The 144179-nt window shown below is 43.0% G+C and overlaps 6 protein-coding genes and 1 long non-coding RNA gene across 19 annotated transcripts; 6 read left to right on the forward strand and 1 right to left on the reverse strand.

Annotated features, from left to right (window-relative positions):
* The first annotated feature begins 621 nt into the window (after positions 1 to 621).
* LOC118393389 (beta-adducin-like) lies at positions 622 to 28938 on the forward strand. Of its 12 annotated transcripts, none has more exons than XM_052461748.1 (17): positions 622 to 1049; positions 15421 to 15632; positions 16603 to 16750; positions 16989 to 17140; positions 19786 to 19866; positions 20201 to 20350; positions 20598 to 20741; positions 21015 to 21113; positions 21424 to 21600; positions 22205 to 22450; positions 24209 to 24316; positions 24435 to 24521; positions 24841 to 24909; positions 25155 to 25281; positions 26155 to 26241; positions 26690 to 26723; positions 27770 to 27911. In XM_052461748.1, coding segments are annotated over exons 2-17 (1875 nt in total). In that variant the 5' UTR covers positions 622 to 1049; positions 15421 to 15467; the 3' UTR covers positions 27771 to 27911. The 12 variants fall into 12 exon arrangements, with proteins under 12 accessions (XP_052317708.1, XP_052317707.1, XP_052317709.1 ...); XM_052461747.1 differs by having other exon boundaries at positions 26690 to 26727; positions 27770 to 27905; XM_052461749.1 differs by having other exon boundaries at positions 26158 to 26241; positions 26690 to 26727; positions 27770 to 27905.
* A 6245-nt stretch (positions 28939 to 35183) lies between these two features.
* On the forward strand, positions 35184 to 59340 carry LOC118393391 (max dimerization protein 1-like). The gene is made up of 6 exons (XM_035786031.2): positions 35184 to 37319; positions 38039 to 38138; positions 45819 to 45848; positions 52545 to 52659; positions 55083 to 55242; positions 55554 to 59340. The coding sequence occupies exons 1-6, from the start codon at positions 37253 to 37255 to the stop codon at positions 55757 to 55759; spliced, it is 678 nt and encodes a 225-aa protein (XP_035641924.1). The 5' UTR covers positions 35184 to 37252; the 3' UTR covers positions 55760 to 59340.
* Positions 37539 to 51788, reverse strand: LOC118393392 (uncharacterized). The gene is made up of 3 exons (XR_004827549.2): positions 51318 to 51788; positions 39299 to 39478; positions 37539 to 37836 (listed from the first exon to the last, which is right to left on the reverse strand). It is a non-coding gene; the product is annotated as an uncharacterized LOC118393392 (long non-coding RNA).
* A 9949-nt stretch (positions 59341 to 69289) lies between the features above and the next one.
* On the forward strand, positions 69290 to 76473 carry LOC118393393 (low molecular weight neuronal intermediate filament-like). Its single transcript, XM_035786032.2, has 4 exons — positions 69290 to 70298; positions 71949 to 72272; positions 72536 to 72660; positions 73051 to 76473. The coding sequence occupies exons 1-4, from the start codon at positions 69555 to 69557 to the stop codon at positions 73406 to 73408; spliced, it is 1551 nt and encodes a 516-aa protein (XP_035641925.1). The 5' UTR covers positions 69290 to 69554; the 3' UTR covers positions 73409 to 76473.
* Positions 76474 to 86883: 10410 nt separating this feature from the next.
* On the forward strand, positions 86884 to 109232 carry LOC118393394 (phosphatidate cytidylyltransferase 2-like). The gene is made up of 13 exons (XM_035786033.2): positions 86884 to 87117; positions 90032 to 90174; positions 90636 to 90732; positions 91293 to 91390; positions 91904 to 92043; positions 93194 to 93252; positions 100486 to 100568; positions 103072 to 103159; positions 103307 to 103375; positions 103464 to 103616; positions 104261 to 104380; positions 104663 to 104766; positions 106507 to 109232. The coding sequence occupies exons 1-13, from the start codon at positions 87052 to 87054 to the stop codon at positions 106628 to 106630; spliced, it is 1344 nt and encodes a 447-aa protein (XP_035641926.1). The 5' UTR covers positions 86884 to 87051; the 3' UTR covers positions 106631 to 109232.
* Positions 109233 to 116933: 7701 nt separating this feature from the next.
* On the forward strand, positions 116934 to 128747 carry LOC118393395 (rho GTPase-activating protein 25-like). Of its 2 annotated transcripts, none has more exons than XM_035786034.2 (11): positions 116934 to 117394; positions 120663 to 120877; positions 121113 to 121200; positions 123831 to 123944; positions 124239 to 124446; positions 124944 to 125076; positions 125389 to 125462; positions 125760 to 125881; positions 126362 to 126519; positions 127060 to 127649; positions 127871 to 128747. In XM_035786034.2, exons 1-11 carry the CDS (start codon positions 117331 to 117333, stop codon positions 128070 to 128072), a joined length of 1968 nt encoding a protein of 655 aa, XP_035641927.1. In that variant the 5' UTR covers positions 116934 to 117330; the 3' UTR covers positions 128073 to 128747. The 2 variants fall into 2 exon arrangements, with proteins under 2 accessions (XP_035641927.1, XP_035641928.1); XM_035786035.2 differs by having other exon boundaries at positions 116935 to 117394; positions 120663 to 120865.
* A 1926-nt stretch (positions 128748 to 130673) lies between these two features.
* bmp10 (bone morphogenetic protein 10) lies at positions 130674 to 135595 on the forward strand. Its single transcript, XM_035786036.2, has 2 exons — positions 130674 to 131726; positions 132293 to 135595. The coding sequence occupies exons 1-2, from the start codon at positions 131333 to 131335 to the stop codon at positions 133387 to 133389; spliced, it is 1491 nt and encodes a 496-aa protein (XP_035641929.1). The 5' UTR covers positions 130674 to 131332; the 3' UTR covers positions 133390 to 135595.
* The last annotated feature ends 8584 nt before the right edge of the window (positions 135596 to 144179 follow it).

The raw sequence follows: 144179 nt of genomic DNA on the forward strand, positions 1-144179 counted from the left end.
AGTCACTCAATTGGCCATGTCAGCAAAAAACAACATGTAGATTGGTATATTAGTCTAGCAGCCAGCTATCTAAACTTGTGGTAATCATGGTCGAATAACCGCCCGGCCATTGATTTTGTTAGTCAGTCTGACTTCGATATCATATTAAAAACTGAAAAAAATCTTTCCACCCAATGGCAAAATGTGTAGAATTGCACGAAATGACCTGTAAAATTGCTAAATCTTCTCTCCACCCCATGACAAAATGTGTAGAATTGCAACAAACTTGTTTAAAACAGCAACATTTTCTCTACACCCCCTGGCAAAAATGTGTAGGATTGCATGAAATAATAATAATAATTAATGAAATTATCACCTATCAAAGTAAACAATACACATGCACTTCTAAATCTAATTTGACTGACTAATATAGTCATATTTGATTATTGACCGCCACCCCTACATACATATAGCTTCTGCCTCTAAATGCCAGGCCTATAGCTTCTGCCTCTAAATGCCATGCCTATGAAGAAGGGTAGGCCCAAATGGTCTTTGTTTGTTTTTCCTTTGAGTCCTTATTTTCAACCTCGAGCACAAGGTGGCGCCAGTTTGATGTAATTCGTGTTCACAGCTTCAATGTTTTTACAATATTACAATTCCAGGCCGCCATAGGACAAAAATAAAACTAACACCATTGGGGTGTGCACCATATTTACATTGAATTCCAAGGTGAAGTTTTCTCACAAAAAGTTATTTCAAATCAAATAAATTGCTGTAGAATTTTGTGGAGTGCAGGCGGTGTCGGATCGTGCAGAAGATATTTACGGAGGTCAGGGTGTTGGAGTGTGGGCAGGCTTAGCGATGGGCAGGTCCAGGCGCGCTCAACGATGAAAAACAACGGGGATATATACCAACGGCCACGGTAGAGGCAGACATAGCGGAATCACCAAGCACTGTAAACATTAGCGTTGCGTTTTAATTCCTGCAGATAGTGTTACTTGGGTTTTAATTCCTACGACAGAGGGTGTGACGCGCACCCACAAAGGACAAGGCGCGGAAAATGCACTGAGGTAAGCGCTCAACATAACTTAAGACACATGAATGTTTTTTTTCCTTTGATGTAAATTCGTTTTGAGTAATTTAACCTGTCAACATATTCGTGATAATCCATTTGCCGATACACACCTTTCATTTGGTGACATTGCTCCGCAATTAAATGTAAGCCTATACTATAATGTGTGATGCATGCTTGTCATAACACTGATGGGAGAATGACCAGTGATGTAGAAAATAAAACCATCTCCAACCTGAAATTAATAACATTTCTAATTCCCTATAATATAATTTCAAAAGCTTAGCTGATCCACCTTTTTCTCCCAGCTGTGCTGCCTACTATGGCCTACATTTTTATTGGTCTGCTAATCATCACCAGCAATCTGTTCTGCCGCAGCAGACATGGATGCCTATGATTTATGGACATTCTTCGTCAGAATAGTATAGCCTATCTATTATTTTCGATGTTAGAAATTCGTTTCTTTTGGCTTTAAACGTATTACATGGTGGTTCTGTTATATTCGAGTTGACATAGCCCATGCATGGCAGATGCTCTTATTTTCCAACGTCAACCCGCATAAAGGGAATTTGATTATGTCACGAGGAGGGACCGTCTTGCATGGGTGCGCCCTTTATTTGTAATTTTAGGGGATTGGTCATTTCGCTTTTTATTATGCAAATTGGGGCCTGTGTAGCCAGGCTATAATGGATTCTTGAGGACAAAAAGTGGCGTCTCCGCTCACCTCTTGGTAACACCACAACATAGCTCGGCCATCATTTTAGATCCTCCTGCCAGGCAGGGCTGAAACATCAGTCGCGCAGTGGGAGCTGATGTTGCAGCGCTGCTCGCCTGGTTGCTAGGCAGCCGTGCAGGGACCATGGGGTATCATATGAGGGATGCTGCTATGGAGGAACTGAACAAAATGGGGAGGCTAGGCCTATTTTTTAAGGAGTCACTTAAATCCACTTTCACCTCCCCAAAGCATTGCTCTCCTCAGATGATAATTTGTTTTGAACAGACCTAGTGGTTAGAAGCGTTGGGCCAGTAACCGAAAGGTTCCTGGATCAAATCCCCACGCTGACAAGATAAACGTCTGTCATTCTGCCCCTGAGCAAGGCAGTTAACCCACTGTTCCCCGGGCGCCGAAGACCTGGATGTCGATTACGGCAGCCCCGGTACCTCTCTGATTCAAAGGGGTTGGGTTAAATGCGGAAGACACGTTTCAGTTGAAGGCATTCAGTTGTACAACTGACTAGGTATCCCCCTTTCCCTTTCCTACGCTTTAGTAATCATAATCAAATTGGCTTCTTTCATGTACAGTGCACTCAGAAAGTATTCAGACCCCTTCACCTTTCCCACATTTTGTTACGTTACAGCCTTATTCTAAAATGGATTACATAAATATTTTACCACATCAATCGACACACACTACCCCATAAGGCCAGAGCAAAAACTGTTTTTTAGAAATCTTTGCAAATGTATTAAAAATAAAAAACAGAAATACCTTAAGTATTCAGACCCTTTGCTATTAAACTCAAAATTGAGCTCGGGTGCATCCTGTTTCCATTGATCTTCCCTGTTATTTTTCTACAACTTGATTGGTGTGGTGAATTAATTAATTGGACATGACTTGGAAAGGCACACACCTGTCTATATCATGTCACACAGTTGACAGTGCATGTCCGAGCAAAAACCAAGCAATGAGGTCCAAGGAATTGTCCGTGGAGTTCCGAGACAGGATTGAGACAGGTTTGACGGCACTTTGAGGTACCAGCGGATGTAAGGAGGGCTAAATAAATACATTTGATTTGATATTTCTCCCTCACAGTGGAGGGGTAGACTTTTATCTGTGGAGTAATGGGTGGGTGTATGTAGATAAGACAAGCACCCAGCATTTGTTCATGGCACAAGCCCTTTACACTCTGAGAGAAATCTGGTCTCTGGTGAACCAGCCACATCATGGAGACTGTTGAGGATTCGTTTCTAGGAACTCTGATAGTCTCAATGTATAATATGCCGGTGTATCTATCCTTAGTGGGACGCCACAGGTTACATTACTAAATGGAGTCTATTTCACTGCATCATCATTCATTAGTAGGTGAAACCGAAGTCCGTGTGCTTCTAACAATATAGCTCCACTGCCCTTAGTGGACTAGTGGTCCTATGCTCACAAACACACGTGACCACCTTCCTTGACAAACTACAAACCGATTGAACGACAGAAACATGTCTAATTCGACAGCTCCATTGGCGACATTTCAAGCCAGCTGTAGAGTGAGCTCATGGCATGTTCTTAACTCCATGGCATGAGCCTACATAGTTTCATGCAGCTATTCGCAATGAAATCGGTTCAATTGTAGCCTAAGTGTACAGATAAACTACACCCAAGCTTATGTGGAATATCTTTTATGTTCCAGATACGAATACTTATCATAAACATTATCGGTATGAAGTAAGTCAGAAAATCAATGATGTATGGAGACCTAACGGCTGAAGAGGAAGGGAGAAAAGATGCAGGAGAGAGGAGACAGTGGAGACATTGTTGTCTGGAGAGATGCACTGTCCCCATTTACCGAATCCAGGAAAGTGCTTAAGGTAGACAGACCCTTCCTGACCCTGCCCTTGGTTCAACTCCAGCTGTCTTTGTATCTTTTTAGACTACGTTTTATCTGGGCTCCATGTTCTGTTGAAAACACGTCATGAAAATGGATTCTCAAGTTCCCAGTTGTTCTGCTGAACTTTAAAGCTGCCTGTTTGTCTATTTTTCATAGATTTTCTATTGTTGAGTGTGCATTTTGATATTTCTTTCCAGTTAACATCCTTCATCCTCCCCAATGTGCTGTTCCAACCTTGGGAGTGCATGGCAGCCATTGGTTCAGAAGAATGCCCACTCATCATTGATTGTGTATCGTTCACAAGTTTGAGCATAATTGTCGATAACTATAAATGAAAACCACAATTACATCCTTTCAGAAGCCTTGCTCTCATCTCAGGGCATGTTTCGCCTGTTTAGATGCTGATAGTTTGACAGATTTTCTGCAACGTTTTTCCAGCATCCTGTCCAGTTTAGAAATCTACCCAGCTGATATAGCAGAACATGTAAATAAAAATAAAAGAGAGCCGCACACTCTAGGAGCTCAGATGCAAAATGTATTTACCAACGTTTCGACAGACAAGCTGTCTTCATCAGGGTATAATCACAAACACTGCGGGATGACTCGTTTATGTAGTGTCAAAAGACACAGGTGTCTGTAATCATGGCCAAGAGTGGCCTAATGTCATTGGTTAATTATCAAATATTAAAATGGCATACATAGAACAGCATACAAACAATCGTTCATAATTTCATAATTAATAAACATTATTTCAAAAACCCACTGACAATCAGGTGTTTCTATTACAAACAGTTTCGTTATATTTCAGTCTTCAGTGATGTAGAAAGTGTAATATTGGGATGCAAACTCAAAATCATATACATTTAAACTCTAATCTTTTTTTAAAGCCCATAACCATGTGTGTGAGGTCTGTACTTTTCTTTCAACGTATATTTGTTTAATACTACTAAGAAACATTCTGTATGACCCTGATTTAGCCCACTGCAGTAAAAAGTTAAGTAATCTGACTAAATAATGAGGACCGGAGCACAGAAGAGACGACTAATATTATACAAGGGTTAATTTAAAACGTTAACATCCCTACCAATAATGCTCAAGAGGAACTTTGATTAAAGCAATCCAACGCAATTTGGCCTGTTCATTTATGAAAGATGATCTCATTATTATGCATATAATTATGCTTGAATATCCAGGAAGATATCAACGCTGAGTTTCCTGTTATTTTTAGAACTTGAGATGAAAAGGGGGTTTATATCTAAAATGCCAATGACAAAGACACTGTATCTTCACCCAGATATATTTGTTTAAGTTAGCTAGGTAGTGACAACTGGCTGAGATGAAAGTGGGTTAGCATGGATAAACAAGACAGAATCAATGCTGACTTTTTCCAAAGTAGTTCCATAATTAGTTTGTATCCACTAACTGCACTTTCTCTCATTAACCTAATGAAAGCCTGGCCAGAGAAATCAATCTGGGACTACTCTCCTATTCACCTTCTCTTTCCTCTAACTGGTTCTCCAGCTCAGGAGATGCAGGAATCAGGAGAAAGGCCTGGCTGCCATATCAATCCAGTGAAAGAGGCCGGTGCATTTACACAGATCAATAAATATTTGCACACATGCACATTAAATGTGGTTTCCACATGCCCAGCGCCTAATTTGGACTGGCAGAGGCTCATCATATAACCAGCAGTCAGAGCTCCCAGGAAGAAACCGAGAGAGGAACCAGGCTGCGAGGGGTAGCCAGTCCTCTTCTGGCTGTGCCAGGTGGAGATTATAACAGAACATGGCAAAGATGTTCAAATGTTCATAGATTACCAGCAGGGTCCAATAATAATAATCACAGTGGTTGTAGAGGGTGCAAAAGGTAGGTCTTGAAAACAGTAGGTCTGAGAGAGAGAGAGAGAGAGAGAGAGAGAGAGAGAGAGAGAGAATATGTGTGTGAGAGAGAGAGAGAATATGTGTGTGAGAGAGAGAGAGAGAGAGAGAATGAAAGTGAAAGAGAGAGAGAGAGAATATGTGTGTGAGAATGAAAGTGAAAGAGAGAGAGAGAGAGAATATGTGTGTGAGAGAGAGAATGAAAGTGAAAGAGAGAGAGAGAATATGTGTGTGAGAATGAAAGTGAAAGAGAGAGAGAGAGAGAGAATATGTGTGAGAGAGAGAGAGAGAGAGAGAGAGAGAGAGAGAGAGAGAGAGAATATGTGTGTGAGAGAGAATGAAAGTGAAAGAGAGAGAGAGAGAGAGAGAGAGAATATGTGTGTGAGAGAGAGAGAGAGAGAGAGAGAGAATATGTGTGTGAGAGAGAGAATGAAAGTGAAAGAGAGAGAGAGAGAGAGAGAGAGAGAATGTGTGTGAGAGAGAGAATGAAAGAGAGAGAGAGAGAGAGAGAGAGAATATGTGTGTGAGAGAGAGAATGAAAGTGAAAGAGAGAGAGAGAGAATATGTGTGTGAGAGAGGGAATGAAAGTGAAAGAGAGAGAGAGAGAGAGAGAGAGAGAGAGAGAGAGAATATGTGTGTGAGAGAGAGAGAGAGAGAGAATGAAAGTGAAAGAGAGAGAGAGAGAATGTGTGTGAGAATGAAAGTGAAAGAGAGAGAGAGAGATATGTGTGTGAGAGAGAGAATGAAAGTGAAAGAGAGAGAGAGAATATGTGTGTGAGAATGAAAGTGAAAGAGAGAGAGAGAGAGAGAATATGTGTGAGAGAGAGAGAGAGAGAGAGAGAGAGAGAGAGAGAGAGAGAGAGAGAGAGAGAGAATATGTGTGTGAGAGAGAATGAAAGTGAAAGAGAGAGAGAGAGAGAGAGAGAATATGTGTGTGAGAGAGAGAGAGAGAGAGAGAGAGAGAGAGAGAGAGAATATGTGTGTGAGAGAGAGAATGAAAGTGAAAGAGAGAGAGAGAGAGAGAGAGAGATGTGTGTGAGAGAGAGAATGAAAGAGAGAGAGAGAGAGAGAGAGAGAGAGAGAGAATATGTGTGTGAGAGAGAGAATGAAAGTGAAAGAGAGAGAGAGAGAATATGTGTGTGAGAGAGGGAATGAAAGTGAAAGAGAGAGAGAGAGAGAGAGAGAGAGAGAGAGAGAGAGAGAGAGAATATGTGTGAGAGAGAGAGAGAGAGAGAGAGAGAGAGAGAGAGAGAGAGAGAGAGAGAGAGAGAGAGAGAGAGAGAGAGAGAGAGAGAGAGAGAGAGAGAGAGAGAGAGAGAGAGAGAGAGAGAGCATAGTAAAATTCACACAGGACACCGGATAAATACTCCAGATATAACAGACTGACCCTAGCCCCCCGACACAAACTATTGCAGCATGAATATTGGCGGCTGAGACATTAGTACCCCAGGTCATCTTAGGTTTCATTACATACAGTCGAGAAGAACTACTGAATATAAGATCAGCGTCAACTCACCATCAGTACGACCAAGAATATGTTTTCCGCGACGCGGATCCTGTGTTCTGCCTTACAAACAGGTCAACGGAATGGATCGCATGCGGCGACCCCCATAAAAAACGACTTCGTAAAAGAGGGAAACGTAGCGGCCTTCTGGTCAGACACGGGCACATCGCGCACCACTACCTAGCATTCTTCTTGCCAATGTCCAGTCTCTTGACAACAAGGTTGATGAAATCCGAGCAAGGGTAGCATTCCAGAGGGACATCAGAGACTGTAACGTCCTATGCTTCACCGAAACATGGCTCACTGGGAAGACGCTATCCGGGCGGTGCAGTCAACGGGTTTCTCCACGCATCGCGCCGACAGAAACAAACATCTTTCTGGTAAGAAGAGTGGCGGGGGCGTATGCCTCATGACTAACGAGACATGGTGTGATGAAAGAAACATACAGGAACTCAAATCCTTCTGTTCACCTGATTTAGAATTCCTCACAATCAAATGTAGACCGCATTATCTACCAAGAGAATTCTCTTCGATTATAATCACAGCCGTATATATCCCCCCCCACAGCCACAGCCACATTGATGGCTCTGAACGAACTTTATTTAACTCTTTGCAAACTGGAAACCATTTATCTGGAGGCTGCATCCATTGTAGCTGGGGATTTTTAACAAAGCTAATCTGAAAACAAGACTCCCTAAATTTTATCAGCATATCGATTGCGCAACCAGGGGTGGTAAAACCTTGGATCATTGTTACTCTAACTTCCGCGACGCATATAAGGCCCTGCCCCGCCCCCCTTTCGGAAAAGCTGACCACGACTCCATTTTGTTGATCCCTGCCTACAGACAGAAACTTAAAAAAGAGGCTCCCACGCTGAGGTCTGTCCAACGCTGGTCCGACCAAGCTGACTCCACACTCCAAGACGGCTTCCATCACGTGGACTGGGACATGTTTCGTATTGCGTCAGATAAAAATATTGACGAATACGCTGATTCGGTGTGCGAGTTCATTAGAACATGCGTTGAAGATGTCGTTCCCATAGCAACGATAAAAACATTCCCTAACCAGAAACCGTGGATTGATGGCAGCATTCGCGTGAAACTGAAAGCGCGAACCACTGCTTTTAATCAGGGCAAGGTGTCTGGTAACATGACCGAATATAAACAATGCAGCTATTCCCTCCGCAAGGCTATTAAACAAGCTAAGCGTCAGTACAGAGACAAAGTAGAATCTCAATTCAACGGCTCAGACACAAGAGGCATGTGGCAGGGTCTACAGTCAATCACGGACTACAAGAAGAAACCCAGCCCAGTCACGGACCATGTCTTGCTCCCAGGCAGACTAAATAACTTTTTGCCCGCTTTGAGGACATTACAGTGCCACTGACACGGTCTGCAACGAAAACATGCGGTCTCTCCTTCACTGCAGCCGAGGTGAGTAAGACATTTAAACGTGTTAACCCTCGCAAGGCTGCAGGCCCAGACGGCATCCCCAGCCGCGCTCTCAGAGCATGTGCAGACCAGCTGGCCGGTGTGTTTACGGACATATTCAATCAATCCCTATACCAGTCTGCTGTTCCCACATGCTTCAAGAGGGCCACCATTGTTCCTGTTCCCAAGAAAGCTAAGGTAACTGAGCTAAACGACTACCGCCCAGTAGCACTCACTTCCGTCATCATGAAGTGCTTTGAGAGACTAGTCAAGGACCATATCACCTCCACCTTACCTGACACCCTAGACCCACTCCAATTTGCTTACCGCCCAAATAGGTCCACAGACGACGCAATCTCAACCACACTGCACACTGCCCTAACCCACCTGGACAAGAGGAATACCTATGTGAGAATGCTGTTCATCGACTACAGCTCGGCATTCAACACCATAGTACCCTCCAAGCTCGTCATCAAGCTCGAGACCCTGGGTCTCGACCCCGCCCTGTGCAACTGGGTACTGGACTTCCTGACGGGCCGCCCCAGGTGGTGAGGGTAGGCAACAACATCTCCTCCCCGCTGATCCTCAACACGGGGGCCCACAAGGATGCATTCTGAGCCCTCTCCTGTACTCCCTGTTCACCCACGACTGCGTGGCCACACACGCCTCCAACTCAATCATCAAGTTTGCGGACGACACAACAGTGGTAGGCTTGATTACCAACAACGACGAGACGGCCTACAGAGAGGAGGTGAGGGCCCTCGGAGTGTGGTGTCAGGAAAATAACCTCACACTCAACGTCAACAAAACTAAGGAGATGATTGTGGACTTCAGGAAACAGCAGAGGGAACACCCCCTCTCCACATCGATGGAACAGTAGTGGAGAGGGTAGCAAGTTTTAAGTTCCTCGGCATACACATCACAGACAAACTGAATTGGTCCACTCACACTGACAGCGTCGTGAAGAAGCGCAGCAGCGCCTCTTCAACCTCAGGAGGCTGAAGAAATTCGGCTTGTCACCAAAAGCACTCACAAACTTCTACAGATGCACAATCGAGAGCATCCTGGCGGGCTGTATCACCGCCTGGTACGGCAACTGCTCCGCCCTCAACCGTAAGGCTCTCCAGAGGGTAGTGAGGTCTGCACAACGCATCACCGGGGCAAACTACCTGCCCTCCAGGACACCTACACCACCCGATGTTACAGGAAGGCCATAAAGATCATCAAGGACATCAACCACCCGAGCCACTGCCTGTTCACCCTGCTATCATCCAGAAGGCGAGGTCAGTACAGGTGCATCAAAGCTGGGACCGAGAGACTGAAAAACAGCTTATATCTCAAGGCCATCAGACTGTTAAACAGCCACCACTAACATTGAGTGGCTGCTGCCAACACACTGTCATTGACACTGACCCAACTCCAGCCACTTTAATAATGGGAATTGATGGGAAATTATGTAAATATATCACTAGCCACTTTAAACAATGCTACCTTATATAATGTTACTTACCCTACATTATTCATCTCATATGCATACGTATATACTGTACTCTATATCATTGACTGCATCCTTATGTAATACATGTATCACTAGCCACTTTAACTATGCCACTTTGTTTACTTTGTCTACATACGCATCTCATATGTATATACTGTACTCGATACCATCTACTGTATGCTGCCCTGTACCATCACTCATTCATATATCCTTATGTACATATTCTTTATCCCCTTACACTGTGTATAAGACAGTAGTTTTGGAATTGTTAGTTAGATTACTTGTTGGTTATCACTGCATTGTCGGAACTAGAAGCACAAGCATTTCGCTACACTCGCATTAACATCTGCTAACCATGTGTATGTGACAAATAACATTTGATTTGATTTGATTTGATTTGAGGGGTCAGGAGACACTGTGGCCCAGTCCGACAATACCCACGGACAAGGCCAAACAGTCAGGATATAACCCCACCCACTTTGCCAAAGCACAGCCCCCACACCACTAGAGGGATATCTTCAACCACTAACTTACCATCCTGAGACAAGGCCGAGTATAGCCCACGAAGATCTCCCCCAAGGCAGAAACACAAGGGGGATGCCAACCCGGACAGGAAGATCATGTTGGTGACTCAACCCACTCAAGTGACATACCCCTCCTAGGGACGGCATGGAAGATCACCAGTAAGCCAGTGACTCAGCCCCTGTAATAGGGTTTGAGGCAGAGAATCCCAGTGGAGAGAGGGGAACCGGCCAGGCAGAGACAGCAATGGCGGTTCGTTGCTCCAGTGCCTTTCTGTTCACCTTCACACTTCTGGGCCAGACTACACTCAATCATAGGACCCACTGAAGAGATGAGTCTTCAATAAAGACTTAAAGGTTGAGACTGAGTCTGTGTCTCACATGGATAGGCAGACCATTCCATAAAAATGGAGCTCTATAGGAGAAAGCCCTGCCTCCAGCTGTTTGCTTAGAAATTCCAGGGACAGTAAGGAGGCCTGCATCTTGTGACCATAGCGTATGTGTAGGTATGTACGGCAGGACCAAATTGGAAAGATAGGTAGGAGCAAGCTCGTGTAATGCTTTGTAGGTTAGCAGTAAAACCTGGAAATCAGCCCTTGCCTTAACAGAAAGCCAGTGTAGAGAGGCTAGCACTGGAGTAATATGATCACATTTTGGGGTTCTAGTCAAGATTCTAGCAGCCGTGTTTAGCACTAACTTAAGTTTATTTTGTGCTTTATCCAAGGTAGCCGGAAAGTAGAGCATTGCAGTAGTCTAACCTAGAAGTGACAAAAGCATGGATACATTTTTCTGCATCATTTTTGGGCAGAAATTTCTGATTTTTGAATGTTATGTAGATGGAAAAAAGCTATCCTTGAAACAGTATTGATATGTTCGTCAAAAGAGAGATCAGGGTCCAGAGTAACGCAGAGGTCCTTCACAGTTTTATTTGAGACGACTGTAAAACCATCAAGATTAATTGTCAGCGTCAACAGAAGATCTCTTTGTTTCTTGGGACCTAGAACTAGCATCTCTGTTTTGTCCAAGTTTAAAAGTAGAACATTTGTCGCAATCCACTTCCTTATGTCTGGAACACAGGCTTTCAGGGAGGGCAATTTTGGGGCTTCACCATGTTTCATCAAAATGCACAGCTGTGTGTCATCCGCATAGCAGTGAAAGTTAACATTATGTTTCCGAATGACATCACCTAGACGTAAAATATATAGTGAAAACAATAGTGGTCCTAAAACAGAGCCTTGAGGAACACTGAAATTTAAAATCATCTACAGACAAACTCATATCTTTCCGACAGATAAAATCTAAACCAGGCCAGAACTTGTCCGTGTAGACCAATTTGGGGTTCCAATCTTTCCAAATGAATGTGGTGATCGATGGTATCAAATGCAGCACTAAGGTCTAGGAGCACGAGGACAGATGCAGAGCCTCGGTCTGATGCCATTAAAAGGTAATTTACCACCTTCACAAGTGCAGTCTAAGTGCTATGATGGGGTCTAAAACCAGACTGAAGCATTTCGTATACATTGTTTGTCTTCAGGAAGGCAGCTTTTTCAAAACATTTTGAGAGGAATGAGAGATTTGATATAGGCCGATAGTTTTTTTTATATTTTCTCGGTCCAGGTTTGGCTTTTTCAAGAGAGGCTTTATTAATGCCACTTTTAGTGAGTTTGGTACACATCCGATGGATAGAGAGCCGTTTAATATGTTCAACATCGGAGGGCCAAACACAGGAAGCAGCTCTTTCAGTAGTTTAGTTGGAATAGGGTCCGTATGCAGCTTGAAGGTTTAGAGGCCATGATTATTTTCATCAATGTGTCAAGAGATATAGTATTAAAAACATTTGAGTGTCTCCCTTGATCCTAGGTCCTGGCAGTGTTGTGCGGACTCAAGACAACAGAGCGTTGGAGGAATACGCAGATTTAAAGAGGAGTCTGTCATTTGCTTTCTAATGATCATGATCTTTTCGTCAAATAGGTTCATGAATTTATCACTGCTGAAGTGAAAGAGGGAATGGATGGAAAGCTTAGGCAAATAAATAAGTAACCTGTATTAAAACTGATGAAAAATCAACCTGATTGGGGTGTTACAGTACACATAATTAAGATTTTTCTGTGATAGTGCACAATGCTTTCTGTGTACCAAGGTTAATTAAAGTTTGTACCACCACAGAAGAAATTCCTTCAAATGACAGGTTGTTGGCAGCAGTTCATCCATACTATTAGGCCTGGTGGTGGGAGTGACTTGGTATTTGGGAGTAGATTTAATGCATTAGGGAGGAGGAATTAAGAGTGCATTTAGATCAGCGGCGGTCAGTGCAGTTTAAGATGAGGGAGGGTGATTATTTTTTTATGAACATGGCCTTATTTCTATTACAGCAAATTGGATGGCTGTCATTCATATTCCATTCACCCAGTTCAATGTAACATTGATAGGTTTAGCCTACTACATGATGCTTCAATTTTCTCTATACCCATCATGAGGTTGCTACAACCTAGCCTATGAATGAAAGTTTACAACATAGATGCACACGTCGAGAGACAAATTTGAGGTGAAAGACAGTGACACAAGGACAGACAGTGACACATTCAATACTGCCTTTCACACTCTTGCCTGCATTTAGCTGATCTAGGGTGTAATCATTAGTCCTAAAGTTGCAAACAAGACTTTCTCGTGCAGGTATGTTTATCCCCGTTTCGCTCCGTTTGCTTCCATTTCAGAAACGTTTTTCAACAGAATACAACCTTGATCACACGTAAACACAGTTCACTCTCATAGCGTTCAAGTGTTGGATAGCCATAGCTTGCTAGCTAACATAGAATCCCTCGCTGTTTGAGCTGAGTGTAAGTAGGCTAAACTAGCTACCTGCATTAATTACCGAAGTAAGTAAAGTGGAAGAAATACAAGGACATCTCTCTCTCTCTCTCTCTCTCTCTTTCTCTCTCTCGCTCTCTCTCTCTCTTGCTTCTACACTTTTGAATAAAATGATTTGTTTAAAACTGTTCAACAATTGTCTTTCTCTCTCTTTGAGTCAACTACTCACCACATTTTATGCTCTGCAGTGCTAGCTAGCTATAGCTTATGCTTTCAGTACTAGATTAATTCTCCTTTGATTCGGTGGACAACATGCCAGTTCATGCTGCAGGAGCTCTGATAGGTTGGAGGATGTCCTCCAGAAGTTGTCATAGTTACCGTGTAATTCTATAGAAGGGGGTGAGAACCATGAGTCTTCTAGGTCAATGTACCCAGAGGAAGACGGATATGGATTCCATAGACGGAAGCTAGCTGTCCTCCAGCTACACCATGGTGCTTCCCTACAGAGTATTGTTGAGGCTACTGTAGACCTTCATTGTAAAACAGTGTGTTTTAATTAGTTATCTGGTGACGTGAATGTATTTAGTATAGTTTTAGCTAAAAAGGAAAACTTTTTAAATGTTTCACTATTTTATTTTTATGAAATTCACTGAGGAGGATGGTGATTCCGTTCCTCCTCTGAGGAGCCGCCACTGATTTAGATGGTAGTAGAATGTTTACAGATTATGGATCCAAACAGTTTGGGAGCTTGGGAAAATTTACCTCCACACATGACGCTTGGCATTCAGGCCAAAGAGTTCAATCTTGGTTTCATTAGACCAGAGAATCTTGTTTCTCATGGTCTGAGAGTCTTTAGGGGACATTTGGCAAACTCCAAGTGGGCTGTCAGGTGCCTTTTTACTGAGGAGTGGCTTCTGCCTGGCCACTCTACCATAAAGGCCTGATTGGTGGAGTGCAGCAGGGATGGTTATCCTTCTGGAAGGTTCTCCCATCTCCACAGAGGAACTCTAGAGCTATGTCAGTGACCATCGGTTCTAGGTCTACTCCCTGACCAAGGCCCTTCTCCCTGATTGCTCAATTTAGTCGGGCAGCCAGCTCCTTGAAGAGTCTTGGTGGTTCCAAACTTCTTCCATTAAGAATAATGGAAGCCACTGTGTTCTTGGGGATCTTCAATGCTGCAGAATTATTTTTGGTACCCTTCCCCACATCTGTGCCTCGACACAATCCTGTCTCGGAGCTCTACGGACAATTCCTTCGACAACATGGCTTGATTTTTGCTCTGATGTGCACTCTCAATTGTGAGATCTTATACAGACAGGTGTGTGCCTTTCCAAATCATGTCCAATCAATTGAATTTACCACAGGTGTAGTCCAAGTTGTAGAATCATCTCAAGGATAATAAATGGAAACAGGATGAACCTGAGATCAGTTTAGAGTCTCATAGCAAATGGTCTGAATACTTATGTAAATAAGGTATTTCTGTGTTTTATTTGTAAGAAATTTCTAAATACCTCAAATTATTTTATTTAAGCACTTTTAGAAAAAGGCTGTAATGTAACAAAATGTGGAAAAAGTTAAGTGGTCTGAAGGCACTGTGCATGTGGCTAATCAGAGTAGTTTCAGATAGCACAGGAGAGAGGGCGTGTTTGTGGTCTTATCTGCTGTTAGCAGAAATGTGTATGTTCACTGGGGGAGGGTTGGTTGTCTCTTTTTGAAAACCTTTACGGTAAGTCTTTACTGGTTCTCCCATTACTGGCCCTCTATGATTGAGTTGACTTCCTGCTGGCGGGCGTTGTAATGTTGCTGTCTGAGCTCTTACTGCTAATGCTGCATTTCTCCACTTCCTATTGGTTCCGCTAGCCAACATCCCACACAGGCTTTACTCTGTGGAATATCTCATCCCTGGTTTTGGGGTGGGAGGTAAACTCCTGTGTCTATGTTGAAAGTTGAGGCTTGGTACCTACAGTAGATTACAATAAAAACAAACAAAAAATACAGTCCATTTATGCACTTTATTTATTGTTGCATAAATTAAGAGTGTGTGCGTCACTAGCATGACTTAAAATTATATTTTCTAAATGTATATCTATCTATTTGAAACATAAATTCATTTATCTTCTTTTCCTCTTCCCAGCTCTCCCCACCCCACGTCCTGTGACACCCCCTTGTAAGCAGTAGAAGATGAGCACCACGCCCACCCCTAAGGGCACGCCTGTGCAGCAGAGTTCCAGCGATGGGGGCCCTAGTGATGGGGTCCTCGAGGCTCTTGTGTCTCCACAGCACTCTACACCTGGCTCCTCCGGGCCCCAACACAAGAAACGCGTCTCCAGCCTCCTGCAGAGCCCGGTGAGTAGAACACTGTATGTGTGTGTGTGTGTGTGTGTGTGTGTGTGTGTGTGTGTGTGTGTGTGTGTGTGTGTGTGTGTGTGTGTGTTCATGTGTGCGCGTCCAGTCTGTTTGGGTCTGTATGAGCGCACACACGTGTCTGTTTGTGCATATGCACATAACTTTTCAAGGAGCGGTTTTAAAAAGTCCCACTTCAGTTTTGCATTATGGACATCCCTTACTCACTCTACCCTGACCTCCCCCTCATCCCATCGTTCCACCCTTTCATGTACACCCTGTGTCCAATCTCTCTGCCATCCACTCTCCCTTCCCCCTCATTAGATCTCCAAAGATATGATTATCTCCACAGCTCAGATTTAATCTGCTCTGAATCACCACTTGACAGCTGCATACGGGAGCCTTTGCCATAGTGTGTGTGTGTGTGTGTGTGTGTGTGTGTGTGTGTGTGTGTGTGTGTGTGTGTGTGTGTGTGTGTGTGTGTGTGTGTGTGTGTGTGTGTGTGTGTGTGTGTGTGTGTGTGTGTGTGTGTGTGTGCGTGTGTGTGTGTGCATGTGCCGTGCCTGTGTGCACGTGTGTGTGTGGGAGGGACACAAAAAGGAGGCCTGGAGTTGTGAAGATAGGCAGTAGCAGCGGACAGTGCTAATGAATGACGAGAGAGAAATGCATTAGATGATGCGGTTTAAAAGCCTTTTATTGTGAACATTTGATGTGTCTGTCTGCTCTATGCAATATTTGTGAGTGTGTTTGGGTGAGTGTTTTAGCCCTCAGGCTAATTGTGTGTGCATTTTAGCAGCATGCAGACTAATAGTTGTGTGTGTGTGTGTGTGTGTGTGTGTGTGTGTGTGTGTGTGTGTGTGTGTGTGTGTGTGTGTGTGTGTGTGTGTGTGTGTGTGTGTGTGTGTGTGTGTGTGTGTGTGTGTGTGTGTGTGTGTGTGTGTGTGTGTGTGTGTGTGTGTGTGTGTGTGTGCAGTCGTTCCGTGAGGAGCTAGATGTTCTGATCCAGGAACAGATGAAGAAGGGAGGCAGCAGCTCCAACCTCTGGGCTCTGAGGCAGCTAGCTGATTACATGGCCTCTCATGGCTCACCTGCCGCCCTGTCCGCCTCCCCCTCCAGTACAGGTACACACGCGCATACATGTGCACGCACATACACACATTCACACACAAACATACTCATAGACATACTCCTGTTAAAATAGACGTCACCCAGACATTTAGCCAAATAGGGCAATTTTGCATTCGATTTCTAACATCAAGACACAGACAAATAACTCCCTGAATCGCCTCACCAACAGATTTAAAAAACACACACAAGGTAATGTTCAGTGATCTGCTATTGACATCTCTCTCTGTGTAGGCATGATGATGGTGACGCCCATCAACGACCTGCATGGCTTGGAGCCCAGCGGCATGGTGAAGGGAGAGAGGCTGATGCGTTGTAAACTGGCCAGTGTCCACCGCCTTCTGGACCTTTACGGCTGGGCCCAGCTCAGCCATACCTGCCTCACCGTGAGTAGACTTGCCTGGCTGACACTCTCTTTCTGTGTTTCTTTCTCTGCATCATTCTTTTGCTTCATTCTTTTAGAGCCCTATTTTGACAATGCAAAAAGCACTACTGTTCTAAGAGATGGTTTTAGTACCATCATTACCATTACAATGTCCATGAGTATGGCTGTTGCGGTGACCGTATTACCACCACACCGGCGGTCACGAGTCATGAAGGCAGTCAAATTCCACATGACCGTTTAGTGCCGGTAATTAGGCTTCTCAAAGCTCTGATGCTGCTGACGGTCATTAGTAGCCTACCAAACTTGCTAACTGCCTGGTACTCAGCACTCTATTGTCCCTCTAATCACTCTGACATCAACGCAAATGTAATCGAAGATCTAATCAAACACTTCATGAGAGCTCATGTTGCGGAACATTTCTATAGCCTATGTAATTGCGGGAGAAAACAGAGTGATGGCCGCTAATAAAAATAGGAGGATCCCATCAGCTTTCTATAGGCTAGGCCTACTACATGTATTTCTCAACTTTCCTAATATTAAGCACATTGCTTATCTTTACAACAGGAGTATAGCCTACCTGGCTGGCATGAAAATAAACCATGGGGAAAGCATCCTCCATTCGCTATTTAAGTGCATAGATGACATGTATTTATTCCCGCTGCCCCTGTTTCGATACAGGTGCATCATAATGGTCCATTCTATATCAAAACAAATTTCACACATATATTATTTAGTATATGTAAAGACAAGATTAAATCAAGAATAGTCTGATGGGTGACAATATTAGCCTATCACTTAGTATATATTATCAGTTGTGAATGTTGCCCAGCATAAGAAACAATGCCCTTTTTTTGCGACTTTTTCTAATCATAGTCACACACCTCATGTAGCCTATTCCATAGGCCTATATGTTTTAATAAGGTTTGTATCACAACTAAAGTGGCCAAATAACTTCTTAAAATTAAGGACATTAATCCACTATACAAGGTATGTAGAGCCTAACTGGCATACATAAGCAGCGTGTGAGTTTCATGTTTGGGGAAGATAATTTTCACCATAAAAAAATGCACCTTTTTTAATAAAAGCATTACATGCATAGTTGCATTTGCGGTTACTTTTGATAATGGTGTTTTCCTGCTAATGGAACATTTTCGCTTATAGCCTACTACCATGAGCTCATTGCTGCCCTTATAATGTGAAGAAATAGCCTGATAGTTTATCACTATTTTAAGATAAATGTTCTGATCTGCCACATTGCATAAAAATCGATCGCGTCCCACAACTGTCCCAGACTATGTTTGGAATATTTATTTCTTGCACACAATAGAATAGGTCGACTTTTGTACTATGGGGGATGGTAGATTGACATAGGCTAGTGCTTTTGCTCTTCGTTAGGCCTACTCATCTTGTTGGCTGACAAAAAGTAAATGTGGACAGATCTTCCAATATCTTCAATATGCACCTTGGAATTTGATAAGGATTGTGTGCAGTTGCATCCCTGATGTGTCTGTCTTCACTTGTAGCCTGTGCGAAAGACCCGATCATGTGATGGAGCATGCAGTACTCAGGGAGAAGGGCACAATAGCCACTAGCCGCAAAAGGCATGGATTTTTTTTAGGCCACACAAAAGGGATGCAGCCGTGAAATTCTAGGCATTATCAAGTGGTTGTCAAATTGTGAATGAGAGACTGATGCAGTGTGTACAGCCTGCACACAACACAAAGCAGAGCTCATGCCTTTTCAAGCAACTTTTTTCACATCATCATTAGAGTCGTATCATGCAGCCTTACAATGTATTAAAAATCAAAAACATAGCCCAATGTTTGTAGAACAACTAACATTACATTTATAACTCTAAATGAAGCAGATAGGAGTACGTATTTCTTTGTTAACCACTCAACACAGAATGCACACTCCCTCAAATCGTTTGGAGAAAATATTCTTTGTTTTATTCAGCTTTGTTCAATTGTATTCTTCATACTATAAAATAATGGTATGGAATTCTAAGCAAATCTTGTCTGCTAAATTAACTAGTGTAGCCCACAGCCATATGGTATAGCCAGATCAGGACCTAACATAAGGACAACTCAGACTATGCTATTCTGTTCTTCTCAAATAGACTACATTTTCTTCATATCATGCTTCTTTAGATCTGTCTAAAATAAATAATGGATTTATTGTGAAGGCTGTATGTGGTGTAGGCTATATTACATTGATTTATTAGACTTTCTCGAATGTAGTTGTTCCAAAGCTCTGCATCACCAGACCTATGCGTGGAAGCCAGGAGATGTTAAATGTGTTTATGTTAATGAACTGTCAATTACCGTGAGACCGACCAGTTATTTGCTTGACAATCACCGGCTGACCGCCACAGCCCTATCAATGAGAGTAAAATTGTATGCAGGTTTTGAAAGTTTGGAGCAGATACTTGACTATGCCGTTGTGTAACTCATTTTAAAAGGACAACATCTCAGTTTTTACCTTTACTTTCTCTCACTCTATCTTTGTTTTTTTGATGTTTTTAAAAAAAAACCTTTGGCCTTATTCTCGCTCTGTTTGTATTCTATCCATCCCTTCCTTTTCTCTATCCCTGTTCATAAAGTTTGGTATCTGACAGAGTTGTGTGTGTGTGTTGTCTCCTGTCAGCTGCGTGTCAGTAAGGAACAGGAGCACTTCCTGGTTCTGCCCAATGGCCTGGCCTATGGTGAGGTCACTGCCTCTAGCCTGGTGAGTTCACTACTAATTCTGCTCCACAGACATAAAGCGAACCTTTCTACTTGCTGTGGGTTATTATGTAAATAGCCTGATCCACATTTGAGTTTAGCTGCTAACGTAAACGGTACTTTTATACTGGCCGATACATGTAAGCACTAACTATTCAGTCATCTCACTGATGCTTAGTTTAACTTGCCCCTGTTATCACAGAACTCCTTCAACAAGGACTTAATAACAGTTGAACATTGTAATAACCAATACGCATTGCAATAAGCATTACACAAATATAAATGAATGTGACACTGAGCTCTAATGCTAGTGTTGCTCTGCGTTGTTGTCCTCCCAGGCGAAGGTGAATATCCTTGGGGAGGTGGTGGAGAGGGGCAGCACCACCCTGGGGGTAGACCTGGATTCCTTCAGCCTCCACTCAGCCATCTATTCTACCCGGCCAGACGTACGCTGTCTGGTGCACCTCCACACCCCCGCCATTGCTGCCGTGAGTCACACATACACTGGGGCCGTGCCTAGGGGACAGGGCACACTCAGAACTATCATTAACATATATTCACAAAGTCTCAAATGTTTTTTTTTTAATTAATAGAGTTTTAGGACTAGGTAGAACTAGAGATGATACTTTTTAGTATAAGATATAGACATTATTCACATTTAATGATGACCAGTGTTGAAAAAGCATGTCAAATCCTTCATTCCAGAATGTGACTTATAGTTGTCTGTGTGTGCAGGTGTCCGCCATGAAGTGTGGCCTGCTGCCACTGTCCCATGAGGCTCTGCTGGTGGGTGAGGTGGCGTCCTATGACTACAATGGGCTGATGGAGAACGAGGAGGACCGGGTGGAGCTTCAGAAGAGTCTCGGGCCCACCTGCAAGGTGAAAACATTATGGCAGTGCAAGGGTTAACGGAACAGGCTTGTGATTGTCCTGATACTGCTAATTTGCTGCTTGAGAAAAAAATGGCACCATAAATAGTGAAAACATTAGTTACTTTTACTCAATATATTTGTTAAACAATAACAATTGCAATGACAGGGCCGAAGAAAGAGGAGGAAATGAGAGATAATGAACAAAAATAAGAGTGTACTCTGAGGCAAAAGAGGGTTTTACTACGTTTTTTCTCTTGCTGAAGTCTATCTTTATTCCCAGGTGCTGTTGCTTCGAAACCATGGCATCGTGGCCCTGGGGGAGTCAGTGGAGGAGGCTTTCTACACCATCTACCACATACAGGCTGCCTGTCAGATCCAGGTACAGAGACACACGTACTGACATCGCTTCTGCTGCTCCCTCCCGCCAAATGCTTGAGGCACAACTCTGACAACCACACTGAGAGAGAGAAGGAGGACTCCCAGACTCATAGCTCAGTGACTGTGTGTGTGTGTGAGAGAGAAAGACAGAGGGAGAGGGAGAGAACTTCCAGACTCATAGCTCAATGTCTGTGTATGTGTGTGTATGAGAGAGAGTAACAGCACACACATACCTTGTATATGTACTGTAACTGTATGCTTGCCAAACACAAAGCATAACACACTGCTGCAATCCTGTGTTGTGCTGACAGGTGTCAGCATTGTGCAGTGCTGGAGGAGAGCAGAACCTGATCATGCTGGACCGCTCCACCCACAAACCCAATGCTGCAGGCACCGTGGGCTGGGCCGGATCCACCTTCGGCCCCCTGACCAAGAGTCGACTCGGGGAGCACGAGTTTGAGGCTCTCATGAGGACTCTGGATAACCTGGTGAGATCAAAAGACAGAAGCACATTTACAATGCTAGAAGTATTTTCAATTTAGTGGAACGAGTACTGCTTTACAATTGTCAATTGTCAATTTTGTGGAATGGGGAAAGTCATTATGGCAGGTAAAATGCTGTTTATGGCATGCCCTGCACTGGATCTTATCAAACAGGCCACGTGTGTCCCCCTGCACGAATCCATTAACATCCACCACACACAATACTGGATAAACAGTATATAGAATGTACAGAGACTAAGAGGGGCTCCAGACACAGGTCTTACCTACTTTAACCCTCCAGGATTTATTTTATTTTATTTGTACCTTTATTTAACCAGGCAAGTCAGTTAAGAACATATTCTTATTTTCAATGACGGCCTGGGAACAGTGGGTTAACTGCCTGTTCAGGGGCAGAACGACAGATTTGTACCTTGTCAGCTCGGGGGTTTGAACTCGCAACATTCCGGTTACTAGTCCAACGCTCTAACCACTAGGCTACGCTGCCACCCCCAGGATGTAGATCACATGGATCACTTTTACTCCTGGACATTGGACAATACATCAATCAGACAAAAACCTTCCTATAAACCTCCCTCTCCCCACCCTCCAGGGTTACCGTACCGGCTACGCCTACCGCTTCCCCGTGCTGCTGGAGCGCTCTCGGACACGGAGGGAGGTGGAGGTCCCTGCCACAGTCCACTCCTTCCAGTTTGAGGAAGAGGGAGTGCACCCGTTACCCCGCCAGCACCCCTACGCCCAGCGGCAGCAACTGGAGAAGACCCGCTGGCTCAACACCCCCAACTCCTACCTGAGGGTGAACCAAGACCAAGCCAGCCCCGGACACCAGCGCACCACAGTAAGTATCTGAGGGCCAGCAGTATCTGAGGGCCAGCCTCGGACACCAGTGCACCATAGTAAGTATCTGAGGGCCAGCCCCGGACACCAGTGCACCACAGTAAGTATCTGAAGGCCAGCCTCGGACACCAGTGCACCATAGTAAGTATCTGAGGGCCAGCCCCGGACACCAGTGCACCACAGTAAGTATCTGAGGGCCAGCCTCGGACACCAGTGCACCATAGTAAGTATCTGAGGGCCAGCCCCGGACACCAGTGCACCACAGTAAGTATCTGAGGTCCTGCCTCGGACACCAGTGCACCACAGTAAGTATCTGAGGGCCAGCCTCGGACACCAGTGTACCATAGTAAGTATCTGAGGGCCAGCCCCGGACACCAGCGCACCACAGTAAGTATCTGAGGGCCAGCCTCAGACACCAGCACACCACAATAAGTATCTGAGGGCCAGCCTCGGACACCAGCACACCACGGTAAGTATCTGAGGGCCAGCCCCGGACACCAGTGCACCACAGTAAGTATCTGAGGGCCAGCCTCGGACACCAGTGCACCATAGTAAGTATCTGAGGGCCAGCCCCGGACACCAGTGCACCACAGTAAGTATCTGAGGGCCAGCCTCGGACACCAGTGCACCACAGTAAGTATCTGAGGGCCAGCCTCGGACACCAGTGCACCATAGTAAGTATCTGAGGGCCAGCCCCGGACACCAGCGCACCACAGTAAGTATCTGAGGGCCAGCCTCGGACACCAGCACACCACAGTAAGTATCTGAGGGCCAGCCTCGGACACCAGCACACCACAGTAAGTATCTGAGGGCCAGCCTCGGACACCAGCACACCACAGTAAGTATCTGAGGGCCAGCCTCGGACACCAGCACACCACAGTAAGTATCTGAGGGCCAGCCTAGGACACCAGCACTCCACAGTAAGTATCTGAGGCCAATGTTCCCTCAACATTGTTGCTTTTATTTTAAATATCTATTATATTAGAATTTCCACTAATGCAATTGAATTGAACAGCCATTCAAGGCTATGTGTGTGTGTGGCTAATTAATGGATGCAGATGCAACCTTTATTTGTGTGCGTGAAAAGGTGTTTAAAACAGGGTGTTTGCTATAGTACCTCAGGGAGAGAGATTGTTAGAGAGTACTCCAGCAATGGAGTCCTTTCAGACAGAACAATACCAGCCAGGCAGAGACCTTCTTACATCAGGCAGGGGGAGGAGACTAGCTCTCACTCTCCCTTTCTCTCTCTCTCTCCTGTTCCTCCCAACCTCTCTTTCCCCTGTCCTCTGCATTGCAGGGGAAAGCCCAGTACTGGTGTTGATTACTGCAGTGCTATCTGCCCTCTGGTGGTGGAAAAGAAAGTCACTGCAGGGGTGTTTCTCTGTCTGAGAACACGTGATAATAATAACACTGCACTCAGAATGGCAACAACACTGTATAACACCTTGGTTTAAAATAATGGTTATTGCTGTGTCTTGATTCCAGTTAAACATGCATTCAGAGAGAAATGACCATGGTGCAAATATTCTTCACTGGATTCCATAGAATATTAGGAGGATGTCATTCGAGAAAGGCACATTGCCCAGCCCAATGCCTGTCTCTCGCTCACACACTGTCATATATAAGATCAACTTTGTCCCCAGAAACTGTCATTGAAAGCACAAACGTGTTGATGGGGCAAAAGCATTTGAAGCAATGTTTATGGCATGGGTGATGCAGCCGAACTCCTGACCCTCAACACTCATCTCTCTTTCTTCAGTGGCTGAAGACAGAGGAGATGCAACAAGGAGCCATCAAGATTGAGAACTCAAATCAGTTTGTTCCTCTTTTTACCAACCCTCAAGAGGTGCTGGAAACACGAAATAAGGTACGTCTGCCTTAACTGCTCCCAGTGAGCGATGACGTCACAGTATAGATGTATTACAGGGATCACATGGTTTGGTGTTGGGTTTTCAGCCTTTCGGGTTCTTGTTGTGTATCTCCAGATCCGGCAGCAGAACCGTCAGGACATGAAGACAGCAGGACCCCAGTCCCAAGTACTAGCCGGTGTCATAACGGACGGTAGTCCACTGGTAAGGCTCAAGTACTAGGTCTACAGTGATGTGCCTACTAGTGCTGGAGTATGTATGAATTCTTGCTTTTTACATTTTCATTTGATGTACGGTATTTCTGTCTTAGGTGTTAAACTGAGGCCCTATGGTCTTGTCGCAAGAGATGGGTTGTTTACCCTGTTGTCTTAGTTAAATACGATTCCTAACCCAGCTGCAGAAGCTACTTTGGCCACCTAACCATCCCCACTAATCATCCGTTCTCCCCTGTTTCTCATTGTAAAGTCCATTCATTCATTCATTCATTTAATCCCTCATCCTCCACCCTGCTAATCTTCCCCAGGTCCAGACAAAACTGCATGTTGCTGTAAAAAAGAGTGTGCTCTCAGTCAACAAAAGCATCAAAGTAAAGGTAAACAAATAAATAAGATAGTCTGAGAGAGAGAGAGGGAATCATGAACCATGAAGACGACTGAACCAAGGCGCTCTTCTTAGAGCAAACGCAAAGAAGACTTGGAAGATATTGCAATGTTCAACTTTCCTGGGAATGAATCATTTGAGTGTGAAATTGAAATGAGATGGGAAGCCTCTTGGGTCGACAGTGATTATCAAAACCAAAACAATTGTAATATCCTTTCCTTCTCCTTTTCATCCTAGTCTCCAGACCCGGCAGAACTTGCGACACTTGAGGCGGAGACCCCCAACCCGTTTAACCAGCTGACAGACAAGGAGCTGGAGGAGTACCGCAAGGAGGTGCAGATGAAAGCAGAAGGTCAAACAGATGGTCAGTGCACTGCTCCCAAATGCTATCCCTCACGCTGAATTCAGAGCTTGGACTATTGGTTTCTATCTGCATTTTTGTCAAAATGTTGTTACTGACATAGCTTTGTTCTGTTCGATGTTCGCTACTTACAGTGTGTATAGTTCTCTAAATATCCCAATTAATGTTGTTAAGTTCAAAATAATAAAATATTTTTTTTAAAAAATTGCTGACACCATTCAAACCAATGAGGGTTCGGGAAATTTAAAGCGAATTATCTCAGAATAATCTTTTTGCAGATAGAACCTTATAGTCCCAAGCTCTCGAAATGTTGCCTTACACTATCCCTCACTCTAAATGTGTCTTACTACTGGCTCGCTATTGCCTTATGACTCAAACTTATTATTCCGCTATGTTCGCTACATACTTCAGTCTGAGACTGCCGTCGTTAAAGTCGTTTGTGGTGACGTCCAAATGAGGGGTGTTGTACAAAATCATCAGCGATTGGTTCATCTCTAACCAATCAGAGTATTTACCTATGTGTGTTATGGCTCTGGCTCTGGCCCAACCCATCGGTTTCTGACAAGAATCAGAACGGTTAGAATGTGTTTGCCTTCTATAAATCTTTGGGGAGGTACTCAGATCCAGGCTCATTGCGGAGAAGAGACTAATGTCCGTGGGCGTGGTGTAGAATTGGACCAGGAGCAAGGAGTTTGGGTAGCCAGGCAAGGCTCGCTATACTCACAGCAATGAAACCTCAGACTGTACAGTTAATGTGCCTTTCTTTCACCAATTCCTAATTCACTTCTCACTCTGCCTCACAACTCTTGCACGCGGCTTACTAGAATTAGCTCTATGCGCTGTTCTCCTGTGTCTGTCTGTCGTTCTGTGCGTCAGTAGGGGAGGAGGTGGAGAACGAGAAGGAGTCTCTCCCAGCTACCCCCCCCACCAACAACCCTACCCCCTGCAATCCCCCACCCTCAGGTGAGACTCGGCCTGCAGTGCTGAACACACACAGCTGTCTCTGCTTGCCTTGCATACAGGGGAGAAGGACCGCTCAAATTCCTACATGACAATATGTGGGACCCTGTACTGTTGTCTCCACAACCCCTGTTGCGCTCACCATCATTGAATATTTCCCTAAATATTTCAATCCTAACTTGAGATATGTAACATGGACGTTCGCATTAAACATGCATTGATATCAATGTATGGAGTTACGTGCATGGATCTCAATTAGGAGAATATTGTACAATAAGCTCAGTGGCTGAGTGATGTGTGTGTGTGTGTGGTGATGTTTGTTGTTGTTGTAAATGTGTCACATTTCAGCGCCCTCTTGTGACGCCCATCTGTCTTCACCACTACTGTATGTACCTCTCTCCTTCTGTCTCTGTGTTCGTCTTTGTCTATGCTCCTCTATACTGGCTCATAGGGCACCCCTCTGGTACTGAGATCTTGTCTCAATAGTAAGTAAGTACTGAGAAACAAACTGTAAGACATGGTTGCACTCTCATTAACCAAGCATGTTTTGTTGGGCACAACTGCAATGACATGACACGTCTGCAGTGAAGGGTAGAGTGGGGTAAGTTGAGCCAAAAGGGTAAGTTGAGCCACCCTTTTTTCTCGGAAACCATACCCCAAAAATAATTTGACCAAATATTTAGAAAGAGGTCCTCATTTCATGGAGTCTGTGAAGGAAGAAACCACGTGGAAAAAGTGGTAAGCAAGTCTAATTCATTTATTGTGTCAGAAGTTCCATGATGCTTGCATCTAAACCAAAGTAGACCCTTTTAAGATTGTTATACATCAGTTGGGGTCTTTATAAGCTTCAATATGAGGTCCTAAACATGTCCGGGCAAAGTGCATCCTTGTAGATGTGTGGGCTAATATATTCAAAATGTTTCTCTTGGGTTTAGTTGAGCCAGAGGGCATGGGGTAAGTTAATAGCAAGTTGAGCAAATGTAAGTGTTTTCTTCCCAGGCGTAATGCAAGACATTATGAGGTAACAACAGGGCCTGGCCTATTTAAACGTGTTTTTAAACAGCACAAAGTGTTTATTAGATGTTAAGCCTGTGTTAAAATATGCTTAAAATGATTTAAAGACAAAAAGGGATTGTGTTGAATTGGGGGAAATAAAGACAGAGTTTTAAAAAGGTAGCGGTAATATTTAAATCAGGGCAGAAGGTGGCTTAACGTACCCTGTCCTGCGGCTCAACTTACCCCATACCCGTATCACTTTTTTTGGGGGGGGGCAAGCTGTGTTTTTACATTAATTCTGCTTATTTCCAGGGATACACAACATCCTGAAATATATGTAGGAAGGATGTTTTTTTGCATGCTCTACAGACGGCTATATCGATGGTGGGGGTTGTATATTTTCTGTGTACTTCCCGCATACTATGGACTTACTCCACTCTCCCCTACTGTTCCATGCAGCTAACACAAAAACAATCTATTTACTCTGATAGTTTTTTTCCTTTGCTTTGTTTTACTCCAATAATAAATGAGCAAGATGAGACAAAGAAAGACTCCACAGCAGTTCAGAACGGGAAAGGAGAGGAGGAGAAGCAGACCACGGAGGAGCTGGAGAAAGGGATGAAGGCTTTGTCTACCAATGACACTTCTACACCCCCCTCCACCACCCCTGCTGCCCCACCCGCTAAACCGCCCAGCAACACCCCTGAGGGATCCCCCTCCAAGTCCCCGTCTAAGAAGAAAAAGAAGTTCAAGGCCCCCTCATTCCTAAAGAAGAGCAAGAAGAAAGAGCAGAAAGAGAAAGCTGAAACTTGAGGGGAAATGTAAAATGATTCTGACACGCACCCTCCACTTCTAGCCATATACACGGAGGCAAACACACTAACACGCACTCAAGTCTCCTGTATGTATAGCTCAGTCACTCATCACGTCTAGAAGTAATTTTAATTTTTTTTAAAACATTTTTTTTGTGGGGGGGGGGCAATATTGTTTCTGTACAACTCTCAAATTATCTTGAAACAATCCACAATCATTCTAAATGAAATAGAATCAACAACACCACCTGAATTATGCACTCCCTATTTAATATAAGAAGTAACACTCTTGACACGTGTGTGTATATAAACCAATGTTGCATTGCAGTATCCTCATAGGCACACCCCCTGGCCTGGTCATGTTTATTCGCTTTTAATAGTCAGACGAAGGTGACAGGTGTATGTACATACGAGCACAGGTGCAGTACATGTAGAATTATGCAGGTATAATAACGTGCTCTTTTTATTGTTTTGTTGCAGATGTCTTGTTCCAATTCAACTAACTATTCAAGTCATAGACAGCAGGGACAAATAAGAAAATAAATGCACAAAAAAAAAAGAAAGTCCCCAACATTAAGCTGACAGCTATAAATGCCACTAATACCAAGCAAGGATATGATCTAAGCATTGTGGAAGAAACGCGTTGCTTGATGTTGCAAACTGAAGCCGAACTAAAAGGTACTAAACATTCCACTCTTCCCCAAAATTTTTCTTTGAAATATGAGTACAAAATACCTCTACAGCTGTAATTATTTTTATGATCAGTAGCTGTTATCAAAATGCTGATGTGTGATATTTGTTGTTTTTTAATGTATTATTTCGTATTAGAATGTAAAGTGAAAAGTTGCAAGGTTCAAATGTACCAGTCATTAAAGATCAAAGTTGATTTCAATCCAGTTTGGTTTGATCTGTTGCTCGTTACACTAGCAACTGCACTTAATCATGTGAGATTCAGGTACTGTGAAGTTGCCATTCCGATATACCTCGCCTCCCTTTTTTATAATTCATCTTGGTTAGATATGCCTTATCAAGACATGATCTCACGTGTGATACGAATAACGTGCTTCAATACGTTTTTTTTCTTCTTTTTTTGCCTCCATGGCCATGGTTGTCAAATGTACCATATGAATAGAACGTAATTCACGGATGATAGATATTATGGTGGCAGCTACAGAGATGTACTTGGGTGTACGGTATTTGACTGCAGAAGAGTTACAAGGTGTTTTAAATGAGACTGTCCCGTCCTCCCAGGCTGCTGGCCTGGTGCAGGATCCGATAGGGCCAAAGTAGTGGAAAAGTGATGATGTTTTAATGGGTGTATGGTTAGTTGGTAGGGCAATTTTTTCCACAGTGTAATGAATTCATACTACAGAATAGTAGGCTGATATGCAGCCAATACAGTAGGTGGCGGCATGCAACTAAAACATTTGTTTGCGGACCACCATAATACCAAAGAAGAAAAAGAAGAATACATTGGAATGTTAAAGATGTTTTGCTGCAAATATACGGCCAGAATATAGGTAGGATGTCTAAGTTGAAGTATTTAGGTATGGGGTTTGATGAGAGGCCTACGTGGAAGAGACATGTTGAGTATATTTAAATAAAGTGTAGGGAAGGCGCTGAACCTCATGAGGGCAGTGGCAGGATATGATTGGAGGTCGAATAGACAAACACTGTTGTATACTGTGTGTACCCGGCATTGATCAGGTCATCTTTGGATTATAGGTGCTTTGTATATGGATTGGCAGCTAAAACGGTACTACAGCTCCTGGATAGGATACAGTCAAGGGCCCTGAGATTGTGTGTGGGTGCCTTCAGGACGACACCTATTGAGGCATTGCATGTGGATAGTGGGGAACTCCCACTAAGGATAAGGCGGGACAAACTGGCATTAGCATACTGGGGAGGTTGAAAGGGAGTTCAGAAGGACATCCTGCGGTCACGGCAACTGGGGAATGCTGGGAGCGAGGAGTGGCTAAGCAGAGGACGTACGGGTGGACAATCAGGCAGAAGGTGGTAGAATATGGACAGGGTGAGAGAGAGATAGGGCCCGCAATTGCAGGGGACCATTCCTCTGCGGCTGTTTCCGTAACCAAGTGTAGATGTGGACATGATTGACGGCAGGAGAGAATGGGCTGAGGACATCAGACTGTGTGTGGAGAGCTATAGATAGTTGTTTTTATTTGTTTTTAAGGATATAGATGGTTCAAAGAATCCAGTCAGTGGTAGGGTGGGTGTACATCCCAGATAGGTTTGAGATGGGTGGAGGAGGTGAAACCACTCAGAGTGGTGATCTGCTCTGATTCGGCTGCAATGTTGAGCAGTGAAGACGAGCAGGTCGGATTGGGGAGACTTGTTTGTGTAGATGATGGTGAGGTTAGTGGGATTGGAGAGGATGGGAGTGATGGTAAGCTTTTGCTGGGTTCCCGCCCATGTGGGTTTTGAGGGTAATGAGAAGGCTGATGTGGTGGCTAAGAGTGCTGTGCGGAGAGAGGGGATAGATATTCAGGTCCCGCTGGGCCGCCAGTCAAGTCCATGATCTGGGAAATGGGTTAGATCTTTGGCAAAGGGAGTGGGATGCTAGTAGTAAGGGGAGGCAATTTTATTGCATGCACCGATCAGTAAAGGAAGAGGTGGGATGTAGGACAGAGGAAGTTATGTGGAGTAGACTATGGTTTGGGCACACAGGTTTGAATGCCACGCTGTGGATGATAGGGAGACAAGAAACAGGCCTGTGTGATGCGTGTTTAGTGGAGGTGCATGTGTTGATATTTTGTGAACTGTATGACGTAGATAATGAGAGATTGTGTGAAAGGTTTAGAGAAGTTGGATGGGGTTTGGGTGGTGTAGTGGGGGGAGGGAAGTGATGTCTAGGGCTCTATTTCACTTTCTTAGAGGAACAGGACGAATTAATATAATTTAATTGAGTTAGGCCGTGACTGGCCTCCCACACCAGTACAGTAGGTGGCAGTGTGTATACACCATAAAAATTGGACGCGATCAGACAACCCAATCCCAAAGAAGAAGAAGAAGAAGAAAAATAAGAAATAGAATGACCGAAATCCACATGCAATTTTCGTTCATATCGATTCCACCCACTAGGGGGCAGTCAATATAGCTTTCTGTGTTGAAGGCTTCCGTTTATCCTGTCCTGTATTTTTCATCTGCGGACTCGGGGCTACTGAAATCAAACGGAAGAGATATGTTAAATTGTCGAGGTTTTGATTTTGTTTATTGTTTGAAGACCTTCACAAGAAGGCACTAAAATGGGCAGAAGTAGAAGCCGATCCCTACCAAAACGAGGTTCGCTTTAGCAACGAATAAGCATTCTGATGTCCTATGCTTCTCCCCAAAATGTGCACTTGTTCACCTAATCCTCAAAAATGTAAAAGCGTTGCGTTGGTGTTAGAATGGGCTGGAGGGTATTCGCAGTTTCCATAATATTTCTTAAACCAGTCCATTAGGGGAAATGATTAGTGTACACATCAAGAAGATGATATAGAATAGGATCTCTGCCTGGATAACCTGTCCTCTAGCTATCGCTGTCTCTTTTCTTTAGGTCTCTTCGCAGACTACGCTCTTCCTCTGGCTCCCTCCAGGCAGAAGGACAGGCGTGATGATGATCAAAAGGATTCCAAGGATAAAGGGATTAGCATCAGATCTCGGGTGGTTTATTTGCTATGAACTTGGATGCGTTTCAAATGGTGAAATCTGCCATTTGGGACGCAAACCCTATGTGAGGATATGGATAAATACTATTGTTGCATGTCACTAGCTAGGTTTCCAATCAATTTGCGACAGATTTCAATGTGAATATTAAAACATATGTACTTGTGCGTGATAACGTAGGGCACATAATAACGTTTGCGGTTAAATTCCCATGTCGAGTCAATAAAAAATAAAAACAAGTTAAATGGTTCACCAGTTCGCATCCTGTACAGTAGATTAAAGTGAGCAATAAATCACTCTGCTCTTTTTTTGTTGAGTTCTCCAACTCCCTTTTACCTCGAATTAGTCATGTTTCTTCCTGGTAAACCATGCTCATGGTTTCCGTTACAAAATAATCAGTAGAGCTAAAAATGTAACTAAAAATAATATTGGCACGTGCACTCTAGCCAACCATTTAATTATACAGTATGGGTATAGCCTACTACATGATGCGATTATTATGGACAAAATATCATTTTTATTTGTCAAACAGCAGGCAAGCATCCATGTCACCAAAATAAAAAGCTCGATATTTATTGGAAAGAAGCATCAAGCTCATCACTACGCTTTCACTACCCTTGAAAGTTCATAGAGGGAGGATTACATAACATAGACTATCATCGTGGGACTTAGAAAGGATGCTAATTTCAATATTTGCACGTAAAATAATTTCCACGGCCATTTCTTGCATAATTAATTTTACAGACACATAAAGATCCAACCTTGTCTGGCATGGTTTGTCAATTTGTAATGGTATGTATGGACATATTTGCTGTTTCCATCAGGACATTTTTTTTAATCCATCGTACTTTACTCGCATAAAAAGGTTGGATGGATAGATTTAGATGCACTATTGTAAAGTGGCTGTTCCACTGGATGTCATAAGGTGTATGCACCAATTTGTAAGTCGCTCTGGATAAGAGCGTCTGCTAAATGACTTAAATGTAATGTAAATGGATGGAAACATGCTTAGTGTCAAAATGTGTGTATTATTTACAGAGGAAGACATGCAGGGCAAGACCAAAGAGGAGATTGAGATGATGAAGATTATGGGTTTCGGCAACTTTGACACCACAAAAGTAAGGATTCTGTCGACTTGTCTCAAACCTAGAGGTTCCTGGTTAGGCGTGTCAAAGATATCTATAGATATTATATTATTTGTATTATACCGTAGGCCTCTGGTTCTCAAACCTCTCCTTGGTGACCCCTAGCTGTTCCATGTATTTGAGTTATCAACTAACACCTAACCCTTGATTAAGTGAATCAAGTATGCTACTTCAGGGGTGTATTCATTACGGTAACATTTTACCGTTTTAAGAAGCAAACGGAGCAAACAAAACGGGGAGGGACCGAACTGCATTTGTCCAATAGAAACACTTGTTTGCGCGTTTTCCATTTGGAGTTAACGGTTTTCGCAACAGACGAAACGTTTTGCAACACGATCAGCGTCATCATTACACCCTACCATAAAATGATTAAATGTGTGACGTCCCGGAGGAGAAGTTTGAGAACCACTGCTGTAGGCAGGTAAGTGCCCAAATAGTCCAACTCGCCACAGGGTGGCAGTTTGGTCAGGCTCATAAACCAAACTGATTGTACAGTGCTCTTCACCAACAACAATCACAGATCTAACAACCAAATGGTAATAATAGTGATTATAAAGAACGTGTGACACTTCACAGTTTATAAGACTACGGGAATCTGCTAGGGCTGTGATTCTTATCAAAAGGGTAGGTCTCCATTGGTGTGTAGCAGTTTTTATTGCGAGAACATGTTTTCATTTGAAACAATTTAAGTCGTGATTGTTCACTATTCATTCAATGGTGGCAATCACTTGTTTTTGGTTGATACCTTGACCTACTTCCAAGTGGGATGTGTTAATGTGGCTGTCTTTGCCAACAGGGAAGGAAGACCGATGGCGCAGTGTGTCCCAGAAGAGTAAATACAGGCATGCTGATTCATTGTCTTTAGAAACTACAAGAGGTGTTATGTGGTTTATCATTTCACAAATAACATTCAAAACTGCCCGCAAGTATTAGTGTAAATGCTATAATATAGACTGCATCTAGTATTCATAATATTGCATATGAGTGGGACTGCATATTCAGTTCTAGTCCTTCATGTTTGTGTCAGGATTTGGCATGGGTTGTTCCGGTTTTTGGTCACTAGATGCCCCCATTGTGCCTTTTGACCTTTTGTTTTCCCTTGATCCCCATTATTATTTGCACCTGTGCCTCGTTTCCCCTGATTGTATTTAAACCCTTTGTTTTCCTCAGTTCTTTGCTCTGTGTTTGTATGTTAGCACCCAGCCCTAGTACTCTTGTTGATCCCGGTGGACTCTCTTGTGGAATTCTGTTTTTTTTCTTTTCTTGTTTGTTTGTTTTTGAGTATCTTTTGAGGCTTTTTGTGCTATACCTTCCACCTTGTGGATTGACCTTTTTTGTCTTGGAGGATTACCTTTGTTCTTGTGGAATTCCTTTTGAGGTTGTGGAGTTACATGTTTTCCTGAAGAACTTCACTTTTTACTTCATTAAATACACCGTCTCAAGTACTGCTGTGTCTGCCTCATCTTCTGGGTTCTGCCGACTATTCGTGGCTCAATTGGTTAAGTGACTGTTTCTCACTCTGGAGACCCGGGTTCGTAACCAAGTCCTGACAGTTTGGCTATTCTTTATTTTCCATCACATTCTGGCCACCTGTAATTAAGTAGCATATCTTGTTGATGTATGCGCCAAATAGCATGGTTTGTTTATAAATCAACAGTTGCAACTGCAAGACACAAGGTCCTGGCTGATATTGAGCAGTCTGAACAGTGCTCATTCTCACTGGAGCCAATCACTTCTGCAGGTGTTTCTATACAGACGGATCGTCTCTCCTATTGGTGGATGATGATGTAATGTACAAGTGCTGCAAGGGTAGCAGTGATGTAACGTTCGCCCCTCTTTTCAGGCAGTACACGAACAGAAAAGGTGGATTCAACAGACCTCTGGACGTCATTGCTTGAAGTAGGATAAACAACAGACTCATTGTTACCTAAAACTAGCCTTGTGGTCTCTACTGTGACACTGTGTTTTTGTGATAAAGTAAAAAAAATCAATAATTGTATAGTCTGTTTATTTATTGACTCCCTGCATGGCATATCAATTCTGCAAATACTCATGTGACTGAATAAGTAAATGTTTCTGTAATATCAGTTTATTTATTTTAAGAATGAGCCTTGTTAACAACATGCCTGGGTTAATATGTGTTTCATAATGCATTTTAAGGTGTTTTTGATTCAGATTAAAAACTTAAATTCAGATCATGGCCCCTTCTCATATTTATGATTCATGTAAAGCAAACAAATTGTTGAAATGTAGTGCTCTAATCAAACCAAATCGAATGTTATTGGTCACATAAAAATGTTTAGCAGACGTTATTGTGGGTGTAGCGAAATTCTTGTGTTCCTAGCTCCAACAATACAGTAGTATCTAAAAACAATACACACAAACCTAAAAGTAAAAAAATGGAATCAAGAAATATATAAATATTAGATCGAGATGTGGGTTCTAAGTGGGATAGTTTTCAGCGCTGGAAGGTCTGATATTTTTTTTTTCGTTCACTGCTATAATAATGGTTTCATTCCGTTTGGTTCCTAGTGAATGCCTCCCATGTGATCTACCTTGCATGGCCAAAGTTCTTGTTGGTCTGTCTTAATCTTTCTCGCATACAAGAACAATTGCGTTCGAATGAAATAGATTTGATTCTGGGCATTTTGGTCCGACTCTGATGGAATATCTCAACTTAATCTTCCCAGAAGATCATCAATTATGGTCCTGTCAAGCATGCACATAATATATTTTGTGTAGTCTTGCCGCAACATATGCAATTCAACGCTGGCTTTTTCCCTCAAAGCTAGTATGCCAATTGCATAACCTGCTATGAATCAATCTACCAATCTAGTTTTCAAGCATATTTGGAGATTTCCAAGTGGTAAAAGGTGTTCTAACCTAAATGCAAATTGAATTAAGATCGGCTCTCCACTGTCAAGCTTTCTAGAATTAAATTGTTTTTATCAGTAATTTGTATGGTTAAAAATGCTTAATTACTTCTGCGGTCCAATATTATCTCATCAGGAAAACAAAGGTAACTGTCACTAAACGAGACAGACCAATAGTGGAACAGCATGTGAATTCCGCCAACCACTGATCTTGATATACGGCAAACAACACTGAGAAACCAATCACCGATGTACACAGCGAAAGCAGCATGTCCACGGGGCGTGGTCTTTCGCAGAAAAAGGGGTGTTGCCACCGCAGCTCGTGCGAGTTGTTGATAAATCGTGACCAGTCTCGGTGAGAACAACCAATGGTGGAACGCTAAAACACTTATTGGTGCCAACATTAGCGAAACAAGACTCCATTGTGGATCATGTATTGTAACAATGCTAGACTAGTGGGGGAGAATCTCAATTAAATACCCCTCGCGTCCTCTCTCCTCAAAACCCTTTGCATGAGCAAGTCAGAGATCGCTCTTACCTTATCTTTTGAGAAGGAGGAGAATGCAATTGCGATTTCCCCCTTAGGATATGATTGAGCCAAAATGGCGAAACATGTTGACCAGTCGCATATGACTCGGGGTATGTGATAGCCCTATTGGTTGAAGCGACAGTGGCTAGGTCCAATAAGAAATGCATTTACTATTTAGGGTACCCAATCGCATCGCAGCTCACAGAAGCTTTTTGGCAAAAAATACAGGAGTTAGTTTACCAATATAATTGCGGTCTGATCAACACTGTTGCAAGGTAGCAGGTTGGCTAGCCGCTCTTTTCAAATATTTTGTTAACTTATTTTTTGTGTCATCCTTTGCAGCATAACTAGCCCGCTTGTTACTACAGTATTTGAATTCGACAAGGCTGTTTTAACGTTGGATAGCTAGCTACATTCACTGGTTCGAAATTTCGAATAGACCAGACATCACATTTTAAAACGGGTTCATTTCTTTGCTGTGTCGTTAGATTCACACGCGAGCAAGAAAGCTATACCCCCCTGTGCGGCTAAGTTTAAACGTACTTTGTTTTTGAAAGCTATCTACTAATAACTAACTAGCTACCGGTTGTCATTTTTACTTTGTCAACAACAAGGCGTGACGTTTGGTTCAATACTAATTCTGCCTGCAAGATTTTTGTTGGTGACTTCCACGAACGTTGGCTAGCATTTACGTTAGCTTGCCATCACTGACAGCGATTGTAACCGCGAGCCAGCATCAGTCAAGCGAATTTGACAAAAACAACTTAGCCAATAAATAAGCTATCAAGCTGATCAGAGCAGTATCACAGCGATAACTGACTTCTGTTATCGATAAATTGCCTTGTGGGAGATAGTATATATCTAGCTTATTTTAATAATTACCAAAAAAACGTAATTGAACGTGAAGTAGTTAACGTTAACCCACAGAAGTAGTTGTGTATCCAAATTCAGACCCGAATTGTCATATTTTTTTCGGTGCTATTGTTGAAAATGGCGGCGATCGAAATGGTGCAGATGTTGATCGAAGCAGCAGAATACATTGATCGCAGAGAAAGAGGTACAGTAGTGATAACATTTTGCATTCTTATTTTTTTTAAATGAATGATTGCGTTAGTACTACGGTGCCTCAATTGCATTGCTGGTGGACGCACCTGTTATAATCAATTTGTCAGGTTGATTAGCTATAAATAATGTATTGATTATTATTGCAGACCACATATTATACAAGAATGCATAGCTAAGTAATTGCATTTAACTAGGCTACATCGACAAATAGGGGAAGCTGGCAGTAATATGTTCACAGCAACAACAAATGTACAGCAATAATTAGTCGACACTACCAGGGTATTTATCTAGACACTTTTTTAAAAGTATAGTGTTTGCAATCTTACTGAAATGCAAAAATGACCGTATTTTATAACAAAACATTTTTTTCCCACATTCACACGGTAAGGGTTCCTGCTTGCTTCATTGGATTTGATCTTGATGTTCTCTCCAAGCGACCCCTTCACTTCTCTGTTGTGGTTTGCCGGGTAGCTTGGTAGGGTTTACTCTAGTTCAGATGACATCATTGCCTGAAGGGGAAAATTAAAATGAATCGATATTTTGTACAAATTGTCTCATCTTACCTAGGCAAAAATACAGTATTCCCTCATCTAACATTTCTGTCCCTCATCAATTTTCATTGGAATGTGTATGGCTGCATTGAATGCATTCCTTGCACTGTTGAGAATTATAATGATGTGATTGACTTGTATCCTGCTCATTTATTTGCAGAAGCAGAACATGGCTATGCCTCCATGTTACCGTTCACCAGCAGCAAAGAGAAGGACAGCTCGAAACGGAAAAACAAAAGCAAGAAGAACTCCAATAGCAGGTAGTCCTTTGACTAACAGTAGTGTATAATCCCCTGTGAACTGTAGACCCCCTCAATGATTCAGCTGTAATGGCAAGATCAGTTTTTCAGAAAACAAGCAGTTTGTGCGGTCCAGTTTTGAAGCACCCCCTCATCATGATGTGTTATTCATCCATGTGCAGGCAGAGCCCCCCTCGTCCTACATTCACTCATGTAGTGAATGTCATTTAGGCGTGGTGGCACGGTGTAGGCATGCAGCACTGACAAAAACAACTAGACTTTACCAACTTGCAGGGGCTCTGTTGAGTTGTTTCTTTGCTGTCCATTGGGATTGTGTTCTGATCTTTAATGTTATGCTCTCAATTGGTCTGTTTACAGCCAATGATAATCTTTAACTGTATTATCATAATCTATAACAACCCAGTCCTTCTGAAACTCTATAAAACTGATGCTTTGAGTTTGTCTGTGTGTTTGTGCCTGTAAGTTTGCTTTGAGCATTTTTAATAGCATTTTGCCCTTGCAGTATCCCAGACAGGGAAAACATCAATCAGAATTAGGCAGAGTTAAGCAAGAAGCAACATGCAGTAGTGGGAATCCAAGCAGATTGAGGTTGATCAGGGTGTCCGAGGACAGACTGCAGCAGTCAAGCAGTTCATCCTGATCAACAGCTCTTCTCCTGGAAGGAAAGGATACCCTCGCCTGGCCAGCTGTCTGTTGTTATCCAGCTTACCAAGACACCTAGCTATGAAGAAACAGCCTCCTGCGGCAGTCTCCTACCTAACCCTGACAAAGATTAAGCAGTATGGCTGGGTGGCCGGGCGAGGCAGTAACTCGAGATAACTGGATATTAAATCTAAACTAGTAAGGAGGGGTCGCATGGATCTATTTATGCCTCCGTCTGTTGTAATAGGAACCTGATTCATATTAGATATTAGGCTACATAGGTAGTTTTAGCACTAGTCAAATGTTCATGTTAAATTCTAATGACTGTAGCAAAGTAGAATGGCGCCGGAGAGGATGACTGACATTTTACATGCTCCTAACCAACCATGTTATTTTGTTCAAATTTATGTATTTTTGCGTTTAACTTATTTTTTAAAACTTATTTTGTACATAATGTTGCTGCTACTGTCTCTTATGACCAAAATTAACTTCTGAACATCAAAACAGTGATTACTCACCACAAACTGGTAGAACCTTTTTCCTTTAACAAGTCCGACGTGAAGGATATACTGCTTTCCTGGGAACAGGCCCAAATCCACATCATTTGCGTGAAGAGAAGACGGACAAAAAGGGGGCGGAGATCGGGCTCCCTTCTGAGAATTCGTAGGCGAGCGAGTAAACCCCCACTGCCATCCGTTCTATTGGAAAACATGCAATTATTGGAAAATAAAATCAATGACCTACAAGCAAGATTTAATTACCAATGGGACATTAAAAAATGTAATTTCTTATGTTTCACCGAGTCATGGATGAACAACGGCATGAACAACATACAGCTGGTGGGTTTTACTGTATCTGCAGGATAGAACAGCAGCCTCTGGCATGACAAGGGGTGGTGGTCTATGTATATTTGTAAACAACAGCTGGTGCACGATATCTAAGGTAGTCTTGAGGTTTTGCTCGCCTGGGTATCTCATGATAAGCTGTAGACCACACTATCTACCTAGTGAGTATCTGTATTTTTCGTAGCTGTCTACATACCACCACAAACCGATGCTGGCAGTAAGACCACATTCAATGAGCTGTGTACCGCAATAAGCAAACAGGAAAATGCTCATCCAGTAGCGGCGCTCTTAGTGGCCGGGGACTATGCAGGGAAACACAAATCCGTTTATACCAAATTTCCACCAGCATGTTAAACTCTAGACCACCTTTACTCCACAAACAGAGACCTGTACAAAGCTCCCCCTAGCCCTCCATTTGGCATATCTGACCATAATTCTATCCTCCTGATTCCTGCTTACAAGCAAAAATTTAAGTAGGAAGCGCCAGTGACTCGGTCAGATGAAGCAGGTGCTAAGCTCCAGGACTGTTTTGCTAGCACAGATTGGAATATGTTCCGGGACTCTTCCGATGGCATTGAGGAGTACACCACATCAGTCACTGGCTTTCAATAAGTGCATCGACAACGTCGTCCACACAGTGACTGTACGTACATACCCCAACAAGAAGCCATGGATTACAGGCAACATTCGCACTGAGCTAAAGGTTAGAGCTGCCGCTTTCAAGGAGTGGGACTCTAACCCGGAAGCTTATAAGAAATCCTGGTATGCCCTCCAATGAACCATCAAACTGGCAAAGCGTCAATACAGGACTAAGATCCAATCGTATTACACCGTCTCTGAACGCTCGTCGGATTTGACAGGGCTTGCAAACTATTACAGACTACAAAGGTGACACAAGCCACCAGACGAACCAAATTACTTCTATGCTCGCTTCGAGGCAAGTAACACTGAAACATGCATGAGATCATCAGCTGTTCCGGACGACTGTGATCACGCTCTCCGCACCCGATGTGAGTAAGCCCTTTTTAAACATGTCAACATTCACAAGGCCGCAAGGCCAGACGGATTACCAGGACGTGTACTCCAAGCACGCTTTGACCAAGTGGCTGTGTGGTGCCATGACAACCTCTCCCTCAACGTGAAAAAAAAAAAAGGAGGACTGAGCACGCCCCCATTCTCATCGACGGGGCTGTGGTGGAGCAGGTTGAGAGCTTCAAGTTCCTTGGTGTCCACATCACCAAAAACTAACATGGTCCAAGTACACCAAGACAGTCCTGAATAGGGCACGACAAAACCTATTCCACCTCCAGGAGACTGAAAAGATTTGGCATGGGTCCTCAGATCCTCAAAAGGTTCTACAGCTGCACCATCGAGAGCATCCTGACTGGTTGCATCCCTGCCTGGTATGGCAACTGCTTGGCCTTCGACCGCAAGCTACTACAGAGGGTTGTGCATGCAGCCCAGCTTCCTGCCATCCAGGACCTCTATACAATGCGGTATCAGAGGAAGGCCTTGTCAGATTGTCAAATTGTCAGATTCCAGCCAGCCTAGTCATAGACTGTTCTCTCTACTACCGCGTGGCAAGCGGTACTGGAGTCTAGGTTCAAAAGGCTTCTTAACAGTTTCTACCCCAAGCCATAAATCTCCTGAACATCTAATCAAATGGCTACCCATACTATTTGCATTGCCTTCCCCTTTACACTGCTGCTACTCTGTTATTATCTATGCATAGCCGCTTTAATAATTCTACCTAAATGTACATATTACCTCGACTAACCGGTGCCCCCGTGCATTGACTCTGTAGCCCTGTATATAGCCTCGCTATTGTTATTTTACTGCTGCTTTTGAATTATTTGTTACTTTTTTTTTTTTTTTTTTTTTACTGTTGTTGATTAGGACTTGTAAGTAAGCACTTCACTGTAAGGTCTACATTTGTAGTATTCGGTGTATGTGACAAATACAGTTTTATTGGTTGTTTATGCCCCGCCCACCTCAGGATCTGTCTTGTTCAGCCATCTATTTGCTGTGTTTGAGCTGTGTAAAATCCCACCACCACATTGCGAGCAACACATTTGAGCAGTCTCCCTCTAGAGCGGGTTTACTGCAATTCTACACATTTTTCCAGAGAGGGACATTTGCTCTAACTAATTTCCTGCACTTCTACAAAATTTTCCATAGGATGGAGAGAAATGTTAGCAGTTTTATTTATTTTATTTTATAATTCTTTACCCCCTTTCACCCCAATTTTTGTGAAATCCAATTGGTAATTAGTCTTGTCCCATCGCTGCAACTCCCGTATGGATTCGGGAGAGGCAAAGGTCGAGAGCCATACGTCCTCCGGTACACGACCCTGCCAAGCTGCACTGCTTTTTGACACACTGCTTGCTTAACCCGGAAGCCAGCCGCACCAATGTGTCGGAGGAAACGCCGTACAACTGGTGACAGTGTCAGTGTGCATGCGCCTGCCACAGGAGTCACTAGAGCGCGATGGGACAAGAACATCCCGGCTGGCCAAACCCTCCCCTATCCCGGACAACGCTGGGCCAGTTGTGCATTGCCTCATCGGTGTCACGGCCAGCTGCGACACAGCCCGGGATAAAAACCGTCTCTGTAGTGACGCCTCAAGCACTGCAGTGTCTTAGACCGCTGCGCCACTCGGGTGGCCCTGATGTTTGCAGGTTTTAATATATCTGAGTGAGATAACAATCAATGAGGGCTTGACTGAGTTCTGCTAGTTGCCCATCCCTGGTCTAAATGCTTCTTACAGTGGCGATCAAGTTTTATAAATTGCATGGCTGGGCAGTGGATCTGTAAAAGTAGTAGTAGTGCGTTGCTAGGTAACAATGTAAATGCTGGCACTTTTTATGAATGTACTCTTCTCTCCTTTTTTTTCTCCTTCCCCTCTTTCCCCTTTTGTTCTACTGTTCACTCTTGGCAGTCAATGCTGCTTCAGTTCTTCCATTACAGAAATGGTCCTCTCCTCCTCTCTTACTTTCTCTCCCCTGCTCCCTGTGCACACAGAAACAGGCCTGACATACTATTGTGTTAGTGGACTAGACTCTAGACCTGTTTATTACACTCTATTATGAAGTCATGGAGAGTAAGATGTTGAATATCTATCTAATCATCTTATCATATTGGTGTTATGGCCTCTTGGACTCAGTTGAACATTTTGCCCAGGATGTCCTTAGCTCTCCGCCTTAGGACAACCAAGGGGAAACACTGACTGATTAGACTATATATAGCTAATGACAACAATGCAGCTATGTTTATCCTTATTCTAAAGCTCTTCCAATGTGTGTAGTACTACATAGCTGGAATACTGTGTAGCCTAATTCATTGCTTATTACATTGATCATATGACTGCTGTACTGTACACACAGAATCACTAGATTGTTAATCCCCATTCAAGTCAATAGGTCTGTAATGATTTGTTCTATTTTATAACTGTACGGTAATGCATGGGCTCCTCATGTACAGCATGCCAGGTAGACGGCACCTAGAGTAGAAGGGGGAGGTGGCCTTGTCCTGTACAGTAATACGACCTGGCAGAGGAGAGGAAAGGTCTCTGGCAGTGGCATGCCTCTCCCGCCCCCCGTCACATGGGAAATGGGTTACACTGGTAGCCCTATTCATATCCAAATCCTAGTCTTCTCTACCAGTCAGCTCTACTGTGCTGTCATATGAACTGTACTCTCTGGCTGGGGCAAGCAAGCACTTGTATTTGTGTTGTCTGTACTGCGTGGTTGATCTTTCGTAGGGGGTCCAAGGCTGTCGGGGTGCTGACAGCAGTCAGCTTGCAGAGTGCAGGTTGGTCTATTTTGGGACTGGAGGTTGGGGAGTTCCTGTGTAGTGGAGAGAAGAGGACTTTGCTACAGTCCCTCTGCCTAGTGCCCTTTCCCTCTCACCCCATTTGCAGATTCTTTATGAAAAAGAGACCTGGCCAGCTTCCTTGTCCTGTGTGGTGCTTGGAGAGAGGGGTGCGTGCGTATCTGTGTGCCCTTATCCTACAAGGGACTACAGGGCTCATTTCGGTAGAGCTGGTAGGACCATAGGCTGTTGGTGAACAATGCCGTTTACACTGCAATGTAGGAGGCAAGATGGCCACCAATACACAATCACTACATGACCTTTAAATCGTCTCTGTCCCTTTCTTTCTCTCTCTCTGTCCCTCCTCTTCCAACCGCTACTCTCTTTTCACCCTTTACTCACTCTGTAGCCTGGCTGGTACCAGGCAGCAGGCTGTTTCTAGTTACTGTTGCTAAGTCTACCCCCCCGGGCCTCTGTGTGTGTACACATGTGTGTGCCTCCTGAATTATTTTTATATACATACACAGTGGGGCAAAAAAGTATTTAGTCAGCCACCAATTGTGTAAGTTCTCCCACTTAAAAAGATGAGAGGCCTGTAATTTTCATCATAGGTATACTTCAACTTTGACAGACAAAATTAGAAAACAAATCCAGAAAATCACATTGTAGGATTTTTAATGAATTTATTTGCAAATTATGGTGGAAAATAAGTATTTGTTCAATAACAAAAGTTTCTCAATACTTTGTTATATACCCTTTGTTGGCAATGACAGGTCAAACGTTTTCTGTAAGTCTTCACAAGGTTTTCACACACTGTTGCTGGTATTTTGGCCCATTCCTCCATGCAGATCTCCTCTAGAGCAGTGATGTTTTGGGGCTGTTGCGGGGAAACACTGACTTCCAACTCCCTCCAAAGATGGGCCACTCCAGGACCTTGAAATGCTTCTTACGAAGCCACTCCTTCGTTGCCCGGGCGGTGTGTTTGGGATCATTGACATGCTGAAAGATCCAGCCACGTTTCATCTTCAATGCCCTTGCTGATGGAAGGAGGTTTTCACTCAAAATTTCACGATACATGGCCCCATTTATTCTTTCCTTGACACAGATCAGTCGTCCTGGTCCCTTTGCAGAAAAACAGCCCTAAAGCATGATTTTTCCACCCCCATGCTTCACAGTAGGTATAGTGTTCTTTGGATGCAACTCAGCATTCCTTGTCCTCCAAACACAACGAGTTGAGTTTTTACCAAAAAGTTATATTTTGGTTTCATCTGACCATATGACGTTCTCCCAATCTTCTTCTGGATCATCCAAATGCTCTCTAGCAAACTTCAGACGACTGGCTTAAGCAGGGGGACACGTCTGGCACTGCAGGATTTGAGTCCCTGACGGCGTAGTGTGTTACTGATGGTAGGCTTTGTTACTTTGGTCCCAGCTCTCTGCAGGTCATTCACTAGGTCTCCCCGTGTGGTTCTGGGATTTTTGCTCAACGTTATTGTGATCATTTTGACCCCACAGGGTGAGATCTTGCGTGGAGCCCCAGATCGAGGGAGATTATCAGTGGTCTTGTATGTCTTCCATTTCCTAATAATTGCTCCCACAGTTGATTTCTTCAAACTAAGCTGCTTGCCTATTGCAGATTCAGTCTTCCCAGCCTGGTGCAGGTCTACAATTTTGTTTCTGGTGTCCTTTGACAGCTCTTTGGTCTTGGCCATTGTGGAGTTTGGAGTGTGACTGTTTGAGGTTGTGGACAGGTGTCTTTTATACTAAGTTCAAACAGGTGCCATTAATACAGGTAATGAGTGGAGGACAGAGGAGCCTCTTAAAGAAGAAGTTACAGGTCTGTGAGAGCCAGAAATATTGCTTGTTTGTAGGTGACCAAATACTTATTTTCCACCATAATTTGCAAATAAATTCATTAAAAATCCTACAATGTGATTTTTCTAGATTCTTTTTCTCATTTTGTCTGTCATAGTTGAAGTGTACCTATGATGAAAATTACAGGCCTCATCTTTTTAAGTGGGAGAACATGCACAATTGGTGGCTGACTAATTACTTTTTTGCCCCAGTGTGTGTGTGTGTGTGTGTGTATATATATATATATATATATGTATATGTATGTATATGTGTATATATATCCTTCCTTCCTTCCTTCCTTCCTTGCCTTTAATCATTTTGTAGAGTTTAACTTCCCTGTTCTTTTTGGTGCTTCTTAAACTCCCACACAACACAAGCCTCTCCCTCTCTGCAATAACTCCCTGGTTGACTGCAGTGGTTGCGAACCGAGAGGGATCGTCTATTATTAAAGCACTTTACTGAAGCACGCTGAATCTACTGTGTGATGATGTGTAAGGACACTTTCTAACCTCTGTCTGTCTGTTCACAGATCTACACACAACGAGATGGAGAAAAACAGGTACGTTGAATCCCCACATCACTGTCTCTCTCTTAGCTCTGTCAGACCACCCTATTAGACATTGAATCTCTCCTCAGTCCCACATGGCTAGAAAGGAGTAATGAGAGTGAAATGAACAGTGCAGAATGCAGCTTATCCAAAAAGGGACTTACAGGCCTCATCCCTGGTCTCTTTGACCTCTACCTGGCTTTCCCTGGAGTCTCCCTGTTTCCATAGTCTCTCCCTGGAGGTGTCCCTGTCCCTCTGGTGTTCTAGGCAGGGTTTGAGTGGTGTTCTGGTTCAACCAGGGCTAATGACTCAGTGCGCAGGCAGACTGACTGAATAATGCATGGCTCTGGAGCTTAGGCCTGGGAACAGCAGCACAGCATGAGAGTGTGTGTGATTCTCAGGCTTTATAAGCCCGTACACATTCCCTTAACTGGAAGGAAGGCCGCCATCTCACTCCTGCTTCCTATTGCCTCTATCAATGTATCCCTCCTAGGTGTGTAACAGTTCACCAAAGCCCATGGTTAGGTTCGTATTGTGGTTTTGGGGTCAATGTTTGGTTCTGTTTCGGGACAGCAGGAAAATGAAATGCCATTCACAATGTTCAGCATACACAATGTTCCTGCCATTGTCTGTTGTGACTTGTTATGTTGGGCCTCAAGTTTCCACTCTTGATTTTGTGTTTGTAACCATGTGGGAGGTAGGAATTTACCAGTTGTGAAGTCGTAAATACCAGTTTGATCCGTTCATGTGATTTGAACTTGTTGAGAAATGCAGAGTTGGCTAATGGCCAACAAACTGCGTCAACCATAAACTAAAGGTACAGCTATCATGCCTGTAAACACATTTATAGATTTCAAAAACTACATTAATAGATTCCTTTTTTATAAATGTTTTGTTACATTTTAACTGGTGAAAATGCTGTTATAGAGGCCATTTACTTAGTAGGTGAAGTCCGAGGTCACCGTGTGGGTGCTGTTGATGGCAGACGAGTTTCCCTCTAGTAATTACCAGTTGGAGGGCCTTTCAAGTGGATTCCTGTTTCCATTTTGGTTACGAACGCACCATGACACTGCCTCTGTCAGTGGGGGCTTGTCTTTAGCACAGTACATCTCCCCTCTGTGGGTAATGTGATGGGCGGTCACTGTTAAGAAAGCGCAACACAGAGTGCATTGGTCAGTTCATTGAAGCTTTGGCTTTCTTTATATAGAGTGGCTACTACATGTTTGCTGAAATGAGTGCAAGATGGATGCTCGAGTACTTTTACGAGGTGCTGACTGAAACCAACCGATTCTCAACCACTGAGAATAGGCGCATATCTGTGTCAATAAACCAAAGACTGTAAAAAATGTTTAATCTATCGCTCTTGTAATTTCTTTGGCCCAGTCAGAATCAGCTGCCAAGGGCTGCAGAGGGGAGACAATGTTGTTTCTTTGCGTTTCGGTCTACTGTGGTGATGTCTGGGTAAATGTGACAACATATTTGAGGTGTTGGCAGCTGCGTAGGCTGTTATCGTAAAGCGTGGCGACATACTGTTAATGTTTTATCCACAACTCTCTGTCCAGCGTCGGTGTAATCTACTGGGAAGCCGTTCCCAAGCGAGATTTAAACGATGATGGAGGATCCTCCAATTCTGGCTTCTTGACCTCACCATTGTATAGAACTAGTTCCCAGCTGCGCCTCACAAAAGTACAGTTTTGAAATGCGGCAATTTTAAGATTGAAATGTTGATTTCCAACGTGCGCATGGGCTCTAGTTGTTTTAACGAAATGACCTGAGATGATTTTTTTCAGCTCAGATTCACTCGAAGCGTAGGCCTAGTGTTTTTGCTGTAAATATTAGTTTTATTTTTTCATTCAGGTTTACAGTGCGAACCGAACCAAGGTCCTCGTACCGAATGGTTCGGTATGAATAGGTGTACCCGTTATACCCCTCACACCACTGACAACGGGTATGACAAATATTCTACAAATTATAACCTGCATGGCCCCTTATTCCAACACACAAGATGGCAGTTATTGCAAGGCAGCATTTTTATTTGACCAGTGATGAAATACAAACACACTGCCAGCCAGAGGACGGTGAGACTCGATCTGACCGTCAGTCGTTGTGTGTGTCTAGATGGGCTCAATGTTTTCTACTGTTTTATGTTTGCTCAAATGAATCCCCTCCACCTACACTTCTACCACCCTGCCTCGGTCCCATGTCCTCTGTTGCAGTGAGTTCCGTAGCGGAGTCTGCCTGCTGGAGCTGGCCATCTGTGTAACCTCACTCCTCTCTCCACCACACCTTGTGCGTGCAAACTCATCCCCATAGAAATGGAATGTATGGATTGCATTACTGTCCTCATCCCTCTGCCTGGGGCAATTAGCCTGAGGTCAGAGACGGTACAGGAGGATGTTTTACAGGCCGCAGGGCAAGTGGAAGGCCTGCGTTCAGGAGGCCCGGTTGCCCGTGTAAGAGATCATGTTGTTTGGAGCGGAGGTAGTTGCACGTGCATGGTCTTGTCTCTGGTCTATATATTACACAACACTGAAATGTCTGGACAAGGGTTTCCGTTAGCCGGTAATGGCTGGCTTTTGTAATAATGTTTAAAAAATCCAACTGTTTGTTGCCGGCTAAATTGACTGAGAAAAAGGTAGGCAGGCTATCAGCACGTCACTCACCACTTTACAATGTGAGCTGGAGGCAGTATGCAAAAAAAAAAACATGCTTAATTGTTTGAAACCTGAATGTTTTACTTCCATATTATGAGGCATGTCTTAACTTACTTGAAAATCCGACCGTAGAAACATGGCAATTATTCTATACAGACTTCATAAGGGGCGCGTGAGTTTCAAGTTTGGGGAAAGATACAATATATTCTACTATTTCTACCTATCTTCCTGTTATGATTTTCATATGCACATTTTCGTGGTTTCATTTCAATAAAGTTTTTGTTTTTCAAAATCGTCATGGGGTTAATCATAAAAATCCTCAAATATTAAAGTCCAAATTCTACTAATGCGAGCGCACCAGCTTCTGCCATATGGACACATTGATACACTGTGAGTCATTGTCGGCTAAATAGCCTAAATGAGCTTCCATTTTCAAATAAGTAAAAAATACTTTAAAGCTGACACATTAAAAACAATAGAAATTATACTGGTGAAAATCCTGGTTCTTTCAATTACATTCATCTCTTTACAGCCAGTCTGCCTGCCTTTTTCTCTGTCTTGACTTGAGCCATACTAGTGAAGTGCAACATTGATTTGATACAATCAACTGGATCAGCTGAAGCTGTCTCTAGCGAACTTGCAACATTGTATCAACTAGTCTATTCGGCCCCCAGTTTTCTGTGCCAGTGAGTTTGGGACAGACAGGCAGGCTGTTGCGTAACGAAACGGTATTTTAATGATGTTTTCACAGGATATATGGGATTATCAGATGATGATGATGATGATGATATTTTGCTCTTGCACACCGAGACTTGGTGATTGTTGGAAAGACTTTTCAAATATCCTACTAGTTCCTCACAGTAGGCTATCATCCAGACTTTGACTTATTGTGTGAGGTGAAGGGAAAACGTAACAAGTTCAGCTTATCAGAGGTGGACGTGTTAACAGTCAGAAGTCAAACAGCCCCAAATGGGCATTTTCTTACATTTTATGCGCAGCAGGCCAAGTAGGCTGGTTCTAAGCGTGCTTGGGCGCGCACGCTCCCTCAACATGAACAAGACCGATAAACCAGGCCCTTGGTCATTGCTCACATGGAGCACTCGAGACAAAAGACAGTGAAAAAAGTCATAACTGATGGTTATGAAATAAACAAACTTGTTGCAGGCAAACAACGTTTCCACTCCGAGAATGAGAACCGGTAAATAACTGTAGGTGGAATTAGTAATACATAAATTAATATAACCAAATGACGGGGGATTAAGGGTACATTTACTATTGGTGACGTGTGGAATTTATGGAAATTAAGGGCAATCAATTCACACAACATATATTTTATATGCTTTTCACTGTCAGTCGCAACTCAATAATCAGCTAGGCTTTTTGCCACGCGAGCAGACTATGAAATAATATGCCATTTAGCAGACGCTTTTATCCAAAGCGACTTACAGTCATGTGTGCATACATTCTACGTATGGGTGGTCCCGGGGGTCGAACCCACTACCCTGGCGTTACAAGCGCCATGCTCTACCAACTGAGCTACAGAAGGACCAATAAGAAATCTTCCTCATATGCCATTTCGCTCCGTTTCTATTGGTTTTCATATCAACTTTCTTTCCTTGTCCAGAAGCCAAAAGCACAATCCTAGTCATATTACCGACCCATCCTAGTGGTTGCATCTTTAGATTCACCCTTTAAGTTCCTAACAGAGAATTGAATCTGTCACATATATTTCCCGCAAATTACATTTTGGCAAATGTTTTGAAAATGATTTCTTATTGGCTGCTTTATTACAGGAGCTGCATGCTCTGTTCAGATGAATTACCATAATCTAAAATGTGATTCCTGTCATTCTGAGCACAGTGGGTGGATGCCCTAATGGGTTTCACACCCAATGCATACGACTCTGGTAAATTTCTCAAATGGCCGTTAAATTCAAATCTTCCCGGTCACGTTGTCCGGTGCCACATTTTCCAAACGGAAACCCTGGTCTGGACTACAACGCTTGATGTTGTTGCTGGGATTTGTCAAAAGGCTAAGGTACAGGCTCACAGAAATATAGGCTACATGAACACAGACCCATAAACAGTCACCCCATTGATACGTTGTAAGTGTATTCATCCCTGGAATAGCCTGGTTTTTGTGTCCTTCCTACCACACCCGTACAGTCCTGCCATTCAGTCACACCTAGTGTTGAAAAGAGGGGTTATATAAACTTTCTAAGTTTACCAGTAAACTACCAGAATGTTGCTATCTTTCAAGGATTTCATGTCATCTATCACAAGACATCTAGTGGCTCATTTGGGTACTTACGGAAATTGCAGACACCTGTGATATATCTCTGACCTTATCACATTTAAAAATGTATGAAATAATGAAATACGGTGATATAAAAATATGACAAAGATGTAAAACATTTAACTAAATATAAATCAACTTACTGAATATCATTGGTGTTTATTGAGTTTCAACATGAAATGTCTTTTCTTTTTTGCACTGTTAATGTCTTGGTGTCAAACTGATGGCAGTTGTGGTCAACAACAAAAAGAGTTGCAGAGGTAAATTAAAATAATGCCATTCTTGATTAGATGCTTTTTTTTTCATTAATTAGGCAAGTTCCCCTTAGACCATATGGTTCATCTACTAGAAACTCATGGACAATATGGACATGCATATAAAAAAAAAAAAAACCTTATTCAAGTCTAAGTTGCGATAGATTCTGCTAATTTCCAAAACTACTGAAGATTCTGGTAACTTTAGTTAATTACCAGTAGCTTTGTAACCCTAGTCAGACCACATAACACCGGCTTAGTACTGTAGGCCTGCTTACCGTAACATGCATGACACTGCCCTCTCGTCAGTTGACATTGTTTAACAAACATTAGCCTCCCTGTACATCCTGATTCTATCACAACAGAGCTCCTGCTCGGACATTATGTCATGCCAGTTTCCTGCCCTTTTGGAATTGTTCATATTAAGCTAAGCTTTAGGCTAGCAGAGGAACCCACCTGGATATGTCCCACCCACTCTTATGTACTTGTTTATCTACACTGTGTGTGTTGGCTGTGTGTGTCATGTTGGCTGTGTGTGTGTGTGTGTGTCTCTCTCCAATGAACTTTAGAATATTCTTTAGTCATTCACACTGCAGTTGGAATGGATAAACACATACTATATAATCTCTCTGCAGTACTCCCAGTACTAAATATTCTTCATATGCCTAGCCTTGAGCTACAAATAGCATTTCAGATGTTCTCAACTATCCCACGTTTTGTTTTCAATTAAACTTATCCCCACTCATGCGGTGGCCTTTGGTATGCACATTTTAGTCATTTGGCATACAGTCTTATCCAGAGCATTCATCTTATGATCGCTATACACACCTGCAGTAAATAGTGAGGTCATGCCCCTTGTCTGCGTGTGTGCATGTAGCAGCCTCCAGTTGGAGGTGTGATGTGTAACGGGGGTCATGTGGTCACCCATCAACACCCACTACTCCCCTTCAGCTGCCAAGCCGAGGGGGATAATAAAGAGATCTCGGGCAGCTTAATGTAAATGTTGTGATCACCAGGCAGGTGCAGGCCCTAGGCAGACAAGTGTTTGTGGATGAAAGTGATCTCTTTCAGGGGTGAAATGACTGCAGGAGAGCTACAGGGAGCTAGAGATCTGACACCATATGAGGTGACCAATGATGTCTGAGGGGGTTTAAAGGCCCAATGCGATCATTTTTCATATCAATATCATATTTCTGCGTAACAATTCTTAGTTTTCCATTAACATTTTCAAACTATTTCTCAAGAATTTAGCTGGGAGTGGTCTGAGTGGGGAACTGAAAGCTAGCTGTTATTTGCAGAGCTATATTAACCAATTTGTGGGCTGGTGACATCACCAGGATTGCCTGGTTGAAAATACACTCAGGAAATAACTTTTTTTTCCTGTGTTAGTTTCATCAGCTGTTGCAGAATATGATACAAAGCACAGTGAAAAATTGAATTTAGGCGGCACGGGGCCTTTTTTATAGGGAGCTGATGAAATGATGCATCTCTCTCTTTCTCTCCAGACGCGCACACCTACGGCTGTGTTTAGAGCGACTGAAATCCCTCGTTCCATTGGGACCAGACTCCAACAGGCATACCACGCTCAGCCTGCTGATGAGGGCCAAGAAACACATTGTGGTGGGTGATGGTGGGCGGAGAAGTAATGAGAAATCAGTTTCAAGTGTTTACAGTTTCAAGAGGGCAATTTATTCTACCATTGGAAGAGGGTAATAAACGGTGCCACTTTGTTTCTGCCTCAGCCAACTCCCTTTTTACTGTCATGGCAACGTTTGGCGTGGTTACAGCCACAGAGTTGACTAAAATAGAAAGAAATATGTTACCATGGAGACCCTATTAAATTACTAGAGGGAGCTATATAATAAACCCTTAGTTCCAGAAAGGGGTGAAAATGGCAGCCATGTTGGTCTGGGAGAAATCCAAACCAATCTAATTGGAATGAATGGCAGTAGAGGCATAATCCTGATTTTACTTATGTAGGAAAATAAAAGGCATATGATATGATATTGTGAAATTGTGTAATAGAATTATCGTCAATTTAAAAACAAAATATTGTCAAATCATGGTTCATACAGGTTTTATACAAAGTTTCTGTATAAGTAGCCTCTAAAATATGTGAATAGACCATAAATGTCTCCATTGTGTTAGGACTCAGACAAGTATAGATATCTTATCAATGGATTTCTGCTAGTGTATGGCTGTGGATTGGCTGCATCGTTTGAATGGTATACCTTGCAGTTAATTTGAAAAAATGAATGGGCTCATTCCTCAAACTGTCTGGCTAGCTAACAAACGGAGTGCAGATAAATTCTTCAAATGCATTGTTTTACATTATCTTATCGATGCCCTGGCAAACCATGGTTGACCAACTCCCACTGGCAAACTACGGTTGACCAACTTCCCTGACCAAAATGGCTGACTTTTTATACCATCATAAGAAGGTTCAAGTTAATTCTAGTATTCTAATTCTATGTCTGTTACCCTCGTGGTCTAGAGGGTGATTAGTGTAGTGCTAACTCGGGTGAGCGACGAGTGTACATCAGGTAGAGTAAAGCGGCACCTGGTAAAAACTAAACCCTGCATCACACCAGGAACCAGGGTTTACCTACCTTGTAGACTAGACTGTTGAGGAACCTGTCTATGGTTAACTATGTGTGGTTGGTTAGTGCCTTCAGAAAGTATCCACACCCCTCGACGACTTCCGCATTTTTGTTGTTGCAGCATGATTTTAAAATGGATTAAATTGAGATTTGTCACTGACCGACACAATACCCCATAATGTTTACAAATGAACAATGAAAAGCTGAAAAGTATTTAGTCAATAAGTTTTCAACCTTGTTATGACGAGCCGAAATGCGTTCAGGAGTGAAAAGTTGCGTAAGCCACAAATTGTATGTATTCACTCTCTAATAGTGTTTTAACATGATTTTTGAATTACTACTTCATCCCTGCACCCAACCCATACAATTATCTGTAAGGTCCCTCAGTTAAGCAGTGGATTTCAAACACAGATTCAACCACAAAGTCCAGGGACATTTTCCAAAGCCTAGCAAAAAAAGGCCACATATCAGTAGATTTATATAAAGCAGACACTGAATATTCCTTTCAGCATGGTGTAGTTATTAATTACACTTTGAATGGAATATCACTACACAGATAATGGCGTCCTTCCTAACTCTGTTGCCGGAGAGGAAGGAAACCGCTCAAGGATTTCACCATGAGACCAATGGTGACTTTAAAACAGTGTTTAATGGCTCCTCAATTCTAACTTAATTGACAAAGTGAGAAGGAAGATTCCAAAACATGCATCCTGTTTGCAACAAGCAACTAAAGTAATACTGCAAAAAAATTATGTTTGTGGCAAATCAAATACAATTACTGAGTCCCACTCCATATTTTCACGCATATAGTGGTGGCTGCATCATGTTATTGGTATGCTTGAAATTGTTAAGGACTGAGGAGTTTTTCAGGATAAATAAAGAAACTGAGTGGAGCTAAGCACAGGCAAAATCCCAGAGGAAAACCTGGTTGTCTGCTTTCCTCCAGACACTGGGAGATAAATCTAGGGTGAGACCTGAAAAATTGGAGTCTAGCCATAATCAACAACCAATTTGACAGAGCTTTTTTGTTAATAATCATGTGCAAATATTGTATAATCCAGGTGTGGAAAGCTTTTAGAGACACCCAGAAAGACTCACAGCTGTAATCACTGCAAAAGGTGTTTCTACAACATGACTCATCGATGTGAATACTTATGTAAATAAGATTTGTTTAATTTTCAAAACATTAGCAAAAATGTCTTAACATTTTTTCACTTTGTCATTAGTATGAGGCATTGTGTAGATGGGTGAGAGAGAGAGAGAGAGAGAGAGAATCTGTCTCTGACACAACAGAATGTGGAATAAGTCAAGGGGTACGAATACTTTCTGAAGGCACTGTACATACCGAGGTCAGAGGTTGCAGGAGGGCAAAAGGCAGCTGTCACAAGAGCGCACACACAAAGTGAGGGCCAGTGTCTATTGCTGTATGTGTGTCTGCTGTAGAGGTTGGAGGAGAGCGAGCGGAGAGCCCAGCATACCTTAGACCAGCTGCAGAGAGAGCAGAGGCACCTGCAACGGCGTCTGGAGCAGCTGGGGGTGGAGAGAACACGCATGGACAGCACAGGATCCATTGTCTCCTCCGACAATCCTGACTCAGACCAGGGTGAGCACACAAGGGAATCCCTCTCCTACATTACAAACTGAACTGGGATCATTAATGCTTTGTGGAGGTTTATAGTATAGCGTGTTTTTTTTTTTTTCTTCATTTGTCAAAGTTTCACGTTTTTACATCAAAGTACACTATAATACAATGTAAAGGTGTCCATTCTCTTCCACCAATCCTTCCGCCCTTCTTTAGTGATGGGGCTTTATGTAAACCAAAGTTATTGAATTTGAATATTAGCTCAGTAGAGAAAGCATTGATTGGGCTGATTGTGGTACCTGCATAATATTGACCTGTGTTGTGTGTTGCAGAGGAGGAGCTGGATGTGGATGTGGAGGGGACTGACTACCTGCTGGGGGATCTGGAGTGGAGCACCAGCAGTGTCAGTGACTCTGATGAGCGGGGCAGCCTGCGTAGCAGCTGCAGTGACGAGGGATACTCCAGCGCCAGCCTGCGCCTGCGCATGCAGAACCAAAACACTCAGGAGAAGGCCGAGCAGCTGGGCTGCAGCCTATAAGAGCACAGCCCTCAACCTCTGACCCCAGCCCCCATCCAATCCCATCCCTCTGTCGTCCAGTTAACTCCCGCCCTCCAACCAGTCTCTGCCAATCAGACCTCACTCCCAGCAGGACTGGCCTGTTCTGACCAAGCCCCTCCTCCTTTCCAACTGTATTCCACCTCTTTCCCCCCTGAAACCCCCAATGCAACACCTCTTAGACACACCCACCGTCCTATCTCAACCGTCCATCGGCCAACCAAAATGGAGGATCAGTCTGTGGCACTGCCCAATCAGAGCTTTTTGATGAGTGGGATTAGGAAGATAAGACACTCCGTCCGTCCCTTTGTGTCCACCAGCCTGCCCCCTTCCTTCTGTCCTTCCTTCCTGCTCTGCTGTCTGTTTCAGTGCAAGAGCCAAGTAGAGGTGACTGACTTTTCACATCCATGCAGTGTCCCCCTTCCAGCGTCCGAAAACTTAAGACAGCTAGAGAATGTGATTACAATACCACACCTACACCCCACTGCCTCTCTCTTGTTCAGAAGCCATCTGAAGCAATCCAGTCATGATGAGAACCCCTCTCGACCCCCAGCTCTAAATCCCATCTCGCCCATTTCTCCCATGAGACTGGCCCCTCCATAGGTGGTGGTCGTAGTACAGACAGCAGAGCTGTGCCACCTGACTAACCAGCTGACCAATCACAGCATGGTATTTTGGAACGGAGTATAGGAATGGATGGTCTTGGTCAAAGAGCTGTGGCGTGGTCATTTTAAACAATCTACACTGCAGCTATTGTAGTAATGTTATCAGGTGTAGTCTTTCAGTAAGTCTTTATGGTAAATAATCGTCTACCTGCACTTTCCACGTGAAGCCTCACTGGGAGTTCTACGACGCTAAGCACGGCTGTGACGTCATCCATGTTCCACAACCTCTTCGTTGTTGTGGTCGGCAGCAATACATCCATCCCTCTCTTCTCTACCAGGCTTAGCGGCCGGATACATACCCCCATGTTTATGGCTCTTATGGGGTGGGGGTTATTAAGATGTAATTTTTTTGTCCACACCTGCCATTTCAGAATTTTTATGATTTGGGGGGGTAGGAAAAAAACACATGTGCAGCATGAGATTAAGGGGTGGGGTGATTGGGGTTAAGGCAACTTGTACCTTCCTCTCTCTGATGACGGTGGCGTCTAGCTTGTGTTTTAATGTACGTGTCTGTGTTGCTGCTGGTCACGCACTGTAGCCAGTGGTCATCACTTAAATGTGTCTGAAGGGAAGTCGCACAGACAGACCGTACATTAACTGTTGAAATAAACCAGTAAAGAGATTAAAGCACATTCCATGTTAGAGAGAAAGTAAGGTGTGTTAGTAGAGAATTACCTTCGCCCATATTTATGAGGGAGAGCGTTTTGCAGTTTTAATGACAGGAAGGATCTAGCTATCAGCTTCAGGTTACCCACAAGCAGAACACAACCGATTTGCTGACTTGCTTTGCCTTTCAGTCAAAACACAGAACAAGGAAAGTCAACGTCTATTGAATTAGAGCAGAAAGGTTACTGTACACTAAATATCTGCCTGGCCTATAGAGCTATTTATTATTTTAGCAAAATGTAGTCATGTTTATGTAAATAGTTGACACAGAAAGAGCTCTATGTATATTGAATAAAACATATTTATATTATATCTAAATATATAAATCTATTTAATTAGTTATCGCTTTAGTTATGTTATTCTTGTGAGGTTTTCTATGTGTGGTTGGTTTGCACAGCATAGTCAATCCATAGCTTTTTAGAACTGTCTTTTGTGCCTATAGACTTTTGTGTCCTTTCAGAAATTGGCACGGTGCTCCGAGAAATGAATGAAATGTTTTTTGTGGTTGATTTATATTTTTAAATAATAAACATCCTCTGTCAATAGGAAAATAATTTTAATTAATATAATAATAATAAAAAAAATGAATATAAAAATGTATATAATTTAAGAGGAGCTGGTGTTGGTGCTTTGGCATTGCTGTGACGGTGGGAAGCTACAGTGGGGTTTCACCCTTTGTGCCTGAGAGCCTGAAACAAAATGGCTCCTTGACCCAAGAGATTATAACATAGTGTAGCGAGAGAAGGAAATGGTGGGTTCAATAACCTGGAGAGGCTTGCAGTTGCGGTTGGATGTAGTTGACTTGCCTGTAATCTATCTCCTGCGCTGTTGCAGCACAATGGCGAACCTGGAACCTGTCACATGCAGAATCTCGTTAGAATGGGAAGATGGTCGATACACAGACAAAAAAAATATAGGATTAGGGTTGTTTAGTGTCGTTTGTGGAATGCTGCACTTCTGTGTCACTTAAAAAAAAGGTATCCAAAAGGAGAGGAACGATAGCCCTGCCAGAAGGGGATTGTTGTGAATTGAGCCCCCGGCTGAGACTGGTGTTATGGGGCAGGTGTGTGTGTATGTCCCGTCACTGTCTTCAGAGAGAAACTATAAGGGTTTGGGAGAGGGAGGGTTGTTTTGAATGGGGGATAAAAATGGCACTTCTATGGATGTTTTTAGTTGTTTACAAGTTGTTGTTTTTTTAAATCCCACCTCTTCAAAGAAGACCTCATGTATTATTAAAAGATCGAATGGGATCTTAAGCACTTACAAATTCATAACATATTGTATGAATTGGAATTCGTAACATACGAATTGAGAAGGGGGAAAAAAAGATGACGTGCACAATTTTCTGGGACCCGTTTTGTCTTGAGTGCTACTTTCAAAACTACTGTTTGAAAATATAGGAAACCTCTGTGGCATCACTTTAACCTAAGCATTGTCTGTTATTCGGGGGCCACACACTTCTCTGTCCATGGCCTGTTTTCTGTGTCTTCCACTCCGTGTGTGAATGTGGCTCCCATTGAGAAGAGATCCTGACTAATTTCTATGGTGGTTCCCCCCCTTCCTCCCACATGCTGTTGGCCAGCCACCATGGTGCAGAGGGAGCCTGAGGGAGTAGACTGGGCTGTTTGTACAGTATAGCTGCAGCTCTCCTACCTCCCTGTATTACACTCTAACACCCATGGTGCTTCAGCATCTGCCTTGAGCAGGTGTGGATTCTTAAAGAACAAGCAGATCACTGCAGTTGGCTTCTGTGTAGTCCTGTGTAAGCTATATGGGATATCACCCTAGGAATTAAAAAAACAAACATGTGTGTGTATATTTGGGTTAGGTTCGTACGAAGTGGCTTAAGCCTTAAAACAGACAACTGTAAGAGAACCATAGTAAAGTATATTATATATGAATGTATATAATGTAAGTATAGACGTGTTATTACAAATGTCATTATTTTCATTGTAACTGTCTCGGGTGTGTTGCTCTCCCTCATACGCGCACACACGTTGTCATACACGCACGTCAGAAAAAACGATGGCTTAAGGGTTGGTTCAACTATTTAAAAAGGTTGACGTTTTGTGCACTTCCATTTTAGAATTGGGGAATTTGAATATTGACTTTAAAAGAAAGCACTTAAACATTTCGGAGAGAGAGGGAAAAAATGGGGAAATGTGGAGCAGTCATTTATATTTGCCAGTGATATGAAAGGAATAAAATCTCCCAACCTTGTTTACCTAGCTACTTTCCTTGTCTTTGTATTTATGACTTGGTCTGATGATTTGAAATATGTATTTATCTATGATTATGCTGATAGCAGATATGTCTGTCTTACCTTTTAATTGAATACTCAGGCTGTAAGTTACTCTGGAAAAGGGTGTCTGCTAAAGGACCAAAATGTAATGTAAATCTAATGCGGAGGACATGCCTCTAGTACCTATATTCTATAGTAGCAATAATCAGCTTGGGTTTGAGACCTTTTCAATGTGGAATGATGTCAGACAGGAAAACAAAGCCATCATCTTGGGAGGTAATCAAAGCTAGCTCTGGCAGGCAGAATAACTAATTTCTGACAGTAATCTCCTGCCTAAATCCCTGGTATGACCAGATAAGTCTGCAGCTGTTTAATAACCAGGAGATGGAGAGAGGAGAGGAGGGAGTGATGGAACCTTGATCGGTATCCTTCCTCTCAAGTCTGTCGTCCTTTTGCTTACTGCTAAAGCACACACACACACACACACACACTGGTACGCACACACACTTGCACATAGTCACAAATGACACATGCAAAGCAATTTCTATATTTTGGCACCTTTATGATGCAGTCTGTCCTTGTCTGGCTGCCAACTCAGCGGGAGGAAGATGGAGAGTGCAGTGTGGATATTCTACTATGGATTCCTGTTCTTACACCCTCTGATATGATTCCAGCACGCCTTTGACCCTTCTCCTCCCTGGTGACTGAAATGAGTTATTCTTCCAGGATCTAATTCAGACTGGAATAATATGTGTCCAGGTCAGTCGATGAGATGCTCACTGCTTATAACCTACTGGCCAAAGGAAATCTGAAGTGGAGGTCCTTTGTAGCTCGTTGGTAGAGCAAGGTGCTTGTAATGCCACGGTAGTGGGTTTGATTCCCGGGATCAGCTATACATAAAATGTATGCCGCATGATTAAATCGCTTTGGATAAAAGTATATGTTAAATTATTATATTATTGAATACTTTTTCACTCCAGGTTTATTCTGTTCTGAACTAATATAGCAGAAGAAGCATTGGTGCTTTACAGTATTTTGACGTGACCTGTTTGACCCCCCATATCCCCCACTTTGACCCCCCACACACACACACACACACACACTTCAGGCGACATTCACCTCAGGCGACATTCTTGAAGGGGGGTGAGTTTACAGGGGATATTCTTGAAGGGGAGTGAGTCTACCCTCCCAATAGGTGGGAGGTCCAGGGGGGGTTAAAAACAACTGTCAAGGAAACCTTGAATATAATATAGGCTCCAAACAAAAGACATGAATGGACAGTCTTTGAATGCCATCAGTGTCATTGTCTCATGGGGCGTACGTGTTTTGCATTGCAGTTCTGACCCTAAATGCTTTCCCACAACACTACGCTACCTGATATAGTATTGTCTTTGTCATTGCTGCAATAGCTGGAATAGCCTACTCTCTACTTGCATCTGTTACTGGTTTGCAGGTCCACTATCGTGTCAGTGTATTGATGACAAGTGTACAAAGATGGCTTTATCATTGACGTGTGTGCATGCCACGACAAATGTGTGTGTGTCTATATTCTGTCAGTGGGATCCGAGTCCCTGTGACCCCTGCATCCCCCTGGCTGTCAGATTAGGCAAATCCATCAGTTTATCCCAACCCTGCAGACCCAACGAACCACAACCTTTGCGCACACACACACACACACACACACACACACACACACACACACACACACACACACACCTGGGCCCGAATAACACTTTGCAATACAATTGCAACATGCCCTTGGGAAATAAACATTGAGTGCATTTATGTACTTTGAATCACCACTGCAGATGCTTGCTTTCGGCATTATCCTTAATATGTTTAGAGACTCGCACAACAATCATGCCAGATCGCACCCTCTTATTCAAATGTAAACACTGGCATATGAAACAAAACAGGTAGCTGCAGTTAGGAAGTATTCTCTCTGTGAGATCAAATGGCATAATTTACAACAAAAAAATACATACAGACAGAATTCTGGGTCGTTCCACAAATGGAATGCCCTTTTATATTTTAAGTAAAAATTGTCCACCAATATTGAATTTTTAAAGCCTGTTATATTAAATGAAGTGCCCTATAGACCACGTGGAATTCAATCAATCTGATTTTTAATATGAATAAAGACTTGCTATAGTGCCAAAATGCAGCATTTTGGCCTGTCCGTCTGTGCTCCGATTTTAACCCACTTTCTCAAAGTAATTTCTGAAGATTACTTGCCCTCAGAACAGCCTCAATTCGTCGCATGGACTCGGCAAAGCGTTCCACAGTGATGCTGGCCCATGTCGACGCCAATGATTCCCACAGTTGTGTCAAGTTGGCTGGATGTCCTTTGGGTGGCGAACCATTCTTGATCCACACGGGAAACTGTTGAGTGTAAAAAACCAAGCAGCGTTGCGGTTCTTGACACAAACCTGTGCACATTGCACCTACTACCGTACCCCGTTCAAAGGCACTTGCATCTTTTGACTTGCCCATTCACCCCTCAGTTGCAAACATACCCGATCCAAGGCTTAAAAATCTCCTCCCCTTCATCCACACTGATTGAAGTGGATTTAACAAGCGATATCAATAAGGGATCATAGATTTCACCTGGTAAGTCTATGTCATGGAAAGAGCAGGTGTTCTTAATCTTTTGTACACTCAGTGTACATCTGTTGGCCTTAAAATGAGGGACACGTATGTGAACTGAACTCTTTTAATATGTTGAAACTATTCCATTTAAAATATTTACTACAAAAGAAACGTTGAACATCTGATAGTCAAATCATAATGTAAAAGCAGGTGAGTTGGTTCTATTCTTTTTGGCAGTTTTGTGGTGTTTTGTGGTGGGAAAACTTTTGCACTTTGGCACAAGCTTCCATTCCTCATGTCACTGGGGTATTTATGGCTGATGTAACTCCCTAGAGTCTATTGATGCATCGGTGTGTCAATCTAATTCATGTAAAAAAGCCCCATCAAAATAGTTCAGTTTGTGTAACAGTGATAACACCAAGTAAAACTGAAATGATAACAAAAAACACAAAATATAAATATTCATTAACAAACTTATAGCTTATTAGACACATTTCCACTTCCTGCAACTCAATCTACCGCATCCGCTTATGGCAGCCTTCCACATCTGTGGTGGGAGGTGGCCGAGCTACAGTTGTTTGTCAGACCATGAGACATCCCAAAAATTGGTATTCTCACAAAAACGGGACTCATCTGAAGTTATTAACGTCAATGTGCCAACTTCTGTTTGTAGCATCCAAACCTTCATCAAACTACACACAATACCCCCATAATAACAAATCAAAAAGAGTTTAATTTTTCATTGCACATTTATATAAAATCAACTGAAATAACATAATAACTTACATAAGTATTCAGACCATTTACTCAGCACTTTCTTGAAGCACCTTTGGCAGCGATTACAGCCTCGAGTCTTCTTGGGTATGACGTCACATTGTTCGTAACTTGTTTTGTACATAATGTTGCTGCTACCGTCTCTTGGGGCGGCAGGGTAGTCTAGTGTTTAGAGCGTTGGACTAGTAACCGGAAGGTTGCAAGTTCAAACTCCCGAGCTGACAAGGTACAAGTCTGTCGTTCTGCCCCTGAACAGGCAGTTAACCCACTGTTCCTAGGCCGTCATTGAAAATAAGAATTTGTTCTTAACTGACTTGCCTGGTTAAATAAAGGTAAAATAAAATTATGACCGAAAAGAGCTTCTAGACATCAGAACTGCGATCATTCATCTCAGATTATACGAAGAGTTTTTCTTCAGTGAGCCAGAGGGAGATACTACAGACACCCGACCAGGCCCAGATCCCCGTCATTCGCTGGAAAAGGACATTTTGCTGAATAAGATCAGGGTGCCTTGTGAGGATCAGGTGACGAATAGCTAATCTGGTTTTGCCTTCCATCCTGCTAGCTAACGTTCAATCGCTGGAAGAAAAAAAAAATGGGACGAACTGAAAGCACGTGCTGTATATCCTATGAACGGGACATTAAAAACGGTAATATCTTATGTTCCCCCGAGTCGTGGCTGAACAACAACATTAAGAACATACAGCTGACGGGTTAAACACTCTATCGGCAGGACAGAACAGCAGCCTCTGGTAAGATACGGTACGGGGACCTATGCATATATGTAAACAACAGCTGGTGCACAATATCTAAGGAAGTCTCAAGGTTTTGCTCGCCTGAGGTAGAGTATTTCATGATAAGCTGTAGACCACATTATCTACCTAGAGAGTTTTCATCTGTATTTTCCATAGCTGTCTATATACCACCACAGACCAATGCTGGCACTAAAATCACACTCAATGTGCTGTATTCCGCCATAAGCAAACAGGAAAACGCTCATCCAGAGATGGCGCTCCTAGTGGCCGGGGACTTTAATGCAGGGAAACAAATCTGTTTTACGTAATTTCTATCAGCATGTTAAATGTGCAACGAGAGGGGAAAAAATTCTAGACCACCTTTACTCCACACACAGAGACGTGTACAAAGCTCTCCCTCGCCCTCCATTTGGCAAATCTGACCATAATTCTATCCCCCTGATTCCTGCTTACAAGCAAAAATTAAAGCAGGATGCACCAGTGACTCAGTCTATGAAAAAGTGATCAGATGAAGGAGATGCTAAATCCTGGTATGCCCTGCGACAAACCATCAAACAGGCAAAGCGTACAGGACTAAGATCGATTCGTACTCTACCGGCTGCGACGCTCATCGAATGTGGGAGGGCTTGCAAACTATTACAGACTACAAAGGGAAGCACAGCTGAGAGCTGACCAGTGACACGAGCATACCAGACGAGCTAAGTAACTTCTATGCTCGCTTCGAGGCAAGTAACACTAAAACATGCTTGAGAGAATCAGCTGCTCTGGACGACTGTGTGATCACACTCTCCGCAGCCGATGTGAGTAAGACCTTTTAAACAGGTCAACATTCACAAGGCCGCAGGGCCAGACGGATTACCAGGACGTGTACTCCGAACATGCGCAGACCAACTGGCAAGTATCTTCACTGACATTTTCAACCTCTCCTTGTCTGAGTCTGTAATACCAACATGTTTCAAGCAGCCCACCATAGTCCCTGTGCCGAAGAACCCTAAGGTAACCTGGCTAAATGATTACCGCCCCATGGCACTCACATCGGTAGCCATGAAGTGCTTTGAAAGGCTGGTCGTGGCTCACATCAACAGCATCCTCCCGGACACCCTAGACCCACTCCAATTCGCATACCGCCCCAACAGATCCACAGATGACGTAATCTCAATCGCAGTCCACACCACCCTTTCTCACCTGGACAAAAGGAACACCTATGTGAGAATGCTGTTCATCGACTGCAGCTCAGCGTTCAACACCATAGTGCCCACAAAGCTCATCACTAAGCTAAGGACTCTGGGACTAAACACCTCCCTCTGCAACTGAATCCTGGACTTCCTGATGGGCCGCCGCAGGTGGTAAGAGTAGGCAACAATACATCTGCCACGCGGATCCTTAACACTGGGGCCCCTCAGGGGTGTGTACTTAGTCCCGTCCTGTAGTCCCTGTTCACCCACGACTGCGTGGCCAAACACGACTCCAACACCACCATTAAGTTTGCCGATGAGACAACAGTGGTAGGCCTGACCAACGACAACGGTAAGACGGCCTATAGGGAGGTGGTCAGAGAACTGGCAGTGTGGTGCCAGGACAACAACCTCTCCCTCAATGTGAGCAAGACAAAGGAGCTGATCGTGGACTATAGAAAAAGGTGGGCCGAACAGGCCCCCAATAACATTGACGGGGCTGTAGTGGAGCGGGTTGAGAGTTTCAAGTTCCTTGGTGTCCACATCACCAACAAACTATCATGGTCCAAACATACAAAGACAGTCTTGAAGAGGGCACGACAAAATCTTTTCCCCCTCAGGAGACTGAAAAGATTTGGCATGGGCCCCCAGTTCCTCAAAAGGTTCTACAGCTGCACCATCGAGATCATCCTGACCGGTTGCATCACCACCTGGTATGGCAACTGCTCGGTATCTGACGATAAGGCGCTAAAGAGGGTAGTGCGAACAGCCCAGGGCCAAGCTTCCTGCCATCCAGGACCTATATAATAGGCAGTGTCAGAGGAAAGCCCATAAAATTGTCAGAGACTCCAGTCACCCAAGATATAGACTGTTTTCTCTGCTACTGCACGGCAAGCGGTACCGGAGCGCCAAGTCTAGGACAAAAAGGCTCCTCAACAATTTCTACCCCCAAGCCATTAGACTGCTGAACAATTCATGAAAATTACCATCGGACAATTTACATTGACAACCCCCCCCCAGTCACCTTGTACCCTGCTGCTACTCGCTGTTTGTTTGTTATCTATGCATAGTCACTTCACCCCCACCTACAAGTACAGATTGCCTCAACTAACCTGTACCCCCGCACACTGACTTGGTACATGTGCTCCCTGTATATAGCCTCGTTATTGTTATTCTTATTGTGTTACTTTTTATTTTAGCCTACTTGGCAAATATTGTTTCTTCTTCCTGAACTGCACTGTTGGCTGAAGGCTTGTAAGTAAGCATTTCACGGTCTACACTTGTTGTATTCGGCGCATGTGGCAAATAAAATTTGATTTGATTTGAGTGTCATAGCAAAAGGTTTGAATACTTATGTAAATAAGGTATTTCTGTTTTTTAAATATTTTTTTAAATAAATTTGCTAAAATGTCTAAAAACCTGTTTTCACTTTGTCATTATGGGGTATTGTGTGTAGATTGATGAGGATTGTTATTTATATAATCCATTTTAGGGGTCTGAATACTTTCCGAATGCACTGTATGTATAAAAAAAACTATATTTCCTGTGTTTTATTTTATGTCCTAGATATAGTACAGACACTTCAAAACCTTATTCCTTAATTTATTAAGATGAAATTGGCAACTCTGTTACAGTCAACCGTGTTACTTTGACACTTAATTACTTACTATAATATTTTTTTTATTTCACCTCTTGAGATGGGAAAACGGGTTTTTATGTAGTTGAACATGTTCTTTATGACAGAATGTTAAAATTACGTTTAAAAAAAAGTGAAATATAAATGTTGCCGAATTGGTAGAAGGACCCTTCTGTCTCATAGTTATTACGTATCGTAGAATATAAATGATGTGTTAAGCGAGACAGAGGACGTGACTGACAATCCCATCCCTACACTGAGAAAACATGTAGGTAAGGTAGTAGCTGTGCTGTGAATGAGGGGTCTTGTTGACAGATGGAGCTGATAGTCTGCATTGGGAGGAGGGACTCTTGGGACCAGAGAGACGAGGTAGTGCACATCAGACAGGATCAGTTGTTTTTCAGGAAGAAAAAAAGATGAACAGAATGGTTACTGGCCAGTAACATACAGTTGGTCTTGGTACAGCTACTTCATGAGCACCTGGCAAATCAAAGCACCTGGGATGGGAACGTTTTAAAGTAGCCTTTTGAGTGAGAGTCTAAGCATGGAGATACTACAGACATTGTAGATCAATACTGCAGCATTCAAAGGAAATTGCTCTCAAAGTGGTACTGCTTTTCAAAGATGGCGTTTGTCCCAACGGGAAAGGAACTGCCGACTGCAAAGTGAATGCATGTGAATCACACATTTCATTTACAAATCTCATAGATTTACACCTTTACACCTTGACAGGAGTGAGTTGTTTTCAGTTTCTCTCTTTCAGTAGAACAAATGTTCCCATTTCGAGGTTCACTGACTTGCTGAACTGGAGCAGGAGAACGGAAGACTGGACGATTCAAACGTTGGCCGAGAAAGAGGTGATACCTGTCATTTGCTGCTGAGTCACTCCCGGTCGTCTCCTGTCTCAATGGGCCTTTTGTTGCTGCCTGCTGTTGGAGCTGCTGGAAATGGCTGGCCTGAGCTCGCTGGTGAGGTGGCGGCAGGGTGTGTGTAGCACAGGCGGTTGGTGGCACCTTCATTGGGGAGGACGGGCTGGTGGTAATGGCTGGAGCGGAGTTAGTGGAATGGTATCAAATACATCAAACACATTGTTTCCGAGTGTTTGATTCCATTTCATTTACTCCATTCCAGCCATTATTGTGAGCCGTCCTCCTCTCAGCAGCCTCCACTGGTATAGTTGGGGTGTGGGATGTGTGTATGTCTCACACGCAAATGGTAAAAGGTGTTTTTGATAGAGGAGGTGTAGGCTGTAACTATGTGGGAGTGCTGAATGTACATGTCTGTACATGTGGGTGACACTGTGTTCTGGATGTCAAGGTGACTTTGGTTGAAGTCTGGTGATTATGTCTGGGAGCATATGAGCTGAGAGTTACCTGCTATAAAACAGAGAGAGGATTCAAATACATGCCATAAGCAAACAATGCGATGTCTATGAAGAGACAGTTGTGAGTGAAAGAGTGAATGGTATGAAAGAAAGAAATAAGGACAATCATTTTTTCTTATGAAGGAAGATCTCAGGAGAGACAGCCTGTCTAGCTGCTGATGGTGATTGGTCAGTGTAGAAGTAGAGATGAGGTTATCCCATTGTTTACTTGGCCTGGCATCTCTCAAAGCCAAGTGGAGATGTTGTGCATTACTAAGAATATTCTGCCCTCTAGTGGTTAAAATGGGACGTTTGCAAATGCATTGCATCGACTTTAAAATTTGTATTACATCATGGTAAACAAGGCCCGTCTACAGTGTAAATATGTTTATTTTTTCAACAGTATTTTATTTTCTGTTCAGATAATAACCATGATTACTCCTTGTTGGTGCATTTGTGGTTCCATATGTAAAGCCTCAGTGACATGATTAAATTTGATTAGGAATAACTTGACCATCATGACATGCCCTTGCCCAAGTTACAATCTGCTGCAATCTTATAATAGCATATAGTTCAAGATATCAATATCTCATAAATCTTCAAGGGCTAGGCTACCCCATCAACATTACAAGTGACTAAACAAGTTTAGAATGTGTTAGCTTCATGAATACTTAAACAATGTCAAAGTGATTGGACATGCAAATTAAAAATGTGTTGAATGTTTACTATATGGGATAAGATAGCTATTGAGCTATGCATTCTGCAGTCCCGACAGCTCTGGGGGCGTGTGTTTTACCCTGTAAATGGAGTGGTCGGTAACTTGGATCAGTGGTCGGTAACCTGGATCAGTGGTCGGTAACCTGGATCAGTGGTCGGTAACCTGGATCAGTGGTCGGTAACCTGGATCAGTGGTCGGTAACCTGGATCAGGGCCAAGGCCAGATCAAGTAGGTCGAGTCATCGCGCGAGAAGAAGACAGCGCTACACCATCAATAATCCTCTCTCATATGCTGAATCATCCCCCAAAAGTGCTTTGTGATTCTGGAAAATGGCTGCAGGACTGACCCATTTCACAGGCTTGTGTTTTCAATATAGTTTAGGCTAAACTTGATAATAGGTGTTAGGCTATTAAGTGACTTTCATTTATTTAATATGATGTGTGGGCATTGGGGAGTCATGCAAACAGGCCTTTGTGTCTGTGTCTCTTCCTGTATTCTGACACTGCGGTGGTCGGGCACGAAAGGTGCATGGCTGCAGACTGCAATACAGCAGTACCGTTTATACATACTCAGTCCTGGCACACAGTTATCATGCATCGATCCCATGCCTGGACTGCTGGGACAGCACGGCAAAACTGTAATGACAGTGTTTACTAGGATTGGATAACCTGCATGGGAAGTTTCACAATACTTCATCGGAAACAGTGTCAATTTGGCCTATTATGTCCTACGTTGGCCTCAGTATCAACATTTAATAGTAAAGTCATTTTTCGTTTTAATTAGTACAATCATTATCATCAGGATATTAGTAGGCCTGGCCTTTTGGTCTTATTAAAAATAACTATTTACATGTCCCCTACAAGTTCTAATTTTATGCTCTCGCATTGACCAAAGGTCTATCTTGGCTTGTCTGTGCAGCATGAATTAGCCTGAAATACTTACAAGTTGAATTCGTGTTCCCCTGAGAATAGCTCTTTTTGCAGGAGCTTGCAGGTTTCCCTTACCCTGCTCCTGCCCCTGCGTCAAATGATGCTCGAGTTTCATCACTATAAAAGCACCTGTCTTTGCCAGGCATCACTCGTATCTCACTTCCTCTCTCTTTCTCTCTCCCACCACACTCTCACACGGGGCAGTGAGAAGGGACTCCGCAAGCAGCAAAGGTCAGACTAGCATTCCACTTCTCCACCTGGAAACATGAGTTACTCCGGCGACGTCTACTCCAGCAGTTCCTATCGGAAGATCTTCGGGGATGCGCCCCGGAGCTCCGGCCGCATGTCGGTGGGCAGCAGCCCCTCTCGCCTGTCCGGCGGATACCGCTCCAGCGGCTCACACCGCAACTATGGCTCCCCATCCATGGTCACATCCTCCGGCTACCGCAAGGCGGGTGCCGGGCGCAACTTCCACTCCTCCATGCCCGACTCCATGGACTTGACCCAGTCCACGGCCGTCACCAACGAGATGAAAATCATCCGCACCAACGAGAAGGAGCAGCTCCAGGGCTTGAACGACCGCTTCGTATCCTTCATTGAGAAGGTCCACAACCTGGAGCAACAGAACAAGGTTCTGGAAGCCGAGGTGACTCTACTGCGCCAGCGCCACACAGAGCCCTCCCGTCTGCACGACTTGTACGAGCAGGAGATCCGGGAGTTGAGGGCGCGGGTCGAGGAGCTGACGCACGAAAAGAGCCAGATGCACCTAGACTGCGTGCAGATGAACGAGATGCTGGACCGCATGAAGGAGAAGCTGGACGAGGAGACGAGGCTCCGCGAGGAGGCGGAGGGCACCTTGAAGAGCTACCGTAAGGACGTGGATGACGCCACGATGTCCCGACTCGAGCTGGAGAAGAAAGTCGAGTCACTGCTGGATGAGATCGCCTTCCTCAGGAAAGTGCACGAAGAGGAGCAGCAAGAGCTGCAGGCTTCCCTGCAAGCCACACAGGTGCCAACATCACATCACCCTTCATGACCCCCATCAGTTGTCACTTGTCACCCTCATCTCCCCATCTCGTCGCCACCAAATAGCCTACCAAATATACACCAAGGGAAAAGTTAGGCAATGTATGTTTTGATGATAACTTTTATCATTTATCGTGATAACCAGTGCCAAATAACTAACACTGTTCATAGCTTGTTATCATATGGCTATCTTATCATTCACATTCACTGTGGATCCACATTCACTGAGTCAAAGTTAATTCACAGCACATGCGCTGTCCTTGGTGCTGAAGCCAGTGAACACTGCGCACTGCGATAAGTGGCAGTAAATTTTACGGCACTGCGGTTCTGCGTAAAACAGCACCATGCAGTACTCCCTCTCTTCTGTCAATTCAAACCTAGCATAGACATAGGACACTAACTATATATAAACTATGAGGGAAGTTGTATAACTATAAAATATCATTGAAATGGTGTAATGGTTACTGAAAATCGATTCTGTGCATAGTTTGAAAGTGTTATACAGTCTAAAGCAAGAGCCAGTGTGCTAGAAAGAGGGAATGGGAGGGAGATCGAGAGGGAGGAGAGAGAGGGGGAGCATATGGGTTGATAGGGATGCTAGCGCTCCCACTGATGATGCAGAGAAATAGTAGCGCATTATCTAGGTGTGGTCGACCGAGCATGTAGGGGGGGGAGGTTAGGATAGGATAGGGTCAACTCAGAACAGATAAACATTAAACATGGCCCTTGTTGAATTTTACGTAGTCAATCTCACGATGATCAACTATCAGGATCACACTTTGTAAAAACATTTTACAGGACGTTTTCGATAGGTTAATTACTGCTGGCACATAGCCTAGCTGTTGTTATTTGCAAGATTGTCAACATGGTACTGATTCATGTTGTCACACACAGGGTTAATTGCAATATAATCATTCATCAAGGTAACAATTAAACAGCACTATTGTAGCTTACAGTGTTTTAGAAGGCAGTGGCATTTTGAATAGATCATTGGATAAGGTGATAGTACTTTAAATGGTTTTCTTTAAATAAAAAATAAGTCTTATCTACAATTTAATATCAATTGATGCAACAGAGAATCTTCATTATTGGAAAGATAATTAAGTGTTTGTTTTCTCCAGGGGTTTTCTATTGCCCTGCTCGAGATATGATTGCCATGGAAGCAATTGAAAGCAACACCCATGGTGGTGCACAGAGCCCTGACTCAGGGCTCAATACATCAGCCCTCAGTATTTTACCTCACTGGATAGATCACATTAGCCCAGGGCTCATAGCTCCCATGTGTCTACTATAAGCCCATGATGGTCTGTGTGGTTTGACATAGATTTCAATAGTGATTATCAAACCTTTTACTATATTTAGTTAAAAAAAACAAGAACAAATAATGGAAAAAATGGATGTTGCAATATTTTTGGTTTGGATTTATTATAATAGCCTACTTCACATTTACAGTAAATTAGCATTAATATGAACATAAAAACAATAATATAATAACAAATACTAAAGCGAAATATTATCATATTTGAATCTCCGCTACACTACAAATATGTATATATGTCGCCATTGAAGCATTCTCTTCCCACCTGGTAACCATACCCAACCCTAACTCCCCTCTGTCCCTACCTGGTCCCAGGTTTCAGTGGAGATGGACATGAGGGATGATAAACCCGACCTGGCTGTGGCCCTGAAGGACATCCGTGCCCAGTATGAGGTCCTGTCAGCCAAGAATCAGAACCAGGCTGAGGAGTGGTACCGCTCTAAGTTTGCCAGTGTGAACGAGGCGGCCTCCCGCAACCAGGACCAAGCGAAGCATAGCAGGGAGGAGCTAAATGAGTATCGCAGGCAGGTGCAGGCCCGCAGCCTGGAGATTGAGGCTCTCAGGGGCCACAACGAGGCCCTGGAGAGGCAGATGGCTGAGCTGGAGGACCGCCATAGCAACGAGATGGGAGAGATGCAGGTACATGAAGTAGGACAGGCTGGCTATTACTGTATACCACAGTAATTGCTACAGTACAGGCTTTACCCTATGGATTCTATAGAATTATCCCCTCCTAAGTAACAGGTGTATATCACAGATGGTATGTGTGATGTCATTTCAATTGCACTGTAGCACAACAGATGTAAAAAGGTATTAGGAAATGTACGTTGTGAGGTATTAGGAAATGAACATAGTGAGGTATTTATCATTATTAACACATCCTGATGTTAATCTGCCTGCAGGAGACCATCCAGGAGCTTGAGTCTGCCCTCCGCAGCACCAAGGGGGAGATGTCCCGTCACTTGCGTGAGTACCAGGACCTGTTGAATGTCAAGATGGCCCTGGACATTGAGATCGCTGCTTACAGGTTAGTCATCACCTAGTCTGAGTCTATATGTCTGATAAAGTTAAGTCCGCATTCAGCATATTGTTGATCCAAACCACAGTGCCTTTCCTGTACTCTAAACACCTTTTCAATATTTGAATTCCAAGTCAGCAGAGTGCTTTGAAAAGTATGAAAGGTTGGAATTTGTTACATTTGTAAACTGACTCTCTTCCACTGATTTAGTCAGTATTTCAGTCAGCTCAGCAATCAGGCCACTGTTGATGCACCACAGTGTCTCTTTAAAAGATTTATGAGCACCCCCCCTTTTCTAAACATTTGAACACCTCGTCAGCACAGCAATAGAATTTAATAAATGTTTGTAAACTGACTTTCTCTTTATCTACATCTCTCCATCTTCATCCCCCTCTTCAGGAAGCTGCTGGAAGGTGAAGAGTGCCGTCTGAGTACAGTTGGCGGAAATATCTTGCAGTCAGGTTACTCTGGCTTCTCCTATTCGTCCAGCCGCTCCTACGCCCTGGGCTCCTCCGCCCCTTACAGGATGAGGGGAGCCAGGCCTGAGGAACCAGAGAAGGAGGAGGATGAGGAAGAGAAGGAGGAAGAGGAGAACGAGGAGGAAGGAGAGGAGGGAGGGGATGGAGAGGAGAATGGAGATGAGAATGCGGTGGAGAATGGAGAGGGAGATGAGGAGGAAGACGAGGAAGAGGAGGATGACATTCAGAAGAAGAAGGAAGAGAAGGGGGGTGCTCCCAGCAAGAGCACCAAGAGCTAAACTGCTTGTGTCATTGATCATCAATGCCTTTCGCCCTACTACAGTCCACTCATTCACTCATATGGATCCCTTCCCTGTCACCTCATTTCTGATACACAAGGACACACACGCACACACACTTACCGTACTCACGCCAGATGCCTCACACACACTTACCGTACTCACGCCAGATGCCTCACACACACGTACCTTCGCCTCTCGCTCTCTGGGTATCAATAATCAGCTGTGTGGTGGAAAACAGAAAGACAGACAACGCAGAGAGGTGCATTACCCTGCCAGAAGATAAACCTGCAGCTACATTTTCTCAGTATTCTATGTCACGGTTTTACTCCATAGATGATGGTTACCACAGGGAGCAGAGGGAAGGTGGTCAATGTTACAGTATTAAGCCAGTCAGTCAGCAAAAGAGAATGCCTTAAAGCAAGTATGATGTCAGATTAAGAAGTCAGGGATGATATCGCCCAGTAAGGTCCCGTCTTTATGTGCCATTAAGGATATGAGATGTGGTTATTAGGAGCAATTCAATTGTAATCTTGAAGGTAATAGTAGGATACTGGTAGTAGCACACAGACTATGCCGACTATATGCACAGAGGTCTAGAGCATAGAGATTTACCAACTTTTACCAGTCCAACATTTAAGGTGCTTTTTGAAGAAATAAGCAAAGATCATGCCCATGGGTGCCATGCCATATTCTGAGCTGAAGATATCAACTGGCACACTGAATGCTCCTCCCTCCTCTCTTTTTCATTCACAGGAGAAAGATATGGAATGCTCTGTCCATTGAGCCACTTTCTTTTCCATCACTTTTCATCACCAGAAAAGTCAATATTTCCCCACTCACCTTCCCCCCTCTCTCTGTCACTGCGAATGTCATAGCACGGCAAAATGACAACATGGATTCTAGAAAAAAGTACATGAAATCATAGCATTTATTTGTGAGGGTTCTAATTTCAAAGGTAGGAGATAAGTGCATTGTGCAGCACCTCTTCTGTATTCAGAAGGACAACATTCAGGACTGAGAAATGTAGAGTTTTAAAATGCTGCTATTTATCACACTATACCCTTATATTTGATGTTGAAATACCCTCTCTTGATTGATTCATTTGTCACTGAATGGATATACCCTCAAAGTAAGATAACTCTCTCTAAACCTGAGGTAAATGTCTCTCCTAGTCCCTTCCTTTCCCCAGAGCAGCCTAAGTCTTGTATGTTTACTATCTGCGGTCGTTTACTGCTCTGTACCCTACGACCTTCTGGCTGGTGGTTTGAGTGGTAAAGTGTGTGTTGTTAAGTCCCAAATGGTACCCTATTCCGTATTTTCTGCACTACTTTTGATCAGAGCCCATCGGGATGCAGCCTTGTTTTTGCTTTTAGCAGTGTGCTCTGCTCCAGACAGTTAACAGGCCTGTGGCTGCTGTGAAGGGCAGCTGGAGGTGACAATGAGTGAGAGACAGCCCTCCACTCTGATTGCATCACAGGCAGCCGGCCGGTGGCACCTTAATTGGGGAGTACGGTCTCATAGTAATGGCTGGAATGGAATGGTGTCAAACACATGGTTTCCATGTGGTTGATAACATTCCATTCACTCAATTCCAGTCCTTATGAACCATCCTCCCCTAAGCAGCCTCATGCGGACTGCAGGACCAAGTGGCAGACGGTGCAGACGCCACTGGGGTCATGGGTGGTCACATGGTGCTGCGCCACAGATAAGGGCTATTATCACCATACCCCCGACCCCCCACCCCACCCCACTACCACAGTCTGAGATGGACAGCAACAGTATGTACACAGGACACCCTAGGCAGACATATCGTAGCTGCGCGAGAGGGACCATAATAGCATACTGTAAGTTATATGGCCGGCTAGCTTCCATCAAGGTGCTAAGCTATCGATATCAGGACTATCTGTGGGTCAGGATACAGTGAGTGACTACATAGATATGTAAGGTTATAAAGAATGAGTGAAAATGTTACAGAAGGAGACATTTATGATTTCTAGTGATAAAAGGAAAAGTGTTGCAGGAAGTATGTTTAGGGAAAGAAAAATACACGGAAAACCCCAAATGGAATGTACTCTAGAATCCTATACTGTAGTAAAATGGAATGTACTCTAGAATCCTATACTGTAGTAAAATGGAATGTACTCTAGAATCCTATACTGTAGTAAAATGGAATGTACTCTAGAATCCTATACTGTAGTAAAATGGAATGTACTCTAGAATCCTATACTGTAGTAAAATGGAATGTACTCTAGAATCCTATACTGTAGTAAAATGGAATGTACTCTAGAATCCTATACTGTAGTAAAATGGAATGTACTCTAGAATCCTATACTGTAGTAAAATGGAATGTACTCTAGAATCCTATACTGTAGTAAAATGGAATGTACTCTAGAATCCTATACTGTAGTCAAATGGAATGTACTCTAGAATCCTATACTGTAGTAAAATGGAATGTACTCTAGAATCCTATACTGTAGTAAAATGGAATGTACTCTAGAATCCTATACTGTAGTCAAATGGAATGTACTCTAGAATCCTATACTGTAGTAAAATGGAATGTACTCTAGAATCCTATACTGTAGTAAAATGGAATGTACTCTAGAATCCTATATTGTAGTAAAATTACCTGTCCTCCAAAATGTTTGTAAACTTACCGTGGGCAAATGTATAGCTTCACAGAATGTTAAATGTTCTGTTTCTGAGACTGGCACACACTGTGGAAGGCCTTATCTTTAACCGTTGTAGATATCACTCCTTCCTTTCCTTGAGAAATGAATCAATTGACAAGAATTGACTGCATGGCCTGATTCTTGGGAGCTTGAAAACTGAGGATGGGATAGATTTTGCTTGTTGAGTGTAAAAAAAAGATAATTGCCTTAACCATGTTCAAAACAATAAATCAAACTTTTCACTTGCATTTCACATGTTTCCCGAGGTGGTTCGGGAGTGTTGACACAGACCATTCATTCTGCTATACTACTGTGACTGTATGGGCTGCTGTCTCATGCTGTGATATTCCTCCCAAAGCCAAATAAAGCGATTTATTAACCAAACACTCACAACCATCGTCAGTGTCTTCAATTATTATGGTAACATCAAAACCATACTACATGTGTTACAGTATCTCTGTACATTGTACATGTGGTACTGGTACTGACCCTGTAAATAGTATTCTTACATACTTCATCGTGTTCTTCTTATTTCTTATTTCTAGATCTTGTGTGCTTTTTTGTTCTAACTTGTTATTTTTTGTATTACATTGTTATTGATTACGGCATTGTTGGGGGTAAAGCTTGCAAGAAAGACATTTCACTGTACTTGTGTAGACTCCTAGAAAAAAAGGATTCCAAAAGGGTTCTTTGGCGGCCCCCATTGGAGAACACTTTTTTGTTCTAGGTAGAACCCCTTTTGGTTCAATGTAGACCTTTTTTTTGTTTCCAGGTTTCTACATGGATCCAAATGGGTTCTACCTGCAACCAAAAAGGGTTCTTCAAAAGGTTATCCTATGGGGACAGCCGAAGAACCCTTTAAGGTTATGGATAGTAACTTTTTTTCTAAGAGTATATGTGACATTAAAACTTGAAACTTGAAACATTTTCTGACTGGGCACAGCCAGGTTAGAACAAGAAGGGCAAATCAAAAAGCAATACTATAATATGTGTCGCATTTTGCATTGAAAATGCATGCATTAGACATGACAAATGTTAAAGCTAAAATCCTTTGTTGAAACAATAATAAAGCAGTAATCCCACCTCAGTTTGGTAAAACGCTGTGGTATGGACCTGGAGCAAACATGTCTCAAATTCATAGACAGAGATAATGATGCAAGGACTGACCATCTATTATATAGGAATTATAGTTTTAACCAATAAGAAGAAGAGACTTGCTTGGGCCAAGAAACACAATTAATGGACGTTAGACCAGAAGAAATCTGTCCTTTGGTCAGATGAGTCAAAATTGTACATTTTTGGTTCCAACCGCAGTGACTTTGTGAGACGCGGAGTAGGTGAATGGATGATCTCCGCATGTGTGGTTCCCACTGTGAAGCATGGAGGAGGAGGTGTGAAGCTGTGGGGGTGCTTTGCTGGTGACACTGTCAGTGATTTATTTAGAATTCAAGGCACACTTAAACAGCCTGGCTACCACAGCATTCTGCAGTGATACGCCATCCCATCTGGTTTGCGCTTAGTGGGACAATCATTTGTTTCAACAGAACAATGACACAACACACCTCCAGGCTGCGTGAGGGAAATTTGATCAAGAATGAGAGTGATGCTGCATCAGATGACCTGGCCTCCACAATCATCCGATCTCAACCCAATTGAGATAGTTTGGGATGAGTGAATTAAAAGCAGCCAACAATTGCTCAGCATAAGTGGGAACTCCTTTAAGTTCTTGCGGCGAGCCATCCCGGATCCGGGATCGTGAATACAGCCTCAAGCTCATTACCATAACGCAACGTTAACTATTCATGAAAATCGCAAATTAAATGAAATCAATATGCTAGCTCTCAAGCTTAGCCTTTTGTTAACAACACTGTCATCTCAGATTTTCAAAAATATGCTTCTCAACCATAGCAAAACTAGCATTTGTGTAACAGTATTGATAGCTATTGATAGCTAGCATTAGCATTTAGCATTAGCATCAGCAGGCAACATTTTCACAAAAAACAGAAAAACATTCAAATAAATCATTTACCTTTGAAGAACTTCGGATGTTTTCAATGAGGAGACTCTCAGTTAGATAGCAAATGTTCAGTTTTCCTGAAAGATTATTTGTGCAGGAGAAATCGTTCTGTTTGGTGCGTCACGTTTGGCTACCAAAAAAAAAAAAAAAAATTCAGTTATCCAAACGGCGAACTTTTTTCCAAATTAACTCCATAATATCGACTGAAACATGGTAAACGTTGTTTAGAACCAATCCTCAAGGTGTTTTTCACATATCTCTTCGATGATATATGGTTCGTGGAAGTGTCCTTTCCCTTCTGAATCGCATGGCAATATGCATGCAGCTGAAGATTACGCAACAATTTAGACAAAGGACACCGGGCGGACCCCTGGCAAATGTAGTCTCTTATGGCCAATCTTCCAATGATATGCCTACAAATACGTCACAATGCTGCAGACATCTTGGACGAACGGCAGAGAGCTTAGGTTCATTCATCACACATTCACAGCCATATAAGGAGACGATGGGAAACAGAGCCTCAAAAATTCTGCTAATTTCCTGTTTGAGGTTTCATCTTGGTTTCGCCTGTAGCATGAGTTCTGTGGCACTCACAGATAATGTCTTTGCAGTTTTGAAAACGTCAGAGTGTTTTCTTTCCAAAGCTGCCAATTATATGCATAGTCGAGCATCTTTTCGTGACAAAATATTGCGCTTAAAACGGGCATGTTTTTTTTTATCCAATAATGACATAGCGCCCCCATAGGTTGAAGAGGTTAAGACGGTTGGAAAAGCATTCTAGGTGAAGCTGGTTGAGAGAATGCCAAGAGTGTGTAAAGCTGTCATCATGACAACGGGTGGCTACTTTGAAGAATCTCAAATACAAAACATATTTTGATTTGTTTAGGAATTCTTTTGGTTACTACATGATTCCGTATGTGTTATTTCATAGTTTTGGTGTCTTCACTATTATTCTACAATGTAGAAAATAGTACAAATAAAGAAAAAACCCTTGAATGAGTAGGTTCTCAACTCATGAGGCATTTCTAAGTTATATTCTTCAAGAATAGATGGGTATGTACTATATTATTAATTTAAAAGTCGGAAAATGGATGTAGCAACTCAGGATTCTAGCTGTAAAGTGAAACATCCTGTGATATCAACTCATTACTACACTAATGGACATGGCAAAAGAGATAAATAATAGTCCACAAAAAGAACAAATCAATACATGGACTTTACTTAAACTGCCTGCCCATCCTGCTTTGCTGAACCATTAGCATGACATAGCATATATTATTGGCAGTCATACCGATGACAACTAATTTCACCAACTCACTGACCTGAGAGCAATAGGCAAACCTAGAATAAACAATAAACTATAATAGCTGATATGATATAGCAATTTGGGTTGTCCAACCAGTAATGACTTTACCATACAATAACACATCACAGTTACATTATATCAGACAGGTTGTTATGATAATGTGAAGTAGAAATGATGTATTACTGTAGTGTAGTTGGTTGGGGAAAAGTTCCACAAACTGCCCCACCAGACCTAAAGTGATGTATTGTATGAAGTCCGTTGGGTCTCTAGATGAGTTGGATGTCTTTGTCACAAATGTCACCCTATTCCCTATTTAGTGCACTACTTTCGACCAGGGCCTATAGGGAATAGGGTGTCATTTGGGACGCAAACTATATCTCCCCATCTCAGCACTCTCTTTCTCTGCTGCCTGTCTGACTCAAAGGTATAGGATGGGAGGAGATATCTGCTGCTGTCAGAAGCAAATACTTTATCTCAGAACGGAAATCTTTACTCTTTGCAAAGGCACTCAGTAATACTGTGTGGGCAAATAGGCATCAGCACATTGACCAAAGGCCATCAGCAAAAAGGCCAGATCAATGAAACAGAAAACGTTTTCTTTTCTAGCAACACACCTTCTTTTCTCTCACTTTTAATTGGCTGTATTACACATTCTGTTAACATTATGACCCCAAAGTGAACTGTTCTTGCAATTGGTCATCTATGACATTTCAGATTTACAAATGCTAAATATTTACAAAGTAGTTTGGATGTAATTAACTACTTTTTAAAAGTAACTTTAGTAAAGCATACTATAGTTTTCTTAAGGGTAGCTTTAGTGTCGTTTAACGTCTTCCAGTGTGAAGTAATTGGTGGCTTGGTAAACTGGATTTGCAGAGTAGCTTCCTCATGTGTGTGTATACAGTGCATGTGTGGCCATGCAGACGTCAACCTTCGCATCTGTATGCAAGCCAAGGCACAGAATGACTGATTCCCTGTTGTCCGTGTGCCATGGAGAGAGTTATGGGTTGGCAAGGCCGGTGAGGTGAATGAGGAGAGTCCAGCGACACAGCACTCTGCAGTGGGATTGAAATAGAAGACACACACACACACACAGGGGCCGATTAGCCACCTGGAAATTCTGGCACATGCCCAATGGGCCGAACCATCTTTAAAAAAAAGTGAAATTTCCTATGGCCCAAAGGCCTGTTAAGATTTTTAAAATGATTTTTGCGCATTTTCACTGTTATCATAATGATCTATAATGAGCATTTGGCTAATCAGTGTGCAACGACTGGTCCCCGGTTTTCTGATTGACTGAGGTTGCAGAAATTCACATTCAGTCAAACAGTTCATCAGAAAAGAGACCCACTCTGACTCTGTCATCAGTTAGTCAGCCAAGATCATGGATTGTAAAAGGTGGTGTCGAAAAAAGTTAGAGACCAAAAAATATCTGTTGAAGCCAACGCTGCTGAGTGTGTAAAATTAAACAACTTATTTTCTAAAAGTTCTGGTTATTCTGCTGGTCTGAGTGCTGTGACTGTGAGAAATGATGCCAGGCTATCGCACAGACAGATCATCAGCTGCTGTGGCAGCAGAGGACAGTGCAGTCACTATCGGAAGAAAACAGAGGGAGGCACACTGTCACACAAACTGACACAGATGTAGCCTACTGCTGCCAGTTCATATTTTGGCTGTATATTGCATGAAATTGTCACGGTCGTCAAATGTAGGAGACCAAGGCACAGCATGATTTGAATACATGTTATGTTTTAATGAAGACACTAAACAAACTACAAAAAACAACAACCTGTGCCACTATACTACAACTGTGCAGACACAGGCAACTAGACATAGACAATAACCCACGAAACACCCAAAGAAGATGGCTGCCAAAATATAGTTCCCAATCAGAGAAAACGATAAACACCTGCCTCTAATTGAGAACCAATCTAGGCAACCATACACATACATAAACACCTAGATGGTAAACAACCCCATAAACCTATAAAACCCCTAGACAGTACAAAAAACATACATCACCCATGTCACACCCTGACCACACCAAAACAATAAAGAAAACAAAGAATACTAAGGTCAGGGCATGACAGAAATAGGAGGCTAATTAACACTTAATTAAGGAAGGGGGGATTCAGAGGAACACATATGACAGGCACTAACATGCAATATAGCCTAAAAAGTAGTTTTATAACACAGAAGCCAATAAACATCTACTAGACATTAATACAGTGCTTTTATTAAACACAGGACACCATGTATTACAATAAAGCATACAGCATATATGTGTTTATTCATTCACAACGAGGATGTGGCTGGGCTCGGCACAGACAGACAAGAGTGAAAGCAGAGGAGAGCAAGAAGCGCAAACACACTGAGTGACAGACAGACAGAAGAGGAGAACAAGGAGAAGCACAGATAAACCAAGTGACAATAGAGGAGAACAAGGAGAAGCACAGATAAACCGAGTGACAATAGAGGAGAACAAGGAGAAGCACAGATAAACTGAGTGACAATAGAGGAGAACAAGGAGAAGCACAGATAAACCGAGTGACAATAGAGGAGAACAAGGAGAAGCACAGACAAACCGAGTGACAACAGAGGAGAACAAGGAGAAGCACAGACAAACCGAGTGACAACAGAGGAGAACAAGGAGAAGCACAGACAAACCGAGTGACAGAAAATAACAAGAAGAAGCAGAGACAGAGAGATCACTTAAGATAGTATGTGCCTTATTTAATACTTTTGAATGATTTCCTATGGTTTGCTGTGAATAATATGAGATAAAGAACACATTTAAACCGTTATAGCCTCGTATTTATGGTGGCCTGGGATATGGGAACCTGTTTTTGACACACACACACACACACACACACACACACACACACACACACACACACACACACACACACACACACACACACACACACACACACACACACACACACACACACACACACACACACACACACACACACACACACACACACACACACACACACACACACACACACAGACTTAACCTAACCCTAAACCTAGATATTGCCCTAGCCATGAACTTAACCATAACTCCTAACCCTAACCCTAAACATAACCCCTAATCCCTAACCCTAAATTTAACCCATGAGCCTAAAAAAGTCTTCTTCCTTGTGGGGAACGGCGAAATGTCCCCACTTCTCTGAATTTTCCTGGTTTTACAATCCTTTTGAGGACTTCTGGTCCCCACAAGGATCGTAAAATAAATGGAAAAAAAGACATGCACACAGCAAAACAGAGCACAGTATTCGGACAGATTGATAAAATAATTTTGCAATGTGATCAATCCCTTTCTGTGGACTGTGGTGGAGCTGTCGTTGATTTGTCTGGCGGCCATGCAGCTTGGCACGGCGTGGGTAGATATGCTGTCAGCAAATTTACTGTTCTTGAGATGAATACATAATTTAATTGCATCTTCTTCTTACTGCACCTGTTGCGATAAGGTCGTAAATCTTGGCTTCAGTAATCGCTAACCATGTTGATGGCCCAATAATTACATTTCCACTAGAAACTAAATTAAATATGGTTACTGGCAGGGAGACAGTTCTCTGACCTTGCCACTGCTTATCCCTTTATTACCAGCACGGTTCACTGAGACATTGGGAAATGGTCAGTAGCCTAATTATATGAAATGCTATTACTATTAAACAGTGCCTTTGGAAAGTATTCAGATCCCTGGACATTTTCCACATTTTGCAAGTTACAGCCTTATTCTAAAATGGATTAAATTGTTGTTTTTTCTCATCAATCTACACACAATACCCCATACTGACAAAGCAAAAACATGTTTTTAGAAATGTTTGCTAAAGTTTCTGAAATATTACATTTACATACAGTAGGTATTCAAACCATTCACTCAGTACTTTGTTGAAGCACCTTTGGCAGCAATTACAGCATCGAGTCTTCTTGGGTATGACGCGACAAGCTCGGCACACCTGTATTTGGGGAGTTTCTCCCATTCTTCTCTGCAGATCCTCTCAAGCTCTATCAGGTCGGATGGGGAGCGTTGCTGCACAGCTATTTTCAGGTCTCCCCAGAGATGTTCGATCGGGTTCAAGTCCGGGCTCTGGCTGGGCCACCCAAGGACATTCAGAGACTTGCTCCGAAGTCAGAGAATCTTGTTTCTCATGGTCTGAGAGTCTTTAGGTGCTGTCATGTGCTTTTTACTGAAGAGTGGCTTCTGTCTGGCCACTCAACCATAAAGGTCTGATTGGTGGAGTGCTGCAGAGATAGTTGCCCTTCTATAAGGTTCTCCCATCTCCACAGAGGTGACCAAGAAGCATTACGTTCTTGGTCACCTCCCTGACCAAGGCCCTTCTCCCTCAATTGCTCAGTTTGGCCGAGCGGCCAGCTCTCGGAAGAGTCTTGTTGGTTCCAAACTTCTTCCATTTAAGAATGATGGAGGCCACTGTGTTCTTGGGGATCTTCAATGTTGCAGAAATGTTTTGGTACCTTTCCTCAGATCTGTGTCTCGACACAATCTTCTCTCTGAGCTCTACGGACAATTCCTTCGATCTCATGGCTTTTTTTATTTTTTTGCTCTGACATTGCTCAACTGTGGGATCGTATATACACAGGTGTGTGCCTTTCCAAATCATGTCTAATCAATTGAATTTACCACAGGTGTACTCCAATCAAGTTGTTGAAGCATCTCAAGGATGATCAATGGAAACAGGATGCACCTGAGCTCAATTTCGTGTCTCAGAAAAGGGTCTGAATACTTATGTAAATAAGGTATCTGTATTTTGTTTTTAATAAATGTACATTTGTAATTTATTTTTAATAAATGAATATTTTTAATAAAAGATTTCTAAAAACTTGTTTCACTTTGTCATTATGGGGTGTAGATTTCACTTTGTCATTATGGGGTGTAGATTTCACTTAGTCATTATGGGGTGTAGATTGCTGAGAATAAAAGATTGAATACATTTTAGAATAAGACTGTAACGTAACAAAATGTGGAAAAAAAGTGAAGGGGTCTGGATACATTCCGAAGGCACTACATTACAATAAGCTTACCAAGACGTCCTGCTAATCAGAGAAAAGACTCCTCTGCATCCAGGAACAGTGTTACATCATGGGTGTCACGTTCTGACCTTAGTTCCTTTGTTTTGTCTTTGTTTTAGTATGGTCAGGGCGGGAGTTGGGGTGGGCAGTCTATGTTCTTTTTTCTATCATTTGGGATTTCTGTGTTTGGCCTGGTATGGTTCTCAATCAGAGGCAGCTGTCAATCGTTGTCCCTGATTGAGAACCATACTTAGGTAGCCTGGTTTCACCTTTGAGTTGTGGGTGATTATTTTCTGTTCTGTGTTTTGCTTCACCGTTCAGGACTGTTCGTTTTTGTCATTTTATTGTTTTTGTTCAAGTGTTCAGTATTCGTATTAAATACACTATATATGGACACCTACCACGCTGCTCATTGGTCTGACATTTCTTACTCCTCGCCTGAGGAGGACAAAGACAAGCGTTACAATGGGCCGCAATAGCGGCCCTGCGGGTGATTTTTTTATGCCCCCCCAAAGTAAAAAAGACTAAAAAACCACCAGAAATTCAGCTAAAATAATCACTTACATTTAGGAAATCTGTTACCAAGTAGTCTCACAAATAAACATAAATAGACATATGTGATCGTGTCTTAATGTAATCAAGGTATTACATTATTGTTATTTTCAAATACAATCTCTTATTGGGCTTAGTTGTGGTTTTTGCATACTCCTGTACTACAGAATTCATTAGCACATGTGGCAGGTGAAGCTGATTATATCTAAGCGAAGTTACCAACTTAACAGTCTTTCAGTCTGCCCCTTAGGGCAGTTTTATCCACTGATGAGTCCTGCTTTTTGGCTTCTCAAATCATCCAAGGGCTTTCTTAACTTTTCTTTAGCAACATATTGATGATGGAGAAAACAGCAGGTCAAAAATGAAAATGAGCAAATTGAGGGTAAAATTACAGCAAAAACGTGTTCCTCCAAGTGTTTCTGCTTTTTCTGCACAATAATAGTTTTCATGTATCCACAATTCAGCAGCTCCTCTTTCACACCCTCTCAGCCTCTCTTTCTTTCTTTCTTTCTTTCTTTCTTTCTTTCTTTCTTTCTTTCTTTCTTTCTTTCTTTCTTTCCTTCTCACTCTCTCTCTCTCTCTCTCTCTCTCTCTCTCTCTCTCTCTCTCTCTCTCTCTCACCCCATCTCTTTCAGTTTCTCTGGCACCCTTTCTCCACCGCTATTTATATAGACTTCTGCATTGCAGATGTCCCAGAGCCCTGCAGTCGTGTTGGAGCTCCTGAGTAATCCCAGCCAAATTCTGCCACTGGCAGACAGTACAGCAAGACATCACACCACCGTGCACCCAATACGTAATATAGCATGACTGGCCAAAGTCGGGTGCCACATATTGCAGGGGAAGCAACGCCACATACCACAGATCACATACACAACACTGCAGTCATAATCCAAAAATGAAATGTAACATGCTGCACACCTGTATCGCTATAGATTTGTTTATCTCTTTCTGCACTACAGGGGTATTTGATGAGTCATACATCTCAGTGCTGTGCTCCAGCTTGGGCTACAGTGGTGAGAGGGGTCTCAATGGACTTATGCAAGAATCAAATGAAGTAACAAACAAAAAACATTACTTCACAGTAGACCTATTTCACATGAGCACTGATGTTTCTGTAGAAGTTGTAGTTAATTATTAGCCTACTTTTCAGACTTTGAAGTTCTGTGAATGACACATAGATGACACATTGACTATTAAGAGGAGAAAAGAGGGGAAACGCCCTGAGAAGCTTAAAAACGTAGCATTTGTGTTTTGTCTGCAGTGCTGCTCTCCCTTCACTCTGACTCTGCAGGAAGCCATTAAGTATTTATACAGCTCTGTGCCCCTATCACGCCACAGGGCTGAACACATCCCTGTGCTCCTGGGGAGGGAGAGGCACACATGCACGTATAAGCAAGCATGCAGGCACACACACACTCACACAAGCAAGCACACACACACACACACACACACACACACACACACACACACACACACACACACACACACACACACACACACACACACACACACACACACACACACACACACACACACACATAGTACTCGTTCAATACATTTGTGGGCCTTTGCTGCCACATAGCGTGAAAATGTCCAATTGCAAAACAAAATATATCATTTTCAAAATGCCTCCAAGGTCAGCCGGGATAGATTAGATATAAATGAATTGTAACCCACTACCAGCACTATACATACATTAATGTATATGAAATACGCAACCCAAAAACCACAACCAACAGACCAACTCTGGAATTCATTCGTCTAGATTAGAACAGACAAGAGAAAGTGGATATTAAAGAGTGTTTCGCACCAATTGCAAAGCAACGTTACAAAACGTCGCGATACAGAATGCAACTCAGACCATTTAGCAACTTCGGGAACCGACTTTGTGGGAGGGGCAACGCAGTGAAAGGAACGTGCATCATCTGGGGCAAAAAATAATTTCTGTCGAACCAAACGGGCGTATTTGTTATTTAGCAAGCTAGCAAAGGTTATAAAATAGCTAGCAAGCCGTAACATACACTCCTCTGTAGTAGCCTGGACAAGAGTTGCACAGATGACAGAGCTACGGCACCGCGGAACGACGGAAAACGACCTACAACATCAACAATCCGAAGACAAGGTACGGAGTGTTTATGGACTGCGGTTTGGACAGACCTCTAGCTAGCTAGCCAAGGGAAGAGAAACATCCGCTACATGCACATGATGCAGCGAGACCCTTCCACACATTATGATATAGTAATTATAGCACATGTTTTAGCTAGTTAACTATATCTAGTGTAACATGCAAGTTAGCTAGTTGACCAGCCACGTCTGCAATTAATACATTTGCGCTAGCTTGCTATCAAAACAGATAAAATGTTAACAACACGATATGGATGCTGCTTTGCTGCTAACATTAGTTCTAACATGAAAGGCACTCGTTTACTTCAGTGGTTAGCTGTTTAGCTATCTTATCTAACGTTAACGTTTGCCTGTGTTGCCAGGTCAAAGAGGGCAGCTAAAGTTAGGTATTTCAATTGATTAAATCGAAGATCGTTCCATGTCATTTCAGCAGGCCATAACACCCACCATCTCAGATGGTTCTGAAATCGTTTCTGTAGTTAGAAACAGGTACGATTAGTATTCACGCAAGATTATTTTGTTTAAATATCATTTGATCTCTGAGAAATCAATGGACTTGATCAAATTATATTTCAACAAAATAATGTTGCTGGAATGATAATCTTATCTGTTTACTTTCTATCAACAGAAACGATTTCAGAACAATCTGATGGTGGGTGTTAATCCTCTTTCTTGTGCTTTTTGAGGTGGAACGACCTTCAATTTAGTCAAACTCTGCCTAGTTTTTCCAATGTATGGGTTGGATTTCAACTCATAAGGTAGCTAGGCTGAAATGAAAAGGCCAATCAACTGCAGGAAGGACAACCCACATACACATTTGTAGCCAGATACAAATATACTTCCACAACTGCCTCAACTTAGCTAGTGTGCACCAACAAACTAACATGGTTCAAGCACACCAAGACAGTCGTGAAGAGGGCACAACAAAACCTATTCGCCCCCAGGAGACTGAAAAGATTTGCCGTGGGTCCTCAGATCCTCAAAAGGTTCTACAGCTGCACCATCGAGAGCATCCTGACTGGTTGCATCACTACCTGGTATGGAAACTGCTTGGCCTCCGACCGCAAGGCACTACAGTGGGTAGTGCGTACGGCCCAGTACATTTCTGGGGCCAAGCTTCCTGCCATCCAAGAACTCTATACCTGGCGGTGTCAGAGGAAGGCCCTAAAAATTGTCAGACTCCAGCCATCCTAGTCATAAACTGTTCTCTCTGCTACTGTATGGCAAGCGGTACCGGAGCACCAAGTCTAGGTCCAAGAGGCTTCTAAACAACTTTTACCCCAAAGCCATAAGACTGCTGAACATCTAATCAAATGGCTACCCAGACTATTTGCATTGCCCCCCCCCCCCCTTTTATGCTGCTGCTACTCTCTGTTATTATCTATGCATAAGTCTATACATAAGTCACATTAATAACTCAACTAACCGGTGCCCCTGCACATTGACTCTGTAGCGGTACCCCCTGTATATAGCCTCTTCATTGTTATTTTACTGCTGCTCTTTAATTATTTGTTTCATTTTTTAATATATATTTTTTCTTAACTGCATTTTTGGTTAAGGGCTTGTAAGTAAGCATTTCACTGTAAGTTGTATTTGGCGCATGTGACAAATAAAATGTGATTTGATGCCAGTTTTGAACTCTTTTGAAGAAAGAAACATTAGTTATATGTTAAAGTCAAGGGTGTTCATAAGTTCTAATAAAAACAGATAGTGTCCAGCAGCTTTGGTGTGTATTGCCTGTTCTCTAATTCGACACAGTTCCACTTTGGGGCTTTATTAGATTTTCAGTGCCCCTACACTTCGCCTTGCATTCTTGCTTCAGTAGAATGTAGTCCTGGGTGGCTTGGCATAGGGCCTTGCATTATGGGTTTTGATCAGTAATTGACATTACCCCCAATCTGGGTTTGACTGCTGAAGAGAAGGATAGTGTTAACAACTGTCAGGCAGGCCTCGTGCAGCTGTGTTGTGCTAGTGGTATAGAGCTGTGGTGCTCTGCTGTCTATGGTTCGGTGTAGTCATATGTCACTGTAGGAGTTCCCTGACTGCAGATGCAACTTTCCATGGAAAACAAGTTGTCTGTCATCTGCACCCTCAATTTTTTGTTGTTGTTGAAACCATATGAGCCAAATTTAGAAGAGTAGGCCTAAGCTTGCATGATTGACAGGATTCAAAAGACAAGGCAGAAATAGCATAGGCCTACATTACGTAATTAACATGGTTTAATAAATCTTTTGATTCTGATGTGAAATGGGAAAGAGTGTAGTGGTACTCTTTCCTACACAGGAAGCATGAAAATGGTCTCTTCAGTAGCAGGAGTGTTGTTTGTGTGAAAGGAGGGGCTATTTTTAACCAAGGCATCCTGACTGACGTGATATGGTCTCCATGGAAACCAGCGAGCCTGGAGGATCCATCAGCTTGATGGCTACTGCTGTGTGTGTGTGTTTGCAACCAACATAGCTGTTAGCCTACACTATTTCTATCTGTTGTGTTATTAGGAGGTTAGACAAAAGTGTTACTTTGGTAGCGCCCGGGGGGGGGGAGCGACAACAAGGACTTTACAGCAGTCTGCTGTCTCCTGATAACACATTTTGGTGACTGTTACCACGGAAAAGTAGAGGGTCATCCAGATTAATGCAGTTTCACAACAAAAGCTCTCGGAGCATCAAGGGGCAGACAGACACTGAAATATATTGATTTCTCTGTCGCTATCAGACCTACATTTATCATGCAGAATATCCTAACACCAAATCAGGAAAGCTCTACAAGATTCCTTGCAATGTTTTTATTCACTGACAAAAAAAATTGAGCTAGAAAGGAAGTGGGAGAGCATTCCTCATAGGTAGCTAGCTGTGTTTATGTACATTGTCTGACTCACTCTCTCCCCGTCTGTCTGTCTGTCTGTCTCTCTCTAGGGATCTGAGAGTGAGGGGAAAGCAGAGAAGGATGGGGCGTCTGACAGTGAGAGCAAGCCTGATACAGGACCCCCGGGGGTGCCTGTCCCTGCTGATGACACCCCCGAAGTCCTCAACAAAGCCCTGTCTGGACTGTCCTCACGGTAAACACTACCAAAGTAACAGATTTCTATTTACTATCTTCTCATGGTAATCCCAACATCCAGTTTGGGAATTGTTTACAGCAAGGGAAAGATCATAGATTCACAACACACGGTGCCTGAGTCCCACAGGGTTCGGGTTAAAAGTAGTGCCACTTTATAGGGAATAGGGTGCCATTTGGGACACATGAAGCCTATAGCATTTTTTTGTACTGTCTTCTGTTTGCTCCTCCTTCCTAACAACATCCTGCTGTTCAGTCATGGATATTTGAATGCTTATGAAACCGCACCTGAAATACTCAATAGAACTCCTATTGATCTGTGTCGGCCGATATTGACATTCTTTAGGAATGTGTTGGTCAACAAATATCTTGGATGCTTATTGTTCCCCTCTTCATTTCACTGTGTTAATTTCACAATCTATTAAACACAGCATACGGGGTATTAACTGTGTGTGTTCTCAGATGGAAGAACTGGTGGGTGCGAGGGATCCTGACTCTGGCCATGATCTCCTTCTTCTTCTTCATCATCTACCTGGGCCCCATGGTGCTCATGCTGATTGTGAGTGCTCCTACTCTCTAAGCCTTCTGTCAGTCCAGTTTGTTAGCCGATCCCAAATCGCTCCCTTGGCCCCTCGCAGTTTCCAGATCAGTAGGTTCAGGATAGGTGAAAGCAGTGCATCGGTGGCGCTTCTACCATGTTGTTAACACACCTTACAGATCTGCAGAAACAAAGCGTTAGGAGAGGGTGAGGGATTTAATTGGGTCTGTCCTTTTAATAGTTTCAGGTTCAGAGTGTAGGTCAGTGGAAATCTGTTGGACTTGTTGGGAGGGAGAAAGCATGCTGCCACATCCAGACACTGCAGGAACTAAATCGAGAGCACAAAAAAACTCTAAATGGTCATTGCACAAGACATGTCCAAATGTGTATGATTAAATTAGATGGTTTTGAGCAATGAGGAATCATACACAGACCAGATGCTGTTGTTAGAGCGATATCAAATGTGTGGAAGGGGAATTCCATGTAGATGATACCAACACTCAGTCATCGGCAAACCTCAGTAATTTATTACAGACCAGTTGTATATTTGCAGTAATATTGGATTATCTGTCTCTGCCCAGGTGCTGTGTGTGCAGATCAAATGCTTCCAAGAAATCATCCACATTGGTTACAGTGTGTACCACTCCTACCACCTGCCCTGGTTCAGAACGTTGAGCTGGTGAGACACACACACACAGTTCTATGTCTGTGTTTAAGGTTAAACTGCAACTAACCATTTGGCCACCCAAAATAATGAATTGCATGTTTTATTTCATTGCAGACTTCCTGAGATTTGTTGGTCTTGGTAATGTTTACCCACTTTAGTGTTTATCTAGCTTATTAAACCAATCAGCAGATAGACTATATCATGTTTGTTAGCTGATCAAATTGAGTATATAGAAGTGTAGTTTTTTAACCAACGTAGTGGGGATAGCATTTGTAGTATGATTGTGGTCTCCTGCCATTCATATTGCACTATGTTGGAAAAAACTGGTGAAAAGCTCCTAACATTTATTGATGTAAATATTGAACCCATAATGTCTCTTAATGGCTTCAGATGCATGCAAACCCCAAAGTTCACCTTTACACCAGACTTTTCTAGACTGGAGTGCATAGTGCAGTTGATCTGTGTTCTGTGTTGCAACAGTTCTGACCTCACCTTCCTCCTTCCCCTCCTCATCCTCCCCCTCAGGTACTTCCTACTGTGTGTGAACTATTTCTTCTACGGCGAGACGGTGACGGACTACTTCTCTAATCTGGTGCAGAGGGAGGAGCCGTTGCGCATCCTCAGCAAATACCACCGCCTCATCTCCTTTGCCATGTACCTCACTGGTGAGGCTGTGGCTCAAGTTCTAAGTAGCTTCCTTGTGTTTTCCTCCCTGATCACTGATCTGGCCAGGCAGGATATATGGATATATGCTTTCAGGGAGTATTGAGTGAGACGGGAGGGAGAAGGGCAGTCCTCTTTTCAACTTTTAGTGTTGCTTTAGTCACTATTGGAGCTTCTGCAATTTCTATCAGTTTTTACCTGACTACGGGTTTGGTACAAGTCTCAAACGGAAGATCCACTGTGCTTCACTTGCTCCTCGCGCTTTCAGTCAGTTGGTGCAGCAGTATGGCAGCAGGATGTGGTAAAGACAGGCAGCACTTGACTTGCCAACGGCTGTTTTAGACTGCATGATCACAACTCGACTCCGTGCCTCTCAAGGTGAAAGGAGAGGAAAGTAAATACCCACCCCTCCTTCATTCACTCCTCCCTTTGGGTACATATAAAAGCCAGGCCAGGTTGTTTACTGTGGAAATGCTGACAGGAAAAGGCTTTTAAGGTAATCGGGACATCTCCCCACTGCCAGATAATATAGAGTGAGCTCACAGGGTCAGCTAGTTCTATAAAGATACACTAGCAGAACACTGTGTGCTTTGTTCTAGCCTGGTCCCAGATCTGTTTGTGACGTGGCCGCCACAATGACCATAAAGTTGGCAAGACTGCACACACGGATCTGGGACCAGGCTAGCTTTGTTCTTCTCTGATGAAGCCCATCTAACCAAATAATGTGAATTGGATGGATGTCTTGCCATCCAATATTCAGATGTCCAAGTTGTCCTAACTGGATTATAGTCACATTGGCTTGATCTAATTTGTTTGATTCAGTAAAAGCCTCTTACTCCGAAGGCTGTCTTCTTACTCTGCTTTGGGCAAGAATAGAATTCTTGGAACTGTAAGAAATGAAGAGTTCGATGCTGCACATTCACGTGATTGTCTTTTTATCTGTTACTGACTTTGGCAGGCTTTTAACCTCGGAACACAGAACCAAATTGGCATTTATGCGTCACTGAAGATTGAGTTTTCAGGATGATGTACAAGCATGCAGTTACCGGTCCTCAGTTTGAAAGCAAAGAATGACAATAACTACTAAAAACAGGCTGTGACTCCAAAATGCTTTGTTGACTTGTTTTCCCCTCTTCTTTGTGTTTTTTGCAGGTTTCTGCATGTTTGTGCTGAGCCTGGTGAAGAAACACTATCGCCTGCAGTTCTACATGGTGAGTGTTTGTGTGCATGTGTAGTGTACTGGGCATAGTGTTTGTGTGTTCTGTATTATATGAGCCTTCTTCCTCTTGGCTACTATTATGTTATTGATGTGGCCCGGCCTAAAAACGTGTAAGCCCTCCAACAGTGTTCTGGGTCCGTTCCAGGACATAAGACCAGGGCCTCATCCACAGTAGGGGTTCTTCGCTCCACCACATTCTTACTTTCAACTTACTGTTGTAATAGCAGAATGCACAAGGTTCCCCAATGCTGTAATGGGGGCCTGAGGGAAAAAGTTTGGGAACCCCAGATCTACAGTAACTTCAGAAAGTATTCATACACCTTGACTTTCTCCACATTTTGTTGTTACAACCTGAATTTAAAATGTATTCAATTTATATATATTTTTTCGCTGGCTTACACACATTACCCCATAATGTCAAGGTGGAATTGTTTTTAGAAAATTGTACTAATTAAAAGCTGAAATGTCTTGAGTTAATAAGTGTTCAACCCCTTTGTTATGTCAGGCCTAAATAAGTTCAGGACAAAACATTTGCGTAACAATTTATTTTAGGATGAGGCCTGTTTTTCTTTGGAAGCCAGGAGGCGGCTAGTATCAGCTACATTCATCCCTATACTAGACTATGCTGATATTTTATATATAATTGCTTCTGCTCAGTGTTTGAGATCAATTAACACCCTTTACCATGGAGCAGTGAGATTTATTTTAAACTGTAAAACTATTAAGCACCACTGCACTTTTATATACCAGGCTTGGCTGGTCTTCTCTAGTCACTTGTAGTCAATGGTATACTTTTATTTACAAAGCCATTTTGGGTTTACTACCATTTTTTGAGGGCCTTTTTATTCTCCAGAAATGTGGTGGATACTCTCTTCGTTCTCAGGACTTTATCCTGCTAACTGTTCCAAATGTCCGAACTGAATTTGGTAAAAGGGCTTTCATGTACTCTGTTCCATCGGTTTGGAGCACCTTACAAAATACTTTTAAACTGGAATAACTAAAAATGTGATCAAAATAAAATAACACGCCTGGGATTGAACCCGGGTGTCTTAGACTGCTGCGCCACTCGGGAGGCGGCCAATGGGGACTCTAAAACAATTCGTTAAATGACCACAATAGTAACCTAATTGACAGAGTGAAAAGGAAACGTACGGAATAAAAATATTTCAAAACATGCTTCCTGTTTACAACAAGGCACTAAAGTAATACTGCAAAAAAATGTGGCAAAGCATTTCACATTTTGTCCTGAATACAAAGTGTTATGTTTGGTGCAAATCCAATACAACACATTACTGAGTACCACTCTTCATATTTTCAAGCATAGTCGTGGCTGCATCATGTTAAGGGTATGCTTGTAATCATTAAGGACTGGAAATGGGAAACTGAATGATGCTAATCACAGACCAAGTTAGTTTTGACTTAACTCTGCTTGAAAATGTATGGAAAGACCTAAAAAATATGGTTGTCTAGCAATGATCACCGGCAACCAATTTGACAGAGCTTGAAGAATTTTGATCGGCAAATGTTTCACAATCCAGGTGTGGAGATCTCTTAGAGACTTACCCAGAAAGACTCACAGCTGTAATTGCTGCCAAAGGTGATTCTAATATGTATTGACTCAGGGGGTTGAATAGTTATTTAGTCAAGATATATTAGTGTTGTATTTTTCTTCCACTTAGACGTTTGTTATTTGTGTAGATCGTTGACAAATAATGACAATTAAATCAATTTGAATCCCACTTCGTAACACAACAAAATGAGGAAAAAAGGTGTGTGAATACTTTCTGAAGACACTTTATCTGCTGCCTTTCTCTCTGTCACACTCACACACAGCTCGAGGCTTTGTGTTCTGAGCTCTGTCTTGACCATGTAAGGTAGTGAAAGAGCTGAGCGCTGCAAGGAAACACAGTGCATTCGGAAAGTATTCAGACCCCTTGACTTTTTCCACATTTTGTAACGTTACAGCCTTATTATAAATGGATTAAAACGTCAATCTACCCACAATACCCTATAATGACAAAGCAAAACCAGTTATGTTTGCAAATTTATATAAAAAAATAACTATCACATTTACACAAGTATTCAGACCCTTTACTCAGTACTTTGTTGAAGCACCTTTGGCAGCGATTACAGCCTCAAGTCTTCTTGGGTATGACGCTGCAAGCTTGGCACACCTGTATTTGGAGGGTTTCTCACATTCTTCTCTGCAAATCCTCTCAAGCTCTGCTTGGATTCCGAGACTCGGTTAGCTTTTAACAGCTAGGACCGCTATGTCTTGTCCCGGAATTCTGCTTAACAAAGGTTGAAGCCTGCTTGATAGAGATGCTAAGCTGCTAGCCATCAAGCTAACGAAGTTGGTACTAAATTAGTTTTGCAATGGAGCCCTTTTTGTCTGGAGAAATAAATTAATGGTTTCAGCGCTGTAGGAGCTGTATCTACTACGCTTTGTTTCGGGACAATCCGGATCACTGATAGTTCCAATGCAGCAATTGCTTCCTTGATCACGCAGGTCGCCAGCCTTCGTAAGAAACTGGAAAAAACGCAGAGTGGAATGTGTACATTTTCTAAGCCGGTGGCTGGATGGCGTTCACGCTTGTTGGATTCCTTGTTTGTCGTTATCCGACTTGCCGGTGTTGCCCGGAGCTCCCCATTCAGTTGAAGGAGCACAGCAAGAGGAGCAAGGCAATCAACGATGGTCACATGTCACAAGCCGTGGAAGTCGAAGATAGCGGCCTCCTGCAAAGCAGTTTAAACTCCCAACGAGAGGCCCAGAGTGGATTCAAACAAGGAATAGTTTTGCTCTCCTGGAGCCTGAGCTTCCTGCACTTTCATCGCTTCGGGTGCCTGTGTCTGCGGCCGCAGGGCCTACTATTACGATGTCGACAACCTTCAGCCCTGCTCTGGATCGAACTGGGCTTCTCCATCTGTCAGACGCCTGCAACGGGCTCAAATTATCCTGCCTCTCGCCCGTCCATAAAAGGTTCTCCGACTCCTGTGAACTGTGGGAGTGGGCAGATTCTCATCCTTCTTGCCAGCTGTGATTTTTGGCAGCTCCATGGTAAGAAATGTGACCGCTCCTGGTGCAAAAACAATGTACTATCCTGGAGCTCAAGTAAATTTACATTACTAAGCTGCTCCCGAATGTACTACGTCAGGACATGGAAATCGACTCTATCGTAGTCCATGTGGGTTTTTAATGACATTATGAACGGCAGTTCTGAACAGTTGAAACTGGATTTTAAGAGAGCTGATTGACTCTGCTAGACACTAACAAAAGACCCATCATATCTGGACCTGTGCCCTCTCAATCGTGGCATTGAACGCTTTAGCAGGATTCTTTCTCCTCACAACTGGCTACGTGATTATTGCAGCTCAGTGAGTGTAACTTCTGACAATTTCGATACCTTTTGGAAACAAAACACATTTTATAAGGAGGATGGGATCCACCCAAATCATTTGGGTTCCTTTATCCTTCACAGCGTTATAAGGCTGTGTTGAGACAATGACTTATCAATGACCCAAGCCCAGCTCAGCTAATCCCTACCATTTGTGACGCAGAATTGCCATAATTCTTCAGCAAATGTACATTAAACCAGGGGCGTTGGTAGATGCAATGTAAGTAACCTAATTTATGTCCCTCTAACTGCCCTGAATGTCTCTGCTGATCCTACAGCTATTGTATACTGTAATCATGTGCCTATGAACCAGAAATGTGCTTGAAAGCAGTATCCTGATCCACTGGCTGTAGTGATCATAATATAGTAGCCATATCTAGGAAAACCAACGTTTATAATGCTGGGCCTAATATAGTGTATAAGATGTCATACAATACGTTTTGTAGTGATTCCTATGTTGATGTAAATATTTGTTGGTCCGTGGTGTGTAATGAGGAGCAAACAGACACTGCACTTGACACATTTATGAAATAGTTTATTTCAGTAACTACTAAGCATGAACCTATTAAGAAAATGTCAGTGAAAACAACTGTTACATCCCCTTGGATTGATGAAGTATTGAACATTTGTATGGTTGAGGGAAGAGGCAAAAGGAATGGCAAATAAGTCTGGCTGTTCAAACAAAATGGCAAGCAAATTGCAAAAGCATGTGACTAAACTGAATAAAAAGAAAACTACACTATGAAACAAAGATAAATAACAAAGAATGATAGTAGAAAGCTTTGGAGCACCATTCATTGACTCAGATGGCTCATTCATCACAAAACCAACTTATATTGACAACTACTTCAATGATTTTTTTCATAGGCAAGATTAGCAAATTTAGGGATGACATGCCAGCAACAAACACTGACACTACAAATCCAAGTATATCTGAACAAATTATGAAAGACAAGCATTGTAATTTTGAATTCCGTAAAGTCCTTGTCTATCAACAATGACAAGCCACCGGGGTCTGACAACTTAGATGGAAAATGACTGAGGATAATAGCGGACGATATTGCCACTCCTATTTACCATATGTTCAATTTAAGCCTACTTACTATAAAGTGTGTGCCCCCAGTCTTAGAGGGAAGTTAAAGTAATTTAATTTATTTATAAAACTAAAAGCATTGTAAGTAGTAAATACAATTTGGAACAAATCATTCACTAAACCCTAATCCTCAACTAAATCTTGTAATAAAACATGTGGAAATGAAGCAAGTTGAGGACTCATGGTCAAAACATATTGATACAACAGTACCTAAAAGATGGGGAGAAGTCTGTCCGTAATAAAGTGCTGCCCTACCTTCTTAACAGCAGTATCAACAATGCAGGTCCTACAGGCCTAGTTTTGTCACAACTGAACAGTTCAGGTTCCACAAAAAGGGACTTAGGAAAATTGCAATTAGCTCAGAACAAGGCAGCACGGCTGGTCCTTGGACATACACAGAGATCAAATAATATGCATGTCAATCTCTCCTGGCTCAAAGTGGAGAGATTGACTTCATCACTACTTGTATTTATGAGCGGTATTGACATGTTGAGTACACCGAGCTGTCTGAACTACTGGCGCTCAGCTCGCCTACCCATACATACCCCACAAGACATGCCACGAGGTCTCTTCAAGTAACTGATGATGCCAGCAGTAAAATGTAGATTTAAATAAATAATAAGATAAAAATACACCTTGTGGAACCGCGGGGACTGATTCCACACCAACATAGGAACAGACACATGCATACACTCACACGATAACACACACGTACACATGGATTTTGTACTGTAGATTAGTGGTGGAGTAGGTGCCTGAGGGGACATGGTGTGTTGGGAAATCTGAATGTATTATAATGCTTTTAAAATGGTATAAACTGCCTAAATTTTGCTGGACTACAGGAAGAGTAAAGGGGATCCATTAATAAATACAAATGTTGAATGGGGAGCGTCGACTGCATAGCTATTTTCAGGTAATTTGGAGACTTGTCCCGAAGCCACTAATGTGTTTTCTTGGCTGTGTGCTTAGTGTCGTTGTCTTGTTGGAAGGTACACCTTTGCCCAAATCTGAGGTCCTGAGTGCTCTGGTGCAGGTTTTCATCAAGGATCTCTGTACTTTGCTCCGTTCATCTTTCCCTTGATCCTGACTATTTTCCTAGGCACTGCCACTGAAAACCATCCATACAGCATGATGCTGCCACCACTTTGCTACACCGTAGGGATGGTGCCAGTTTTCCTCCAGGTGTGACCTTTGGCATTCAGGACAAAGCATTCAATCTTGGGTTCATCAGACCAGAGAATCTTGTTTCTCATGGTCAGTGTCCTTTAGGTGCCTTTTTGGAGTGGCTTCCATCTGGCCACTTTACCATAAAGGCCTGAATTGTGCTGCAGCGAGGGTTGTCCTTCTGGAAGGTTTTCCCATCTCCACAGAGCAACTGGAGCTCTGTCAGTGACCATCGGGATCTTGGTCACCTCCCTGACCAAGGTCCTTCTCCCTCGATTGCTCAGTTTAGCCGGGCGGCCAGCTCTAGAAAGAGTCTTGGTGGTTCCAAACTTCTTCCATTTTAAGAATGATGGAGAACACTGTGTTCTTGGGGACCTTAAACTGCAGATGTGTTTTGTTACCCTTCCCCAAATCTGTGCTCTGACACAATCCTGTTTCTGAGCTCTATGGACAATTCCTTTGACCTGATGGCTTGGTTTTTGGTCTGACGTACACTGTCAACTGTGGGACCTTCTATAGACCGGTGTATGTGCTTTCCCAATTAATATCCAATCAATTAAATTTACCACAGGTGGACTCCAGGTTGTAGAGCTCAAATATGAGTTTCATAGCAAAGGGTCTGAGTACTTATGTAAATAAGGTATTTTTTATTTGCAAACATTTATAAACCTGTTTTCACTCAGTCCTTGTGTGTAGATTGATGAGGAAAACAATTTATTTAATCCATTTTAGAATAAGGCTTTATTTAACGTAACAAAATGTGGAAAAAGTTAAGGGGTCTGAATACTTTCCGAATGCACTGTACACTGCAGTAACACATCAATCAGTGAGAGGGAGTGAGCTCTAAACACTGCATTCAAGCTAAACTGCCACACACTGACTGGCCTGAGGACTTCGTCTACAGCGGTATTTAAATTTTACCCAATCACATTTATTTATAAAGCCCTTTTTACATCAGCCAATGTTACAAAGTGCTGTACAGAAACCCAGCCTAAAACCTCAAACGGCAAGCAATGCAGACGTAGAAGCACGGTGGCTAGGAAAAACTCCATAGAAAGGCCGGAACCTAGAGAGGAACCAGGCCTCTTCTGGCTGTGGCGATTATAACAGAACATGGGCAAGATGTTCAAACATTCATAGATGACCATTAGGGTCAGATGAGGTCCAGAGTACTGCTGGTTTTCTATTCTACCTGATAATTAATTTCACCCACCTGGTGTCCCAGGTCTAAATCAGACCCTCATTAGTGGACAAGAATGGGAGGGGGGGTTTAAGCAGTGAAACTGGCTTCGAGGTCCAGATTTGAACGTGAGTGGTTCTAGGATATGTTTGTTGTTGCAAAGACCACAGAGCAATGATGACACACCTATAAGTAAGGATTGCTCTGCCAAATGCCATTCACGTCATTAACACTTAGAAATAAGCAGAGATTTGGCCAATGTCTAAATACCACAGTAATTGAATCATTTTCTTCCAACTTTTGGGTTCCTTAATATCACTTTTCTATAGAGATCCTATACTACATGATCTTAAGACAATATGTGTATGTAATTCTGTTTTTCCTCCCTGACAGTTTGGCTGGACTCACGTAACTCTGCTGATCGTTGTGACCCAGTCCCACCTCATCATCCACAACCTGTTTGAGGGAATGATCTGGTAAGGAATGTCCCTGTCTCTTCCTCTCTCACATGCGCACACACAGCCCACAACACATAGCACACAGAGAACATAACTATTGTAAACAGCAATGCTAATCAGATCTGACCACTAGTTGGTTTCCACTGTATGGGAGGGCAAATTCGGTGGTTGCATCTTAAATGGGCTATATAGGGACTAGGGTGTCATTTGGGACATACCCAGAGGTTAATACATGGGAGTGTTTTCATTCAGCCCACTCTTTCCGTTCTGTACAGTGGGAGGTAGAGGTCTTCACGGGCCCGTTCCCAAACAGACCTGGTCGGATCCAGACCTGGTCCATTCGCATCTGAGTGATGGAACAGCAGAAAATAAATGTTTTAAGCTATTTTATAGGGATAGCTTTTTTAATAAAGTTTTCGCCCAAATCTAACTGCCTGCTCAGGCCCTGAAGCAAGGATATGCATATTCTTGGTACCATTTGATAGGAAACACATTGAAGTTTGTGTAAATGTGAATTGAATGTAGGAGAATATAACACAATAGATCTGGTAGAAGAAAACACAAAGGGAAAAAAACGTTTTTTTCCCTACCACCATCTTTGAAATGCAACAGAAAGGTCCCAAATCTAGCCATCACAATTCCGATGGTGTCCACAAGAGGGCAGCAGTGCATGTGCCAAGTTTCAGACTGATAACTTGGAAGTATGAGCAAGCTACATGACATTTAGTGTGAAGTCACCCAGGTACATTTAGGAAAATCGTGAAGGACACATTTATATTCCATTCTTCTGCAAGAATACCGTCAAATCTGTTTACTTGGACTTTGATTTAGCTTTTCCAGTATTAGTAGCCATATTGTAAGTTCAGCATTTGCAAAACACCCAGTTTTCATAACTTCATAACTCTCCATATTCTTGCAGTTTTTGTCCAAAAGGATAAGCCTGGTTGTCGCACAAGGTTGCTGTCGCATACTCCTGTAAAGCCCAGCTCATTGGCTATCTAGCTAGCTTTGTTTGATCTGATTGGTGTTATTTGACAAAGTTACAGTCAATCAAGTGAAGACCGCCGGTGTCATCGGCGCGCCATGAAGGCATCACTCTCTGACCAAATATGGTGTCCTATAGGATATTCTACACTCCTAATGATATAGTGAAGTCTGGTTAGGTTCTAGGATCTCTGAGAAATAAATACAAAGGTAATTTGACTGGTTGAAACAACATTTCGGGTTAGATTTTCACAGATTCCTTTGCAAATTGAACGAGTGGAAATACAAAATCGATCATCCATGCTATATGGACCTTTTTTAGGATATGAAAAAGGATTTTATCTAACAAAATGACACAATGTTATCTCTGGGACCCTTGGGATGATACATTCTTAAATTTTGCTCTGATTTAAGTACACATTTCACTCTCTGAGGTGAATTTATCAAACCTATCAATGAAAAGTGTTTTGTTAGGAGCTCTCAAACAATAGCATGGCATTTTTTTTGCGCAGTAATAGCTACTGTAAATTGGACAGTGCAGTTATATTAACAAGAATTTAAGCTTTCAGCCGATATAAGACACTTATGTACCGACATTTGTTGTTTCTCTAAAATGTGCGATCATGACACACGGCGCTACATGATTTACAACTGTCCTGTTGACTGAACGCCTATCCATAAGAAGTTCCGGAGCTAAGAAAGTCTGTGGAGGGAGCGACGAGAGAGGTGCCGCTCTAGCATGCTGGGGAGGGGCTGTACTGTGAGCGAGTGATCCTGGGGAGCAGGCATGGAGAGAGGAGACTGCAACAAGCCGACTCGCACTATAGTAGCATCAAACCGGGAGAAGTTAGTTAAGCTAGCTGACGTTAGGCTAATTGAGGTTGCAGTTCATGCACCATCTCATCCTACTGTTACAAATAACTTAATTCAGAATATAAAGTAGCAGCCTCTCGGTTGGCTTTTGGTCGTTGTAGCCTATCCTCCTCCTTTAACATGGAATTAAAATGACAGAATTCAGTCTTCCATTGATTAGATATCTCCTAACTTTTGCCACGCACGGTGGATCTATGACTGTAGCCTATTGACTGCTTTGTGATTGGACGGCAACACGCGCCACCCTCCACTCTCGTGAAAAGCAATAGCAGCAGCATACATTATAACATTTCTCTACTGCAGCAGTCGCGTTCAGATCTGTACGGTCAGTCCAATTTACACATACCAGTGACAATCATATCAGATCCGATCCAGATCCATGACATTTATTTAGAATTCTGGATCCGGACCCTCTCGGGTCCCAGGCCAGTTCTCGGTTATTCGGGTACGGTGGATCCGTGAAGACCTCTAGTGGGTTAAAATACTATAAGCTGATGTAATTGCGCCATGGCAGGGGCTTGTTACAGAACATTCAGGGAAATGAACTGCGTAGAAGAGACATGCTCTGTCTCTTGTAGAGTAAATAGTTGTCTGCACAACGTACGACACTCCATTGAATATGCCCCAGTTGTTGATACCAGTTCCTCTCTCCTTCTCTGTCTAGGTTCATCGTGCCCATCTCCTGTGTGATCTGCAATGACATCATGGCCTACATGTTTGGCTTCTTCTTTGGACGTACTCCACTCATTAAGGTTAGCAAGACTGGCAGTCAGTCACACAGCTATGGTCAACAGGCAACGTAGCGATCCTATGAATATGTCATGGGTATGTGGCATTTTGCCAAAGGGATACCGTTTGACCACTCTTTTAATGTGTTAATGTGACTGTGTTCCGTGCAGCTGTCTCCTAAGAAAACCTGGGAGGGCTTCATTGGCGGATTCTTTTCGACTGTTGTGTTTGGGATCCTGGTAAGAAATTGTCATAACTAAGTGCAAAAGTTTGTATTTAAATGTGTCTCTTAGTCTTATCTTACTCCCTTTCTCCTGCTCTATCCAGTTGTCCTATGTGATGGCGGGCTACAGCTTCTTTGTGTGTCCGGTGGAGTTTAACAGCGACCGTAACAGTTTTGAGGTGGACTGTGAACCCTCTGACCTGTTCCAGCTGCAGGACTATGCCCTGCCTGCCGCCCTCGAGTCCCTCACTGGATGGGTGAGTCTGATCTGTTCTCTCTCGGTCTGGTCGGCTGGACTCTGCTTATGATCTCTGTCTGGTCTAAGGTGCCCCAGGGAGAACATTTAAAAAAAAATAAAAAATAAAAAAAAATTGTTAGAGTTAATTTTTTGCAAGTCTACACATTTTTGCCATGGGGTGGAGAGAGAATGTTGCTGTTTTAAAGCTAGTTTGCTCCAATTATACACATTTTGCTATTGGGCAGAGAGAAGATTTGCAGTTTTTTATATGATATCTGAGTGAGACTGACTAACAAAATCAATGGTGGCCCCACGGGCTTTCATTTGACCTTGATTACTACGAGTTTAGAAAGCTGGCCTCTAGACTAAATTACCAATCTGAAAAAATGTTAGCCGACATGGGCTGAGTGACTATCAGTGACCGACATAACAAGAGAGAAACTGTTGATACACAACCACATTTTGAAATGGCACTTTATGCATTCTACTATTCTAACTCCCAACAGTAAGTTGAGACCCAGTTTCAATACATTGATCTGAGGGCCTTCAAAACAGTGTCCCTTCCTTGTCCTTAAATGTCTCCTTTATTTGTCCTATTTTTGTAGAAACTGTTTGACCATATGTGAGACCAGTTTAACATCTCTCTTCTCTCTCTGTCTCCAGCCCACACTGCGCCTCTACCCATTCCAGATTCACAGCATCTCCCTGTCTGCCTTTGCCTCCCTCATGGGACCTTTCGGAGGCTTCTTTGCCAGCGGCTTTAAGAGGGCCTTCAAGATCAAGGTGACTGTCAGAACACCTCACCACTTATCACTGGGCCCGGTGGACTCACTAGAGTTGAGTAGCCTTAGTTGGCCGTGCTCATGATCTATGCTTCCGGAACCACTTGGTTGTTTCACCGTAGTTTGTGATCCACTGCAGTTTCACGCAGTCTCTGCATTGCCTTACTTTTGACTTTGCTTGAGCAAAGGGTTTCCGCAGTGCACCAGCTGTGTGTTATGTTGTCCTCTGCTCTGATGCCCTATTGCCCTGATGTCACCATGTCTGTCTGGCCTGTTATTCCAGGACTTTGCCAACACAATTCCCGGTCACGGTGGCATCATGGACCGCTTCGACTGCCAGTACCTCATGGCTACGTTCGTCAACGTCTACATCGCCAGCTTCATCAGGTAACTAGCTAGAACACCACAGGCTTATTAACTGCTTTGGCTGACAATGCTGATGTGTTAACAGGTGAAAACATATATAATTATATTTAAGTAATACGGCGCGAGGGGGTGTGGTATATGCTCCCCAAGAACAGTGGCCTCCATCATTCTTAAATGGAAGAGGTTTGGAACCACCAAGCCTCTTCTTAGTACTGGTCGCCCGGCCAAACTGAGCAATCGGGTGAGAAGGGCTTTCATCGGGGAAGTGACCAAGAACCAGATGTCAACTCTGAGCTCCAGAGTTCCTCAATCAGGCCTTTATGGTAGTGGCAAGATGGAAGCCACTCCTTAGTATAAGGCACATGACAGCCCGCTTGGAGTTTGTCAAAAGGCATGAGAAGCAAGATTCTCTGGTCTGTTGAAACCAAGATTGAACTCTTTGACCTGAATGCCAAGTGTCACGTCTGGAGAGAACCTGACACCATCCCTACGATGAAGTGTGGTGGTGGCAGCATTATGCTGTGGGAATGTTTTTCAGTGGCAGGCATTGGGAAACTAGTCAGGATTGAGAGAAAGATGAACAGAGCAAAGTACAGAGAGATCCTTGATGAAAACCTGCTCAGGACCTGAGACTGGAAGGTTCATCTTCTAACAGGACAATGACTCTAAGCACACAGCCAAGACAATGCAGGTGTGGCTTTGGGACAAGTCTCTGAATGTCCTTGAGGGGCCCAGTCAGAGCCCGGAATCGAACCCGATCAAATATCTCTGGAGAGACCTGAAAAAAGCTGTGCAGCAACGCTACCCATCCAACCTGACAGAGAGGATCTGCAGAGAAGAATGGGAGAAACTCTCCAAATCCAGGTCTGTCAAGCTTGTAGCATCATACCTAAGACGACTCGAGGCTGTAATCGCTGCCAAAGGTGCTTCAACAAAGTACTGAGTAAAGGGTCTGAATACTTATGTTAATGTGATATCAGTTTTTTATGTTTAATACATTTGCAAAAATGTATAACCAGTTTTTGCTTTGTCATTATGGGGGTAGAATTGTTTTAGTTTTTTAATATGGCGTTAATGTAACAAAATGTGGAAAAAGTCAAGGAGTCTGAATACTTTCTGAAATGCCATATCAAACTCCCCCGAGGTGCCTTAATGCTATTATAAACTGGTCACCATCGTTTGAACTACTGGCGCACAGCTCGGACACCCATGCATACCCCACAAGACATGCCACGAGGTCTCTTCACAGTCCCCAAGTCCAGAACAGACTATGGAAGGCGCACAGTACTAAATAGGGCCATGGCTACATGGAACTCTATTCCACATCAAGTAACTCATGCAAGTAGTAAAATTAGATTTTTTAAATTTCTTTTTTTTTAAACAGATAAAAAAACAAAACACCTTCTGGAACAGAGGGGACTGTAAAGCAACACAAACATAGACATGTACACATGGATTTTGTACTGTATATATGTGGTAGTGGTGAAGTAGGGGCCTGATGGCACAGTGTGTGAATGTATTGTAATGTTTTAAATGTTTTCATACCTGTGCTATATGGTCTGATATACCACGGCTGTCAACCAATCAGCATTCAGGTCTCCAGCCACCCAGTTTATAATTTGTGATTCTCTCCCAGTGGATCTGCCATTGTATAGAGACTGCAGCCTCAACCAGTTTGACTAACCAGGCCTTTCTTGGAGACCTCTTTGTGCTGTCAAAATATTACTGTATGTGATCCGTTGTGTAATCTTCTGTCTCCAGGGGCCCTAACCCTGCCAAGGTGGTCCAGCAACTCCTAGCCCTGCGCCTGGACCAGCAGCTCCACATCTTCAACTCGCTTAAGACCCACCTGACAGAGAGGGGTCTGCTGGAGGAGGAAGTCTAGGACCCCCATGGTCAGGGCCGGGGTCACCCTACTGGGGCCGGGAGGGCAGCCCCCTGGCACCAGAAAGCCCTGAAGGTGTGGGAGAAGTAGTGTGGCGCTTGTGTGAGAAAATAACTCCAGCCTTTGGGTCATTCCATTTTGTGTGTGTGTGTGTGTGTGTGTGTGTGTGAGTGACAGAGAATGTGTACATTATGACAGTGTGTCCTAAACTGTTTTCCTTCAGTGTTTCAGGTTGTCTGAGTTACTGTACCTGTTTATTTAGTCATGTCAGCCATATTATCTACAACCGTCATGTCACTTTGTGTACCACAATGAGGTCAGATGTACATTTCCACACATATACAGGATATTCTATACCTTTAGTGTGTGTGAGAATATTTCATGATACATATATGTTTTAATGCACTGCTCAACATACTCACACTGTATTGTCCTCATCCTGTCACCCTGCCTGTTTTATTCACTTCATTCGTTGTAATAATTGTTTGTATTTATAATATTGGTGGTTAAGTTTTTACATTGGTATCTTCCATTAAATCTGTGTTTTGTCTGTGCATTTTACCCCGCAGAGATTCACTCTGCTAATGGCATATGTCATGCTGCATATGTGTGTGTCTCTCTGGTTCCCAAATGGCACTCTATTTCCTATACACTACACTACTTTTGATCTGAGCCCTATTGGCTCCCTGCTCAAAAGTAGTGCACAATAAAGGGTGTCATTGTAGCCACTCATGCTTCACCTGCAGCTTCGTTCACATCCAGCCAAATGGTGTGTGTGTGTGTGTGTGTGTGTGTGTGATGTCATGTGGGGGTAGAACCATTAGAGGAAGTGGACTGTCTAAATTAGGAACAAAACACCACTAGGGATTTGACCGGATTATTGAGTATGTCATTAGTGTTACGGAATAGAGGTCAAGGGTCAAACTGTTTCCTGCACTGGATGGAGTACACAGTTGTAAAATGACAAATGAATAGTATAGGAAGACTAGTTGGTATTTCACAAAATATTTCATTGCCATTTCTGATAGTTTACTACACAGTTGTCTGCCTTAGAGTAAGAGGTTTTATGTAAAACAATTCTTCTTTTTGTGTGGGACTGATATGTTAGGGTTTTAGCGATGGTTATTTATTTGCCAATCAAGTTCCGTTATCAAAGATCAGTTGATGGTGGATGACAGCCAGAGCTGTTTTGAACAAAAATATAAAGTTAACACTTTCAAAGATTTTACTGAGATTTTACTGAGTTACACTTCATAGAAGGAAATTCATGAGGCCATAGTCTATGGATTTTGCATGACTGGGCAGGGGTGCAGCCATGGGAGGGCATACTGTAGGACCCACCCACTGGGGAGCCAGGTCCAGCCAATCAGAATGTGTTTTTCCACACAGACGCTCCCACAGGTGGAGGTCCTGGGCTGGCGTGGTCTGTGGTTGTGAGGCCGGTTGGCTGTACTGCCAAATGATCTAAAACGATGTTGGAGGTGGCTTATGGTATAGAAATTAACCTTCAATTATCTGCCAGCTGCTCTGTTGGACATTCCTGCAGTCAGCATTCCAATTGCACACTCCTTTGAAACTGTGGAATTGTGTTGTTTGACAAAACTGCATATTTTAGTGGCTTTTTATTGTCCCCAGTACAAGGTGCACCTGTGTAATGATCATGCTGTTTAATCAGCTTCTTGATATGCCACACCTGTCAGGTGGATAAATGATCACTAACAGCGATGTAAACACATTAGTGTACAAAGTTTGAGAGAAATACGTTTTTTGTGCATATGGAACATTTATGGGATCATTTATTTCAGCTCATGAAAAATGTGACCAACACTTTACATGTTGCGTTTATGTTTTTGTTCAGTGTATATATACTGTATATCTTTCTCTCTATATGCGCCATGTATTTCTGGCTCCGATGGCCATTGTTGAGGTTCTCATAGGAATGAGTGAGATGGGACACCGTCCATGTTTACATCAGCTTTTGTAATTGAAGAATAGTTACAAATGACCACCATACTTTAAAAAAAAAATGTTTTAATCTTCTAAGAGGCAGACACACTTGTTTTCAGCTGTTATAGAGTGTTGTATAGGAAGTGCCAGGCTGGTGGAGTGAATGGATCATGCTGTGTACAGTTTCCAAAGCTATGGGACAGTAATGGAGTCACATAATCACTTTGCTAGCAGTTCATGCTAACAATTTTTGCACTGCCAAGTCTGCTCCCTCTCAGACCACACTACCACAGCCTGATAGTACAAACTCTGGCTGTGTGTCCCAAATGGCAGCCTATTCCCTATATAATGTACTGCTTTTGACCAGAGTACTGTGGGCCCTGGTCAAAAGTAGTGGACTATAAAGGGAATAGGGTGCCATTTGGGGTGCAAACCCAGGCTCACAGATAGTGCTCATGGTTACACTCCCCTCCCGTGGGTCGAGAACAGTAGTAACACCTATTTCATAATCAATCTCACCAGGTGAACTAAGAATATATTTTGTAAAGCTACATAAAAGCTACAGATGCTGTTTATGTATTTCCTCCTGGTTACCATTGTGAGATCACCACCAAGGGGCTTTTGTGGTCACATGAACATAAATGGTTAAACTCTTCTCCTTAGTTGTACCCGATGTCAAGTGTTCATTTACAAGGACCAGTCTATAGACCAATCTGAGTGTGATATGACATTAATGGTGTTAGTGGGGAAACCAGGGCCTGTATTCTTTAAAGCTACAATATGTAACTTTTTGGGCGACCCAACCATATTCACATCAAAATGTGAGTTATAGATAGGTCTGTAATTCTCATTGAAAGTACGTCTAAGAAGCGGTAGATATGTTCTATCTATTTCTATTCTTCACGTTCTTAAGTTTTGTTTTGGGGTTTTTTACTTTAAGTTTTGTAAACCAGCTTCAAACAACTGAAAATATAATATATTTGTTTATGGAAAATATATTTCACAGCGGTTTAGATGGTACAATGATTTACTTTACTACACTATACTTGCTTGTTTTGCAACATAAACTGAAAATAGGCGAACTATTAGCATTTTAGCAGCCAGGAAATGGTGAAGCGATTTCTGCATATTTATGTGTCTCAGAGTGTTAGTGCTGTCTGATCTAGGATCAGATAAGCCTTTAAGATCATAGTGGCTAAAATTATATGAACAGCGAGGACAAAATCCTATATCAGCACTCCGAATCTGAGATGCTTTACGAATACGGCCCGAGGCTCATCTATCTATGAATATTAGGATTTGATGTGTTTAATTGAATAGATGGGTGTGTTGCAGGCTGACTGACCCACATACAGATTATCTTTCACTCTGACTGATCACATAGGGCCCAATGCTGATTTACTGTATAACCAGTCGATCATCAATTGATGCCATATGTGTACGGTATTTCGGGATTGGCCCCATGTTGTAGACTGATACATTATATTTGGAGTAGCCTAGGTCTAATTATATCAAGCCTCATGCATCTTGAACTTGAACAATCACTAGCTACAAAAATATTGAAAAGGTACCACCGTTTCTGTCAGTAAAATGTTTTATGTAGGATTTGAGTATCATAAGTATCACGTTTTATTCCGTGAATGTAAACAGGAAAAGAAACAAAGCAATATCAAGTAAAAATGTAGGCTGTGAAAAGTCCGTGTAGGATCCTATACTTACAGGAAGGAAGGATAATAGGGAATCCGGTGACTAAAAAGACAATGAGGTATGTTTCGTATTGGGCAAGCGTCTGCATTTCTCTACACCTCCACTGCCATTATGTCTCTGTGCTTCACATCCTCACCTTCCATCTCATCTGTCTCCACTGATATGGAAAGCCCCTCGACACTCCAAAAACACTCCACACACTCCAAAAACCATGCAGCTCTACTCCTTGAAATGCCTACTTTAAACACAGTACCCACATGTTACATGATTTTTTCCCCCCCCTATACATTTTTGTGATAATTATTTGATGTTATGTCAGTCTTCTCTACCTTGCCTGTTATTGTTATTCTGTGAATTGTATACTCTAGTGTACTGGTATTAAACTTACCTTTTGTTTTTCTATATTATTATTATTATATCATCCAAATCCAGCAGTTTAGAAATTATATTCTCTATATTCTTCTGTTTTGTACATTTACATAACTCACACATTTAGCTAATGTTCAGAGAAATATTCAGGTAATATAGGACTAGAGGAGAGACTTTGTTCAAATACTCGTGTCGCTATTTTCTCTCTTATTGCTGTGGTTGGTATCTGGTGCATTAGCTAGTCTTGTATTTCCTGATATTGGCTGGTGTTGTCTGTCTATAGAAGCTCTTACTGAGTATGTGCTATCTGTGTGATGCGCTCAAGAAAGGGAACCTATTGCGATGTCTCATGATGTGTAGTTAAGGGATGTATTAATAGAAGTAAAGTCGGAACCCAACCAGTGAGAAGGGGGTACATTTCCCTTGGACTTCATTGGTGGTACTAACGGTACTGTGCCAGTACCATGTCTGTATTACGGATAGCTGCCACTAGAGTGCGCTAAAGGCTAAAATAGCTTTTTCGTAATTGAGAGTCAGTCCTCTTTGGCCTATTTTTTGAGCCTCTGCCAGTATTGCACTTAAAAGCAGAAAGGTTATTATTCCATCTGCATCACTGCAGTTCGATGCATTCCATCTCCTGAAGGTTGAAAGGAAATCACTTATAGGGGGAAATGGGCATCATTATTCCTCCTTAGCGACTTGCTCTTACATAAATGACAATTTCCCTCAGCAATAGGTTAATCATAATATTGAGCATACCTATTTTATGCAGCTCATGAAATAGGCTATCATTGTGCAATTTCCTATCACACAGTTCTATTTTAGTAGTGTATGAATCTTACCAAGCTAGCCAGGACATTATGGAACATGTATGCATACTGTTGAAGTCGGAAGTTTACATACACCTGAGGCAAATACATTTAAACTCAGTTTTTCACAATTCCTGACATTTAATCCCAGTAAAAAAAATCCCTGTTTTAGGTCAGTTAGGATCACCCCCTTTTTTTTTAATGTGAAATGTCAGAATAATAGTAGAGAGTGATTTATTTCAGCTTGTATTTCTTTCATCACATTCCCAGTGGGTCAGAAGTTTACATACACTCAATTATTATTTAGTAGCATTGCCTTTAAATGGTTTAATTTGGGTCAAACGTTTCTGGTAGCCTTCCACAAGCTTCCCACAATAAGTTAAGTGAATTTTGGCCCATTCCTCCTGACAGAGCTGGTGCAACTGAGTCAGGTTTGCAGGCCTCCTTGCACGCACACACTTTTTCAGTTCTGCCCACAAATTTTCTATGGGATTGAGGTCAGGGCTTTGTGATGGCCACTCCAATACCTGGACTTTGTTGTCCTTAAGCCATTTTGCCACAACTTCGGAAGTATGCTTGGCGTCATTGTCCATTTGGAAGACCCATTTGCGACCAAGCTTTAACTTCCTGACTGATATCTTGAGATGCTGCTTCAATATATCCACATAATTTTTTCCTCATGATGCCATCTATTTTGTGAAGTGCACCAGTCCCTCCTGCAGCAAAGCACCCCCACAACATGATGCTGCCACCCCCATGCTTCACGTTTTGGATGGTGTTCTTCGGCTTGCAAACATAATGATGGTCATTATGGCCAAACAGTTATATTTTTGTTTCATCAGACCAAAGAACATTTCTCCAAAAAATTATGATCTTTGTCCCCATGTGCAGTTGCAAACTGTAGTCAGGCTTTTTTTATGGCGGTTTTGGAGCAGTGGCTTCTTCCTTGCTGAGCGGCCCTTCAGGTTATGTCGATATAGGACTTGTTTTACTGTGGATATAGATACTTTTGTACCTGTTTCCTCCAGCATCTTCACAAGGTCTTTTGCTGCTGTTCTGGGATTGATTTGGAACCAAAGTACATTCATCTCTAGGAGACAGAACGCGTCTCCTTCCTGAGCGATATGACGGCTGCGTGGTCTCGTGGTGTTTATACTTGCGTACTATTGTTTGTACAGATGAACGTGGTACCTTCAGGCATTTGGAAATTGCTCCCAAGGATGAACCAGACTTTTGGAGGTCTACAATGTTTGTTTTATTAGGACTTGGCTGATTTCTTTTGATTTTCCCATGATGTCAAGCAAAGAGGCACTGAGTTTGAAGGTAGGCTTTGAAATACATCCACAGGTACACCTCCAATTGACTCAAATTATGTCAATTAAAGCCATGACATCATTTTCTAGAATTTGCCAAGCTGTTTAAAAGCACAGTCAACTTAGTTACCTAAACTTCTGACCCATTGGAATTGTGATACAAGTGAAATAATCTGTCTGTAAACAATTGTTGGAAAAATGACTTGTGTCATGCACAAAGTAGATGTCCTAACCGACTTGCCAAAACTATAGTTTGTTCACAATAAATTTGTGGAGTGGTTGAAAAACAAGTTTTAATGACTCCAACCTAAGTGTATGTAAACTTCCGACTTCAACTGTACCTGCTATGTTTTGCTGTTCACACGTGCCATATACCCCTCCTCTGGGTATTGTTTCGCTTTTGCTGTGATAGATATTGATATTTTATGATTTCTATGTTTTATTATCATTGTATATTGTGTAATGATTTGTGTTCAATTGTATTTGATTTAGGAAACCGTTTGAAGTTGTACATTCTTGATCATGCCAGAAAATGTGCTTTGCCTTTCAGTAAATACCCTGTTCATGTTAGATGGCATGATCTGTGTGTTCTTCCCTGTATCTCTGAACTTCCCCGTTTTCTTATCTGCTAACAGCTCCAGTTATCATTAGCCCTCTAGAGTCGATTGACGCATTGGTGCATCAATCTAAGAAACATAATAAAATAATCTCCCCTTTGTCGTCGGAGGCGTCTCAATCCACTGCATCCACCGATGTCGCACTTCCGCATCTGCGATGAAAGGAGGCAGAGCTAGAGCCGTGTTTCTCAGACCATGAGACATCCCGAAAAATATTTTATTATCTACTACTATTATGACCACTCTATGGAAAGGGGAAACTCTCACGAACACGATGACAGGTGTCACGGGACTCTTCTGAAGGAAACCGGTATCAGTTAAAAACATGATGGAAGTATGAAGGTAGTTTTGTGCCTACCCAAAAAAAGGGGTTAAATATTTGTTTAAAAAATTATATATATACAGTACCAGTAACATGTTTGGACCAACCTACTCATTCAAGGGGTTTCTTTTATTTTTTTAAATATATTTTTTCTACATTGTAGAATAATAGTGAAGACATCAAAACTATGAAATAACACATGGAATCATGTAGTAACCAAAAAAGTGTTTAACAAATCAAAATATATTTTATATTTGAGATTTTTCAAAGTAGTCACCCTTTGCCTTGATGACAGCTTTGCACACTATTGACATTTTCTCAACCAGCTTCATGAGGTAGTGTGACCTGGAATGCATTTCAATTAACAGGTGTGCCTTTGTAAAATCTCATTTCTGGAATTTCTTTCCTTCTTATTGCGTTTGAGCCAATCATTTGTGATGTGACAAGGTAGGGGTGGTATACAGAAGATAGCCCTCTTTGGTACAAGACCAAGTCTATATTATGGCAAGAACAGCTCAAATAAGCAAAGAGAAACGATAGGCCAACATTATTTTAAGACATGAAGATCAGTCAATGCGGAAAATGTTCTTCGAGTGCAGTCGCAAAAAAACATCAAGCGTTATGAAACTGGCTCTCATGAGGACCACCACAAGAAACAAAGACCCAGAGTTACCTTTGCTGCAGTGGATACGTTCATTAGAGTTACCAGGCTTAAAAATTGCAGCCCGAATAAATGCTTCACAGAGTTCAAGTAACAGACAAATATCAACATCAACTGTTCAGAGGAGACTGCGTGAATCAGGCTTTCATGGTGGAATTGTTACAAAGAAACCACTACTAAAGGACACCAATAATAAGAAGAGACTTGCTTGGGCCAAGAAACACGAGCAATGGATATTAGACCAGTGGAAATCTGTCCATTGGTCTGATGAGTCCAAATTGGAGATTGTTGGTTCCAACTGCCTTGTCTTTGTGAGACTCAGAGTATGTGAACGGATGATCTCCGCATGTGTGATTCCCACCGTGAAGCATGGAGGAGGAGGTGTGATAGTGTGGGAGTGCTCTGCTGGTGAGATTGTCTGTGATTTATTTAGAATTCAAGGCACACTTAACCAGCATGTCTATCATAGCATTCTGCAGCAAAACGCCATCCCATCTGGGTTGCGCTTAGTGGGACTATCATTTGTTTTTCAACAGGACAATGACCCAACACAACTCCAGGCTGTGTAAATGCTATTTGACCAAGAAGGAGAGGGATGGAGTGCTGTTCAGATGACCTGGCCTCCACAATCACCCAACCTCGACCCAATTGAGATGGTTTGGGATGAGTTGGACCGCAGAGGGATGTAAGAGCAGCCAACAAATCAAATCAAACCTGATTTGCCACATGCGCCGATTACAACAAGGGAAGACTTTACCGTGAAATGCCAACAGTGCAGTTCAAGAAGAAGAAAATATTTACCAAGTAGGCTAAAATAAAAAGTAATAATAAAAACGAACACAATAACAATAGCGAGGCTATATACAGGGGGCACCGGTACCGAGTCAGTGTGCAGCGGTACAGGCTAGTTGAGGTGATCTGTACATGTAGGTGGGGGCGAAGTGAAGGTAACAAACAAACAGAGAGTAGCAGCAGTGTACGGGGGGGTCAATGTAAATTGTCCGATGGCGGTTTTTATGAGTTGTTCAGCAGTCTAATTGCTTGGGAGTAGACGCTGTTGAGGAGCCTTTTGGTCCTAGACTTGGAGCTCCAGTACCGCTTGCCATGCAGTAGCAGAGAAAACAGTCTATAACTTCGGTGACTGGAGTCTCTGACAATTTTATGGGCTTTCTTCTGACACTGCCTATTATATAGGTCCTGGATGGCAGGAAGCTTGGCCCCAAACTTAATGATGGTGTTGGAGTTGTGTTTGACCACGCAGTTGTGGGTGAACAGGGAATACAGGAGGGGACTAAGTACACACCCCTGAGGGGCCCCAGTGTTAAGGATCAGCGTGGCAGACTTATTGTTGCCTACTCTTACCACCTGGGGGTCGGCCCGTCAGAAAGTCCAGGATCCAGTTGTAGAGGGAGATGTTTGGTCCCAGAGTCCTTAGCTTAGTGATGAGCTTCGCGGGCACTATGGTGTTGAACCCAGAGCTGTAGTCGATGAACAGCATCCTCACATAGGTGTTCCTTTTGTCCAGGTGAGAAAGGGCGGTGTGGAGTGCGATTGAGATTATGTCATCTGTGTATCTGTTGGGGCGGTATGCGAACAAGTGCTTAGCATATGTGGGAACTCCTTCAAGACTGTTGGAATAGCATTCCAGGTGAAGCTGGTTAAGAGAATGCCAAGAGTGTGAAAAGCTGTCATCAAGGCAAAGGTTGGCTACTTTACCTAGAAGAAAAGTAATCCTAAAATTTAGATGCTAAAATACTGGATTTGCTTAACACTTCTTTGATTAAATGTACTTTGAAGAATCATGATTTAACACTTCTTTGATTACTACATGATTTAATATGTGTTATTTCATAGTTTTGATGTTTTCACTATTATTCTACAATGTAGAAAATAGTAAAAATAAAGAAAAACCCTTGAATGAGTAGGTGCGTCCAAACATTTGACTGGTACTGTGTATATATATATATATATTTTTTTTTCTGATCTTTTTTATATCTCCTAGATATAGGACAAAACTTCAAAATTGTGTTCCTTATTGTGTATATTTTGACTGTCTTTTGCCATTAATGAATATGTTATTCAATGAGTTTCTCTGGGCTACAGTAGTAAAGGCCAAATTCAATATTTTATCAAATCCTAAAATGTCAAATCAAATAGCTAAATGATTTATAGTATGACCATCTTAAAACAATTCTATATGTCAGCTTGGAACCCCCCGCAATAGCTTAGACTTTTAAGAATGAATGCTGTATCTTTTAATGTTGCAGGAACACTATAGTTTACTTTCACCCCTAACTATAGTTTTCCTCAGAGTGTGTTGGGCTGTGGTTCTCATTAGGGCAGTTTTGTAGCATATTAATCAGTGCACAACTTCTAAAATAAATCACCAATGCTGTAACAGCAAGCCACAATGTTACAATTTTAGATGTAAAAAAATCTAGTAGAAATGTATGGCTGTGAACACATACCGTAGGCTGCATGTTGCCGTTAAGCGACATTGCCACAGCTTGAAGAGACTGCAACCCAGAAACAAAACCCACTTCCTCCTGAGAGAGAATAAAGGGAGACCAGTGGTTAAGTGACACTGGTGAATGGTTCGCCGTTTGAAACCTTCTATCGTAGAGCACTTGCTATGATATACCTACCTGGAGAGGGGTTATTTACAGTGCGGCGAAGTATTAGATTAGCAGAACATGTATCTAGAGGGAAGTAGAGGGAACATGAAAGAACGTGTTTTGACATGTTGAAGAAAAAATGAAAAGATAGATTAGCAGCTATACAGGAAGTAGGAAGTCAGATACAGAGAGGTTTTAGTGTGACAGACAGACTGGAGATCTACAACAAAACCCCTCATACATGTGTGTGTGCTGTGTGTATATATGTGAGTGTGTGTGTGAGTGTGTGTGTGTGTGTGTTCTGAAGTGAGATACTGATCTTTTCTATGAAGGAGGAATAATGTCTCTCAAGCTACCTCGGAACTGGGACTTCAGTACCCTCAAAGCTGAAACATCTAGAATAGGTAAGTTACTGGATGTTATCCTAAACATTTAGCTATTCTTGGGAGTCATTGCATTTGCGTAAATAGGATAATGTGTTGTTGTATCATCAGTTGCATTGTACACTAGTGCATGTGTGTTACATGCGTCTATGAAGAGGTATAGAGACTGGACCTGTGGGTTTAACGGCCCAGTGCAGTCAAAAATAGGATTTTCTAAAGTTATATTTCCACACTTTGTGGTTGGAATAATAACAATTGCTGTGAAATTGTGAGAATGTAGAAAAAAAACGCTTAAAATTTCAGCCTGTTTTGGTGGGATGGAGTTTTGGCTTGCCTGGTGATATCACCAGGGAGTACATTAGCTACTAGACCAATAAGAGAGTTCTAAACCTCTCTGCCAATAACAGCAAATGTTCAGTTTTCCCCTCCCCACTCTGACCATTCCCAGAGTCCGTGCAAAATACTTGCTTGAGAAATGGCTCTTTCCTAAGAAGCTACTTTTTTTTCTTTTTGACCAGTTTAATTTAAAACAATCACATTAAGGTACTTAATTGTTACCCAGAAATGATTTGATAATGAGATAAAAACAGCTGCATTGGACCTTTAAATTTGATCAATCTGAGTGGGTTTGACCCCAAGTCAGAGACTACTATGATGACACACCGAATGCATTTGATGGATCCCTTCTGTCTTCTTCTAATGCTTTTTAAAAGGAAAGTAATCCAAAATAACTGAAAGTAATCAGATTACGTTACTGAGTTTGGGTAAATCCAAAAGTTACGTCAGTGATTACAATTTTGGACAGCTAACTAACTAGTAACTATAATGGATTACATTTACAAAGTAACCCAGCCATCCCTAGACATGAGGTTGACTGTCGCACTGTGTGTGCCAGTGGCATACTGAGAGTGTTTTATTTAGACTGTTGTTCTTATACTTGGTTATATTTCTGTGTTAAGCTGTGTTTGTGGTCCAGGGCCCTGGCTTACAGAAGGATCATGCACCTGATTACAGCAGGTGTGGTGCACCTATAAAAACAGTGCATGAGTGCATGTGAATACATATATAGCCGTTATAGCCTTATATGGCAATGTCTTCATGCTGAAACTGTTAGTGGAATGGTGCAGTTGTCCTCAACCTGTCAGTGAAAACAGTGTGGATACTTCTATTTATGATGAACAGGTTTATGTAGTTTAGTGGATACACATCAGCATTGCTGGGAGACAAGTTACTTGTTATTTCTATGAAAAGAAGTGACTTCTTATGCTACGAGGGCCACCCCTCATAGCCTGGTTCCTCTCTAGGTTTCTTCCTATGTTTCCGGCCTTTCTAGGGAGGTTTTCCTAGCCACCGTGCTTCTGCACCTGCATTGCTTGCTGTTTGGGGTTTTAGGCTGGGTTTCTGTACAGCACTTTGTGATATCAGCTGATGTAAGAAGGGCTTTATACATTGATTGATTGATTGATTGATTGACTTCTATGGTTGCTTAATTTATCACACGGTATACTTTACCAGTCAGTTACTCACAACCCTGAGAACTTAACCCCAGTCCTCATCTCAAGAAAATGTAGTGCTATAGTTCAGGCAGCAAGGCGTTTCTCATTTTCTCTGTGCCCTTTGGGTACTTTCAGCAGGAAGTTGATGAAATGTCAGAACAGTAGTTGTGACTCTGCAGACTCGTGTGTGTGTGTGTGTGTGTGTGTGTGTGTGTGTGTGTGTGTGTGTGTGTGTGTGTGTGTGTGTGTGTGTGTGTGTGTGTGTGTGTGTGTGTGTGTGTGTGTGTGTGTGTGTGTGTGTGTGTGTGTATGAGAGTGACTGTGTGAGAAGGCCTGATGACTTCTATAATTTCTCCTACACCTGTACACTGTACACACATTTGATCTACGTCATGGCTGCCCTCGATTGTTCATCAGAGGATCAAAAGCCATACATGTCAATGGCATTATATAGGGATAAGAAATATGTACACAGAATGAATATGTATAGTCATGCAACTGAATGGGGCCAGTGTGTTCTGTCATTTCAACGCTATTCCCTATTTAGTACCCTACTTTTGACCAGGGCCCTTAAAGCTCTGGTCAAAAGTAGTGCACTGCATAGGGAATAGTGTGCCATTTAGGACTGGTCTCTAGGGGTTAAATATTCACGTAACTGAGATCCTTATTTGGAACTACATGTATTTCTGCTGACTCTTTGTACACTCAATAGGATTGTGCCACGGCCACGCACTTTCAACCCCTCACTATTCCCACTGACGTGAAAGAGCTGGCATTCTTGCAACAAGCTCCGTTTGATTGAGAAGTTGAACATCTTATTCATGCCTCCATTGGGACTTCTGGGTCTAGGAGGTCCCGCGTCCAGTTGAAAAGGTCCTCAAGGGTCTGTGTCCGTCTTTCCTTTTCTCGTGGCGTCGCATACTTCACTGTGTGTGGGCCAGAGGTTCGTCCAGAGTCCTTTGACATGGCCCTCTTCAAGGGATGACGCTGTTAAAACAGACCAAAGGGTCTGCGTTTTAGGTGGGGGCCTTCAAAGTCATTCCCCCATCGATGCAGTCACTTCCTGTTTATATAGCCAGGCTCGTCTTCTTCTCTTCTTTCATCTGGCCTGGGAGATCACGGTGAATTACACAACAAGTGAGCGAACGCTCTCAATCACAATCACACCATCTGTCCGGCGAGCTACAGTACCACCCTGCGTGCCAATCCATGCGTGATTTTTCTCTCTCCATCGTGTGCCACGTAGCCTACAACTCGACCCCCATCTCCAGCCGTTCTTCATACTCTTCCGTTTATCTCTCTCATGCGCTCTTCTGAGATCGTCCACAGACAACTTAGACAGTAAGTCATCATGTTGTTGAGCAATGACTGGCCTGTTAGTAAAGGACAAATGACTCAACCGTGTCTACATTTAGGCCTAGTCGAGACCATGTACTGTGTTATTGTTCCTGTGTTGCCCTTCCCTGTAGTCTATTGTACATGATTGTTGAAATGCACAGTGTATTTGTAGGTCACTATTTCCCTACCATTGAACAATCACGACTAGAATCTAGAAGCATGCACCTTAAACAGGAAGCTTGGCAGGTCAGACAGGGGCGGCCTGTTTCCTGCCAGGCCACCACTTCTATCTGCCGCAAGTCAGATTGATGCGTGTTCAAACTAATAAAAGAGGAAGACTTGACTTGACGGATGTTGAGAGCCTTGTTGACATCCTGGCTGTGTTTAGTGAAGTGTCTCTTAATAAGGCTCTCGTTAACAGTACGGCTGTTCTGTTTGTTTCCGCGCCGCGGCAGCGCGGTCTAGGAGTGTGATGCCTGGAGAGGGTAGCCCAGGGTTAGGCTCGCCCGGCTCCACCAGGAGATCCATGGAGAGGCCTCTGAAGGCTGGCTGGCTGAAGAAGCAGAGGTCCATCGTAAAGAACTGGCAGCTGCGCTACTTTGTGCTGAGAGGAAGCACACTGACCTACCATAAAGACGAAAAGGAGGGGACTGTCCAGGTGAGAGATGAGGTAGAGAAGAAGGCAGATCGGTCTGGGCTCTAGTTATAGCCTTTAACTTTGGCTTTTCCTGATCTGGTCATGTGGTTAGGAAAACCTTCAAGCATCCAAACAACACTACTGCTGTCAATATTCAGTTAACATGTTTCCATCTTTATTGAAGTCCTTCCCTGTGTTTCCTGAAGCCTAGACATGTATATGTGTTGTTTACTAAGATGTCAGTGACAGTCTGTCTCTCTGTCCCCAGGGTGTAATCCAGCTGAGGTTCAGCAAAGTCAACGAACTCCCACAGAATCAAGATGATCCAGGGAAATTCCTCTTTGAGATTATACCACGTAAGCAGAAGACGGTCTCAGTCTGTCTCTGACTCTGACTCTGTCTCTGTCTCTGTCTCTGTCTCTGTCTCTGACTCTGACTCTGTCTCTGTCTCTGACTCTGACTCTGTCTCTGTCTCTGTCTCTGACTCTGTCTCTGATCTGACTCTGTTTCTGTCTCTGACTCTGTCTCTGTCTCTGTTCTCAATTCAATTTAAGGGCTTTATTGGCATGGGAAACATGTGTTAACATTGTCTCTGTCTCTGTCTCGCTCTCTCTCTCTCTCTCTCTCTCTCTCTCTCTCTCTCTCTCTCTCTCTCTCTCTCTCTCTCTCTCTCTCTCTCTCTCTCTGTGTGTTCTCAAAATTTAAGCTTTATTGGCATGGGAAACATGGTAGAAAGCAAGTAAGATAATATAAAAGTGAATATATAAAGTGAAATTAACAGTAAACATTACACATAGAGAAGTTTCAAAACAATAAAGACATTACAAATGTCATATTATATATATACAGTGTTTTAACAATGTACAAATAATTAAAGGACACAAGATAAAATAAATAAGCATAAATATGGGTTGTATTTACAATGGTGTTTGTTCTTCACTGGTTGCCCTTTTCTCGTGGCAACAGGTCACAAATCTTGCTGCTGTGATGGCACACTGTGGAATTTCACCCAGTAGATATGGGAGTTTTTCAAAATTGGATATGTTTTCGAATTCTTTGTGGATCTGTGTGATCTGGGGGAAATATGTCTCTCTAATATGGTCATACATTGGGCAGGAGGTTAGGAAGTGCAGCTCAGTTTCCACCTCATTTTGTGGGCAGTGAGCACATAGCCTGTCTTCTCTTGAGAGCCATGTCTGCCTACGGCGGCCTTTCTCAATAGCCAGGCTATGCTCACTGAGTCTGTACATAGTCAAAGCTTTCCTTAATTTTGGGTCAGTCACAGTGGTCAGGTATTCTGCCGCTGTGTACTCTCTGTGTAGGGCCAAATAGCATTCTAGTTTGCTCTGTTTTTTTGTTAATTCTTTCCAATGTGTTAAGTAATTATCTTTTTGTTTTCTCATGATTTGGTTGGGTCTAATTGTGCTGTTGTCCTGGGGCTCTGTAGGGTGTGTTTGTGTTTGTGAACAGAGCCCCAGGACCAGCTTGCTTAGGGGACTCTTCTCCAGGTTCTCCAGGTTCTCTCTCTCTCTGTGTTCTCTCCCTCTCTCTCTCTCTTTCCCTCCATCTCACCATGTCTCTCTCTTGGCCTCATCTCACCATGTCTCTCTCTCTTTCCCTCCATCTCACCATGTCTCTCTCTTGGCCTCATCTCACCATGTCTCTCCTCCATCTCACCATGTCCTCCATCTCCATCCCATGTCTCTCTCTTGTCCTCCATCTCACCATGTCTCTCTCTTGCCCTCCATCTGACCATGTCTCTCTCTTGTCCTCCAACTCACCATGTCTCTCTCTTGCCCTCCATCTCACCATGTCTCTCTCTTGCCCTCCATCTCACCATGTCTCTTTCTTGTCCTCCATCTTACCATGTCTCTCTCTTGGCCTCATCTCACCATGTCTCTCTCCCTCCATCTCACCATGTCTCTCTCTTGTCCTCCATCTCACCATGTCTCTCTCTTGTCCTCCATCTCTGTGTCTCTCTCTTGTCCTCCAACTCACCATGTCTCTCTTTCCATCCATCTCACCATGTCTCCATCTCACTGTCTCTTTCCTCCATCTCACCATGTCTCTCTCTTGGCCTCATCTCACCATGTCTCTCTCTCTTTCCCTCCATCTCACCATGTCTCTCTCTTGGCCTCATCTCACCATGTCTCTCTCTTGCCCTCCATCTCACCATGTCTCTCTCTAGTCCTCCATCTCACCATGTCTCTCTCTAGTCCTCCATCTCACCATGTCTCTCTCTAGTCCTCCATCCCACCATGTCTCTCTCTTGTCCTCCAACTCACCATGTCTCTCTCTTGCCCTCCATCTCACCATGTCTCTCTCTTGTCCTCCATCTCACCATGTCTCTCTCTTGCCCTCCATCTCACCATGTCTCTCTCTTGTCCTCCATCTCACCATGTCTCTCTCTTGTCCTCCATCTCACCATGTCTCTCTCTAGTCCTCCATCTCACCATGTCTCTCTCTAGTCCTCCATCTCACCATGTCTCTCTCTTGTCCTCCATCTCACCATGTCTCTCTCTAGTCCTCCATCTCACCATGTCTCTCTCTTGTCCTCCATCTCACCATGTCTCTCTCTCGTCCTCCATCTCACCATGTCTCTCTCTAGTCCTCCATCTCACCATGTCTATCTCTTGTCCTCCAACTCACCATGTCTCTCTATCGCCCTCCATCTCACCATGTCTCTCTATCGCCCTCCATCTCACCATGTCTCTCTCTAGTCCTCCATCTCACCATGTCTCTCTATCGCCCTCCATCTTACCATGTCTCTCTCTCTCTCACCCTCCATCTCACCATGTCTCTCTCTCGCCCTCCATCTCACCATGTCTCTCTCTCGCCCTCCACCTCACCATGTCTCTCTCTCAGCCTCCACCTCACCATGTCTCTCTCTTGTCTCTCTGTTGAGAGAGGAATGAAAGATATACCTTTCAATCTATGTATGATGTATCCCAGTATGTTGGAGAGTCATACCCTCTCTGTATTCCAGGCAGCAGTGGTGATCGGGAGCGGCACCCGTACGTCCTCATGGCCAACTCCCACAGTGAGATGGAGGAGTGGGTCCGCACGCTGCGCAGGGTGGTTGGATCACCCTCTAGTGGAGGTACAGATAGTTTAGAGTTTTCCCTGACCAAGGGACCTGACCAGGAACAAAACATATAACTAGGACCCAGAATAGGTTTTTCCTGGTCAGGTCACATGGTCAGGAAAAAGCGGGTTTCTAGTCATCTGAACTTATTTTCTTGACTTTTGGTTCAAGGACTCTTTTTCGAATTGTCCTCGGGCCCATGACATAAAGCCGCAACCCATGAGGAACTAGCCACAAACTTGAAAAACCCTGTCTCTGATTCTCCAGTTTGGTCTGTGACTTACTCTAACCGCTCTCCTTCCCTCTCAGCAATATTTGGCAAGGGCCTGGGTGATACGGTAACCTACGAGCAGCGATTCGGCTCCCACATGGTGCCCATCCTGGTGCAAAAGTGTGCAGAGTTCATCAGAGAACACGGACTAAGCGAGGAAGGCATCTTCAGACTGCCGGGACAAGACAACACAGTCAAACAGTTTAGGGACGCGTTCAACGCCGGAGAGAGACCTTCCTTCCCAATGTGAGACGCCTCAGCGCTAAACTAAGCTAAGCTAACTTACATAAGAGCGTTTGAAGGAACGTTCAAGGGCGCCAACGTACAAACAGACAATTATTACGCCCTTTTTATACAAACTGAAATCCCGTTTTTTTTTATTTTCTAAAGGTTGCATAGTAAGATGAGAGAGATGCAGTGAGGATGATAGTACAGAGATGCCTGATACACTTTTCTGCTGTTAGTGCTCTGTGGCTTACACCACATCCTGTCCTAGTAGACAGAGAAAGACAGTTTTACAAGAACCTTCTCCCCACGCGGAACTCTCTATTGTGACACATTTGTTGAAAAGGGGGACAAACTGATTTGTATCTGGATTCAACACAAAATAGAAATACACTCAGCACAACTGTATGTTTTTGTTCGTGTGTGTGTGCATGTGCATGTGTATCTGCATGTGTGTGCACGTGCGACTGTGTGTGGGTGTGCTCGTGCACTGTTTCTGACTGTTTTGTGCCCTGCAGTGACACAGATGTCCACACGGTGGCGTCGCTGCTCAAGCTGTACCTGCGGGAGCTGCCTGAGCCGGTGGTGCCTTGGACACAGTACCAAGACTTCCTGGACTGCAGCCCCATGCTGGACCCCAACAGTGCTGCAGTAAGAACTAATATTTACTTCAATAAAGAAGTTAGCCAAATATTCTTAGAAATCAACATGTCCCCTAGGCTACAATTTGTGATTTAGCTCTATACCGGTCCACGGTGCCAAAATGAGTATGTACTAAATCAAAGTGTTGTGACTTCCTTTAATGATGACCGTAGCCAAATGTTCATGGGCATTTTTTTTTCTCACAATCATTTGTAATTTAGCTTTATTTCTATCAACTGTGCCAAAATGACTACATTGCAGGCCTTCTGAGTAAGAGTGTGTTAGTTGAACTTTGTATATTCCAACTCACTTTCCACCCAGGGTCGTGAGAGACTGGAGAAGCAGATCAGCCTCCTTCCTAGAGCCAACTACAACCTCCTCAGCTACATATGCAGGTGAGCTTAGACTTACACAATCACACATCAGGGTAGGGAATATTCAATTGAATGACATATCATAGAACCTATTGACGAACGAACTTCTATCGAAACATTTGAAAAGCAATTTGATTACTACCCTGTAATGATTAGTCTACAGCTTTTGCTCATACAGCATTTTGTGTTTGACCCCAAAAAATAAAAGCATCTGCATGGTGAGTGATTCTAAGTCCTAACGAGGGCACGTTATAAGGTATAATTTGGTACTCACCCTGTGTGACTTTGCTGTCTAAACTGTGAACTGTGTCTGTGAAGGTTCTTATTTGAAGTGCAGCAGAACTCCAAGGTGAACAAGATGAGTGTTGAAAACCTGGCCACGGTCATTGGGATAAACCTGCTCAAGCCCCAGATTGAGGACCCCATCACCATGATGAAGGGTGAGACCAGACCACTTGGGCTAAGAAACTGCAGTGTGAAACCCGGGTTGATGTTAATTCCATTTTAATTCCAGTCGATTCAGAAAGTAAACCAAATTCGATTTCCAGCATTTCCTCATTGAAAAACATTGGAAAGAATTTGAATTTCAGTGTACTTCCTGAATTGACTGGAATTTAAATGATTTTGACCCCAACCCTGGTGTGAAAAGGCCTTTAGTGCATGCTGTGACGGGGTGTAATTGTCATTATCAGCACGCAGTAGGCCTATGCCTTTATTTTGAAAGTCATACCTTTATTTTGACATACTGCTGCTTGACGCAATGACAAACTGACCTTACTGTACAGTTTGACTATTTATGAAATGAAGATGCATAGATACGGTATCATTTATGTCAACAAATGGTTTCTGTATCCTCGTTCCCTTTCAGATCTGTCTTTTGTATGAACCGACTGTGCGCTTGGCTGTGTCTCTCCTCACAGGTACTCCTCAGATCCAGAAGCTGATGACAGTGATGATCAGGCAGCACGAGGCTCTGTTCCCTCCGTCTAAAGACGTGGCTCCTTCACCCCCCATCGAGAAGAGTGAAAAGAAGACGAACAGCGCTCCACGCAGCTTTGTGGGCTGGGAGTCTGCTGAGGTAACAACATCACACCATCATTTTCAACGCAGCCCACAGGGCTCTGGTCAAAAGCGGTGCGCTATAAAGGGAATAGGGTACTATTTGGGACGCGACCTTAAAGAGGTTCTTCTCTTATTTCATACCGGGAACGTGGTACAACACATGCACAATTAAAGCAGCAATACAGTGAGTGCACCAAACATTAGGAACACCTTCTTGATACGCACGGGACAATTTGAGAGCGAAAAACCCAACAGCGTTGCAGTTCTTGACACAAACTGGTGCTTCTGACACCTACTACCATGCCCTGCTCAAAGGCACTTAGATCTTGTGTCTTGACCATTCACCCTCTCAATGTATACTCCGTGTATATTATGATACATTATTATATCAGTAAGCATTGCATAGCTACACTTCTGTAAATGTTCATGTGTGTTGCAGTGTGTAAGAACACTTTAAATAAAGCTTGATTCAATTTCAGAATGTTTTGGAGAAGAAATTGATATCTCTCTCTCATTTTAGTTCTGTGGTCTAAATCCATTCTGTCTGTCCTTGCAGTGTTCGGGGTCTCTGTCCGAGTCTCCAGAGGAGGAAGAGGACACAGACACACTGGGGCCAGATCCAGTGACCATCTCCATCCCCCAGGCAGGGCCCCAGCAGCCCCACGCCCCCTCTTCATCCTCAGCCTTGGACCCCTGGTCCGGGAGCCCCCGCAAACGCACCCAGACCCTGCCAACCCTGAACTGCCCAGTCCCCGGGATGGCCGGCAAGCTGGAGGCCATAAAGTGCTGGAGCCACATCAAAGAGTGCAGCGAGGAGAAAGGGGAGAAGGGGGAGAAGACTCTCTCAGAGGACATCTTTAAGATCCTGGACCTACAGAGGACCTCTCTGTTCGGAGAGGTCCAGACGAAGGACGGGGAGGACAGAGGGACGGCCAGGAGAGGAAGTGACATCACAGTCACCTATGATGACATCACAGTCCCCTATTCCAAACCCAGCAGGGACCCCCAGCGGAAGTCTCAGCCAGCGACCCCTGAGAAGAAGACAGAGGCCAGAAGAGCTGGGGTTTCATCTTCAGCCCAGCAATCAGACAGTAAGGTTGAACAGCAGGAGGACAGACCGGGAGACACAGAGCACCTCGTTACCAGGTCTGTATTATGGAATACTGTCTCTTTCCCAAATGACAATCTACTCCCTATATAGTGCACTACTTTGACTAGGGCTATAGGGAATAGGGTGTCCTTTAGGATGCGGAATACTATTACTATTACTATACTATTATTGGAAAGGACACGATGTCAACACAAGTGTACTGTACTCTGCATTCATAAATGCAATCTCTCTCCCTCTCCTCTCCCCTCCCATGCAGCCTGCATCAGAGGAACAGAGAGCTGAGTGCCACAGTAGCGGAGCTGCAGTCGGCCCTGGATACAGAGAAGCGCTGTGTGTCCGCTCTGGAGATCCGGCTGAGGAACGCAGAACGCAGCCGAGACGAGGCCCAGAGACGTAACCAGGAGCTGGACCAGGAGATACAGCAGTTCCTCTCCAGAGAACCACGAGGGCCAACCTAGAACCCAGAACTGCCTGTACCCTTAAGTTATCAAAGAGATCCCTCAATACAGTATATGGATATTTAATATAGAGATCTATTAACAAGGGAGAGAGAGGTAGAGAGTCAGTGTCTTGGCCAGAGCTGTAACCCTGGCTGGGACCTGAAAAATGTTGCTAGCTTGTCAAGTTTGTTTGGTGGGAAAAACCATGTATAAACTCTTTATCTGAAGCAGATGTTGACTACACTTCACATTCATAGACATACAATGAGGATTGCTGCAAATGTATGTAAATGGCCTTTGCTTGGTGTCGCTGATTATGGACGTGATGTGTGTATTATCCTATAAAATGCTGATGGTTGCTGACCATGCAGGGGCTGTTACACTTCTATTGTTGGATAACTTACAGCATGTAAATGCAATAGCTATTGGTGCATAGTGTCCAGGTTAAGATCATGTCCAGGACACTTGGACTATAATGTACTGTATTAGTATGGATGCAGATTCAATTCATAGCGCAGCACGCTGGACAGCCAACAATACGGCTTTTAAAGGCATTTTGCCAACTTTCGTGGAGATCGCATGCATGGTAAAACGCCGCGCATGTCGGCTCAATTGTTAAGGTCCCAATCATGTTTAAATTTCTTTGATCAGCAAATGAATAAAGAAGAACAGATTAAGTTGACTGACCAACAATCTGCACAGTTTGTCATTATTATGGTTGAACTACAACCTTTTAAGGGGGATTGCATGTGATATGTGTAAATATGCACGTGAGATAGAGTGAGAGAGACAGAAAGAATGAATGAGATCAGGGCCAAAGAGAATGTCGTCACACACTGAAGGGGTCAGAAGAAAGATAGTGTAAGGCCAGTGGGAAAATGGCTGGAATGTGTGCGTATGTGTGTGCGTGCGCGCACGTCTGTTTGTGCATTCTGTGTGTGTGCGTGTGGGAGCACGTTTGCTCGGGCATGTCTGTGCTTGTGAGAAAAACAGGGAGCTAGTGAAAGTGGGACACTGGTGTTATCAAGCATTCTTCAGCAATGCAGGAAGATTGAAGAGAGATGGGGACTGGCGGTGTACAAAGGAGGCATTGCGTAAAAGGGACCGCAAGGGAGATAACGGCACGTCTGTCAACTGTCACCCTGGAGGATGGGTAACAGGGGGGGGATCCTGTTCCCTTCCATGTCATCTCCTCCTCACTATCAAGAATGTATCTTTGCAGGTCACTGTCAGAGACTCGGGAATGAGGACCCCTGAATTAATGTGGAAACAAACAGTAGCAGCCATACAGATTCTAAAAGTGCAGTTAAATTATCCGAATTGTCCGAATTGAGAATCTGGAACTGGCGGTAAAGATTAATGAATCTAGCGGAGTCCATCTTTAACGGCAAATCTGAGATGACGAGGTGTTATGATGAGGTATTGAGGGGATTCTCAGGTTTTGGAATCCCTCATTAAAATACCGTCGTGCGTTCATCTTAAAAAGAGAGGGAAAGAAAAGAGAGAGTGGGCACGTGACTTTAAAGGGGAGGTTAGTGTAGATTACTCCTCTGGTCATTGGTCAGTGGAGATGTGTTCTAGCTTGAGCCATCCAGGTTCTAGTTCCATTGTCACCTTTGACTCCATGCTGTCTCCCTAATCACAGTGGAATGTAAGGAGACTAGTCTGCCCTTACAAAGCATGGAGTCTGCTCTTGCAAAGCCCTCTCCCTCCTGCACTCCATTCTGGGCTGTGGAATCTGGACTAAAGCTGACCTCAGAACCGCTGTACTGATGTCTGACCGCTGTACTGATGTCTGACGGACATGTGAGGGCATAGCGCAGAGCACACTGGAAACTGTACGTCTTGGCTCCTGTGCATTCAATAGGCAGTTGGGCCTCTTGGTCAGACAATCAGACAGAGATATTCCATTTGAAACACTCCAGTGACATCTGCAACGTGTTCGCCAACTAAAAGAGGAAGTGCACTTAAGTGCTGCAAACTTTGAAACACAAGTGGGTAATGAGTAGATTATGGAAAAGTTGTGTTGTGTGGTCGACTTTGTTTCCACAACAGACGAAGACACAATTTAAATTCTTGCTCTCATAATACAATTTTTTTTCTCCAACTGAAATATATGCTTTTCAAGTTTTTATTTTTAACTATTACAACCTATGTCATAAAATACTAATGAAATGCACGGTCATCTGCGCAGTGCTGTTCTCATCAGCTGATCTCAATTGGTTTGTTATGTGTTCTCCAGACTTGCAGAAGTCCATAATTTCTCATCACTGCCCATTACATCTCACACCTCATTACATTTCAATTGAATTTGGGAAGGCACTGTCCAACAGACATATCATGTAGCATTCAACATCAATAGACCCTTTATGGATTTTGTCAAAAACAAATGGTCAATGGAGCAAATTCCTGTTTCCGCAGTTCCCCCATTTACCAAACAAATAAACACATGAACAATCTCATCTTTGCCTGGTGCTCCGACACAAAACAAAATATCCCTTTTACAAGGAACAGGCTACAGGACATTGTTTACAAAGTCCTCATTAAGGAAGTGGTGAGATAACACACACACACACACACACACACACACACACACACACACACACACACACACACACACACACACACACACACACACACACACACACACACACATACACACACACACACACACACACACACACACACACACACACACACACACACACTCACACGCACACAGGGACACAAACACTGAGAAATGCAGAGCTTACCATATCATAGATAACAGACAGAAAGAAAGAGAGCTAGAGAGAGAGAGAGAGAGAGAGAGAGAGAGAGAGAGAGAGAAGAGAGAGAATAGAGGGAGAAACTGAGAGAAAAAACACAAGGGATGCCTCCTTTGGACACAGCAAAGCCACCCTCTAGCTGGGACTCCAACTCTTTAGAAAACAACATCAAAAGGTGTGCATTAGGATAAATGGCGTGAGATCTGGAATGAGAGTCGTTTATCAGGTTTCCACATACAGCAAGAGGAACACACGGGGAGAGCTACAGAACACAGACCTCCTCACTGGTCAACTCCAAGGGTCAACCGAACCTTTTGAGTCACCAGAGAACCGACAACCACCCGGGATCAGCAAGAGAAAAACAAGGTTGTTGTTTCTCACCCCTCATCAAGCTGGATCCAACCTCCAGTGGACCATTGGATTAACACATTTGATAGATATAATTCTGTTTAATCTCAACATTGGATAGTCCCTGTGGATATACCATACAACACAAGAACAGTCCTCTCCATGGCGGACAATGGGCTCTCCAGGTTAGAGGCTACCTCTATCACCAGGACCCCCTTCCCCCTGCTCCCCTTGCTGCTCCTGATGTGGCCCCTGTCTGGGCAGGGCAGCCCCATCTCCCTGGCCCCAGAGAGACATCGCCCTGCTCCAGGTCTGGGAGACGGCCACGGGGGCGTCATAGACCCATCTCTGTTGGAGCAGGACAGGGACGTGGACATGCAGAGCCTGCTGGAGAGCTTCCGGACCTTCAATTTGTCTGGCCTGGGCCCTCCTGCCCAGGCACCTGGCAGTGTCCGTGTGGAGCCGCCCGAGTACATGATGGAGCTGTACAACCGCTTCGCCAACGACCACACCGCCATGCCCACCGCCAACATCATCCGCAGCTTCAAGAACGAAGGTAGAGAGCCACTATACTGTACTCTGTATCCTTTATGCCGTACTAGCTTCACATTATGCTGTGGTGTTCTTTGCTTTGGAATTTTTGTAATTAAAGTACTGTAAGCCCTTTATCCCTGTGTAATGAGAGTATTAATATCAGAACTGTTCATCAGAAATGTATTACGTCTCAAAATGTACCTGTAGAAGGTCAACGTGCATAGTGTAAAAACAATTAAGTATAATTTATGCATTTTCATTTATGTTTGTTTTTCATCTTACAAATACTGTAGCACCTTACATTTTTGAGAGTCTGCACTGTGCAAAAAAAAAAAAAGTGTTTTATTTATTTGGACAAGAATATGAAACTGTGAATTTCTCATTATTCATTTATATATTTTTACAATAATATATTCATTCAACTTGATCTAGTTTAATGTTAATTGGGATGCTACATTGCCTCGGAAGTGTTTTGGACAAAATCTTGACTTTTGCTGTACTATCAATTCTGCAGTGTATTCAAAGCATCAACATGGAGAACTACTGATTAATTAACAGCGTTTATCTCTGTGTATTCCTCTCCCCCAGACTCGTCTTCCTGCAGTTTGGGTAGTAGAGGGGTGAGACAACACCCTCTGCTCTTCAACGTATCCATACCCCACAATGAGCGTATCACCGCCGCAGAGCTGCGTCTCTATACTTTGGTCCAGACCGATCGCAACCTCTATGCTGGGGTCGACCGCAAGGTGACCATCTACGAGCTGGAGCAGCAGGACGGACCTGGAGACGACAACAGAACAGCGAAGGACACCGAGAGAGGAGGAGCAGGAGGAAGAGGTGGAGGACGGGAGGAGTTAGTAGAGCTGGCATCACGGCAGGTCTATGGTACTGATAACGGCTGGGAGGCCTTTGATCTAACTGCTGCCGTGCAACACTGGCGCAAGTCAGAGTACAGCACCACCCACAGGCTGGAGGTCCACATAGCAAGCCTGACTTCCGAGGGGGAAAGAGGGCCGACACTAGCAGACGGTAAGGGAGAAGGAGAGGGGAGGAGGATATTCAAAGAAGTCATGGAGATAGACACCAGCCCAGATGACAAACACAAACCCCTGATGATTATCTTCTCTGACGACCAGAGCGGTGATCACCGCGATGACAAGCGGGAGCTGAACGAGATGATTGGACACGAGACCTCGGAAGCGGTGCTTCAGGGTGACCTGGAGCTGAATAGGCTGTGGGGGGAGCTGGGCCGGGCGGGCGAGGAAGATGAGGAAGATGAGAAGGAGCAGGACGAAGAGGCCCTGCTCCAGATGCGCTCCAATCTGATCTATGACACGGCCTCCAGAATCCGCCGCAACGCCAAGGTCAACCAGTGTAAGAAGCAGTCGCTGTACGTGGAGTTTAAAGACATCGGCTGGGACAGCTGGATCCTAGCGCCTGCCGGGTACGAGGCCTTTGAGTGCAGTGGCATCTGCACATACCCGCTGACCAAACACGTGACGCCCACCAAGCACGCCATCGTCCAGACACTGGTGAGCATGAAGAGCCCACAGAAGGTGACACGGGCCTGCTGCGTGCCCACCAAGCTGGATCCCATCTCCCTGCTTTACATGGATGACACCGGAGTAGTCACATACAAGTATAAGTTTGAGGGCATGGTGGTGGCAGAGTGTGGCTGCAGATAGCTAGTCCACCCTGCTGTTCATATGGACACGGAGAGAGACATTCGTGAAGAGAAATTACAGGGTGAGGATGGAACAAAGCAAAGACTACATTTTTTAAAGCAGGATTGGTATTAGAATAGATGGACTCTGAAATGAATCTAGAATCACCGTTGAGAACAGTTGACAAGAAAAACAGCTATGACATGTATGTGTATATAAGATGGATCTAAACTAAACAGTTTGTACATTGTGTATGTATATTTTGTATTTCAGGAAAATGTATATTTTGTTTTGTACAGTAAAATATCTATGATACCAATTCATAATTCTGTAATAGAATCAGTTGGATGCCATTTGAAGCTAAATAACACATTTGGAATTTGCTAAAGAATTTGAGGAAAAAAGTTTGGACCTTTAAAAATAAACTATCCTTAGGTCTCTCAAAGGGTTCCGGCAATATAGCAACCAACCATACAGTGATGTCCAATAGGCCTAGCTGGTGGGACCACATAGGGTTTTCCACAGTTAGCTCTCCACTGACATCGATCTCCTGTCTTCCTCTCCACTTATCTCTGTTTTCCCCCTCCCTAGACGCTAGCACTAATCCACACCTCATTTAGCATGTCTCCCTAACAGCAACAGGCCTCCCAGGGGAAATACAAACCTGACTGGACTGGACTTCTGGTAAGGGCCTGCCCTCATCCTCATCCCCATCCCCACCACCTCCCCCTGGCATTTAGGACAGTGGGCTGAGGTCAGGGCAGCAGTTAGGGTGGGCTGGGTTATCTCCCTCGAGCCCTCACCCACCTTCCCACATCGGCCTCAGAGTCAGTCACATGCCGTGCGAGCCACTTTCTCCCACTCCTCCGCACCGTGCCGATAAGGAGGTGTTGGCGGTGAGAAACATGTGCTCCACCACTCAGGACTGGAGGTGCTGGGGGAGCGGAGGGGGGAGGAGAGGGGGGGGTGGCCTGTCAAGATTCCATGGTTACTAATAGAAACAGATTCTACAGGCTCAACTCACTGACCTACCCCCATCATGTGCCCCCTCCAACCTCCTCTCCCTCCCTTTGTGTCTTTACCTTCCATACATCCCTCTCCCCCTGGCCCTAAAATCCTTCACGTTTAAGGAAATGATTTCCATATATTTGGCCTGTTATCATGGACAGGCAGAGAAGATGAGTGGAGAGTATGGCACTTCATGTCTCTCCTCCCCTCCCCCCTCCCCTGAGAGTCCTGTGTGGAGTCCTCTCTTGTTGTTCTGTGTTCTTGTAATACAAATGTAATACAGTTCTCTGCTGCTTGGGTAACGTGAAAGCCTATTTATTGATTAATTTATTGATTTTACTATGACAAGTAGGTGATTATGTAAAATTGTACAACATGGATATGCATACAGAGGGTGAACATACAGTACATACCCTGACCATATTGTAGAATATGTCTTTAATTTATAAATATTTTATGAATATTATATTTTGTTACCTGTTGTTGTGGTTCCTTTGTGAATCATTTTGTAAAATACTGAAGAGGCGAAACTTAAACTTAGTGTGCATAGGCTTCACAAATCATTATATTTTCATACAATGAATACTTTAAAAAAGGACTATTGTACATATATTATCATAATAATATCTGTATTGGAAACCATAATTAATTTCTCTCCTGGCCCGGCAACTATAAACAGGTTGCAAAACTGAACCTCCCTACTAGGCCTAATTATCTTTAGAAAAGAGCCCAGTTAGCACATTTGGTTCCTTGTAAGTTGCGGGAATGTATGTTTTTGGTTTCCTGACCAGTAAAACTGAAAGATTTTTAAACGTTCTGAGAACAGAAGTGAAAATGTTGCCTGTTCTGGCAACTTTTATTTTTATGTTGCAGGGAGGTTCTGATAATATTTTACTCTGGTTATTTGAAGGTTTTCCTGGGAAAGGTTTTATTAGCGTTCTGAGAACGGAAATTATAGGTTGTTCGGAGGCTTTTGAATAATTTCCTTAACGTTTCCCACTTTTAATAACACTGGTAACTTATTTTGGATTGACTTTTTAGAACCACAAGCACAGATAGGACACATGGAAATGAATTTCCTGAGGTATTAATCATGCAAACACATTTATTTTGTATTGTGACACGTCATCAGTGCGATTCAAACGTATAATCTTCTGCTGCGGCACCAGGCTGGAGCTAGCACGCCATGTTTGAACTATTAGGAAACGTTCTATTGAAATACCAAGAAAAAAAAAAAGATTTTTATGTTAAGTTCCTTATATGTGCTGAGAATGTGCTAAAAGCCAAGGAATTATCCTGCACCATTCTCAGAAAGTTGTGGGAAGGTTTTATGCAAAATAACCATAGGACAACCATGCTCTCACCAGGCTTTAAGAAACATATGGTTCTCAGAACATTATGTGCTAGCTGGGGGGGCTTTCCGGGCTGGGGGTATGACTAGGATGCATAACTCTGAGGTTAGGACTGTTGTGTACCATAGTATCAGCTCACAGGCCATAGTTTACACACGTCACACAAACACAGTGGGAAACTGACTGGAAGCCCAGCTAATGAACACAATGGATGGTCTTCCTGATGATCTGCCTGCTGCTCGCTATAACAAACTGTAGATGCAGACAGCTGCTTTGGATGGAAAACCTGTTCTTTACCTTTTTTTTTTGAGCGCTTAATTTTTTTTAGAAAAAATGAACTATAAACATGTTTCCTTCACTTCCAATGCTCTTCCAAAAACATGCCTGATGGACTTATATCAACAACAGCAGCAGCAGTGCCAAGGAATGTTGACACTACACATAGTGAATGTAAATAAAAAGCATGTGCTCCAAAACACTGTGTAAAGATGCATGATTTTTACTTGGTAGACTGTAGTAGTAGGCTGTAGTAGTAGGGCGTGGTAGTAGGCTGTAGTAGTAGAATGTAGCAGTAGGATATAGCTGTATGATGTACTAGTAGGATGTAGTATTAGGCTGTAGTAGTAGGAAGTAGTAGGATGTGGTAGTAGCCTGTAGTAGTAGGATGTAGCAGTGGGATATAGTAGTAGACTGTAGTAGTTGGATGTAGTAGTAGGATGTAGTAGTAGGACGTGGTAGTAGCCTGTAGTAGTAGGATGTAGCAGTGGGATATAGTAGTAGACTGTAGTAGTTGGATGTAGTAGTGGGATATAGTAGTGGGATGTAGTTGTATGATGTTGTAGTAGGATGTAGTAGTAGGCTGTAGTAGTAGGATGTAGTAGTAGGATGTAGCAGTGGGATATAGTAGTGGGATGTAGTTGTATGATGTTGTAGTAGGATGTAGTAGTAGGCTGTAGTAGTAGGATGTAGTAGTAGGATGTAGTAGTAGGCTGTAGTAGTAGGATGATGTAGTAGGATGTAGTAGTAGGCTGTAGTAGTAGGATGTAGTAGTAGGATGTAGCAGTGGGATATAGTAGTGGGATGTAGTTGTATGATGTTGTAGTAGGATGTAGTAGTAGGCTGTAGTAGTAGGATGTAGTAGTAGGCTGTAGTAGTAGGCTGTAGTAGTAGGATGATGTAGTAGGATGTAGTAGTAGGCTGTAGTAGTAGGATGTAGTAGTAGGATGTAGCAGTGGGATATAGTAGTGGGATGTAGTTGTATGATGTTGTAGTAGGATGTAGTAGTAGGCTGTAGTAGTAGGCTGTAGTAGTAGGATGATGTAGTAATAGGATGTAGTAGTAGGATGTAGGCTGTAGTAGTAGGATGATGTAGTAATAGGATGTAGTAGTATGATGTAGGCTGTAGTAGTAGGATGATGTAGTAGGATGTTGTAGTAGGATGTAGTAGTAGGCTGTAGTAGTAGGATGTAGTAGTAGGATGTAGCAGTGGGATATAGTAGTGGGATGTAGTAGTAGGCTGTAGTAGTAGGATGTAGTAGTAGGCTGTAGTAGTAGGATGATGTAGTAATAGGATGTAGTAGTAGGATGTAGCAGCAGGACGTAGCAGTAGGCTGTAGTAGTAGGATGTAGTAGTAGGATGTAGTAGTAGGCTGTAGTAGTAGGCTGTAGTAGTAGGATGTAGTAGTAGGCTGTAGTAGTATGATGTAGTAGTAGGCTGTAGTAGTAGACTGTAGTAGTAGGCTGTAGTAGTAGGCAGTAGTAGCAGGATGTAGTAGTAGGCTGTAGTAGTAGGATGTAGTAGTAGGCTGTAGTAGTAGGCTGTAGTAGTCGGTAAATCAAATGTTATTTGTCACATGCGCTGAATAGAACAGGTGTAGGTAGACCTTACTGTGAAACAGGGCCGTAATTATAATATATATTACTACAGCCCAATATTAAAATAAGCTATAAATGTCCCCCACATATTGATATAAAAAATATAAATCTATATATTTTTTTGCTATGCTACGACAGGCAACCACGCACCGCCGTCTGAAATAACCATTAGCAAATGTTCATAATCATAACTAAACTTGACAAATTGCCATTATTATTACTACCTGTTCCAGTATTACTGTGTACTGCAGTTCTGCGTGTGGTTTGTCCAAGTGAAGTTGCCATACCCCAGCAGAAGCCGTTGCTCGACTGCTGTGGCTAGGTACAATCAGTGTCAAACACTGTACTGTCTCTTTATTTCATTACTTTCAAATGTATTATAAAGTGGAAAACTCGAACGTAATATGAGTGTTACGTAGGCTATATCACTGTCGATTGTGATAGTTTTAACGTTAACACGTCATTTTGCGCTGGAACTGTAATTGTGGAAATAAATCATATTTTGTTAAAACGTTTCAGTAAACGTATGTAGTGGAAACAAACGTTTTTGGTGAAAACGGGCCGATTTGCGAGTGCTAATCAATCAACCATCACTAATGTCAGCTATCATAGCTAACTTACCTGGAAAGTTAATTAGCCACACATTCATCCAGCGACCAACAATGGTTTTCACCGGCGTATTCAACTAACGTTAATGTCTGTATTACGTTTTATTTGTCAGAAAGCCCAGGTGAAGTCTTGAGTAAAGTGTCAATTGTTTATGTTGCGTTGCATGTGTAATTTATGTAGACAGTAGTAGCTTTCATTTATTGCATATTCGTATAGTATACTGTATAGCTTGTACTTGATTATGATTAATAGCATTATTAGTGGTTGTTTGATTAAAGTGCAAGCAGTTTTATTACAGTCAGCTTTTATTCACAGTGAGTGTCATCATGAGCAAGAGGAAGGGTGGCAGTGACATTCGTCAGTTTTTTGGGCAGCCTCAAGAAAATAAGAAAAGTAAGTTGAGAGCAGTGAGAAAATCAGTACCAGTCAGATGTTAGAGGTATACAGTAGTAGAAGAGATGAGTCAATGTTTCTTGATATAATAATCATTGCCATTCAGATCAGAAATGGTTAGTAATCCATTCCTGAACATCATGGCAAGAAACACCACTTGTTTACTGATAATATTTATTTCATGTTCACTCTGGTGCTTTAGAGTAAAGTGAGAGAGAGAGGGAGAGAGAGAGCACGAGGATGCCGACAGGACAGGGAGAGCAGGTGACATGGAGGTGAGTGAGAAAAGGAGCACATATTGATGGTTTAGTCTAGTCCTAATGTTCATTTAAGCTGAGATATTCCTCTAAAGTATGCCTTTTCGTGTGTATTTCAGATAATACAATCAAGCAGGGAGAGTGAGTTTGAGACAATGACAGACAGAGAGAGAGAGAGAGAGCAGACAGGCAGGCGAAGATGAAGGTGCAGGAGAGGGTGGTGAGGAGCTCGGACCTCGCCCAAATCATCCAAATGTGAATGTCATACTTAGTCAAACCCTATCAAATTCCACAAGCTGTAGCAGCTTGAAAATGACGGCTACGGGAACGTAAAGGGAGAAGAGTTCTGATTGCGGTCCCAATCACTCACTCAAGGATCCCACCTTGGATCTGATGAACTCCGGAAGTCCCCGGCGTCTACGTCCCCGAGAGGATCCGAGCTTACCCGAGTTCCTCCAAGAGCCTCCGATTTACCTCTTCCCGAGCGTATGCAGACTTAACACCCAGAGTTGTCTGTATTGCGGTACTGCCGGTCATTATGTGTCTACCTGTCCCTTCAAGAGACCTAGCTCATTTATGGGAATGAGTACTCTGGTGGGTCTTAAGGATAATTTTGCTTCTCCCCTTACTCGCCCCCCTCTCTATGCCACCCTGCTGTGGGGCGACCTGTCCAAGTCTCTCCAGATGCTCATCGACTCGGGGGCCGATATGATTCCTATGGACATTACCCTGGCGTCTGAGCTGGGCTTCCCCACTCAACCCCGCTCCATTCCCATGGGTGTTAGAGCGCTGGACGGGCGCTCTATGGGCCGGGTAACCAACCGTGCCACCCCCATCCACCTACGAGTGTCGGGAACCACAGCAAGATGATCCAATTCCTGCTAATTGAGTGTCTGCAGGTTCCCATGGTATTGGGATTCTCTTGGCTCCAGTGACACAATCCCTTGATTGGCTGGTCTACTGGTGCCATTGTGGGCTGGAGCCCGTTCTGCCGCACCCATTGCCTGCAGTTAGCTCTGCCTGCCTCGGGACGTCTTCCTGCCCCGGACCTCTCCGCCATTCCCGCGAAGTACCAGGACCTCCGGGAGGGGTTCAGTAAGGCCCAGGCTACTTAGTTTCTGCAACACCGACCGGTACCCAAGAATGTCAAGACTGAATGGCACGCCGCTATAGCCCCGCGGCTACACCTCCGGAAGCCAAGACCCTCCCCTGCTCCAAGATCATTAGCACCTCTGCTCTTCATCCTCTGTTGCCCCATACCCTCCGTATACTTCTTATTTTACGTGTCTAGATGTAAACCAATTTCTCACAGCCCTTTGTTTTCTGTTTCCACCCCCCTCCAGGTGTCGCCCATCTTCCCCATTATCCCCTGTGCATTTATACTTGTGCTGTCTGTGTACAGTTCGTTTTGTTTCGTCAAGCCTACCAGCGTTTTTCCCTCTGTTCCTGTCTCTTGATACCTATTTAACTAGGCAATTCAGTTTAGAACACATTTTTATTTTCAATGACGTCCTAGGAACTTGTTCAGGGGCAGAACGACAGATTTTCACCTTGTCAGCTCGGAGGATCCAATCTTGCAACCCTATAGTTAACTAGTCCAATGCTCTTAACCACCTGTCTCTCATTGCACTCCACCAGGAGCATGCCTGTTACGCGAAAGCCAAGGTAAGTTGCTAGCTAGAATTAAACTTATCTTATAAAAAACAATCAATCAATCATAATCACTAGTTTTAACTACACATGGTTGATGATATTACTAGTTTATCTAGCGTGTCCTGCGTTGCATATAATCGATGAAACGCTGGGGGATGATTTAACAAAAGCCCATTTGCGAAAAAAGCACGGACGACTGTACCTAACCATAAACACCAATGCCTTTCTTAAAATCAATACACAGAAGTATATATTTTTAAACCTGCATATGTAGCTAAAAGAAATCCAGGTTAGCAGGCAATATTAACCAGGTGAAATTGTGTCACTTCTCTTACGTTCATTGCACGCAGAGTCAGGGTATATGCAACAGTTTGGGCAGCCTGGCTCATTGCGAACTAATTTGCCAGAATTTTACGTAATTATGACATAATATTGAAGGTTGTGCAATGTAACAAGAATATTTAGACTTAGGGATGCCACCCGTTAGATAAAATACCAAACGGTTCCGTATTTCACTGAAATAATAACGTTTTTTCTTTCTAAATGATAGTTTCCGGATTTGACCATATTAATGAAAAAAGGCTCGTATTTCTGTGTGTTATGTTATAATTAAGTCTATGATTTGATAGAGCAGTCTGACTGAGCGATGGTAGGCAGCAGCAGGCTCGTAAGCATTCATTCAAACAGCACTTTTGTGCGTTTTGCCAGCAGCTCTTCGCAAGCGCAGCACTGTTTATGACTTCAAGCCTATCAGCCAAATGGCTGGTGTAACCGATGTGAAATGGCTAGCTAGTTAGCGTGGTGCGCGCTAATAGCGTTTCAGACGTCACTCGCTCTGAGACTTGGAGTAGTTATTCCCCTTGCTCTGCAAGGGCCGTGGCTTTGTGGAGTGATGGGTAATGCTGCTTCGAGTGTGGCTGTTGTCGATGTGTTCCTGGTTCGAGCCCAGGTAGGGGCGAGGAGAGGGATGGAAGCTAAGCTATACTGTTACACTGGCAATACTATAGTGCCTATAAGAACATCCAATAGTCAAAGGTATATGAAATACAAATGGTATAGAGAGAAATAGTCCTATAAATACTATATTAACTACAACCTAAAACCTCTTACCTTGGAATATTGAAGTCTCATGTTAAAAGGAACCACCCAACTTTCACATGTTCTCATGTTCTGAGCAAGGACCTCAAATGTTAGCTTTTTTACATGGCACATATTGCACTTTTACTTCTGCAACACTTTGTTTTTGCATTATTTAAACCAAATTGAACATGTTTAATTATTTATTTGAGGCTAAATTGATTTTTATTGATGTATTATATTAAGTTAAAATAAGTGTTCATTCAGTATTGTTGTAATTGTCATTATTACAAATACTTTTTTTTTTAATTGTCAGATTAATCGGTATCGGCTTTTTTGGTTGTTGAAAAATCATAATCGGTCGACCTCTATACCGTACCCAGCTAAAAAGTACCCAGAACACTGACACAGTGCAAGGGCCAGTTGACTGTATGCCAGACTGTGTTGGCATGGTGTCTCCCTCTTTGAGAGAGCTAGTGTAACCCATGTCAACACACTGAGGAGGGACACACACAGATAAGTAGAAACATGGAGGAGCTATTGGCTTTCCCAAGCAGCATGCCACATGCCTTAAACTGCCAGGAGACAAGCATACTACCAGTTTAAACCCTGTGATAAACGAAATACATAACACAGAGTATAAAAACAGTGGTGGAAAAAGTACCCAATTGTCATACTTGAGTAAAAGTAAAGATACCTTAAATAAAAATGTAAGTCATCCAGTAAAATAATACTTAAGAAAAATAAAGGTATTTGGTTTTAAATATACTTAAGTATCAAAAGTTAAGGTAATTGCTAAACTAAACTTAAGTATCCAATGTAAAAGTATAAATAATTTCACATTACTTGTATTAAGCAAACCAGACAGCACAATTTTCTTTAAAAAAAATTCCTTTCCGGATAGCCTGGGGCACACAACAACACTCTGACATCATTTACAAACGAAGCACTTTTCTTTAATGGGTCCGCCAGATCAGAGGCAGTAGGGATGACCAGGGATGTTCTCTTGATAAGTTTGTGAATTGGACCATTTTCCTGTCCTGTTAAGCATTTAAAATGTAACGAGTACTTTTGGGTATCAGAGAAAACATATGAAGTAAAAAGTCAAAGTTGCCAAAAATATACAGTAAATAGTAAAGTATAGTTAACCCAAAAACTTTAAAGCATTTTTATTTAAGTACTTTACACCACTGTAAAAAAGGACATGGCCCTACTCTCTCTCTCTCTTGCTCCACCTCGCTCTCTCTCTCTTTTACAAAACCTCTCTGTTTTCTTTATCTATGCATCTAATATTTATTCTCTCTCTGCTGCTAACCTGTGCTTTTCCTATGAGATAGATAATTACACAAAATTAAATATTTACACAAGGATTAGTTCACCAAAACACATAAAATTTGGATTTGACAAAACCATTAATCAAAGACAAGTAACCTAGTGGTTAGCGTGTTGGACCAATAACTGAAAGGTTGCTAGTTTGAATCCCCGAGCTGACTAGTTGAAAAATCTGTCGATCTGCCCCTGAAAAAGGTACTTAATCCTAATTGCTCCATGGTTGCTGTCAATAATGGCTGATCCCTGGCCATGACCCCAGTCTCTGAGGGCAGGGGGAGTGGGATGTGCAAAAAACACATATCCATTTCTCACCACACACTTGTAGATGTGTGAAAGAGGACAAATATAAGCACCACCAATTTGACCTTGAGGTCAAAAACTCATTAATTGCAAAATATGAAAAGTTAAGTCACATCGACCCACTTTTCTTGAAGAGTCCTATACCATATACCAAGTTATTCACAACCATATACACAGCTATTTTGCATTACCATACTAATGACAAATGCACTGCAATGTTTTGGGAAGTAAACTATGAGATCCGTGACCTCTGTCATCTCGTGATAGATGAGAGCAGAGGTCATCTAAAAATAGTCTCAGACTAGAAGGCAAGGACCCTAACCAATTACTAGACACTGGACATCAACAGGCTGGCATTCAAGCCTCAGTGTGGGAGCTCACTAATTGAATATTTACAGAAACCGCTGAAAATATGAGTCTGGCCACTGTCAACTAATGCCAAAGTCTAAGAAGCATGTTGAAATAGGAAGTCTTAAGTGTTTGTGCTGATGATAGGACATGAATGTGGAAAAATCTGTGCTTTCTCTGGCTACTTCTCACATTACAAAATGACACGGCTCTCAAAACATGCTTCGTAATTACGCATCGATTGCCTTGTCAAGACTATTATAAAAATACGTATTTTACCCATTGTGTATGCTCATGCCAGAGTTTGTGGCAACACTTTTTTTTCTGGATGTGGTACATACTTAGTCATAACTGAGAAATTGCTATGCATAGGTTAGACATTACAGATGAGTTTGAGATAATGCTGGAAAGGGTGCTTCGATGTGTCATCCTGCCCTGCCTTTGCTCTGACGTGGGATAGCTCCCATCATATCCCTCCCTCTGAATCCCTCGGGCCCATATCAGGCCATGTGTGGGTTTGTGGGTGTTCTTTCCAGCTGTCATTTTGTGTAATTATCTATCCATGTTCATAGGCAAAGCACAAGAGAAGAAATGCTAGATTCACAGA

The sequence above is a fragment of the Oncorhynchus keta genome, chromosome 14 (assembly GCF_023373465.1).
Source record: "Oncorhynchus keta strain PuntledgeMale-10-30-2019 chromosome 14, Oket_V2, whole genome shotgun sequence".
NCBI lineage: Eukaryota > Metazoa > Chordata > Actinopteri > Salmoniformes > Salmonidae > Oncorhynchus > Oncorhynchus keta.

Coding starts and splice junctions, on each gene's coding strand:
- LOC118393395 (XM_035786034.2), top strand. CDS start 117,331: ATGTCTCTCAAGCTACCTCGGAACTGGGACTTCAGTACCCTCAAAGCT. Junction 120,878..121,112: donor CTGTCCAGGTGAGAGATGAG/GTAGAGAAGAAG, acceptor CTCTGTCCCCAG/GGTGTAATCCAGCTGAGGTT. Junction 121,201..123,830: donor CCTCTTTGAGATTATACCAC/GTAAGCAGAAGA, acceptor TCTGTATTCCAG/GCAGCAGTGGTGATCGGGAG.
- LOC118393393 (XM_035786032.2), top strand. CDS start 69,555: ATGAGTTACTCCGGCGACGTCTACTCCAGCAGTTCCTATCGGAAGATC. Junction 70,299..71,948: donor CTTCCCTGCAAGCCACACAG/GTGCCAACATCA, acceptor ACCTGGTCCCAG/GTTTCAGTGGAGATGGACAT. Junction 72,661..73,050: donor ATTGAGATCGCTGCTTACAG/GTTAGTCATCAC, acceptor CCCCCTCTTCAG/GAAGCTGCTGGAAGGTGAAG.
- LOC118393389 (XM_052461741.1), top strand. CDS start 15,468: ATGAGCACCACGCCCACCCCTAAGGGCACGCCTGTGCAGCAGAGTTCC. Junction 19,867..20,200: donor AGGTCACTGCCTCTAGCCTG/GTGAGTTCACTA, acceptor TTGTCCTCCCAG/GCGAAGGTGAATATCCTTGG. Junction 24,522..24,840: donor TAACGGACGGTAGTCCACTG/GTAAGGCTCAAG, acceptor AATCTTCCCCAG/GTCCAGACAAAACTGCATGT.
- bmp10 (XM_035786036.2), top strand. CDS start 131,333: ATGGCGGACAATGGGCTCTCCAGGTTAGAGGCTACCTCTATCACCAGG. Junction 131,727..132,292: donor CCGCAGCTTCAAGAACGAAG/GTAGAGAGCCAC, acceptor CCTCTCCCCCAG/ACTCGTCTTCCTGCAGTTTG.
- LOC118393391 (XM_035786031.2), top strand. CDS start 37,253: ATGGCGGCGATCGAAATGGTGCAGATGTTGATCGAAGCAGCAGAATAC. Junction 37,320..38,038: donor CATTGATCGCAGAGAAAGAG/GTACAGTAGTGA, acceptor ATTTATTTGCAG/AAGCAGAACATGGCTATGCC. Junction 45,849..52,544: donor AACGAGATGGAGAAAAACAG/GTACGTTGAATC, acceptor CTTTCTCTCCAG/ACGCGCACACCTACGGCTGT.
- LOC118393394 (XM_035786033.2), top strand. CDS start 87,052: ATGACAGAGCTACGGCACCGCGGAACGACGGAAAACGACCTACAACAT. Junction 93,253..100,485: donor ATCGCCTGCAGTTCTACATG/GTGAGTGTTTGT, acceptor CCTCCCTGACAG/TTTGGCTGGACTCACGTAAC. Junction 103,376..103,463: donor CTGTTGTGTTTGGGATCCTG/GTAAGAAATTGT, acceptor TGCTCTATCCAG/TTGTCCTATGTGATGGCGGG.